Source organism: Parambassis ranga, chromosome 15 (genome assembly GCF_900634625.1).
Source record: "Parambassis ranga chromosome 15, fParRan2.1, whole genome shotgun sequence".
NCBI classification, from domain to species: domain Eukaryota; kingdom Metazoa; phylum Chordata; class Actinopteri; family Ambassidae; genus Parambassis; species Parambassis ranga.
Window position 1 is genome coordinate 13484315 of NC_041035.1, and position 118556 is coordinate 13602870.

A 118556-nucleotide genomic window follows, 5' to 3' on the forward strand; every position below is an offset into this window, starting at 1 on the left:
ATGTACCCTGTAATTACCACACCACAATTAAAGGCTGCTGATTGTTTCATTTTTGTTGAAGTGCTGTGCTATCATTTAAATTTGCCATACAACGTATTTTTTTTTTTAAGTTGAACAGTAGTCAAGCTCAACTGATCATAAGCTGCTGTCAAGCCAGAAGAACCAGAATGAAGTTGCCTCAGTGGACAATGATAGAGCTCTTTGAACAGGCAACTGTGTGAAGCATTACATACCTACTACTGACAGATAATAACGGATAAAGGTCTGGACATTTTCAATGTCTGTCAGTTCTGACTGGTTCTCCATATACACACACACAAAAAAAAGAAGAAATGGTGCCAATTACAGTGAACAGTCATACCTGAATGTATAAATGTGTATAGATAAATATGACCTATGCTTATTCATGAAGTGGTAACTTTTAGCTGTTATTTAGTTTCCAATGTAAGATATAGAAATCACATCCTGTTGAATGAGTCCATCAGGATGATTCCTCCAGATCGGGACTGTGTTCATCCATTTTGCTGATCTAAATGTTTAAAGTCTCTTTATAGTGTAAATTGTTGCAGATCTCCAGATCTCAGCTCGGTAATGTCACATCACAGAGCTTCTATTCATATTGCTACCCATGTTAACTTTGTTTTACATGCTGTTGATGTGATCCCAGTGGTGTACTATAACATTAAAGAAGATCTCCTAAAGGATACTGATGAACAGTCACTATACTTATAGGCTGCGCGCCTCATAAAGGTGCACATTTAGTCGAATGTGACTTTCTTTTCCTTCCTCTGCACTGGACATGGTGCATTCAACTTCCTGGTAGACATCTTAGTGGTGCTTGTGCTATATTGAGATGTAATTCAGTTATCTGGTCACATGACCAGAAACACAGATATTTTTTCCCCCCATCCTATGAACTATATACATAATTGTTATTGTGAACAACACAATGTCTCTGTTGTATTGAAAATGGTGCAAAAATTTAGAAATATCCCTGGTTTGATTCTGTCTGTTTGCTTTTATGTCGCAGGACTGAGGGTGGGATTTAACTGAAAACTCAATAACGCTGAATGTATGTAGTGCCACCGACAAAATGTTTACCAAACCTCCACTCTTTTCATTAATTAAACTTAAATGTGTGTGCTTTTAACAATGTGTGTCTTTTTTCTGTCATAAATGTGAATAAAGCATCAACTTCATATAATTTTTTTAGGGAGTCACATATATTGCAACAAATGGATTTTTTGTTTTGATATGGGATAACGAGAAGTTTCCCGATTTCCATTCAGAAGGTTCCATTTAGACATTGGGAAATTAAAAACCCATAGATATAAAAATGAAAAAAACAACTTTAAGTGTTGTTTCTTCTTGTTGTCGGTGTGACCTGAAGGTTTTCATAAGGAGGTAAAGAACACCTGTGGTGAAAACAAAAGAGAAGAAGGAGGAGGCAGTAATTTGGCATCTGATTTGTCGTGGAAGCTAAACATAAAGGCCTTGCACGAATAAAGATTTTATTTTAGAAAAATCAATAAAATGACGTGGTGAGGTTTTACCAAGAGGGCTGTAAGGAGGTTAAACATTATCTGCCAGCCGTTTCTTGACCACTTTGGCTGTGTGTTTTGGGTTGTTGTTGTGTTGGAAAGTCCATTGTGTGCATTTTGTTTTAATGTAGTTCTCTTTTTTAATGCTCCCAGAGCCAAACTAAATTGTAGTGATGGTGTTTTTAGGGTTCAGTGTCTTTCATCAAATCACAGAATTGGTAGACAAAAGCTTTCCCCTTTTCTCACATGAGCTTTTTCGAAGGCTGGAGGAGCTTTGGTCTTTCTGGGTCGGTGTCTGCTGGAGTGTCTGCCTACTTTTATTTCAACATTTTATGTTTTTAGATTGATTTCCTAGTGATTACCAACAATTTGAACATTGTTTAATTAAAACCAACTGTTATGGCAACTGTGTGTGTAGTACCCGACATCTCCAGCTCCTGTAAGAAGTCTTACAAAGGGCATGGAGCTCTATGGTTTAGTGATCCAGAGGGCTGCACACCCTGGTTCACCAAACCATAGAGCTCTGTGCCCTTTCTAACTTGCTGCAGTATGGGAATTGGTCTAGTTGTTAAATGTAAGACAGTGGCACCATGAAGAAAAGCAAACAAAAATTAATTACATTACTGTTTTTGTTTCACAAGGAATAATGCTTTCCTTATTCTCCCGCTTGATCTGGCTTGTGTACCCACAGCTAATAATGTCATCTGCTAAGAACGTTGCAGATTCTGCCTCTGTTGCATGTTCAACCTAACAATATCCAGTGTTCCAAAAAATGGATTTGGCCAAAGGTGGTCAAAACTATTCCTAAAAGATATCTAGGTCAGGTAGGATGCTCCTTCTGGTCATGATGATCCTCCTTAAACAAACTGAAGTCCACCTCACCGTAGCAGGGGAAGTTGTAGCACCACTGATAAAAGCAGGAGGCTGACCGTTTGGCCAGGCTGACTGCAGTTTTTTCACCAATAGTTCTCTGAGGATGCACAGTTAGGGTTAGCATCTCGGCCGTCGTGAGACATAGAGCCTCAAGTGAGACATTTCTGTAATGGTCTCAGAGAGCCAGATCTATTAACATTTGAACCACAACTCTGTGACCTTCCTAACTCTAACCCTAACCCTAGCGTTAACCCTAACCTAGTTTAACCCTAGTTTTGACCCTAACCCTAAACCTAGTGAAGAGCTAGGTTTAGGTTAGGGGTTAGGGTTAATTTTAGGGTTACAGTTAGGGTTAGGGGTTAGGGTTAGTTTTAGGGTTACAGTTAGGGTTAGGGGTTAGGGTTTCAGTTAGGAAGGTCACAGAGTTGTTGAGACCATTACGGAAATGTCTCACTTGAGGCTCTAAGCCTCACGACGGCCGGGATCCTGACCCTAATGCAGAGCTGGGGATAGCATCTCAGCCGTCATCAATGGGCCACCGCCATTGTTGTCTACATTGCACAGTATTCTAGGTAGTCTTATCAAATATCGGAAGAGGGTATTCTTTTTTGATTGAAAGGATCCAACATAATTTACAAGCAGTTATATAAAATATTATATATTTTCTAGCTATAAAACCTATACACAGAAATACTCCGACTTAAAAATAATATTGTATAGTGTGCCCCCAGCTTAAGTGTGACACACACACACACACACACCATTATAAATAAGGCAAGAAACAAAGATAAAATTCAAACATCTTTATATCAACTCCAGCAAAAATACAAGGTTCTTAACATAGAGATGTATCATTCTTGGGATTACCACAAATAAAGCAAGTATTTCTTTCTAATATACAAAATCAAAATCTTTAAATAGCAACTGTAAAGAATAAACATGTTCAAGTCTCGTATTTGGTGGGTTGTTTTAGATTTTCTGAATTCATTAGCCTACACAGAGTTCTTAAATAACAATAAAAACATGGCAGACCTGTTTTGCATTAACAGATGACCCTCTTGAAAGACATGACATAATAAAAAAACAGTGTTAAAACTGTGTTTTTTTCCTTTGAATACACTAATGTGTGTTACTATTGTGAAAGTAAACAAACTTGACATTATGAGAACATCTGCCTGACAGTCAGTGACAATTAAAAGAAAAAACATAAAACTGCAATAACTCAGAAGCATGACAAGAAAACGGCAAACATTTCATATCCAGGTGAATCACATTTTAATGCATCAGAAGAAAAGGCCATCAGCTTCATTTATGTCACATATACTTTTGAGGCCTTTGTTCTTCCAAAGTGGATTGGGCTGCATTTTTAAAGATCAGGGACATAGTGCTGACTTTTACAGCTACCACACAAAAGTTGCTGAAACTGTGTTTGTGTTACCAAGATTTAACACATGCAGAAGCAGGTAAAACCACCGAGAGCAGAAAACACTGGGTGCAATGGTCAGAGGTGACTGCAGAGGTAAACGGTGATGAACCCCTGATCTAACATGATTCATACAGAGCATGTCTGTTTAAACAACCCAAACCTCGACATCTAATACAACTATAAGAACAATATCATGTTAATGCTCTGGGACAATGGGAATAAAAAATATGAATGCCTCCATTAACATGAGAATTCATGCGAGGCACGCAGACACACACGCACACAGAAAAACTGTGTGGAACGAATAGTTTGCACACACTCCATGAAGCAAAGAGCATTGACCGCCTCTAGGAATTGACAGCTTTTATAACTAGAGGACAGAGTTTCACATTTAGCAACACATTCTATTACATTACATTTTTATAAATAAGGCACCTTGTCACAACAGTCACATATTCACAATGTTGTGATTGGAAGACAGGCTGGAGATACAACCGGCCTACTTACTGTAAAGTAAAACTTTCATTCAAACCTGCCTTCTCTCTGAACATTTAATGCAGTGCATGTTATCATCTATAACAAGTATATACAAAACGGCAAAAAACAAACAGAAGAAAATGATCAACTGATAATTGCATCTAAGCTTGGTGTTTGTTAGCCCAACTTATAAAATGAGGTTTCAAAGGCTGTTGTTATCTCCAGCCATGTCAGAGTGCTGACACAAAAGCTCAACACCAACTACTGCCCGATATCATGTAGGACTCTTCTGTAGTCTTTGAATGCAGAACAGATTTCAAGCAGTCATGCTGCATTTTCATGCAGAGGCTTTACAAAAGCATAAACCTTCCTTGCTGACATATTAACCCCATATTAACCCCCCTTGAAAAAAAGTCTCCTGCAAGTAGTCTGGTGAGTCTACAATTGGTCCTTCTGAGTAAATTCCAGATAAAATCTAAACAATTTTTTCTTTACGTTTTATTTTGCGAGTGATGTCCGGGTACGCTTTGCTGGGGTCTCTGAAAGCTCCTGAGCTCTCTTGCGTGCTGATTTTGCTGCACTACGTGGCAACAAGGCAGCCTGTCTCCTCTTTGCAGGTGCTTTTAATGCTGCACTTCTTGTCATTGTTGGTTCACTAGTATTTGTGACTAGTTTAGCAGATGCAGTTTGTGTTTTCAAGGCTCTTGTAGTCTTTTTTGAAGCATGGCTGGGACTCCCACTCACAGGAACTGCTGCCTCCATCTTTCTCTGGGATCGTGTTAGCACCTGGTCATGTGAAGTTGGAGCCTTAGCCTCCATACTCTGGTGAGGTATTTCACCAACACTCTCACCTGAATTAACTTTAGTTACTGCAGGTTTGTCCACCTCTACTTTTTCTGCTTCAATGTGTTTCTTACTATCAACCTTGCTCTTAGGTGAATCGGCAGGGTTTTGTTCAGATATTTTTAGAGACCCTAGTCGCTGAGAACTTCTCTTTGGCAGTTCGTTTTTACGTGTAACGTTTGATGCTTTACTGCTGCTCTGAGCCTTTACTGTCCTGCCTTGAACAGTATGATTTGCTGATTTTTTCTCAGCCATTGTTTTCCTTTTTTCCATTTTTGTAGCAGACGTTTTTATTTGTTTACTGACAGGTGGGGCTGATTTCCGCTCCTTCAGAGCCGGCCTCAGATTTGATTTAGCAACAGGCTTTGTGGTGGCCAGTCTTTTCATGTTGTTGGTTTTTAAGATTTTAGAGGCCTCTTTCAATCTTTTTGTGGTTTGGTGTACCTGCATCTTCTCTCGGATATTAGAATATTTCCTCAAGATCCTTGCACTAGCTGGATTCCTTGATTTTCCAGAGGTTTTCTGGGACTCACCTATCTGCGCACTGGCTTTTCTAGAGGTGTATGACTTTGCCAAAGTCTGAGTAGCATTAGGAATCTCCCCTCTCTCTTTCCCTTTGACTGGATTTGCCTCTTGTTCCAGTGCTCTTGCAATCAACTTCTGACTCTTGGGGTTGCTCTTTACAGGAGAGGCAATGGCAAACTTCTTCAGATGTTTCTTTAAACGCTCTGCCTGTAGGCTCGGAAACACACCCTGAGAGGTTGCTGATGAGCTTGATGAGCTGTGGAAACAGAGCTGAGTTTCTGATGGAAGACGTGTATTCAACTTCTTGACAATGACAAGGGATTTTGTTTCTGTGGATTCCAAGAACCAACGACAAATACTGCTAAGATCAAAACCTTTCATGAAAAGCATCTGGACTGGTGAGTATTTCTGGTGCTCCACACTCTTTGGTTTCCGTGCCCTGCGTTTGCTCTTCCATATAGCTGCCTGCCTGTCTGATTTGTTTCTGTATTTTACTGCTGGCTGACCTTCTTTGTCCATTTGCACCCAACCCTTTTGCATTTTATCATACTTAATATTTAGATTTGTAATTAGTTGTTGGCTTTCTTCACCAGTCAAAGTCTCAAAGAACCTGTTAGTTGTTTGTTTTGGCTCCTGTCTTGGTGTCATGGTTGGGGTGGGAGAACTGTGTGACACAGATGCAACTGGCACTGAAGGGGACCTCACCTGAGACTTAGTCATTCTCTCTGGCATAATTCTGACAGGAGATGTGTTATCATTCTGCCTTGTAGCTACAGTGAGAGCACTTGTAGAAGGTCCAGCCAATCTTTGTGATCTCAAAGCTAATTTCTTGTTATCTACTGGTGGTGACTGAGTAACAGCCTGGAGGGACATTTCTGCCTTAACGCTCTCTCTTCTTAGAGGCATTCTTGTGGGTCTGTCTGATATGGAAGAACTGCTATCATCTCCATTTGCAGACCTGTCTTCTAACGATGCTACATTTGACTTCTGCTGTAGAGTGACCTCACTTGCTTCTGATTCTGCCTCCTTTCTGGGAACTCGTTTATTTCTTAATGGCATAATCTGTGTTTGCATTTCAGTCTTCACAGTACTAATACTCTCTACTGGACACGTTGATTCACTGCTAGGTTGCTGTTTTTCGTCCCGACTGTCATCTCCTAGAACCTTTGAAGATCTTAGTCTCTGTTTGGCCTGCAATCGTACATCTACTTCCTTTTTTTGTGTTTCATCGGGGGTTAAATCAGGTGACTGAGTATTTTCAACATTTAATTCCACAGTTTCTGGGACCATGTTCTGTTGGGGCTGTTCAGAGACTGTAGGTTCTGGTGACCTGACTTGAGGAGATGTAGTTATAGGGAGTGAATAAGAAAAAGCGAGGGCAGGCACCTCCTCTATAGTTGAAGGAAGAATGGCGGTAGTAGTATGTTTTGGAGATGAAATGGAAGAGCCAGCATCTGAAGTAGGTGGAGTTACTGGAGTTACAGATACATTCTGTCTGGCCGAACGAAGCTGCCTTTTAGACTCTGTATTCCGAGGACAATCAACAGGCTGATCAGAGAGTGGAGACAAACTATCCTGAACTCTCTTTTGCTTCTGAATCAGTTTGGTCCGTGAATGTATTTTTGATACTGGGCTTGATGGTGTGTCAGAAGAGGATTCTGTCACTTGCTGAACTACAGAAGTTGCCTCCTTGGATTTTACAGGTATGTTGGTTTCAGGTAAATTCTCTGAACTTTTGCTTTCAGCGACTGGATCAACTGAAGTACTGTTGGGTGCATTTAGACTACATTTTACTGTTGTTTTGCCAGGTGACATGTTGCTGTTATTTGCTCTACGGCGCAGACTTCTGTCAGAGGACAATATTGGTCTACCATTAAAATAACCCACCACTGTTTCTGTTTGTCTGCACCACTTTGTCTGCAAATTTTGGGAGCCTTTTTTGGTACGCCATGGGGGTAGTTCCTTCAACAGCATTTCAAGAGTCTTTGAGGACACATCATCACTACTACCTTCTGTCTCTAAAGACATAACACTGTCATCTGCTTCAGATGTTTTAATTTCTGTCTCTTTAACCACTAGCTCCTCCTGTGTCCCTGTGATGTTGGCCTTTTCTGTCACTTCAGTTAGGTCATTCTGTATCTGTGGGTCCTCAGGTTGCTCATCTTGCAGTTCCTCTCTTTTATCTTCCTCCATCTTTTCCTCTACTTGATTCACCAGTAACGAGGCACTATTTTGCAGGTGGACTACCTCATTATTGTGCTGTTCATCTGATGGAAGCTTAGGCTCGGCATCTTCTATGGTAACATCATCTAATGGTTCCACTACTGTTTCTGACATCATCTGCTCTGTATTTTCATGTGGGTCCTGCTGATGCTCTGGCTCATTATTTCTCACAGCTTCAAGTGAAGCCTGACCAGCAATTTCTTCACCTTCTGCTGTTATCCCTGAATCAGCAACTGCATCTTCTTCTACCTCAATGTTGCTAACAGATTCTATGTTCACTGCTGGACATGTTAGAGGCGATGGAGGACAAGACTTCCCATTGCTCTTACACTGATCTGTCTGACTAGTTTCAACTATAACATCTACTTTGCTGGCTGCTACCTCTACTATATCTCCTGTTTCTGGCATTACACTGTCACCTGTCTCTTCTGTAGGTGTTTGCTGATTCATTGTCTCCCTGCATGCACCAGCAAAAGGCATATCCACAGGTGGTACACCTTCATGTTTTGAAAGTGTTTGTTTTGGGGTGACCAGTGTGATCAGCTCTGGCATTGGATTAGGGCAGTTGCCCCTTCCAGCCAATGTACGGACAGTTTTTAACTCCCAGACTTCATCCGAATACATGTGTCCTCTGGTGCTCTTTCTGGCATTGCGTCGTGGCTGCATGCCTCGCCGTTTTTCTTTAAAACACTCTGTAATAGGTTTGTCAATAAAAACAATGTCACAGTGGCCAAGATCAGGGTCTACCATACCCCTAAATACAGTGGAGTCCCTGGTCCGTTGTTCAGAAGATGCCCTGGCGGTCTTCCTGGCAGTCCGCACAGAGTCTGAAGGAATGGTCACATGGACTACTTTTGCTGGTGAATCTTTGGCATGCTTGGGAGTCTCACTCTGCATAGTTTCGTGTGTCTGACCTATCTGATTATGTCTTTTCACAGAGGAGCTGAGTCTTGCGCTTTGAGTGTCTGTCCTGTTGGATGAATTGGAGATGCTCTCTCTGACCTCCAACGTGTCAGATTGAGCACAAAGAGAAGCATTGAGCACACATGCCAACTTCTTCCCATCAGTGTTGCTGGTCAGGATTTTCATCTTCAGTGGTGCATGGTCACTATGACGGTTGTTGTCTGCATCTTTAGGACTACCGGAGGGAGTGACCAAAACCTGGTAACTCCCTGACCCAGGGCTGCGAAGATCCAAGGCGGGGCTCCCAGGTACAGATGTTTTCAGAGACACGGCATTCCCTGGACCTTGTTTCGTATTGCTGCTTGGGATTGAGTGGGACACATCCGGGACTCCTGATTTTGGAGTGGATTCACTGGGAATCCTCTCAGGACAAGATTTCTCAGGAGTGACTGTGCCAGATTTCACAGCAGAACAAGCAGTTTCCTGGACACCCGTAGAGGCTTTCGGTGTGTTGGAAAGTGCCTTGACCTCTGTCTGTAGAAAACTAATGGCATCTACTATTTGTCTCTGATGGTGGGGGCACAGTTTGGCCATGAACTGTTCCAGAGTGGAGGTGGACTGCAGGTCTTTAGACTTTGCAACACGGAGATCTGGAGATTCACTAAAGGGGAAAAGAGAACAAAATAAAAATCAGACAATCAAGAATAAGAGACACTGGCATAAACAGAATGTTAGCAGAAAATATCTCATTGTGTCTACACTTTTCAAAAAAGCACAATGCTAAATATTAGTGTGAAACTCACACATTTATTAAAGTGTTTATTCTTGCATATTTATTAGAAGAATAAGTGATTTTTAGAAGTGAACCATTCATCCAGTGAACTTGAACAATTACATTGTAACAGGTAATACAGTTTTCTTCTTTCTTGCAAAAATGCTTTTCTGACAGTGAAAAAAATTATACATGCACAAGACATTTAGTTATGGTGGCCTGTTTAGATAAAGTCCAACACATATTTAACAATTTAACAGCAATTTAAACAGCAAATACAATAGGGGCGAATTCATTGTTTTAAAGACTGGGTGAACTTTACATACAAGTGCTTAATAACTAAAGCCAAATAAACCTCAGGAGAGAAGTCAAGACTGTCAGTATGTAACAATTTTGTTTTGCCAATACAGACTGACAAGCAAATAAAAAGGAAGTGAAATATTTCACTATTACCAATTGTATCCTTAAGTCATGTCAGTGTGGTAGGTCTGTTACAAAATATTCCAATACCTCTGGAGCATTTAAACCATGACACTATTCCAAAATATATTTTTAAATATGAAAACTTTTTTAAACATTTTTGTTGAAAAAAAAAAAAAAAAGCAGACAAAGGAAGTCACGTCTGGTTTCCTGAGGTGACATGTTGAGTAAAGACAAATAGCTTTGCGTACAGCATATACTGCAGAGTGAGGAGGTGGCAGCTGCAAGTTTAGGGTCTGAGGCTCAATAAATAACTTTAAAAGTCTGACAGCTACAAACCAACATTAAATATATACAGAACAAAGCAGTACTTTGACATTGTAAAAATTTAAAGCTGAACTCTGTAACTTCTCTAAATAAATCAAGCAGGTCACTTGATGCAGTTGTTTTCTTATAGAATTGTAAAAGCATTCAAACAAATCTTCCAGTTTTTGTGTGTTAATTAAAAAAATTATGAAAAAAGACAGATTTCAGCTTTAAATCACAAAAGCTACATTACCTATTACTGATGGAAGGCATGAATGCTGCAATGCATGTATAGCAGGTTAATATTAGAAACAGTTCAAGAATGCTACATTAAGCAGTAGTAAAATTAAAGTAGGATGTGCGAGGCACTGACCTGGAAAGAAACATGTTAGCTAAATACCCCATTAGTCAACATCTTACCTGCATTGAGACATTCATCATGTAAGAGTATAAAATTAATAAAAACTGTACTGTAGATGTACTAAGGTATTTTGGCTCTTAACACAAAGTGATTTGTACAGAATGTCAAAAATATCTCAATGTACCTCTTAGTGAGATTTGAAAAATAAATTTCACAGGTTAAAAAAATAACATTTGCTGTGACTACAACCTGAATATTTTTGCTAGGTTTGTTAACTTCACATCCCTGCTTGCAAGGTCAGGGAATAAAGTGGAGTACCTGAATAACTACTGGCAAATGTTTCATCCCTGAGGCTCTCACTTAGCATTGCAGTAAAGAACTGACACAAAGTACATGCCTTTTTCTTCCAGTGAAATAAAATAACCAATCTGACAAGCATAGGCAAACCAAATTACAGCTTAAATGCATATTTCACAAGCACACCAATATGGATGTGTTCATCCAGAAGCGTCCATATACATTAGGAATATAAATGATCTGGCAATAATTTACGTGGGCATTTTCATTGTACATACTCAGTGAAGCCAGACTTCAGAGTCACAGTTATTGTACTTAAAACACTAATGACATTAATACACTAATACCCCACAATTTGTTCCCAGTAAAACATCCCTAAAAATAATCTTAACCATGTACAACCAACGTCAAAATGACACATGGTTTAGTCCAGTCATGCAATGTTTACCCAGTGTCATTCCTGTATATACTGTAAATGTTACATCAAATATACAAAATCTACACATATCTTTATGGACAGGGAGTCATTAAAAGAGCCACATCATTTGCAGTTGCAAAAAGACTTTGGTCCTTACATATATTTACCAATAAAAGATAAAATGTGAGGGTACAGCAGTCTTAAACCATACCCCTTCACTTCTACCATGTATGACAGTTAATTATACATTTCAAGCATTGTACACTTATATTAACACTAAAGTAATCAATGTTTTGATTTCATTAAAGCCATTTACATTCATGGTTACTTAAGCAATAAGAAAATGGATTAATCAAGATTAATCAATAAATACGGCATTAACAAAATAACTCCAAAAAAATCATCCATTGTGAGGTGCAATTAACTACAATGATACAATAAAATATTTACATATTGTTGAACTGTAACATTTTATTTGTCTTACATCAGCTTTACTATTTCTATTAGCTAGTCGCCTTCGCTCACTGAGGGTTTGTGTGCATGACGGATTGCTACATAAAACAACTGTGAGAACATTGGACGGAGATATGGATAATCCAGATGAGGTAGTCGACCATTAGATTTGCTACAAGAAAAAGTGAGGTGCACAATAATATTTTGAACCTAAAGCGCTCTATGCTATCATAATATTAATTAAATTGGGTTAGAAAATCAAGTGTGACCTGGATGATTGTCAGTGCAAGGCCAATTCATTTATGACAGCCAAACAGTGAATGTACTTAGGAGTAAATATATACTTTGAGCAACTGCTTTGTTTTACTTTTCATTTTACAAATATGTGTAATCTTATGCAATTTAAAGTGGTTAAAGGGTAACAAAAAACAATATTTACAAGAAATAAGAGAATCCAAACGAATGAGTAGGTTTACTTTACCTAGGTCTAATATAATGTAACTTAATTGTTAGTGTGTTATTAATGTACACGTTTACAAGTCCCTGGACTATAGTGCTGAATAAAGCCTTACTTAAAATTTTCAATCTACACAATTGCATGTAATACATAACTTCAAATTTTATATTCTGAGTGCTTGAAATTAAATAAAAATTAAATAAATTCTTTTATCATAAAAAAAGCTAAGTAGCAAGGCATTTTCTAAAATCTGTAACTAAACAACTGCAATGTTTGCTGGATTTGTTTAACATGGTATGATTCCATATACACCAGTTTAATGATCTGAGGTAACTGTAAATTGCACAATGAGGTGTCCTAATGGCCAAGGCTGAGAAACATAGCAAAAATGCACTGAAAAAAGGTTTTAGCGATAACTCTTTATATATAGCAACAAAACTGTGATCTAATCTGAGGATGAATTTGAGGGAAACCTGTGGCAAATTAATGAATGCTGAGACAGGTCAAGTTTACAAGGGATTTTTAAAGGATGCAATAATTTAACTTCTTTTCATGATCCATGCAGTACTAAATGTTAATAGTATGATGAAAACTGAGAGTGGTTAATTAAACAAAAGCAGATTCTTAAATGCAAAGCAGCCTTTTACATTCAATTACTCAAGAAACTGGAAATCTTTTTCATTTCATTTTTACTTAATTTAAAAATTAATAAAGTAATAAATCTTAATCTTAATCATGTTGTGGTTACTGCAGGAACAGGTGGGTAATGTATGTAAATATACCAAGTATTCTGTCCTATGGAAATGCCACATTTTTACATTGATAGGAAGAATCAGTGTCACAGAGATATTACATGAACATCTGTATAAGCCCCAAGTCATATAGAACTGAAATGGTCTGAAGGCTACTGGTACTGTAATGCTATTTCTACTATTTAAGGTAGGTTGTGTACACGTCTGAGAGAAAGATATACATACTGTCCTCAAGACATCCTGAAATGTTACCGTTAAAAAGGCTTATTTGGGTATGCTACTGTATTCTTCCCTGTTAGGTGACTCGTGAGGTGATGATTTAGCTGAGCATATCTGTAACTGAGGTATGTCTGTGTGTGTGTGTGTGTGTGTGTGTGTGTGTGTGTGCGTCAATGTATTTTCTTATGGAAACAACAAGTATTGTAGGATCCTGAGTGCAATAAAGGCAATGGAAAAAAAACTATTTTGTCAAAGAGCAGACCAAAACACAGTTTTGGAAAAAAACTGTGAGGGTTGTGAAAAACAAGTAAAAATGGAGTGTGAAATTAAGGATGACAGGTAGTGCTATTTTAACAGACAAGAATAATAAATAAATATTTCATGTATGTTAAATAAATATGTTAGTGTTTTAAATCTAGCCTTGATTTTAGTCATAAAAGTACTTTTATAAACATTTATTATTTGTTAAATAGGTTCAATGATAAATGTTTCTATATTTGCTGGGTCAGCATTAGGTGAGATATATTTCTGCTTGAGCATGTGCCCACTACTAAGAGCAGACACTGAGGGGCGCCACATCCTCAGGCAAGCCTCAATCTAGCTCAGTGTGTTAAGACTAGAATTTCTAGAGCCTCAATTAATTATCATCTCTAAAAACATAATAAATAAAATAAAAATCAGTTAGTAGTATGTTGTAAATTCCTAATAAATTGCAAGCATCTCTTTGAGAATAACGTTTTCAGAATAAATGATCATAAGTATATATATTATTGCATTGATTGTGAGCGTGAGAGTTAATAAAAGAAAATGAATAATGTAAATACATCCATTGAGTGTTTATGGACAACCAATTAGCTACTACCTTTGTTAATAATGATGATGGTTAAAAGGTACACCACTGTTAGTGTGCAATGGATGTATTACTTGGTTGATAAGAGGATTCCATCAGAGACATTATTATTCTCTTCACATGCACTCTCTCGACTCTCTGAAACAGTGTCCTGGAGGTTTTGAGGTTGTTCACTTTTGGGGGACTGTGAAACAGTCTGTTCCTGCACCTGGCTCATCAGCTTCAATTTCTTTTTAGGAGGATGTTTCAAGGTCCCCAGACGCTCTTTAACTTTGTATTCCAGGGTGCTGTGTGGAATGCCGTAGACTGATTGGGCTTTAGACACACTCATTTTCCCACCCATCACAACCACAATAGCTTCCTCCAGGAGCTCAGTGTTATATTGTCGATATCTCCCGCGTTTCTTCCTTGGCTGCTTGTTGCCAAGGTCTGGCTCTGAATCCATGGGGTAGTTTCCTCCCAAGGCTTGGCGGTCAGTTGGAAAAGGCCAGTATTCCTTGTCTGAACCCGAGGCGTTAAATCCTCCATTACTCTTTTTCTGAATCTGCCTGGGTAGAATGGAACAAGGCTTCGTTCCCAGTCCATTCTCACAAAGTGAACCTGAATAATGAGTAGAATCCCAGGTCGGATCTGTTCCTGAGGCCAAAACCCGTACCTGGGGAATCTTGAGGTCAATAGATGATGAATAAGAAAGGCTTGGTTCCCTGCAGGCCTCCTGGAGGTTTCCTTTCTCACTGGCAAGTGACTTTGTCAAAAGTCCAGCAGCTTCCAACAACTTGGGCAAGTCTTTAAGGTGCTCAGTAGCTTCACTGCTGGTTTTAAGTTTTAGTAGGGCCCCAAAATGACTTTTAGAATTCCAGGAACCAGATGCATTTCTGAAAAGGTCAGTGGGGCTGGAACTGTGCTTATGGCTGAGAGGTGATTCTGGGTCGCTCTCCAGATCGGCCTCCTCTTTGATGTGCAGAGAGTATGCAAGCGATGAGGAAGGCCTATAACAGGTGGAGTGGCCGAAATTCTCCCGCCTCCTCCCATCCTGTAGGCTCTTCATAAACAGCCCGACTTGTCCGTCCGCTCTCAAGGATCGCCTGATTGGATGGAAGGAAATTGGGTGTAAGCAGAGCTTGCACAGTGCCCTTTTCTCTTTGACTAAAGGATGGGTTGGGAAGGGGAGGATGTTGGCCACTCCTTTATTATATGACCTTGCTTTGGTAACATCACTCAGTTTATGCGAGTGTGTGTGTGTTTTTTTTTTAAGAACAAAAAAGGCTCAAGTTTGAAATTGTTTTATTTGCTTGTATGCTGTGATATTTGTTTACAAATTTTGCATGAACATAAGAAAAAGGAAACAAAAGAGAAAGGGGAAAGAAACAACAAAAATAAAAGCAAATAAAAGGCACTTACTGGAATACACACAAGTCTTAGTATTCCTGTGGCTCAAAAAGCAAAGCCAGGAGGAGGGATTATTTGTCACTGAGTGAGTGAGCTTTGCATGTATATGTGAAGCAAGGCACAATAATAATGCCATACAAGATGACTAATGCAAAAAAGCTCTTGACATTTTGTGTGTGACGTTACCACTGAACAAGCACAGCAATAAAAGAGTAAGCCAGCAAAGGGTTGTTGTGCGTATCAAAATCAAAACCTTACTGACACGAAAATACATATTTCATTTGCAACTAGCTGATGGATCAAAATATTTCTGACAATGTTCTATTTAAATGTATACTATCTGCTCCCCATTTTATGCGTTAATCTCATATTTGTATAGTATATGTATATGGAATTGGCTAAAGGTAAAATATACTGAATGTCAAGATGCTGTCTGCATCAGTACCTTTACATTTCAAAGCATCTAGCACATTCTTGGCTTAATTTGAGGGCTCACTGCTACATTACTACACAGCACAATTAACTTAGATAATCTTTTTAACTGAGAATGGAGTGCATGCTCTTTCAAAGTCAGGTGGATCCATGATCAATACAATTCTCAAGGCAGCAAAAGGATGAGAATCCAAAGCCACATTGATCAGATTTTAATCCAAATAAAAATGTTTCAAATTCAGGATAGTTATACCCATATAAAAAAACAAATCAAATGTTATCAAAGCAATCAAAAACAGAACCAAACAAAACAAATTAATAAACCCTACTCTAAATGTTTGCCCATGTAAATAAGCTGTTAGTTTTGAGAATCTTGAGTCTTCAAAACTCTATGTGTTGTCAGCTTCATTTAGGTAAGGTAGCCTCATTCTCAGAGAGAAGTTTCAGATGGTTTAACTCTCCTTTTAAGATCTGCTGATACCTTAAAATATCAGAAACCAGAAACAAGGCCAAGCTAACAGAGCACCTTCAAGCCACACAAGCTCAAAAACTAACAAGACTGCTAATGCAGCCCGAAACCGGCAAAAAATGAGGAGGTAGCGGTATTATTTTAAAATCTGCAAATAATTTACATTGCATATTACAAGCCGCCTCCTCTAGGTTGTGTGGGAGTGGAGCTTAAAATCAGTCAAGATGCACAAACGCATGAGGGAAACAGAAAAATCTGTTTGCCAAATCATATCACATTCTTCAAAAGCATTACAGCTTTGGGACTAGAACCCAAAAGAGAAAGAAAATTTTCTTACCCTTTCAGCATGGATGTGGCGGGAGAAAGGCAGGAACTATGGACAGGCAGGCTGCTGCTATTGCGATTCTTTTTAATGGATAAATCAAGGACTCCATCTGTGAAATAGAAGGCAGGAAAACTCTGTCCATTACAGAACTTTTGCACTAGTTATAGGTCTTCACAGTCTCTAAGCTTAATCTAAATAAAGAACTGTGTTATAGATGTATTTCACACTACCTTGTTCTTTGGGCTCTGCCAGGTACTTCTTGATGGTAAGGTCAAGAGGAGCATCCTGGTCAGCCATAAGGAGCTTGCTTAGGACGGGATTCTGGTTGTGTGCTGGACCAGCCACGGTGGCAGCAGGGCTGGTAGGAGGAGGAGGGGCCCCTGAGAGCAATGGTGGGGTCGGCAAGCTTTGGTCAGAGTGCTGGGAATCTGAGGGACTGTCCTGAGGGGAGCTGGCTTTTGAGGTATATTCGGCAGCAAACTGTCTGATCATTCTCTGAAGAATCTCTCGAGCCACTACTGGAATGTGTGGGTCTGAGAAATTTGGCACATCTGCAAGGAAAATAATGTATAAGTAAAAACTGTGCAGTCTGCATTCCTTTACTGACACAAGCAAACTTTCAAATTGTGCTCTAAGAATATTTAATCAGTAAAAGGTTTGTAGCTGCAGTACTATTTTTGATTAATGTGGAGAAAAAAGTCCACCAATCCACTAAGAATCTAAGACTCACCGTTTCTGCTGAGGACTGCACTGAGAAATTCCTCAGCTTGTTTCTCTAGTCTGTTGATTGAGATCTGATCTTTTACCAGGAGAGGTTTGGTTGTATCCTCAAAGCCTTCGTTTAAGCCAATTAGGTGTTCCTGTCAAGGCACAGAAATGAAATTCAGGCTTATACACTGAAAAAATAAGACTTCTTTTTTTCAGATGAGTAATAAAGCAACAACATATTCTACTTGGAAAATATTATGGGTATCTGGTTTCTGATTGTAATCACAGCTCTTTTGTATGTATATATATGTGTATACATTTGTTTCACTTATAACTTAACATAAATATGACAACCAAAATGTCAAAGAAGGTAGGAAATCTTACTTTTACTTTGTCTCTTTGCAAACAGCAGAACAGGCAGTTTTCATCAAATGACCAATCAGACACTGCTATAGGCTCAAGGTCTGTGAACACAAAACAGATGACAAGAAATGAAATTCAGTTGTTTAAAAAAAATCCTGGGTTATTCATTTTCATAGCAATATGACTGTGGTTCTAGAGTTTAATATATATATATTTTGATTTTAGAACAATTTATTTTGAAAAGATTTGACACTATGGGACAAGTACGATAAATAATGAAGCAGAGAAGAAAAAATTGCTTTCAGTGCACATTGTGCATATTGTATTAAGGCTCTGTATTTACAAAGCTTTCATATTGTTAGGACTGTTTTAGGACTGCCTCAATTATAATGAAAACCTAAATAATACTTCCTATTGTATCACCAACATAACACATTGCAGCAATATCTATAAGGCACTGTGGACGTTTATCCTACACCATCCAAAATGCCATCTTTATAAGAACACAATCCATGTTTTCTTCCACAGTCAGCGGGGCTGTCCTGAGTGAATGCACAGAGGTACCAGATGGTACAATGAAGCAGCATTGTCATAATAAGCAGAGAGCAGATTACACCACAACTGTCAGTCACACACTTATCTGATACAAGATACTTACCCTTAAATAATTTAAGGTCTTCTATCAGCTCTTGCCCAAACAGACCTTCAAGAATGCTCTCAAAACCTGTGGAAGGATGGAAAATGTATTAAATGTGCAGTTTTCAGAAATGAACATACAACAGCAAGCAAAACATGTTTTGGATACATCTTATGTACTCCTTACTAAAGGCTTGATGCAGAAATTAAAGCAGCAGAATCATTACTCAAAAGTAAATCACTGTTAACAAAAGACTTTCAGCCCAAGGGCCCAAATTAATTTTGTTGTTGTTGCGCCCTGTCTGGGGTACATCAACAAGATGATTTAGATTGACTTTCAATTTCAACTTGACAACTGCTGTGAGCCACCCTTTGCTTCTGTTAAAACACATTATCTGCTTTCACCCCAGGTTTTCACTTCAACAGTAAATATGCACTCCATCCTCCTGTTGCCAAGCAACCAAAGCACCTAAAGAGTTGGGAGTGTCTGTATATTGTAATATAAAAAAGACACCAGTAACAAGACTGCTTGGTGATCATGTTAAGGTATACTACATGATGTTGAGAGATCATGTATTCAATCAAAAGTAAATCTTCATATTTCCATCTGTAAGGATTTGCCAAGCTTTTATATACAAATACTAAGGAAATGCTTTCTATAGATTACTACTGTGACGGTGGTATCCTATAGCAATACAGTCTCAGCTGTCTGAAGGATATAGTCCTGTACGCTGCATATGACTTTACTTAACAGTGCATTAACACAATATGCAATGTCTGCTTTCTGCCGCAGGGTCAGAATAACCCACCCAAAACCACTACATGCGTTAAATCAAGCATTAAAGAGGTCAAAGAGAACATCTGTCTACTGAACTGGACCTTAAACGAGAATGCACATTTCAAATGTGCCAGCCATTAAAAGGCCAAAAGTAATGAGTCAAACCATTTTGACACATAAAACACATATGGCAGATAGTTATTAAAAAGTACATAACACACTATGTACAACACACAACAGAGAAAATATTCAGCCATATTTGAAAATTACCATCACAAGATTAATTGGCTAAATAAATCTGATTTAGTGATCTAACTACATTTTCTAAATAAGTTCTCTCTTAAACTAAACTTCACAAATGATAAAAAAGTAGAGATAAAATCATCAGCCCTTACCATTCACTCTCTTCCAAAACTCACAGCAAAATCAACAAAAGCTGTCATCTGCTAAAATGCCTCATTCTGCATCTCCACAGATCCCCACCCACTTTTCGGCAGTCAAACATAAAGAGAGGAGGGGGATGAAGTAGTGAAGCACAGCCTTGCCTATAGCTGCAGTGCAAGCCTGTTTCTGGGTTAGTGCACAGGACTTCAGCTGAAGCTATCCAATCCTATTTCTGAAATATTTCAGAGGCATGAGAGGAAAAGTAGGTCATCCCACTTTCGTTTGACAGAGCAGCACCATGACATCAAACTACTCTTCAGGAATTATGTTTAGGGCATTTAAAAATGTGTCATACTATAAACCATGACTTTGCTCGCAGGAAAGTATAATGTTGCCTCTGAGCACTATATGGCATAAGAGTTAATGAAAAGAACCCACACACACACCCCAACCATTTTGGGACCAACAACTTTAGAAGAGCAAGCTGCCTACATGTGCCAGGAATAAAATATTGATAGCATGCAGAATCATAATGTAAGCTCTAAAAAATAAATGAGCGTATGAAAAACTAAATAATGGAAAAAATATAAACAAAATAAAAAAACAAACAAGTCAGTATATTTTGTGCTTACATCCAATCCTTTGTTTGGCTGCAAAACATCAATGTTCTGCTTTCAAGGTGCCTCTCTAATGTCAAGGAACATTTACCTAATAATTAGCCTGAAGCAGGAATTAGGCCACCATTAAGCTGCTGCTCTACACATATCTGGTTGGTTGTATGGTGATCAGATAGCCTCAAGACACAAGAGATACCAGGTAATAATGACATAAACAATGAAAAGGAGTCCAGTATTATCTGCCACCAGTCCTAACATCTGATAAAATTAAAATATAACAAGGACAAATAGAAAAAACACTGCAGACAAAGATAAAAGGGTAACAGGGTTGACAATCTTCATCTACTGCAAAAATGGAGGAAACACACCTATAAGCCTAACTGCTTTGACCACATACCATTAAGCCTAATTAGAAAATATACATTTGTGATGGAGTATATCTTTTATTTGTGATTTTTTGTTTACAACTAGTGTGCCATTTAGTCATCTCGCTCTATGCAAGGAGAATGATTCAGATATTGCTGCTATTTCAAACACTTGCTAGCTTGTCTTTTGTTTACTAGTAATTCATCCAACTCTTGCCTTCAAACAATTTATACCCAAGTGATGGCATAGCTTTATTTACAGGTCTGCTTAAATTAAAAATGTCATATTGGTATGTGATTATGCATATGTACCTGCATGAACAACCAGCTGTTTCAAATTGATTGGTAAGAGTTCTTCCTTGCTAAGCGAAATTTGTATTTACATACACATGCATTTTAGTCAAAATGTGGGATTTGAGTAGGTTTTTAGTACTACCTATATGTCCTACCCATACAATTCATATATAACAAATAGATGGAGTCTTAAAACTACCTAGCACAGCAAAAAGCAACATAAAGAGGATAAAAGCGACCATTTTAGATAACATAAGAAAATATGTATCATACGCACACCTTGACGATAAAATTCTCTAGGTGTTTTCATGGAGCTTATGTATTCTTATGGTGAGCAGCAGCACTGACCAATCTGCCTTAGCCTTCTTCTGACCTACATCTTTAGCCAATCTGAGACAGAAAGATTTGGAGTGTGTGACACCCTTGTCCTTTCCACCAGCACTAAAAAGAAATCCTACAGATCTAGGATCAGCTTAACCTCCCTAATTCCTAACCTTAACCTATGCTCTACATCACTGAATTTAACATGTGTGATAAACCCTGCTTTACTGCTTATTTCTGGCATTATGTATAAGTATTACAAGAGGGTCAACTTTCTTTTATAACAAAGTACACCATCCATGAGCAACACAAACGTTTGCATGCTTATTGCAGGTTAAATAAAAAAAATGTGTGGACTGTGCAAATCAGGTTTTTTATTCCTAACGTGTCATTAAATTGATATATATCAATAGTAGGATACCTTTCCAAACTGGTCAATTCTAAACACAAATTTATAAATGCTGGTGCACTGAACACATAACCCAACCAATTCTCTGCAACCCTATAGACATTAATAAACCAGGAGAAAAGTTTTACCCAACCAACCACACATTTTTGTTAGTTGACTACAACATTTTCTGACAGAATGTCTGCTTCTTTGTTGGCAGCAAGAGGACAAAGAGGATATATTATGAAATACCAGTAGGAATTTTTAGGGTGTTGAACGTTAGTTCCCACTTCTATAGCTGTTTATCCTGAAACTGATGACCTAATTAAAAATCTAGATCAACATTTTTATTTTACACATCACAATATAGTTCTTTGTAAAATGCACAAATATAAATACTTAACATGAGGATAGCAAATTCTGGTAGATGACCCACCCTTCTAACTGCTGCTCTAGTGCAGAGGGTGTACAGTGCTGCATCAACCCCCACTCGGCCCATCCCCCACTACTGTACACATACTATCTCTGAAGGAGTGACCACAAGCTCACAGAACAAGACTTCGCCTTAGCTCAAATCTGTATGAATAATCTATGCTAAAGCTGCCACTTCTGGCCTCAGCTTCCACATGAAGAAATTTGTCAGCAATTAATTATTGTGTTTAAAAACGTTTCAATGCTTGTGATAGCATGATTTTTATATGAAGAGCGATAGTCTTCTCCCTGAGCAACGCTCTTTGAAGATATACGATGGGGCTGGGGACTAAAGGCTGAGGATGCAGTGATGGCAAAGTTGCACAAATTGGTTGAGCTGCTCCACATGACTGTCTACGTTCCAAGTTGGCGCAAAATGAAGAGACCAAGCCAAATACTAAACTTTATAGAGAATATTTACCTGTGCCAACTACTGTTAACAAAAACAGCCATTGGAATATGTCAACAGATAAACAATTGCTTCCATTCTGATTTGTTTATAACTAGCAATATAAAAGCTATAGACAGCAGAAAAAAAGAACTATGTGAATACATAACATGATATGATGCAAACTGACAGTCAAATGGTGTAATGCTACACAAAGCATAACTCTGAATTAAAACCATCAGCCCACTATGGGGTTAGGAAAATATGGAATAAAGGGCGCATGTGTATACACACACACACACACACACACACACAGACTAAACAATTCATTCACAGTCATTAAAACCATTGCTTTAATAACTGTTTTTCAATATTTGCTTGGGCAAATACTTAATCCAACTCACCCACACGTCAAATTATGCAAGCATGAATAACTGACATTCCAGACATTTTCAAACGTTGGCTGGTACTGTTCCAGTCCAAATTTTCCTAAATCCAGACAGAACACACATTTTCAGTGACACAGTTTGCATCTGGGGGCTGACGGACTATAAACACATGTATAGACACACATGCAGACAATTGTTGCTGCTGTTCTATGGGACAATTGCGCTTGTCTCTGCCCTGCAGTTTTACTGCTCACATTAAACACACAAAGACAAAATGTCCATTTCAGCGTCAGTGGGGTGGCGGTGGCGTGCAACTCTCTCCACCAAAAAGCCAAACAAAACTATGTCCTTGTTGTCGTGGACAGAATATGCCATTCTACAACCAGCAGACTGATGCTGTAGTCATGTACTCTGCAGCTTTACAATTATAGCCCAAACACAAGGGACATTTGTCAATCATAGAGGGGGAACAGTCCTAGGTCTACAGCTAGTGACTAGTCAGAAAGCTATCATTCTCTCTCTATTTTCTTTTCAATGACAAGCACACAACCCACCTAGTATTGTTCTCTGTTCTCTAAAATGATTTTGTTCAGGACCACTTCACACAATCCATGTCCCTGTTAAATCTATGAGTTACACTAAGGATACTACGTAAAACTACTATATAAAAGTAGGCAAGTGTCGACAATTATCTGTACTTCAATTAAACTGGTGATTGGCAGTAATTTACTTGGCTGCACTTACTCTTTATCATTTTGAAATTGCCCTAAAAAAGCAAAAGCCAACAAGATACTATATGCCACATAACAAATCTACATGAGTTTTGTAAACCCATACAGTACATGTAATGTATATTTACACATCTTATGATCTGTACGTAGCAGTCCCTTAAAGGGAAATGGATTTAATGTGACATTTTAAGATCACTGCATGAGAAGTAGTGTTCTGTTTTTTTTTTTTAAGTCATCTTAAAATATAAACACAGGTTAAAATTTTTTTTCTGTCTGCCAAAATAATCACAAGGAAATAAATTGTACATATTTATGTCATACCCCAGACCGCCCTAAACATGGACTGACACATTTTTGATTATACTTCTCAAAATTCCAGTTCTTCTCCATCCAGCCTAGCCTGTTACTATGTTACTGTCGCAGGACAAAGGCTGGACTGAAAAATCATCTTCTTCAAATCTCTCTGTCAAATAATGTAAAACTACTTTATCAATATTCTTAGAATACAACAATTACATTGTTAATATAAAAACACATTACTGGGAACTTTAAACCGTACTGGGACTGCATAAAAAACAGAACATTTAATACTAAAGACTTTGGTCATTTTGGTACTTGTCGAATGCCTTATGCTGCTTTTCAAGTGGCATTTAAGTAGGTTCAATATAATTATGGAGGCATAAATATGTGAAGGGGCGTTGTTTACCATTGTAAACACTTACTGTAAAGTAAAGCATCTTTACCTGCCACTATGCATCTAACACACATACACACAAGTTTTTTTTTAATTAACTTCTTTTAGGGGGTAGACCTTTGCATTGCTCTCTCCAAAAAACAAAACAAACCATCATCTCATTTTTATAAAAACTGAACTGTTGCAATTCCTGAGTGCATATATGTTTGTAAATAAACTGTAACATCCCAATTAGAAAAAGACACATCTCTGGATGCACGAGATCCAGAGAGAGGGAATCTAATCATAATAATCTCTTTAAATAAAAACAAAAACTAAAGCTGCAACAGAGGAAAACTTTGCCCTGCTTTACACCTTGGTTGCGATGTGGGACTACTTAAAGTACAGACACAGAAACATAATGCACTTGCAAGTTTCCTAAAAACAGTGTTGATTAAAAATCATTTTAGTAATATGCAAAAAAAGATGGAAACCAGTGACAAATAATGATTTTGACAACTAAACTTTGAGAAGTGTATAGGTGTGTGACCGAAAAGGAAACTCGCACAGCAGTGGCATCTAATCACTTCTGCAAATGTAATTTGAATACAGCCAGTATGCTAGGTACTTAGTGAAAACATCACCTCACTGGTAGCTATATGGTCGCCCTCCCCCATCCAAAATACAGTATCATCACACGGGAACGCGCATAAACGGGTTTTAGCCGACGCGTCACTGTGACACTCCCTTTAAAACAAGCACGGTGCCCTTTAAACAAACTAACGTTACGCCACAGTAGATACCTTAAGTCTACAGTTGAGGCGTATTTGCGACAAAAACACAGTGGGGGTACAAAAAGTGATACAACACGACCACAAACTGCAAAATTAAACTAACTGCTGAGGCTGCCCGCCGTGAGAACGAAACAGTTGAGGACAAAAAAAGTCGCTCGGAGATGCCCTGAGTGAGTGCGGTAATAGATGCTTATTTACACCGATAAAGGTTACACGAAGGCGGAATTCAACTTGCAAAATTGTGCGGCATGTGAATAGCATTATCCTTACCTACACAGTGAATGAGTTTATGTCGCCACGAGTCAAGTTCCTGCCGAAAGCCGAGCCTGTCGATTATGCACTGCTGCCTTTTGCAGCTCGCCATTTTCTTTCGCTCTTCTCTGGCGGGCACCAGCACGGAAGAGGAAGCGCTCTGCTATGTGAACGCGCCCGCCTCCCCGTTGTCGAGGGGGGGGGAATTACTTGATGAGGGAAATGCGCACAGGTCTCAGTGATCAAACCACTCACACAAGGCCAACCAGCAGCAGATTTGGCATTCCAAGTTCCTCCAGGAGCACCAACACGTTGACATTTTTTGGCTTTTAGATTAAGGGTTTATTTTCCACTTGTAAGTTGTAAATGTGAACGACTTTCTTTACCTCATCTTCATACTTTAGAATCTTAAACACAACTGGGAGAAACAAACATATTTGTAAATAAAATTCCACACAACTTAAATAAATGACAGACTATTGTGGTTCACATAGAATATTTGGTAATGGCTCTGCTGCCACTATTTATTCTAACAAATATTTTAACATCCTCGATGAATGGGTGATGTATAAATAATGGTATTTTCAATAACTGCCGGAATCATTTTTGCCTGCTATGATAATATAGCTAAGTCCTATGTCTTGGCAAGTATAATATATACAAGGTCTGTGAAAACATCAACAACAATCCAAGCCTCAGAAAAATGCTGAAAATCCCTTTAAATATGTCTGCCAGTGTCTATAAGCTGCAGCACATTATGCTGTTGTAATGTTGCCTTAAGGACTCCCGTAAATCTCAGCATTCTAAATTGCGATCGACAAAAATATGAAGAAATTTAGCTTTTGCACGCGTTGTGTCAACGGGGCTACACAAAGGTCTTGTGGGTGAAGGCTGTGACGTTTTTTCATGTTTTTTCTTTTACATTTAAACGTGTTTTCCAGTTTTAACGAAGCGACGCAGTAATAGCCTACAAACGTTTTTTATCGAGTTTAGCAGAAGCGCCTAAACGCGACATACGTTTCTCAGCCGGTGTTTTGATATTTTTACGCCCCTTTGCTCCTGAAAGGAGGCTTCCATGCTTCAGAGGCGACAAACGTAGTGTGCAGGTAAATTAGAGCATTAAAAGGTGTTATCACGTTTTCCTCATATGGATGTGTAGGCTATGTTTGATTTGCTATAAGCTAGGATATTAGCTTGTCATTAAAAGCGAAAGCCTGTTCAGCAACATGCATCTAAGGCTGCACAGATCGACATATGGCACATTGATAAGTTACATTTGTAATAACGTTGGAGTGTCTCAGCCTTCATATAGTGAATTATTTATTAGATGGTGGCTGCATGGGTAAAATTACACCTGACTACCATTCTGTAACACTGTCATTTTTTTTGTCACTAAACAATTTCTGCCAGTGTTATGTCTGCGGCCATGTTATAGTCACGTTTTAAAATGTGCAAGGAACAGGGTTATAGACTGACTGTTATGAACAGGTGTAACGTTTTTAATAAGAGCTATTTGCCCCACAATATTTTTTTTCATTAATTCCCCACTTATTTTAATACAAAATACTTCTGTTTATGTAAATTGTAACTTATGTAAGATAGACAAAATTGTGATACAGTGTCCCTAAGAGACAATCACCTCATCTGTTCCATTGACTGAGAAACTACCAGCCATGTGTTCTGTTGTGTTTAAATAGGGGCTACCATGACTCTGACCAGAGGATCTTTCACCTATGCCAGTGGGGAAGAGTACCACGGCGAGTGGAAAGAAGGCAAGACAAGTCTCAGTTGTTGCTGTTTAACACATTTGAGACAAGCTGTGACTTGCGTCTTTTTCAGTGTACATCCAGGCCTTGTAATGTGTCTGCAAGGTGTCAAGGTTGTAATTACTGGCTAGGTAAGGGGTTTTGATGACAGAGTGGGTCTGTTTTAGGCAATGTTTCTCACACCTATATGTGCATCAGTTAGCAGAGGTAAAACCCATATAGTTAATTATTATTATGTATATGTATATGCAGGTAAAAGCTGTGATCATGTACTGAGCTGGGTCAGTAAGGGCTCCAGCATCTGAGCTTGACCATAGATGTTTTTTTACTGTTTGAATTTGGAAACTAAACTACTAAAACAAACTGTACACCAGTTTAATGTCCAAGTAGCTATGGAAGCAAATATCATGTTTTATGCCAGCATACATGCGTGTATATGTTTTCTCTGGAAAAACATCTTGTCAAAATTTTCACTTGTGACACAGATTATTGAGGATGACTTCACTCCTGTAAATCTCTCTCACACACTTAGATTGCAAGTTCAGTGTTGTAAAGAGACATGCAAGGTCAAGCTGTTTAGTCAAATCCCATTTAGCTTGCATTGGTAACTACAAATACAGCCAGATTGACCAGCTCTGGCTTGGTCAAATCTTGAGGATTAGACTTTGGACCTGTTTGGGAAATCTTAGAGTCCCTGTTGAGGCTGTTGAGAAACCAAATCGCTAAAAAGGCCATTCAGGGAATTTTATTTTGACTTGTGATGATTTTAAGGAACTTTTAAATCACTGAAAAAACAATTCTAAATTCCTTTGTATGATTCTACTTAAGACACATTTTTGGTGTGGTAATTGTAAGTACTACGCAATTAATACATACGTCTGACATGATTATGAGCTTCAGCAGTGGATCATAAGAGAAGGGCGATGCAAGAACATTCCTTGACTGTTTTCACAGCCCAAAGTAGAAATCCATGCTAAAAAATCTGCAGGATTAGACTGCTGTAATTCCCGCCGCACAGGAGGCAGATGGGACTCCTAATTCTGTGGTAAACCTTTATCTCCGGGGGTTGGAAGGTTTTTAAATCCAAGCACATACTGACTCATGTGACACATGTAGTGGCTCTTCAATAAGAGTGAATGTAAAAAACCCTGAGCTGGATTGCAAGTTTAAAAGTCATGCTCATTTGCCTGTTCTATACACACAAAGTAATCCATAAGAGGCTAAGTGGTTAGATGAGGCACAGTGACACCCATGTCGATAAAACCAGCACTACCCATCAAGATCATGTTGGGATTTCTAGTGTTTCCATCATCTGTTTGAAGCTTATACTCTGATGGTGTGGGATGTTCCAGGTCGGAGGCATGGTGTTGGCCAGCTCAAGTTTCAGGATGGAACCTGCTATACCGGCCAGTTTGAGAATGGACTGTTCCACGGCTCTGGTGTGCTGCTTTTTACAGATGGATCCAGGTGTGTGAGCAAGTAAACAAACAAATCTGTACTCATATAAAAGTCACCCAGGTCTGTATTTGTCATGTCAGGTATGAAGGAGAATTTGCACATGGGAAGTTTCAAGGCACAGGAGTCTTCAGCCGATATGATGGCATGAAGTTTGAAGGAGAATTCAAAGATGGGCGCGTAGAGGGATATGGTAAGTCTGATAAACCACTAGAACAGCCTGGTCATCAGTGTGTCGATATTGTCTATCTGTGCTTGGTCATAGTGTCCTCTGTCTGTGCCTCTAGGGTTATTGACGTTTCCAGATGGAACTCATGGTGTTCCACGGAACGAGGGCTTGTTTCAAAACCACAAGTTGCAGAAGAGAGAGAAGTGTCCAGGGGTGGTGCAGCGTGCACAGGCATCAGCGTCCAGTGCTCACAGCCTGGCACTTTGACCGTCATGGACCTTTGAGGAGACACAGTCTGGGTTCTGACACCTTCCAGAAGGACCTTAGGGATGTATACATTCCTCCTGCTCTTATCTTTATCTCTTCATTCACCATCACTTTCTTTCTCTGCATCTTCCTCTCTCCAGCTCCAGTTGCTTGGAATGCACATGCAGTTTGACCAAATAATGACTCAAAATGCACAACACCATGAAGCACACCTTCAACTTTGTGAGTCATGTAGATATCAATTGCTGCTGTTGTTCTAAATCTTTTAGTCATGAACAGCATTTTAGCTTTTAATTTCGAATAACCCTCATCCATCAAATCACAGAAATTATTATTATTGTAAATTTGGTTTGTAATTTCAGTCCACAAGTGGAACAGTTTGCTTAATAATTAGATGAATTAACCTTAACATGCTGCAGTCCATTATAACAGATTGGATCTTAAAGGTGTGCTGTGTAATTCAGAATGCTAATAATAACATTGGGCAGTGCTTTTACATGCAGGCTCCAATTTTGGGCAACACATTATTAATGAGGGTTATATGCTATTCTGCTGATTAAGAGTTGATGGTGCACAAAGAACTGCAATACACCCACAAAGCCAATGAAGAAGACTGCAGGCTAAACATCTAAACAAAGAAGAAAAAGAAACTAAAAATTAGGAAGAAAATGCATTCAGCACATTTGTCAAGCTTCAAAGATTATATTGGTGAAAGACACTGAATGTAAACATAACTTTTGTTCATGTACAAGAACCTGCCACAGGGCGCCTTTTAAAAGTCATCTCATTTAACAGTGCTGCTGCAGACTTTGCTATCTGAAGAATCCAGTTGTCAACAGTGTTTTTCCCTTTTAGAAGACCAGTACTCACGTTTGCCTTAAGGACATTTTTTGTATAGGAGTCTCGTTAAAGGGTGTCCATTTGAGAATCCAATGATGCACAGTGCCCTTTCCTTCTCCTCTGTGTCATGTGCCCTAAGGTGTGTGACACCCTTATTAGTTTGAGCTTTGTTTGAAGATTGCCTCCTTCACCCTGACACATTGCTAAGCTGGTGCTCAGTTTTAACTCCTATCACTCACAAGTCCAGCAGCCTTTCTATTTCTAATAAACCTTACATTCCCAATGGAAATCACTAGAGAGCAGACTATCTTGTCTTGATAAGATTCTGTCAAGTTTCCCCCCTTAACCTGTAAGATCTGGAAGATATGACATCCTTACAAATGAAAAAATCGAAACAAAATGCACTGAATTAGGGACAAATGAGGGAGAATTAATAAGTTGGTGGCATAAAGTAAAATGTAGATATTTAAGGAAACCTAAGACAGTTAACATAAAGTCAAACCATATACTTTAGGCCATGGTCTTATCAATCACACTGGATAGCTCAAAATAAGGCAGCTGAAATCCTAAATTTGTGAATCAGATATATGTATGTAGGAGTAAGGTATTCTATGTATTTTTCCGTGAGGTATATAGATATTCATTGTCAATGATTGTATTTGGTCTGACCTTTCAAAAGAATGAATGATTGGTCTGGTAGAAAATTACCTAAAAATGACTTTAGTTGTGTTGTTGCAGTTATTTAACAGTGTGTTTTGAAGTGTTAAGAAATAACCCTTTATAGCCAGGGTGATTACAGAATAACTTGGTGTACTTGAACAGTTATTAGGCCTTAAAGGGTATATATATATATATATATATATATATATATATATATATATATATATATATATATATATATATATATATATATATATATATATATATATATATATATATAGACATGGTTTGCCTACACAGAATTTCAACCAAAGACAATCAAGTGATATTACCAGTATCAAAGCCTGAAACAGTCAACAGAAGATATTGCTTGTTCTTTCATATAGCTTTCATATAACAATAAAGATAAATCAATAAGGACAGCTCCTCCAGGGGTGTCATGTACACAAGTCAAACAAAATGACCGAAGATTAAACAGGGAATTGATATTATATTGTCTTTCCCATATTCCTGATGTCTCAAGCCTGGATTATTGCAGTTACTGATTTTTATTGTTGTTATATACTCAATATTGTGTTTTTGACAAGTACAACCAGAAAGGCTGCAGATAACATTAGGCACAGAAAAGCAGACCAATGCATGCGTCAGTTCCACTATCTTTAAGCAAACTTGAAGAATCTAATATGCTGCATTTTAGATCATGTAATGGCATTTATTTTTTACATCACTTGCTCAAGCCTTCGTTGCCTACACACTCCTGCCTGAATGGAACTGAATACACTTATTAACACATCCATTTTCAACTGAAAACAAATGGTGCTTTAAAAGCGTGCCTGTACAGACTCTCACTTGCTGGAAAATATCATTGCCATGGTTACCTTTTTATGAGTAACACAATAATGTTGCTTTGTGTGCTCTAGGAGAAAATAATTGCACAGGATCCTCTCAAGCTCCTGGAATGGGTCTATGTAACACAGAGGCGGTAAACAGTTGATGTGTTCAATAAAACGTGTGTTGACACTGAAACTTGTTTTAATTCATAGTGTTTTAATATAAGAAAAGCTGAAAGAAAACTACTTTTATTGTTTTATATTTTCATCACAATAAATCTAAATGATATGATAAATCTTATTCCAGCAGCATCACAGCACAGTAGCACACTAGCACACAGAGAATTGAAAACAACAAACCTAAAGCAGTAAAACATGCATGAGTCCAACAGATTTAAAGAGATGTAAAGAGATTTTTTTTTTTACACATACATTTGTTAGATATACTTATGTGCGTTGTAGCATATGTGTCCCTGATGGTTACACAGCCTTTCCTAGAACAGGAAGCATTGTGTGCGTTTGATAATATATGATGATGTGCCTAAAAAAAGCACAATTGGGGAAAACAAAGAAAACACAACACTTTTAAATAGGCTTACAAAATGAGTAATGTGTTTACAGTGACAAAAACTCTAACCAAAGTAACAAGTTGTTGCTTCCCCCAGCATGAATGACAAGCCTCCCTTAGGAACATTTGAGCCACTGATGATAGAAGGAAAATATGCCCACTGAGCTCCCACTGAATCCCTGACATTAGCAGGGACATGCCACTCATCTCTGCTAACATCAGCTGACATCTCAAACAGTGCTACTGGGTGCTCTGGCCTTGTCCATTGACTCTTGATGTGTATTCAAACAGCTCTGTCTGTTACAATTATTTGACTTCTAAAGGCAGATGTGAAACATTCACAAGTGATCCTAAGATTATAAAGCTCTTTAAAAGCAAATATCAAAAGCTTTAGGTCGCTTAAAGATTTGAGAAATGATGCTTTGTTTTCTCAGCCATATGCTTTTTTCCCCTCCCTGTTCTTTTTCATATAAGCAGATCATTTAGAAACCGTCACATCCAGGCTGACATTTTCTAGGGTCAGGTTTCAGATTAATCTCAGAGGTTTTACAGTCATGGCCTGGAAAAGACAGATTTTATGCATATAAAATAATGCATATACTCAAATGTGATGTACACAGCACTCAAGTAGAATTACAGAATGTCATCCAAACCAGACAGTCATAGAAAAGTGACATAAGTGTATAAGTCAGAGGTGGACACAGACCGCTAATACCCTCATGAGTCTCATATTCCCTGGGTGTCTACTGATGTGGGATTTAATTCATTACAGAAGAAGAGCACCAAAAATGTGCACTTAGGTGGGCCTCCCTTTATTTGTAGATTGATTTTTGTAATATATAGAGGGGTTGTGTTTATGTATTTTTTTTGCTAGATGATGGTCATGGTGTACAAGATCCACAACTTTACACTATGCCATTCACTTTTCTGTCGAGATGTTTTCAGGTAACACAACTCCCAGCTCCCTCAGCTTCTCCAGCCCCTGCAGCATCTCCATGATGTCAAACTGCCATTGTTTTACCTGCTGCATTGCCGTCACTCCCTCCTGCAATCACACCGTCACGATGTTAGCATGATTCATAGCAGGCCAGCTCCTTACATAATAGTCAATAAACGCCTCTATAAAAAGGAGGAATACTTCTGTCTGCAACCATTATATATTTTTGTAATGTCACAAAGGTTGTCACATAAAAATTAACAAGCCATGTTTAGTCCAAAATGAACTGCACACATCTCAAAATGTCAAAAATAAATCAATACATTTATTTGACATTTTACTGGCTACAGGACCAACAGATCTATCTACAGATAATAGACTGCCTTGCTTTCCTCACATAGTACAGTTTGATAAAATGACAAAATAACAGTATTAACAGCTCTCAGGAAAACAGTGCCAGGAATATGAATAAATGTGAATATAAATTTGGCTGAACAGGATGCAGAGCGGGTGGCAAAACTCACATGATTTTGTATATTTGTGTCAGCTCGAGCAGATATGAGCAGTTTCACAATCTTGTATCTGCTGAGACGCACAGCATCATGCAGGGCTGTGTCACCTTCCTAAGAGTAGAAAATGTTTTATTGTGAGAAGATGTTGTATAAGTGATGAAACCCAGTGGTTAGTTTCTGCTTACCCTGTCCCTGCAGTTGATTTTAGCACCACAGGACAGCAGGTACTCGACAATGGTGGTGTGTCCTGTTCTGGTGGCCACATGCAGAGGAGTGCTGTACAGCTGCAGTGTGGACATTGACAAACATTGTGCATACCAGTAATCTATGCAGACACACAATTTTCTGGTGTGAATGGGCACAAAATAAAATTCACCTTATCTCTTACGTTAAGGTCAGCCCCATGGCTCTTCAGGGCCTTGACAACATCCAGACTCCCCCCTCTGCAAGCCCAATGTATGGCCCTGGAGCCCAGCTGAAACACAGCAGGAGGGGCCCATCCTATTAGCAGAGCTGACCTCAGACCTCTAGAGGCTGGAGCTTTGGTGTGAGAGGATAATCTGACAGAATCTCATCATCATCTTTACTAAAGAGCCATGCACCCACACATCTTACTTGGTCTTTTAAGTTGATATCAGCTCCTTTCTCCAAAAGCATTTGGACAACAGCAGTGTGTCCTTCCAGAGAGGCTCGGTGTAGTGCTGTCCTCTTCAGCTGGAAAGGTTGAATATATTAGCTGCAGCTTTGTTGTGTTTATATATTAATATTCAGCTGATTTACTACAAACAGAGAGCTCTACCTCATCATGGGCATTAGGGTTCCCGCCATCAGCCAGATACACATCTATCACATTCACTTTGCCTTGACTGGCTGCATTCATAAATTCAGCAGTATCCACAGGTCCTGTCTGTTTACACAAAACACACACAGAGAAGGGCACACAGGGACAGGAGAAGCAGTGATTCAATTTTTATATCAGTGTCATGCACATGAAGATACAGTTTCTGATCACTCACTATTGGGATTTCTACAGACACACTGGGTTTGTATGTTCTTTTGATCTTTTTTTCCCTTATGCACAGCTCTGATGGGATTCTCCCGGCTCTCTCTTCAGCCTAAAAAATAAAAAATGACAGAAGCACAGTTAGGCAGCCTAGATGAGAAAGGTAGCATTGGATTGTGTAGCAAGTAGCAAGTAGTCTACAGTAGTAGGCAACTGTTGCTAAGTAGACTAAGGGGTGTTGAGAGCTGGGAATGTCATTGTTAATGTCAAAATAAATTTGCAGCATAGTGCTAGGACATGGCCATAACAACAGAAACAATCCAGTTAAGCCACATTTCTACGCTGTTAGCACGTTTTTTATATACAGTGTTAATCCACAGATAATAGATAGATAGATTAGATAAGAAACCCTTATTTAATCATATTATAGCTTTTTCAAAAAGGGCCACTGTAACAGTAAACATGTATATTATTAAAAATTTTTTCAGTGATCTGAAATAATTACAAAAAAACAAAAAACAAGTTGCTTACCAGGGCTTTGTTTTCTTCAATTTTATGGTCCATCACACTGGATGCACAACCTTTTTTGTCTATCTGAAAAGAGATAGTGTCTTTAAATGTAACAAATTAGTGCAGTAAAGAAAAAGCTCCAGATAACAGCAAACTGTACAGAAGTGCTACAAGCCCAGTGGCTTCCCAGCTGGAATGCCGGGTTCATGGTGGGACATTGTGTTACCCCCCACAGACAGGTGTCTGTGTGTGTGTGTGTGTGTGTGTGTGTGTGTGTACACTTTGGCTCATGCATATGCTAACCCTACATTCCGTCCCTCTCTTTTTCCCACTCGCTCTTTCCTTTCTGTCACACACAAACATACACACACAAGTAACCCCTCTGGCATGTCATGCACTGTGGGTATATTCATTCCACAAGCTCCTGGTTTTACTCAATCGGGCAGTCGCAGCAGCGTGTCCTTCTGTGCAACTGGTGTACCACCCTCATAAACACACTGTTTTGGAGGATTATGCTATTTATAAAGGTTTCATTACTGCCAGGTGATGCCTTGTAAATATCTGTTTAATAGCAGAGCCATATTTTGTCACTGACTCAGTACACCTTTGGTGATTTTTCAGTCGAAACATATCACTTTCTTTGACAGTAAACATACATCTATAGATGTTAATCTAAACATTGTCCATGTTTGATGCATTAAGCCATCTGTTGTTTCTTTCTCTCAGACTGTTACCTTGACCTTACTTTTAGACCTATTTTTTGCAGAGTATATGAAACGCACACATTTATTTACATGCATTCCTGTCTGAGCGTGTTAATAGTTAACCAGTGTTATTGGAGGAAGTCTTCAGCGAGATAGGGAGCAGCAGCCATTTTAACTGACATGCACAGTGCTGCTTTCTCTTCAACCATGGAACAGAAGCAAATAGACTTCTCTTAGGACTCTGCCAGGCTGACTGTGAGGTATGTTGTTCATTTACCTAAATGTAATGTTTCTGCTGAGCAAGACTAGAAGCAGTTTCAAAGTCAGAGACAGTTTGTGTTTTGATATTCACTAGTGAAATAGGTGACATGATATTTTCACATTGTTATTAACATTAGAGTACATAAAACATTAGTTTCTGACATAGTTGTGATTTTGATGCATGTATTTAGGTGTAAGCACAAACACCATGGTGACGCTGAACCACTTGAGTGTACAGGATCCAGATGATGGCTCTCCGCTGCTGCCTGAGGCTGAGGACATGACACTAACACCTGTCTGTAACCGACAGAAGGAGATGACAAAGACTAACTCTGCAGACTTTTTTCTCAGCAGGTAAATACATAGAAAACGTTATATTTATGGTGTGGAATGGTTATCAAGTTTATTAAAGCTGCTGCCTTTTTTCTCTGCTGTTTAGAAGAGAGAACCTTGGCCTCTGTCTGCTGTTTCTAATTGGTGGCTATTTGGCTATTCTGATTCCTGCATATTTCCCATTAGATAAGGTGGCAACTCTCAGCGATGACCAATATCCCAAAGACCTGGTAGGGATACATCAGAGCATATCTTTGAAAGCCGGGCTATTTTTCACCCAAGTTAAAGGTTTATCCCTCTGTACAGGGTTTACTAAATCGGTCAGCCTCCCTGCTGTTAGACCCCTGCCAGCCTCGCTGGTGTCAGAAACACCTCAAACCACTGTCCTGTTCAGCAGGCCTCCTAGGCATTCCTGTGTTTGTGCACCACAACAGGCCACCCCAGTGGAATCTGCCTCCACCTCTGGGGCTCCAAGGTACTGAAGAGCATCTGGCCATGGCCCTGGCCTCTCTACCTCAACCCGGTTTACCTGCTACAATGAAGAAAAAGGGCATTTGCAGGAGATGTGTGGTAGTGGGCAATGGAGGGATACTTCATGGGAGCCATCTGGGATCTCATATAGATCACTATCACATCATTATTAGGTATGTGCCTAATATACAGTAACTGTTCATGTTTTCAGTAGCAAAGCTGTGAACATACACTGTTTCATATCTCTTTTACCAGACTGAATAATGCTCCTGTGCCTGGTTTTGAAAGAGATGTTGGTTCACGCACCACCATCCGTCTGCTTTACCCTGAGGGAGCACCTCACTCTGTGAGTGAGTACAAAAAGACCACCATGGTTGCTCTGGTGGTCTTTAAGAGCCTGGACCTTGCCTGGCTCACTTCTGTCATCACCAAACAGCCTCTGGTGAGCCTACAACACAAGCAGCGTTGCACACAAAGAGGATGTATTACATAAGCCCTGCATGTAGTATCTAGCAATACTGCTATCATCCCACTCACATGCTCTACATCCCCTGTGCTTGTTTTTAATCAGAGTTTCTGGTCCAAAATGTGGTTCTGGAGGGATGTGGTGGATGATATTCCACTAAAACCAGAGAACTTCAAGATCCTCCACCCAGAGATTATTCACAAGACGGGCCAAGTCTTACAGAAATATGCACTGAAACAGGGAAATGTGAGTTCTTACATGCAAATTTCACACCCAAGTGACAAACTATGAGATGCTCTCACATTCTACTCTTGTACAAATCTAGGAAAAAGGAAAACCTGTTTTCGAAAAAGTAAAAAGTTACAGCAGAAGGGGTGAAAAGCATAACTTTTTTTTCTAACCTTGAGTCCTTCCGGTTTTATGGAGATGTCACCTTTGTTAAAATCTTTATGCTTTTACTGGTTCCAGTCAATGCTTAAATGGGATTTTCTCTCCTATTAAAGATGGTTCCAACACTAGGTGCCAGTGCAGTGGTGATGGCCTTGCAACTGTGTGACCAGGTGAGCCTGGCAGGATTCGGGTACGACATGCAACACCCAGAGGCCAGGCTTCACTACTACGAGACCTTACGCATGGACGCCATGAAGGCTCAAGTAAGTTCATACCAAAGATCAAACCGGGGTTAAGGAGGCTGCAATCAGTTCATTATTTAATCTGAATCCAGGTGGTGCATGACATCAGCTCTGAAAAACTCTTCTTGAGGGACCTGGTGGCAGCAGGAGCAGTGACTGACCTCACAGGAGGCCTGTGAGTCAGACAGGCCTATAATGAACTCTACATACACTACTTGCTTCCTGTTGTGAGCCTATGGAATCCTCTGTAATGTTCTCTTCTTGAAGAACCATTCACAGCATGAGTGACCTTTGAAATGCTCACAGCCTCCAGGGTTGACGATGAGTGAGCACATTAAACTCTAAATGTACACATCTATTAAATCATCAGCGGTAGAACAGCAACTATAGCAAAAAGGATAGACTCGGACATTGTATGTAATGTGATCAGGGATGGGCTTGTTTTGAAAATGTTTCAAGAAATTCTATGTATAAAAACTCAAACAAATAAAAGTGAGATAATGTACTTTTTTTTTCAAAAAAATATGTACAGTTATTATCTCATGTTTCATACAATCACATTGATTCCTGCAGTAGTAAAGGCAAACGTGGACGGTCTGTGCATTTTCACAACTGATCAGCTGCAAATTTTATATAGTGAAAAAAATCTACACACATATACAGAATTACTAATAAATAAGACGTGATAGTAACAATTCAATATCACATTAAAATTGACAAAAATGATGTGATGTGAAAAACCTATTATTGTATCCAATTGTGCTGATCAGAAATGTAAGTGCTTCTAGACATAAGACACAAAACATGGGCAAAGGATGCACTAAACTGTATGGTGAAAGTTTTTTTTTTTGTTCTTGGCGATACTATGAATGTGTACCTTGGCTACTCTGACTCGTTCACATGTATGTTTACAGCAGCGGATTGCGTGAAGGCTCCCACAGCTTGCTTGCCAGTTGTCTGCAGTGCTGGAGGATGATCTCAGTGGGTATAACCCCCAGATGAACCGTCAGCAGCTCGTAGCATTTCACCGCCTCACCCTGGCGATTCTTACTGTAGTACCGCAGCAGCTTCCTGCTTGGAGACATCACTTTGTTTAGTCAGGAACTTTTTAATTAGTCACATCATGCATTATTATCTTGCCAGGATGTTTACCTGTAATAGTCCCAGGCAAGCATCCCAATGGGGGGAGAGTCATCAGGCAGGACGGGTATGTCCCCTGCCTCTAATTTGTAGCCCTGATTGATAAGATGTACCGGTACACATTATTTGAAGCATTTAGGATGTAAATAGATCTGCTAGTTATAGATGCTAAAACTTGTGAAATGAGTAACTTACCGTTTCATTTTCAAACCAAAGGAAATAGCAGAAAAAGAAATCTCCATCACGCAGGGTGACAGTGGAGTAACCCTTCTGAAGATAACGGCGCGTTGTGCTGACCAGGCTCCACACCTACAGAATTGTTAAGGAGAAAGACAAGAAAGAAAATAACATTTTAGTTACCAACAATCAGTTGGTTAACACCAATCACTCATATCTGTCAATTTAGTTTCATTATCACATTTTTGTTTACATTTAACGGAGGAAAAGACTAAAATGAAGCCTTGTTTGTTTGACCTTGCTTTTGATATATTGAGCAACTGGTCCCTTCCCCAGCTCAGATGTGGCACGCTCTGTGATGCAGAGCGACGGTGCAATCATTTGGCCGCTGGATCGGTCCACACAGATGAAATGGATGAGTCCTGGGAAATCCTCCAGGTATGTGAGATTAACTGGGTTAAGAGCAATGCACGATAACAGTGTGCAGCACTAAAATATGCATGCACTTCTATAAATATTAGAAATTCACATTTTTAAGTAGTACTGAGAGATTAGACACAATGCGACAACACAGGGAGAAGGATTATTTTGGTGATAGGATATGACACCATGGTGATATTCCTCTTGCATTTCACCAATAGAAAGTCCTTCCAGTCCATCAGTTTCTCTCTGGACAGAAAAAAAGTCCAGAAAAGACAGAGTGAGAAAAAAGATACAGACATGATGCTGTTGAGGTGTCTTATTTTGTGCAACAACAATGATGCAAAAAGTTGCTTGGTTGACTGATACACACTGCACCATCGTCTGGGCTCTTTCCTGCAGACTGCGGGAGAGACATCGATGGGTGTTGGCTAGTCCAGAGTCTGTGAAAAAACACTGTCTGTATATGCCACACAGCTGGGTCTTCATATTCTTACACCACGGGATCAGACTAAAACAAAAAGAATGGTAGGATCATTCAACAATCTGGCTGTGATGCCATATATCCAGCAGAGGGCAGCAGCAGACTTACTCTCTGTTAAACCCAGGTCCTCCCCTAGCAAAGGCTCTGTTCTTGAACTCTGTCCAGACATTTTGTAACTGCGCAAACTGGATGGAAAACAGAAACAACAGATGATTTTATTTTGGGTAAACTAAAAATATTTTTGAATGACTTCTGTTACTTTAACAAACAAGGATCTTAATTTTACAATTACACTTGTGTTGGATGCTTTTTGACAATTATATAAATGCACTGATGGAATGTAAAAACCTAATTTACAAATAAAAATACATACCTGTATATCACTAGGACCCAGGGCTTTAATGAATTTATCCAATTTGCTGCGGATGTCGTGTATCGTCAGGTGGCCTCTGGCAGCAGGAGAACCTCCATCTTTTAAATGCTTCTCTAGTTTGTCGAAAGCCTCCAAAAACGTATACACTGACATGGCCACTCGACTGGTAGAAATCTGACAGGTAAATATATAATGCTTCAATAATCAACATCAACAAGCCAGAAGATTTGTTTAGATACTGTGAAAGTTAAATGTGTCACATGTATGCCCCCTACTGGACAAGTACCACGTGTAGCCCAGAGGTCTGTGCACATAAAAAATGAGCAGGGAAATACATACAGTGCTATGTGCAGGTTTCTACAAACCTTAGTTAGCAGCACTAGTGTGATCCCGGGCCACAGTGGGAGACAGTACATGGAGTGAGGCATCATGGGATACAGCCCTTCTCTCAGTGAAACCTCTAAGAAGACTCTGCGAGGGGTTGAAGGGTCGGGCGGACTAATTTCCAGGGTGTGCAAGCTGTCCTCTGCCATCTGGAGACATTTTGTCCAACTGTGTGAGAAGTGTTACACAGTCTAAACAATCTGTTTATTTTATATTGCTATATGACTCACCTGGATGTCTGGATCCACAAACTCAAATACAGGAGTGCTTCCTCTTACTGGTGGCTCTGGTGATGCTAAAAAAAGAGAATATATTCACTTATGTGCCACTAAATACACATTTTACATAACAACAGGTTGGTATCCAGCCCATGTACATGTGACCTGACATCATGTCAAACGCTCCAAGCATATGTACAGACAGATAAATAGATTAGCAGGCTCTACTCAATCACCCACCTGAACTGCTTGAGTCTCTCTCTGTAGGGGAGGGCTCTGGAGTGTAAAAACTTTCAGGACCAGAACCAGATGTACTCTCTACATCCTTCACAGAAGAAACACACAGAGAACACACACAGGAACATGGTGAACCTAAGAGACAAGCTGACCAAGATTGTTTGAGTGGCTGTAAGCCCTGTATACCTCAGGACTTGGATCATCTAGGTCTACATCGCTAGGATACATATTCTGTGCTATGATGATGAGGGCCAGGAGGTCTGAAGTGGTGAGTGTACTTGCATTGCGGCTAGGGGAGAGAAGACATGTAGACAAATGAAAGACAGATAGATGAATGAAAACAACACAGACTGAATTATGGAACAAAGGAAACATGTGTACCTGGAGTAAAAGGCAAGTAATTTGGTGTGCACCAGGATGAATGCATGCAGCACCTCTTCTCCTGCTCTCTCAACACTGGTATTCAGCTGCTGAACTAAACGGCGTTCCAAAAACTCAATGCACTGCTCACAAAGTGTGGGGTGTATCAGCCTCTCCACTGCCTAAAAGAGGACACAGCATGAGACAAAGTGGCTCAGAGTGATTATCTAAAAAAACTGCATATGAAATTAAACGTCCAATGTAGTCAGCACAAAAAAATTGCTTTTCATTAAACTTTTACCACAAAATCATGAAAGTATAGATACAGAAAATCAAGGATTGTGTTTACAGTATTTAAAGACACAGCGAAATGTGTTTGAAGTATTTTTTTTTTTTACTGTCATTAATGTTTTGAATAATTCCACCACCGCTGGTATAAAGTGATGGTGCTGTACCTCCACTAAAAAGCTCTGGTCATTCTCCCGAAGCTGACTGTAGGTCTCCAGCAGGCCCTGGAGATGCTTCCACAGCCTTGCTCTTTGCTCTGTGTCCTGAGGACGCAGTCTGGTGACAGACAACATAGATCACCTATCAATCAGATGTCTTAAAAATGAATCCTATACCAAGAAAGAACATGTAAAATCTCTTACTCTCTTCTCAGGAGGTTTCCGCTGAGGGTTACCATGCCAAACTGGACCTCAATCATCTTCTTCATCACATAGATTTTCCTCCTCAGATCATCCTCTTTCTCTTCACCATCTCCATTCACAGCAATGTAGAGACACTCGTCGAACTGAGACAATCCAATCAATGCTTAATCAGTACATGAATGCAAAAGTGTGTCTTAAACTCTGTCCTGCTTTGCTAGGTAATAAAACAAGGCAGATGTAAGATGGCATAAGCACTGAGTGAACCTGAAACACATCAAGTGTTTGGACCCGTGCTGCAGGAGAACAAAGCCTAGTTTGATTCCTAACAAGACTCACATGACAAATGTTACGCTCCACTGAGAAAGGCCTGCATTAGTGTTATTTAAGGATTGGAATATTTCAAAATGAGGTCAAAAGAAAATCTCAAGCAGTGCAGGGATAGAGACAGCTTTTATCGTGAAGGGCATGTGCTACCTGGTGTAGTACATAGATGTGGTTGTTTTCTGTGGTAAAAGAGGTGTAGCCATCACTGTGCCTGTCCACCATGGTGCTGCAGGAGATAATGATGGGAGCAAACAGTGTGCTGATGCTGTCCTCAAAGGCCGGAAGCTGCTCATAAAAACAAAGAAAAGAAGAACATTAGATGAACAAAGTTAAAAGAAAATTATTCTAACAACTACAGGAAGTAAGTGAATGATCTTTCTCCTCCGTACCCCCTGACCCTCCTCCTGAGACGCTCCATACTGATCCTGGATATTCTGCTGAAATTCTAGGTCAGTCCAATAGAAGAGGACCTCGGCACTTTCACTGGCTATCAGCAAGCACTTCATCTGGACCACAGATGCGCTCCTGTCCTGCTGTACTCTGGTGTTCTATTTACTCCATACGCATTATGCTGTGAAAAAAAAAAATGTTACAAGTACTGAGATGAAAGACATAAAACGTCTGGGAAAGGATTTTGTACAGCAGAGAAATATGACTTGCTACTTTTCATAGCAAAGGCATAACAGAATGAGAAGAGTGTTAAAATCTAGAAATAGAAATACAATAGAAACACAAAATCATCCTCATGATCAGGACTTATCGAAAGAGACTTCTATGCATGCATACTTCTTTTCTCAAAAGTATTATGCAAAGAGACAAAGGAATGACTGATGGAACAACAAACATTCTACAAGTACTTGGTATCAGTATCCAACAGGTCAAACAGGCTGAATAAATTAGTCAGAAAAGCCAGCTGCATGTCAAATCATTTAAAATTAGTGTAGTAACTGATTGAAAGAGACTCATAGATTTAGGAAAATGTCCAACTGATTCCATGCATAAAAAGAAACACACCCTGCGTGTCCTTAGTGACAGATACTATGAATAAATTCTATCTGTGCAGACAGTCACATCTGAAACTTTTTGAAGTATGTGGATCTTTTGGTAAGAGGGAAGCAGAGCAAGAGCTGCTTTGTACATAATATATTAAATAGATATTATTAGCTATGTTAGAAACTTTTCCCTATGCTCCACTGCCTGCAGACTGTCTCAGATACTTTATTGTATCAATGGTCAAAAGATGGCAAAAGTGCCATCTGGACCTCTTTAGTCAAAGCAGGCACACTCACACATTTTTTATTCTTCTCAACAAAAGATTTTAATAGTGATTTCTTCCTCTAATGAGCTCAAACATAACTTGCTGAAGAATGAGAGTTTGCACTTTGTGAACTTTTTGCCCTGTGGAACCAGCTTAAACTAAAATAAACCCTGAAAGGCTCAGAGCCATCACTAACCCTGCAAATCCTGTTTCAGTCCAGACATGTGTAAATACCAGAAAGTTTTTACACCAAAGTCCCTAATTCCTTTTTCTTTGGACATCTCTGTGTATTAATTCATCTACTAACAAAATGTTTAGCCTCCTTATTACTGCAACTAGCTAGCTAAGCAAGCAGCTAGTTTACAAGCTAGGTAAGTGGAGAGCAGCCAGTTTAAGTGTAATACATTTTCTAAATATTATTTTTAGCCAACAACATACTTATACAACCTTAAAAACTACCCACAAATACTTGCTATAAAACTTAGCTTCCTGTGTAGCATTGCAGGTTTATTAATATGTAAAACAAAGCAGGTAAGAACCCGTTTTGTCGTGGTTTACAGTGTCAATAATGCTCTGGTGCTGTGTAAAATAAGTGTTCGTCCTTTTTGGCAGACAAATTGTCAGCGTACTCCTGGGTTCAGCCTACTTTAGTAGCACTATTTAAAAGCCTTACTCTCGAGTTTTGAGGGCGTGTAATCTCTACTCTGTCCATTTCCAGGCTGGTTTTATGTCAACAGTTAAACAGTTATAAAGTTATCGTCTGAAATTCTCAGTCTAACTCATGAAATAAGTGGAAAATGCCCACTTCTGACATGAACTCTGAAAGTTATTTCCCCTTTACAAACCTCTGAACTTCCTCCATGCATACTGAACTCCGCCGCGCTGCGCAAAAACACACAATAACAGCTCATGTCACAAGAACTCACTCAGAGTGTTCTGGTCCGGGTCATCCCACCATCTCGCTCCAATGTCACCGTCGTTCCAAAGTAGGGGTCTCTTTAGTTTATCGTGCCGCCTGTGGTCGTTTTCATCGCGGGTTGCTGTTTCAACTCAGCCTGCTTCCGTCCTCCTGCAGCCCCGCAGCAGCAGCGGGTCATGTGACGGCAGCAGGAGGCAGGAAGTGAGCGCTTATCTGAACACGGATAGAGCCGCGGAGGGGAGTCCTGGAAGCATAGAGGGCCCGCTGCTGGATAAGTGATGGTGGTAAGTGGCTGCTCTTTTCAGCGAATTGCCCCTCCAGGAGACTGGTGCTCAGTGAGGCAGCAGAAAGTCATGTGCTGCTGCCAGAAGCGGGGCACATGACAGAGATACTGTTGTAGATAATAGCTTGGTATTTATGGAATGCAGCTTCATGGTTAAGCATGAGATCAGAATTGTTTGTGCCCTTATTTCTTAAAAGAAATAGTGTCAAATCAGGATATGGGCCTAATAATGTATTCCTCAGGTGTGCAGAGAAAATACAAAGTTGTATGCAGATAAACTTTTTATGACTATAATTAAGATGAGAAAAATATAACGTGTGAGCTGAAAAATAAAAAATCATGAAAAATCCTAGAACTCAGGCCACAAATCAATAAAGTAATCCAGTATTACTACTGGAACTATTTTAAGGTTAATCCCTGTATTTATAAACCATGTTTTAATAGTTTTAAGGGGTCCAAATGTTTGTAATACTGAGTTAGAATGCTTTAACCAGCAGCTGGAAACTGCTGCAATCAAACAGAGTTGGTCTATGAGTAATGCATGTTATTATGACTATGAACCATGGATTTTGTCTGACAATACCCCTGATTGGATTTCTACAGAGATAAATGTGTATTAAGGGCAATGGAACCATGTTAGTAGCATATGGCCCCATGGTGATGATGCTATACATAAAGTAAATGATGAAAGGGTGTTTTGAACTGAAAGGGGATGATTGCAGCAGAAGTTGCCAGATTTGGCAAAAAGGGCAAAGCAAAAATAAGAGAAAATGCTGTTCCAAGAGCATCACGCTATACAGACAGAGAGGAGGTACCAAAATTAAACACTGTGAGTGGACTGTGGACAAGTACCCCATGTGGCAACATTGCAGCCATATTTGTGATATAGCTGGGATGCAAGTTAAAGTATTCCCACTGAGTGTTAGTGTGATTACAGACATTTTGTGTATATTGATCATTTTGATTAAAACGGTGGGGGAAAGGCCAGAGAACACTCTGAGGTATAATTATTTAGAAGAACAGTATGGTGCAGTATAGTGGTGCAGTGCCCCCTCATAGCAAGAAGGTCCCTGTTTTAGATCTGGCTGGGGCATTTTTTCCTCCAGCTTCCTCCCACATACCAAAGACATGCATGTTAGGTTAGGTTATGGGGACTCTAAATTGGCCATAGGTGCAAGCATAAGCGTGAATGGTTGTTTGCTAAATTGGCCGTGGGTGTGAGCAGGAGTGTGAATGTTTGCTGTCTCTCTCTAGAGACTGGCAGTCTGTCCAGGTCTCTTCCTGCCCGTTGACAGCTGGGATAAGCTCCAGCCTCCCTTTGACCCCGTACAGGATAAAGCAGGTTAGGAAGATGGATGGATGTATAAAGTGCTATAACTTAGAAGGGCATCCTCAAATGTAGTAACTAAACCTTGTAGGATAGATTACATTGATGCTGCATATGCTCGCCAAACACTTCACTGTTTCTCAGAGAATGTTTTGATGGCTTCAACAAATCTGTGTTATATCATAATATTCTGCACAGACTGTGTGCTTTGCTTCTGAGCACAGCAAAGAACCTCATAGTAACATAAATATTTATGTTTTATTAACCTTGCTTGGGTCAAAATGGTCCAAAATGCCAAAAGTTCTACGTCGTGGGCCAAAGTCTAATCTAGTCCATCAGTTTTCTGGGGATCCAGCATTCATGAAAGTCTTATTTAAGCTGACTCCTGTATATATAGAGTAAACATCATGAAATCCTCAGTGTTTGCTAACAGGGCAAGGGGGCCTTGCATGTCTCAAAATGGATCACTGAGTATAAACAGTGTTAGGTGGGCCTGGGTAACAGTTACCTCCACTAAGGAGACACTGTCACGCAGAAGTGGACAGACACGGTACAGTCCTCCTAAATCACAACAAATTAGATTTTGTCAGAGGACGTGACGCTCAGCAGTTGTTATCACAGGGTACAGGTTTATATGAAGCAGAGTTATCCAAGCAAAACCATTTCCATAGATTGGCTTGATACGATCCTGCTCTAGATGTTAGGAGGTTCACAAAGGCCTCACGTTGCCTCTGTCAATTGAGCTAATCTTTTGGTTTTACTCAAACTCAGCATACGTTTGATTAGAAATTATTAGATTATGTGTTGTTCTGGCAATATCAAAGTCAATCTTAAGAGTGTTTTAAACACATGCTGACAACTGATTTTAAGCAATTTTCTGGAGCAAAAGCAGCTCATTTCAGTCTACCTGTCTGCCTCTACTTTTCCATGTCAGCTCATTCTCTTTGAAAATAAAGCATGTTTGTAACTTTATCCAAATGTGCTGTATGAATGGTTAACATAGTATGATAAATAATATTTTCCCCTTTACAATGACCCCAAATGAAGTGGTCCAGGTGTTAACGAGTCTGGTTTGATTCTTACATGTCAACAAAGTTGGCCTGTTTAAAACAAACCACATGTGAAAGGAGGCTGTTCCTGAAGTTCATTTTTTGAGCCCAAACATTTCTGCTCCCTGCTTAAAAGCAAGAGCAAGTTTTACATGAATGGAACCAAAATATAATTAAAGGTGCATGCTTTGGATCACAAGCTCTTGAAGGGCCGCCAGTGTTAACATCTCACTGTCATGAAAGAGAAAAACAGAAATCAGGGCCATGCCGCTTTTCTATACCAGGCTTATGTAGGAGAAAGCGATGGCACCTGAATGACGAGCATTTTAGTCACACAGGAGTGAAGCCATAGTCCTTTTTCTTCAGATCCCTGTTGTCTGTGCATCAGCAGACACTGAGCCCAGTGTGGCTCAGGCTAGTCTGTTCGTCTGAGGTCTGGACGTTCAGCCCATCCTGGCTTCATGTTTCCCATCAGCAGCTGCCTCATGCAGTGACAAGACAGCACTCTACCCACTACAAAGACTCACTCCAGCTGCTTCCACATCTGGTGCATAAGAGTGAGTGAGTGCACAAGCAATGATAACTTTAATACTCCAGTACCTTTTGTTAAAGGATGCTGCATGAACTTTTATTTATGGCTGCTCTTAACGAGGGTATTTCTGCTTCTCTTTGTGCTCCTGAGCATGTATAAATCAAATCTTCTTGTGTCTTTGTTTCTTTTTCTTCTCCTTCCTGCAGTGCCATGTGCTCTTGCAAATCCCTGTCTTGTCCTGAGAAATGCTGGGGAGTCTAGTTACAGAAGCAGAATTTACTTCCAAATCCTCTCTTGTATGTAGCATAATGAGGGTACAGTCAGTCTGACCGGTTTTAATCTGAGCGTGACTTCATTCCTTCTTCCTTATATAGAACAAATACAATTTATTCGGTATTTGTAAGTGTTTATTATCAATGTAAACTTTTTTTTTTAAAACCAAAAATAATATAGGCACACTTTACATATTAAAATAATGCTCTCCAAAAGAAATATGAACATCTCTACATTAACTATAAACACATTCAGAGGACAAATATTCTTTATATTTAACATGTTCAGACACCAAAACGGTCCCTGCTTATCCCCCACCAGCCTCTAAAATCACCACCCTTTTTCTTACTTGTCAGTTCAGAGGACATTGCAAGAAACATGGCCAGATCTTTCCAGTTTTCTGTCATCATGTAGGGATCAATTTAGTGAACAACAAACCTATCAGTGAGATAGATGGACTAAGGCCATTTTAAAGGCATTTTTCTTCTGCCTGTCGACACTCAATGAGACCCAGCACTATTTGATTCTTAGCACAGTCACTTGGTCAGAGATTATTCAAGAAATACATTCTTACTTATTTTTAGCTTTAGGTTTGGGGCATTAGTACCTCTAACATATATATATATATATAGAGAGAGAAATACAAAGACAGCAAAGTATTTTATCATATAAATTAAGTATATACTGTGTGTAAGTACACATATTAAGCTTAAAATCACTTTTCTTCAATTTTTTGTATTTACAATACATAATCTATTAATATGACAGTAAATCTGTACAAAATAATGTCAAATATATCATGTATATTTAGTACAAAAAAGACCTAGCAGCATTAAAGGATTATAACAAAAAAAGTAAGATATGTTAAAATACACCTGAAAAATAGGAATTTTGGGATCTAGATATTAGATGTAGACGCAGGCAAAATTATGGATGGGTTCACATTTTTTTCCTTATCTTTGTTTCACTGTGAATCAGACTGAGCAACACATCGTATTAAAACGAAATGTGCAGCACAAAAAACACACACACAAAAACAGCCTTTAAAAGAACCAGATCCTTGATGTAGGCCATTCAATATGGCAAAGGAAGAAAAGGATACTTTCAGCGGCACATCCAACAGACTGACACTTCAGTAGCTTTATCAGTAAAATATATGCACACATGCAGACACACACAGACACAAACACACTGACACACACACACACAAGACACACAAAACACGTGGTTAGCCCGAGCATGGACATACCATGGCATCTTTCTCTTTGTGGAAAGGATCAAGTCAAACTGAAGCTGACTTGCGTATGCTTCAGAAATGCTGCCTGCTCAGAGTTTTCTCCTCAATCTTTTTTGTCTGTTGGTCAGAAAGATTAGAAGAAAAGACAAGAAAAAAAACTCTTGGAAATAAACCCCAGGTTTGACAGTCCAGGAGGAAAAAAATATAGCTTCATCAAGTAAAAGAATGTGGTCTTCCTTTGATATTGCATTTCACAAACGTCATAGAAAATGCACAAAGCCATCGCTGTCCATACAAGTCTCACAGCATGTGAGGGGTGAAAAGAAATGGAAAGTGTTCAGTGCAGCTCTTCATGTGTCTTTGTTAGAACAAAGAAGAGAACAATAGTTTAATTGTTATATTTGTGTTTTGAAGAAACAGAGAGAGGTGTGTTGTATTCAAGTGTCCACTCAACTGAAGTCCTCACAAAGTGGAATTCTGGTTTTTAAGCTTTGAGTCAAGCTGGTAGAAGGTTGGTGGTTTGGTAGATATCACACTTATACCTTAGGGATGAAGGGTTATCGATGTTATCTTCGACAGGCGTAGGCATTAATGTTTTTTATGACGTAAAAGCCTATGGTCATGGGAGGCATTGCTATTGTCCGTCCAGCCCTCAGTGTCTTAGGCTTTAGCTCCGGGAACGTCTCGCTGTCTACCATGAGCAGCTTCTCCCCATTCAGCTGGACATGTCTGCAAACAGAAGATGACAGAAGACTGACATAGAAAACTGGTGCGGCTCATCCGGAACAGACAAGGTGTTTCTCAACAAGTCAACAAAGGATCCTTTCAAGTAGGATGGCACATCATTGTCAAAAGGTTTAGGACACACCACCAATTGAGTCCTTCATTTAGAGAAACCTTAGGGATGTTTCCTTAATGTCTTCACAATCCATACAATGTTTCATTACATGCCCTGAAAACCTTTGCCTCTGTCTTACCAAGGAATCACCCTTGACATTAAAAGACGACAGGAGGCTGTGGATCAGCTCATAGAGTCAGATCAGTGCACCACAGAAAATGATTCTGTCAGTTGTACACTTGGGGGTGCTGCTGCTACAATATTGCAATCAAACAACTGCACTGTTAGGATAACTTTTTTCAGTGGGATCTACACAGATATACAGAATCCTGTTCCTCCTGAGTTAAGTGTATTACAATACAGAATTATCAAGACTTAAAGCAACAAAATTATTTAGCTTAAGCAATAATTGCTTAAGAAAAAAATATTACTAGTATAATTGAAATAAAATGGGCCAATAAAAAAAAAAAGATTCCACATTTTCCATAGCACAATATCTGCCTGCAATTCAAGTTGTAGTAAACTGGATTATTCTAAGCAGCATTAGTTGTAACAGACACAGAGATGTTCTTTTGAGGAGTAGCTATATAACGTGGCAAAAGGAAGGAAACAAATGAACTGTGGTTACAAAAAAAGGTAATTATAAAGATAAAAGCCACAATAATGAGCACAGTTTTACAAAATCTATCCAGAGGTTTTATCAACCAAAGCTGGCTTGAGTATGATTTTATTATTTCTTAACATTTGTAACGCTTCTCTTCACTAAGACCAGTATCTGTGATATGTGATATAATAAATCATCCTCTTGTGTTTTTGCCCTTTAATATCACTTCTAACATTCAACTATAATTGCTGCCATGACTAAAGCAGTAAATCAGTCTTTTCTATCACTTTACAATGTTGACAATAATACAGGGGTAAAGGCCAGTGATCTGGAGAACCTTTAAATTCAATAAAATCTCAAATAAAACTCCGCTCAATAAGTAGAAGTTATGAATCAAACTGTATTGCTCACAGCCTTCGTTCAAGCATGCATGGGCCTGAATACTTTCAAACTACTACAAATTTATAGACATCTGGAGTTGCTAAAGCCATTATAAAAGTCTCCCTTGTATAGAAAGGCACCTAAAGCCAGAAAAGGGCCCGTCGTTAGCTCACTTGCCTATTAATTGCCTTGCAATCCTGTTCTAACACCTAAAACATCCTCCATCATTATGCTGTTATTAAAGGATCAGGCCTGAGCCTCCATTAAGGCCGTTTGCAGATATCATATAACACAAAGGCAGACCCACACACACCCACACGTACATAGTCCTGAGTCATTAGGCTGTTATTCCAAGATCTGGGGCTTAAGTCTGAGTCAAAATAACAGGCCAGAGACTTTAAGGAAAGAAACCATAAACTTTTTAAAGGACACTTTGAGGAAATTGGAATTAAATTACCTACATAAAGCATAATATATTTTAGTTAGTGAAATTGCATGAGTAGAAAAATGGGATGAGTATGAAATGAAAAAAATCTAACAATGAAACATCTGTCGAAAGCAATAAAACGCACACACATTTTGGAACTTTGTGACGGAATCTGTGTTCTGTAAATGTATCTGTTTATAAAGGCCAGAAATACAGACTACAATGACAGTCTAAACAAACATCCAGCTTTAATAGGTTTTGATTTAAAAAAATAGGAAAAGGGTTCGTTGTGTTATTGTTAATGAATATATTCTGTTGCCCAAAGAGCAGGAAGACTTATGTTAGTGTATATTTGCATGTTTTGTGGTGCAGTATTCACACAACATGCTGACTTAGCACAAGATCAACACTGTGGTCATAAATTAAAATCACTGCGGCCCTTTGAAGGGCCCGTTTTTAACACCCTATCAAGACTGGGGGAATAAAGTTGTTTGTAAAATGTTTTTATTCCACCTTTTTGTCTCTTTCTACGATAATAATAACTTTATAAAAACAATTGTTTAATAAACGTTTTTAACATTATAGAAGCAATGACTGCACTGCAGGACTTGTGCAGTTGTTATAACCTGGGTCTCCCAGTAGTGCACTTGTCTTGTTTGATCAGCATGAATGAATGCAACAGGATACTCTATAACATGCTGTTTGGACAGAAAACAATAACTGAAAGCTGGTGTGTGTTTGTGTGTGAATGTGTACATGAGACAGAGATACTAACTTGGCTTTGAGTCCATCAGAGCCATATGGTTGGAGCAGGTACTGATGGACAGTCTTGTTCCGTAACGTCCCCGCCAACTTGATTTTCTTTCGTGACCGATGCAAGTTGATGATGTAGATCGTTATGGAGCCTCTCACATAGTTATGGCTGGTACCACGAAGAAAAGGATGAATATTAATGTTTTCTTTACATTCACAAAGAATACAACAGAAGAAAAACACATCTGTTAATGGGGGCCTATTATATATTACAATGCCATTTTAAATAAAATTCTCTATAATTAAAGATGACTACAAAGAGACTGAAGGCTTTGATATTTTTATCCCAAATCGTAACATAATAAAACCACAACTCCTTGATCTAATCTGGATCAAAAGGCTTGCAGAAAATTAATAAAGTAAGATAAGGCAAGCTCAAAAAATGAATTCCTTTACTCAGCAAGTTGCCTCCTTTATTACAGCTGAAAACCTATAATCTATATTTAGTATGAAATATAGTAAACCACATATCATTTTTATCATTCTCATGAAGTCTATCTAATGCAAAAATCTGCTTCTCTTGTACAGTATCCAACATAAAAAACCTGCCGCTGTCTGGTCTGAGAGTCAGGCAAAGGGTGTGAACACAAAGGGCAACACTTCTTGAGTTACACAGACAACAGTGTTTGAGTCCCTCTCCTTAGAGCAAAGCACTGGGGACACAACTTGATAGGAACACTGGCCAAAGGTAAATAACTAAGCGAGACAGATAAGACAAACATGATAAAATCTAATAAGGGCCCAAATATGAGGACAAAGACAACACAGCTGTAGTGAATACCACATGTCAGCCTTGGTGCTCAGGGTCAGGGCTAAAACGTCTGGTAGACATCTCTCCCAGTTACCACCTCCGAAATCTCATATCCTCAAAGCAATCTCGGTTTTTGGGTTAGTGTTTGTTCTTTTGGGCACAAGGAGAGGCATTTATTTCATTAACTGTCCAAGACTTCTAATATTCAACCAAGAGAAATAGTTTAGCATTGCTGTTGGAAACGCCGTGTATCTGGTTCTGTGTTAAACTCTTGTTTCTGAGAAACGCAGACCATAGTACACAGTGATCGAATGGTTAGATGGAGGAAGAGATAATGACCTCTCAAGCCTTTCAAACGATGCGCTTCTTACAGATCCAAAATAGGAACATAAACATGTGTTGATGCCGTTTGATGTCAGAGCATCACTGGGAAGTGAAAAAAATGCCATGCAAACCACTAAAAGGGGTAAAAGGCCAGTAAAAGTCAAATATCTAATCTGCAAAGACTTTTCAAACCGCTGACTGCCTGGACACATTTATACTGTTTGCTGTCTCAGACTGCTACAGAGCATTCAAACCACCAAGACTACAATGGTTTGTCCACTCAAAGACTGACTGTATACAACCACAAAATGGCAGAAATAATGGCAGCTGAAGTGGCTTCAGATTTGACAGGGCTTCACTGTCTGATCACATGAGTTCAAGGCTGAATGGTATGTTGAATGGAGCTGAACAGCACCACGGGCCAAAGGGATCTCTTTTCTCCCAAAGTCACCATACATAAGTGTGTACACTTGTTGAAAACTATTTCAAATGTTCACCATGTATATCATTTGGGTTCTGTGTTTGTTATGCCCATTTATCGAACATCTATCTCTGCAGTACTGTTTTTCTGAGAGATGCTCCACCTGTAAAAGAGCCCCGTCTAGAGTAAGACCGTAAGTCTAGCCTGGTGCTGACAGCCACTGTTCTGGGTTAAATGATAACCTTGAACAGGCTATGGTGGCACTCTTCATCTCCTCCCAGCACAGACTGCCTTATTGTCCCCCCCCTCCCCCTCAAATATCCCCCTCCAGCCAATCCGAGATGGGATAAAGGCCTCACACACCTTTCAGCGGCTCTTTGACAGCAAAGAGACAGAACCCACACACCTGATAAGTGATACCCGTTAAGTTTTATAGGCCCTGAGCTGTGAATGAGCGGGTGTCCGCAGCCTGCTTATTTATGGGAAGCCAAATGGGCCAGCTGAGGATTTAGTTCTTCCCCAGCAGACGACCCTCAGGTGTTTGCAGGAAGACACGGAAAGTTCAGAAAGTTTAAACCATGGCCTGGTTTCTCTCTATATCCTCAAGGACAATCTCACAGTATTGCTACACTTAACTTAAAGACCGCGGGGATGTGTGCTTTGTCATCTGCTGGCCTCAAATGTACTCTTACTGGTTACAAACCATTCTTTAGGGTGTTTAAGCTGTGGCACGTACTTGTAGTAGCTGGTGCAGTGGGCATAGATACGTAGCTTGTCTCGTATGACTCGTCCTGGTTGCGGCTTCCTCTGCAATCCAGCCACCCGCACACCTAAAACCCTCGGACCAACCAGGCGCTTGAAGACCAGAGAAAACCAGTAATCCTATGAGAACAATACAATCACACAGATAGCATTATTTTGATGCTGCAAACAAGATTTAAAGTAGCAAAATCAGGCAAGGAAGAAAAATAGGCTGGTTTGATTGGTAGTAGTGCATTTAAATGCAAGGATAAATAGATGTATATCGTTTTTTTTTTTTTTTTGAAAGAGAGAATTTATTATCCTTATGCTGACTCAACTGGAAGTAAATTATACCAAAATCCAGTTTTGTTTATCCAGTCATGAAATGTTTCAGTTATTCTAGAAACAGATTAAGTTTTTCAAACTGCAAGAATTAAAGAATTCACCCGCAATGCAGCCAAGTTGAAAAAAGGTATTTTAGCCACAAAACGTCCAAACATGCCAGCACCTTGACTGTCAAAATTTAATTGATGCAGACTGTCCCGTGTAATATGTCATGTTACATCTAACCACCACCGACCCGTTCAGGATTGACAGGTCTTATATATGACTTTTTACCAAATATTATGCTACGTCACGAATTGCTGTTTTATGTTATCATTGTTAAATGGTCCACCATGCTGAGTATCACTCTATAGACTACACAGACTCAACACCTCTCCAAGAGACCCAGAACAACATGTGTTCCTCAGGAAGTTCCCATGCAATCCTGCATATGGCAACATTTAAGGGCTTCTTTTTTTTCCACACAGGCTTTAACTTAATTTGCTGCCAAGGCATCGAAGAAGCAGAGCACAGTATAGAACAGTATAGTGCTGGCCATGACCAGAGGGATGGATGGATGAATGTATGGCCAGAATTCTATGATTATTGCATAGTGTATAAAACAAAGAACAGTTCAGTGAGTTTGGATAGTTTTCTGTGAAGGTTTGACAGACTTACATTTCAAAACACACATATCAAAAACGTATATTTAAATCTTTGCCTGAGCAGAACAGGAACTGGTGGGACATAACACTGAAATTTTTTATTCAGAAATAACAGCTGAAGTTCTAAATCTTCCAGAGTTCGACTGCCTGTTTTCCTGCCTAATTGCTTGCTGTCTCCCTGTCTTTCTCGCTCTGTCTTTTTTGCCCCAGACTCTACCTCCCTAGACCTCCCTAGATAGACTGACAGAAAGACAAACATCAACTGCAGGAAAAAAGCTTATGATCAAGCAAGGAAGCACAAGAAGTACATCAAGAACATCAGAACAGAAAAAAACACAGACCAATAAAACCTCAGCAGCAAAGAAGTTGAGGCAATACAGGACGATAACAGGGAAGATAACCATTAACCTAAATAGGACAAATGAGAGACAGACCATCTGAATGAGACCCTGTTAATCTCTTGAAATACAGGAAAAGGACCACCCCTTCTGGTGGGACCTTACCTTGAGAAAAATATTTAAGGTAGCTAGTGGCAGATCCTGTCTGAATTGAGTTTTTGGTCATTACAAGTATAATGTTTGTCTATGTAAATGGTATATATAAATGATAGATAAAAATATTGCAAGTCAAAGAAGCTGCAGTTTGCACAACACACTGATTCTATACATCCACAACACCAACATGAATCCAGCCTCCAGAAAGTACTAAAAGAGGTGAAAATCACATCAAGCCATGCCGAGAGCTGCAGCTAGACGAAGCGGGAATTTAGTCAGAGCTAGCACGCAGGATCAAATGTACAAGATTCATTAAGAAGTAGCTATCTTCAGTACGGTCTAATTAGAGTTCCCATAAGACAATAAAAAGAAAACAGCTGGTAAAAATGAAGACCGAAAAACATCCAGGAACAGATAAAAAATATATGAGTACCCGCAATATGCTGAGTTGGTACTAAATTAGAGACAGCCCACTGCCTCATCTCTCTGCTTCAAATCTAAAAATATAAATATTCCTTCTTCTTTTCAGACAGGAGCAATATGTCTCTGTTCGTTGCCAGACCGACCGATTTCTGTTCTTCAAAGAATGAATCTGAGACAAGGTCGACCATCGCTTTCGGAGATTACCACCCACCTCTGAAGGAAGACAGCCGACACATGTGAAGTGAAAAACAACACAAAACAGAAGAAAGAAAGATGATTAGAAAGGTAAGGAGGAGGGTTGTGTTGAGGGTATGTGTTGAAAATAGATGAAGTGGTTGAGTTATTCAGTGAGCTGGGGGCTTTGACTGGATTCTACCAATGCTGGAGTCATCCTATAGGGGAAGGGGCCAGGTCATAAATTTCCCAAGCAGAGGACAGGTTGGCCCTGCAGTGAATTCTCTCAGCAGGTAGGCTAGTGCAGCCTTCAGACATCCAGCCATGTTAAAAGCATTGTGATCCTAGCGGGAGTCCACAATTCCCAGAAAAATAATGGAGACGAAGAGGGGGGAAAAAAATGAAGCCATCTTGATTGTTTAATAACTTGAAGTGAATGCATGCACGCTAGAGAGAACTAATGAGGGTTTTATTGAAAAATTGTCATTATTTTTTATTTTTTTGTAGCAGAAGTGGTTAGTTTGTGAGCCAAATAAGATTTGCAGTAAACACATTATATTGACCGAAGAAAGAATAAAAGAATGTGTGCTAAATTCTCCTTTATTGTAGTAACAATGATTTACTGTCCACGTCATTAATGTAAACCTCTCACCCTGCTCTGCCTCAGCTTAAAATAAATCTCTTTTTATTAACTTAATAAATCTCTCTGTGAACATGGCATTTTATCACTCGTCACAATTTGTTTTGAAATGACATAGTTTGACATCACAAGTTACATAAACATAACATAGTTTGTGGAGTGACATTTTATTTTGTTACTGCATAAAAACCAAACCAAATGAGGACTTAGGACTGGGCAGTTCCATTTCACACAGTGTTGCAGGTTATTTTACTAACATGCCTGTGTATCAGAATCTCAGGTTGCAGATCTATCACCAGCAGACTGTCCCGCACAGAGAAGCACACAGTTATGATGGGGGGGTTTGAGGGGAGCAGTGACACTGTCCTGAGCGACTGATAAAGGGCTAAGGTTACATGGCATTTCGCCCCCGCGTCTAACCACTCATCACCACTAAACACCTTTCATCTCAGCTAATAGCTCCCACGGGAAAGAGCGAGAGGTGCCATCGAGGCACTGGGTCCTGTGCAGAAATGTCCTGAGCACGACCAGTCGGACCCTTGTTATTTTGAGTTAGGCTCTGACCATGTGAATTAATTAAGTAAAAGAGACACTCACAGGTAAAGGGTTAAAATGCTGGTCCACAAGGTGTGTGTATCCATAGTCAAAGAACGAGTGACGCAAGACAACATCAATCCCGTGCACAGCAGCCATACCCAGTGTGTTCACCCACCTGGAATATATACAAACACACACCAGAAATAAATATTAGCAGTAGATGTGTTTGCTTGTAATACATAGGTCCTGTGCAGCTGCTTCAGCTATTATCTACAAAATACAGCTCAGTGATTCATTCGGGAACACAGCACTACTTACAGAAAGCTGGCAGCATATGTGTCAGAGAGATTATTGATTCCTCCTGCCCAGGCTGGCCCCAGTCCACCTAGCCACACCTTCTTACCAGGAGTATGAGTGTTCACAACCTGCAATGATTGATGGATATGGAAGTGCTTCAACAAAATACACACCGCGATCAGTGTTATGAGGGATTATTTTGTTAATTCTGATATTCATAAAAACAAAACTATAATGATAAACATATAACATAATAAAAATGCACATAAACATAAACCAGGAGCGCAGAAATCTATTCAGAGTAGTAACACAGAAACGAAACCCACTCATGCTGCATTTTATTGAGGTTCTGTAAATGTTTCATGGCAGATGTTACTCTTAATATTTAGCCTGAGGGCTTACTTCTGACTGACTGACTGACAGACAGACAGACAGACAGACAGACAGACAGACTTTGGTACCGTGGTGATTTTAGTGATCTGCTCTGTCAGTGTGTCCAACAGACGAGTCTTTAGGAAGTCCTCTGCTTTGTTCACTCTGCCATCCATGTAATAACTGTAACAGAAATCCAACAAATACAATGTGAGAGAAACACTCTGTATGCAGTTTGTACATATAGTTTTAACTAAAATGTTCAGTGTTTGAAAATATAAAATTATTTTAAAACTAATATTAAAGAGACTGTACTATAATAAGACATTTAACAGTAGGTAAGTGACATTTAAATTGTATAACAACCTCACTGTTTCAACAGCTCAATATTGACTTTAAAATCTAAACCACTAAGTAGATTTTCCATTACTCTCAACAATGTAGTACACAATGCATCAATTCACTACCAAAGCAATGATAAACAGGCACTGACACATTCAATTATACTTTAGAGTACCGATAATCCAATTTTATGTCAAAATGTGGGCTTGCATATGAGAGGAATTGGACACCAACATCTCAGAATAAGACCAAACAATGCAGACATCCCTCTGTGGTGATTTCTGTGTGTTGTGTGTGTTTGTGTGAGAGACAGATAAAGACACAGAAAGAGATGAAAATAAGCAATGATGTTAGGACAGCATGATGCGAGAGGAATTTATTGGTATTCAGAGCCAAAGTCCTGAGGAACATCACCCTGTGGGCAGACAGAAATCCTCTCCAACATCCTCCACAAGGATCCAAGAGAGGAGAGAAACAACCACGGTCTCCTAGTTCATGTTTCAGGTATCTGAAAAATATTACCATCATATTTGCACTCCAGAAGAAAACGCAAAAAGATCTTTGTCAATGGAGTCTTAAATTCTGTTATATGTCTAAACAAATCAGTCAGTACAATATGTTTTCCGTGGAGTAAAAAAAAAAACTCTGAACACACAACATTGCTGCAGATATATTTTTCTGTTTGGCTGCCTCACACAGTTGTGTGTTTTAGGGTTCATTAGTGTGAGGATAACGGGCTAAAAAGTGATCCATTGGTTATGTAATTAATTATGTTTGAGTGATTATGTTCGATGAGCTCTACCGGAATACAACAGCATGAGGAGGAAGATGATATCACACAGATAGATATTTAAAGAACTGTTGGTCTGACCTGATCAAGACCACTTCATCAATATAGTAACATCAAGAGAAAATGTTCAAATATCAGCTTTGACATAACCTGTCTTGTTGATTAAATTGTCTAAATCCTAATATTCATGTCTTATCGAGGAGCTTGTTTCTTTGAGTTCACATTACCAAGGTTTGGCAAATATAATATAACCCAGTGAGCTCAGACACACTGACCCAGTGAAACAATAAGCTCATATGCAGAAAATAAAGTAGCATGGAAGCCAGTAAAAAGTGAAATGACTCATGTCGATGTATTTTATTCTGAATTTTCAGAGCAACAAATGTCATTACAAGATATCAAGATCAACTTTTTCCATCAAGCTGAAAACAACATCTTTTGTGCCAGTTTCATTTTTCTCTTCTTGGAAGAAAGAAAACTATGACAACCATTTTAAATCAAGGCAATCGATCGAAAGCTGGTCAGTACATTTTTTTTAATCTCAAGTTAAAACCATTAAATGGAAGCCAAAGCCAAAGAACATTTTGAATATTAAGGAAAGTAGAGAAAATGACCCTTTAATACTAGGGTGTTCATTTGAAAACAAAGCTCAAACAGTTTTGGAAACGTTTACTGAAATGACGGATTTGTCAACAAAACTGCTGAGACCATGGCTGAATTTAGTTCATGTGGGGTGAAGCTGTGTTGCAATCTGAGTTGAAACTTTCTGTCCCCCCCCCTTATAGTGCTGGAGAGGTCCCAAGCCTCTGGCCTCAAACTGTAAACAATGCATGGATTAAGTCATAGCTTTACACCAATTATTTGGTTATCCTCTCATCTTTCCATGGGGATCACAATACTTCTTTAGTCCAGATCCTGACAACAAAAATTCCAGCTCATATATGGAAAGAGAGTAAAAGATGGAACTAATGTCTTACAGCTTACATCTTATTCATGCAAGTTGAATTTTGGCTATTATCTATAAAACTATTAGGAAAGTTTGTAAAAGCCTCAACAAGAAATTGATATGAATACAATTTTGTGATTGAGTAATTCGACAGGACTCAAGAGATCCTTCTTGGTATTAAAGTCTAAATTTCGTAAACAGAACCAAGAACTCTTTCTTTGTTCATCTAACATTTGACCTGATACTTCATCTGCTACACTGACCAGAATTCAATAAAATGAACGGGATGTTTTCACACAGCTTTCTGAGAGTGCCAGCAGTACCACATCAAAGATAGTTCAACAACAACACTATGTACACAGAATCAGGGTGCAGGCTAAAGCAAAGATGGAATAAAATCAGACAGTGAGAGATAGAGGCCGAGGTGGATGAACATCAACCCAAAATGGAAAAGAGCTCAACTTAAAACAGGTTCATTTGAAATTTGGTTGGTTAATTCAACACCTGATATCCACCACCCCCATACACATCAACCAATCAATACCCAAAGAAAACAATCAGCAGATTAATCCACAATGCAAATAACCAGTAGTTGCATTGCAGCTCAACCAACTACAACAGTAAAATCTGAATATCTATCAAGCTTGTTTTTGTTGTGATATTGTGTTTCTCATCCTGTAACACTGACAAAGGGTTATAAACTGTGGTGAATAAAAATAAGATTTCGGTATAGATTCATCTTCGATTCGTAGCTTTAAAACCTTTAAAGCTAAAGTAGCTAAAGATGTAGTGGTGTAAAAAAAATATCAACATTCTTTTTAAGAACACTTTGCTGTCCAGTCCATCTGCTGAAGCATGAGATTTGAAGTAAGCAGAGGGGTAACGAAAGGATGTGTTATTTGATGTGGACCAGCAGGTTATCATGAGATGAATCAATCATTGCACAACAGCTGAAGGATATGTAGCTTCTCTTTAGGAATGCCATCAATAAATTTACAGTCCCTCTGTGCTTTTCCTACCAGATGAGATCAAATATCTTTAACATATTGTTTCTCCCATCAGCTATAAATAAGCAGCACATCTCTAACAGTACACTGTCATTCTGACAGAGAGTAAGAAAGATGGAGGTAAAATGTATCATCCTGGCTTGTTTAAAATGTGACTGCATAGCTACAAATGCTTCTGAGAAAACAGTAAGGCCACAGAGAAGAAAACAAGACATTACACTTACACACAAGTACACTTTTCATTACCATACCAAGAGGGTGGCTTCAGACTCATGTTCACACCACTAATACCCCACTGCCTGAACAATTAGGCTCAATAACATGTACATGCTTTGCTCAGGGGTATCTAAACAGCAACTCTTGTGGAAAAGGATAAATTTGTCTCATTGCCTTTCCTCGCTCATATTTTCACAGTGTGAAGCGGCAACCTTCTCGTCACACTCTTCTGACTGGCTCAAATCTCTCACCATGAAGCAGCCCCTGTGGGTAAAGCACTTCACCATACATAAAGTTAGAAGGCCTGGGTGTAGTTAGGAGTTTGATTGAAGTACACGTCTGTCTAAAACCGCAAATGTCAACCTCATGGCAGCACTAGAGCAAAAGTCGAGGAATCTGTGTTAAGATTTATCCTCTGGGGACCATAAACTTCAACACAGCCTCATGCATAAATGACAGAATAGATAAACTGCTAATGTCTCCAAAAATGACATATGATTGTTTGCTGTCTGGTGAGGCTCTACAAAGACTTACAAAGTGTGCTTTTAAAGGTGGACATGCAGACTGACATTTTCTGAAACCAATACTTTTGTGTTTTTTTGTTTTTTTTTTTGTTTTTTAAAAGGTGCCTTTTACTGCACAGAGTGCTGCAAAAGCATATTAGCACAGGTGGTTACCAGTATGCCAAAGCCATTGCGTTTTTGGTTAGATGCTTGAAATAGGCTCTTTTAATACAAATCACATTTTTATCATGACTATTGTGTCCAGTGGCTAAATGGCACCTTTAAATGTGTATTGGTACTTAAACATACTATATGTCTGGTTTTTAGGTAAGGTGCGCTAAAAAAATAAAAACAAATACATAAATTTGGAAAAATACATTCAAAGAAAATCTTGCAGAAAGTTGCATATAGACATGACAGAGAGAGAAAGCTTAGGAGAGAAGGACTTGAGCAGTTGAGCAGTAACCAAGACAACATGCTAAATATGTAAAACTACAATGTTGTGGAAAAGATGTCACAATATAATGCAAACCATATATCAAATATTTCATGATCTGGCGGTATGCAAATATTTCACTACATAACCGAAATCACCACAGACTCCAACAGAAACTCATGAGCCACAGACTCACCATTTACGGCTGATTCAAAACAACTTGAGACGGCCGCAATGAAGTAAAACCGAACCCGTAGACGTGTTAATGAGTGGTCTCCACTTTTATTAGGTTGGCTTCTTTTTGTAGAGGTCAGAGTTTCTGTCACGCAGCCTGGTTAGACTGGAATCTGTACCTCTAGTGTAAAACGGGCTAATTGACACAGTGAATGAGCCAGAGCATATGGTTTGATTTTAACAGTGTGGGTGGTGTTTTTCTAAGGCTTACTGACAGCCCTTCCACCTTCCGTTTCTTCTAATTTCTCCTAATTAGACCTGACCTTCACCTTAATGACCAGTCAGGGTTTGTCTGTGCTTAGAGTGTGTGTGTGTGTGTGTGTTTTTGTGCACATTTTACATATGCGTGTACAGATGAAACAAGGAGGGAAAAACATCAAACCACTGATGTATTTGTATGCATTCCTGCAGTATGTGCAATAGACAAAAAGCAGGTGTTACTAATTTAACACACACACTCTCAGGACCCTTTTCCTGTTGTTCCATTTGCAGAATAAACGCTGCTCTCCACATTATGCATCAGTCTACCTCAGTAACTGTATTAATATTGGCTGTTGCTAGCTACTGCAATGTGGCATACCAGCAGGGTGCTGGTATGCCACATTGCAGTAGCTAGCTAGTAAGATTTATAGTCAGTTAAATATAAAGGATTTTCTCTTTTTTTCTGGGTTTTTCTACAGACAAAATATGATAGAAAAAAAGGGTAAAATACCTACTGTTGCCACGTAACAGCATCTACAACAGAGCCGGCGTTCTTCATGAACCTGAAAGCAAGAAAAGCACAGATAAGGTGCCATTTTTCTTTAAATAAGACAACCAGAGTCACAGGTCAGTCAGGGCTAATAATATGACATAGCACACAGGGTCTAGAATGTCAACACATTTCTCTCATTTATTTACCTGAAATGACTTTAAAATTACAATTTTCTAAAAAAAACAAAAAAAAACACCTTTAATATATATATTTAATGTTTATCTACAGGAATCATTTGTGTTAATTTGAACCTTTTAAAACTACATTATGGATCTTTTGTCTCCACCTGTGTCAGAGAGAATCATTAAAATGACTTTCACCAAGTGCATGCCACCTAACAGATCATGTAATATTGTGTGATGTGGGTGTCCAGGTGTCCCCAACTGTTCTTGGACAGATGGATATTTGTAAAAATATTTGTTTTTTGTTCTACCTAAACAATGAATTGCCATCGGTCACCTCTTTACAGACTGCAATGTTTCCTCAAACACTGAACCTTTGTTTCACTTAATGAAAATATGGGAAATCTTAAAAAATGAGATCAGAAATCAGTCTAAAGCCCTGGTAGCTTTGTAAATCAGTAAACAGTGCTGGAACTGTTTCTGCATCTTGTGGTGTTTACTTCCCAATTCCAAACTTGGCTTGAGGACATTCTCTACCTTATAATGGACTCATCCTGTACATAAACAGCACACATATACACATTTCCTATCTGCCTTCCTCCTCCTGAGTGTTTGTATCTGTGTGTGTGTGTTTCCTGATCTATCTGACCCAAATCACTCCATATTTGGGGGTAACAGTTTGTCAGGCATGCCTGCGTGTGTCTCTAAACATCATGTCACAGAAACACAACTTTCACTGCTCTGGCTTGTTTAGTCTGAGCAGCTACGATATTTGGACTGTTGAGCATCTCAGCGTCTAATTTATCTTATTTCCTGAGAGCGTCAGAGTAGCCGGGCTGTCAAACACAAGAGCCACCCCCTCGTAACTGTGTCAAACACACAAGAATCACCCCGTCGTTAAATGTGACACCCGTGACCTACGGATACTCCAGCTCTCTACCCCTCATCTTCTCACTCCCTCACCTCCTCTTCTCACCACTCATCTTCCACATCCTCCCTGTCCTCTCAGAGCACATTAATCAGACCAAACAGTGCAGGACACACACACACAGAGGTGCACACACCTTTTATTTTGTAAGTTGAGCAGTTAGTTCAAGTATATATTATTGTGGGGAGACCAATATCAAATGATTCTTTCTCTGTTGTCTTCCTGCTACCCATCAGAGTGTGCGTAGTTGCAGAGAGGAGATTCCAGCCTGAGATATACTGAGACATTAAACCCTTCTTGAAAGCACTGTAATTGTAGCACACATTAAATTGACTTTATGGACTATATTTTAGTTTAAAAGGAATGCTGTTCCCTGTTTATCCAACTAGTTAAATCCAGAAATATATACATATATATGCCTCCCCCACCACTTCTATTTGTCTTGTCTGTGTAAAAAAGTCATCCTAAATCTCTAGAGTGACATCTTCCTTTCTAAAGAAAGTAGCTGTTTTATCATCATGGTTACTGCAGCAGACCACCTCTAACTGCATCTACATGTGTAATACTTCACAGTTACATGACAGAACATGGCTATTTGTGAAACTGTCAACTCTGAACATCAGAATGAGTTTAACCTTTAAATGAACTCATCTGATCTCATCTGAAATTCTAGTTTCTCTTAATTATCTGACAATATATATATATATATATATATATATATATATATATATATATATATATATATATATATATATATATATATATATATATATATATATATGTTGTGTAATCTGAATCCCTAAAGAAGTAACGAGTTTTAACAAATACAGTAATAATAGCTTATTGTGTCTTATAAAGGCTAACCAAGTGAGGTTGAAATGTTACCCTTTGTTTAGACAACACTGAAAATTCAAATGTTTATGTTCTTGATATTTTTTTCTCCCTCTCTCTCTCTCTCTCTCTCTCTGGGGGAAAAAGCAAATGCCCCTCCATAAGGTCATGTTTTATTTGGACTGTCCAGCGCTGACGGAGTTGTGTGTATACATCTATGTTTGATTTCCAACCTGTGTTTGTTGTACAGGGCCACTGATGCATCCATTTCAGTCAAGTTTGTTTCCATTTCAACAGATAGAAAAGCTCACAGAGGTTTAACTTTTCTGGGCGTGATGAATATGTTTGAGAGATGCCGTCACCTATATTTGGTTGAGAACTGGACGGAAACATGCATTTCTTGTCTAGAAGGAGTTGTTACCAAACTAAGACAAACAGTAACTTCTAAACATCAGTGTAAAAACTACCCTGAGGGCTGTGTTAACAGTTTATATGGTCAAGTTAGTGTTAGGGGTTAGACCTATTTTTACCATATATCGCCACATTTTCTCTTTTGTTAAAGATGTGTTAGCCCATTTCATTTTAATGCTATAACAGTGAAAGGAAGGATCTTTGTGTTGCACATTTGTCTGGTGTTTATCTGCCATATTCATATCTATGATGCATAAGTATGTTTTAAGTTTTCATCAACCAAGAATCCATTGCTGCTACTTTTGATACATGACTGAATTAATCTTGTCTTTTTCCTTCTGCTGAGCTCCCTCTGTTTCCTTTCTTTTTACCCAGCTGTCCTCAAGCAGGAGGGTCTTCTCCCACTCCCACATGAGGTCCGCTCAAGGTTACTTCTTGTTAGAAGAGTTATTCGAACTGCTGAATCGAGAGTTTCTGAATCTGGACTCTGTAAAGTCTTGAAACCATTTGATTGTAACTGACATTTAATGATACTGTGAATACAATTATTGATGGAAAAAGACACAGATGCTTTGGAAGAGTAAACACACATGATCATTCATGCAATTTTTGACTGTAAGTATCAGTATACTCAGTAGAGTTAAATTAAATCTGGAAACTATTGAATATTATCAGAAAATACAAATACTTCTATCTACTACACTCTTTTTATTTAATGCTGGGGGGGGGGCAGACTGCAGTGCTGGAAGGGCTGTTAGATAAGCAACTGGAGTTGTGCCAGAGCTGGTGCAGCTTCTGGGGGAAACCAGCAGGTGGAACACTGTGCCGTCACATTATCAATCAGATGACACTTTATTTGGGCTGACATGGTATAACTGAAGCTGAGACCCTGAAACCTGCAGAGTGAAAATCCATAAACACTGAAAACTACAACAATGTGTGTGTATGTGCATTAAACATAGTAAAGCTCAGTAAATGTCTCAAACTGCATACTTTCCACTGCCTTCCCCCCTTTTCCCAGCAGGATAGCCTAACAAGGAGTGGAATCATGGCCAATCACTGTTTTACTTGGTGACTCACCCATCCAGCAGCAGGATGGCGTTCTTCCGGGGTCGTCCTGCGTTGGGACCGAAGAGGTGAGCTCGATGGTAGTAGCGCACAGACTGTAGCAAGGTCCGCAGTTTGATGTAGTCCTGAGCCAACTGGGTGCTGTTGACTGCACGGCCAACCATGCTGCGGTAGGCATTAGGCTCTGGGAAGAGGAGATGCAGAACACTGAGCCAGAGAGATAAAGTTTATATAAGCAACAGTGGGGAGGTGGCAGAGAATACTGTTGTTGTTGTATTCTGATCTTGCTCTCTTAGAGAGTATCCAACAGCCAGTAGAAAACGGGATAATTGGGCAATTCGCAGTAATACAGACAGATGGACTCGGTGTCAGGGGAATAGTCCAAGCACACAGGGTGGCCTTGCAGTTTCATTAAAACAATGTGAAGGAGCTACTTTCCCCAAAAGGAGAAAACCTAAACTTTTGCAGCCCCACTGCTGTTTAACCACTCGAGATAATATTATCCTGTACCAGGGTGTGTTTGAGCTGCAAGATAAAACTTCCAATATGTCTATTTTGTGCAAGTGTGTGTATATGCCTGTGCTGTTTTCCTGAAAACTATGAGAATATCATTAGAAAATTTCAAAGAATCACCTTTTATTTAACCTATAAATTCACTTTTATTACTTTAGCTACGGTTCAGGTCCTCACTAAAATTTTCACATGGTATAATTAATTGATTTTGCATGCTACTTTCAGGCTTAGTCCACAATAAAAAAATGTTTTATTTGAGTTTTATTGCATATGAAATTAAATGAAAATATCAAGTAACGTGCAGCAGGGTGTTCCTTTCATCCCTGAATGAACCTTGGTGTTTACCCTTGCTGCTACAACCACAGCGTATCTAAACAACACAGTTAATTTGGGGGTTTTTGTTTGTTTGTTTTTTTTTTGACCATCCATTGTTACCAATTTCTGGACAAATCTTTTTGGGAGCCATCCAAATAATGGCAGAAAGTCCTCATACTGCAACAAGGAGTACCCTCCTCTTGTGATGCCAACACATCCCTGGGAACCAAACCCTGCCACCAGACACATCATGAGTTATTAGCTTCAAAGTGTCTGCATAATGCAGAGTTAACCTGCATGCACATGTAATGAGATCCTGGTAACTTATCTCCTTATACCCACAAACTTATTGATGACCCTAAATTATTCATAGGCTGCTATTATTGTTTATACACTATACAGGCTTCTTGGACGAAATAAACTTTTAGGATTACCTGTGATGTTTAAGGTCTTTCAATGATCACATTGAAGGTTGTTGAAATATGTTTTATATGTTAGATGTTTGTTTATATTGTTTATACTATGCATTGCACCAAGGCATCAGAAGGCATCTGACCCACACCTCTTAACATACTGCAAGTCATGACGAACTATTTTCAGCAACAAGATAAAACAAGGAGTCCTGCAACAGGCAGCACCAAGGCCCAGGCCCAGGCCCAGAGCCTTGATCCCAGCATCCTGGAGTCAGTCTGAGATAACATAAAGAGACAGGAGAGACTGAGACAGCCTTAAATCCCCAGAAGAACTGTGACAAATTTCAACTATTAGCAGAGTTTCTTTTGAAAGCACCCTCTTTCACAGACTACAACTACAACTACAGCACAGAAGTAGTTACAAACTGTAGGAAACACATTTTACAAATCTTTAAATATAATATTTATTACCAAATCTGGTATTTTTACTGCACTGACCATTGCCCAGCTCCCAGGAGATGTTGTACTTCTTGCCAGCACTGTACTTCAGCAGGCTCAGGGTGGAGGAGGTGTTCCAGGAGTTGTCTGGGTTCCTGTGCAGCGCGTTGAGCCCCAGGATCAGGTGCAGACCAGCACAGTCGGCAAAGTTGTAGAGTTTGTCTAAAGACCTGGCTGGGAAAAACCCACAAAGCAGTTGTAACTTTGATTCTTTTTATGCATCTGGGGCCATATGACCATAATATGAACATGATGGAAAACATGTGGTTCTGCTGATTCTCGTGCCCCGTTGTTCGATGTATATGTATAGCTCTGAAAACATATCTGTGGTGCTGTCTGTACCACAGCTATGTATATTTGCTATTTTCTTGTCATCCAGTTAAACAGAAGATGAAAAACTGCAGCTTTTTCTTTTGTAAGTATAATGTAAAGCCATGCATCATGCATTTTTTTTATTTAACACTTCTCCTCTTTCAGCTAGGTATTGTTTAAAAACTGCATACCAGACAAACTTCAGCAGGTAGACATTCCTGTTACATCTATACACATTGTGTGACTGTTACGGCAACCATTCTGTAGCGATACTGTTGATAACGTTCTAGAAATGTGCCAACACTGACATATCTATTCTGTGTTTATTCATCATTATTCCTTTATCTCATGATACCCAGTTAAAAACAGTATTGCTGATGTATTCTACAGTCAGTTGGCATTTACCAGGTGCTGAGCTCAGTGCTTGTGTGTCCATATACGACAGCAGAGTTCAGTCCTCAGCAGTGAGAATCCAGACAGACTGATTTTCCCATCATGGACTCCTGTGGCGATGTGCTCCTCAAAGCATCAAGCACAGGATTGTTTTGCTCTGCAGCTGACTGCTCACTCAGGTTTATGTCTGCTGTCTCCATCACAACACATTAGTCTCCCCGTACAGTGATGGGTTAGGGCCTACCACAGATCTTGGCATATGGTGAAAGTACCCAAAGTGTTTGTTTATGTTTTGATGTGTGACTGCAGGCTACTCCTGGATACCTTGGGTTCTTGTTTTGAAATTTAATCTGTTTGGAGTCATTCCATTAAACTAAATATTACCCTGAACTCCGACCCTTACTTCCTAGGTTCAACAGGAACCAGATGAAGACTGTGTCGGTCTGGTTCCTGCTAGAATTTGCCATCAACTCTGGATTTGGCAGCAGCTGAGCTTACCAAATAATAGTTTCATCCAATGTGAAATGAAGACAAAAGCAGAGCAGACTCGGGTGCATGTGAGGTTGTTCTCCTGGATAAGTGTCAAGCTGCTGAAAGCTTCAAGGCTCTTCAGTACTCTTCAGTACTTCAGGACTATATTCTAAAAAGGACACAACCGTCTGACCTTAAGACAAGAACATATGTGAACATTGAACAAAGGTTAAGTCGTGTGCTGAGCTCAAATGTGTTTTTTTTATTCAGCATTTACTGGAAGCCTGTATTTCCAGTACAGCACTGGCTATGTATAATCCAAAGAGCAAATAGAGAGAGCAGAAAGATTGCTCGTTGCACCTGGCATTAATCTGCTTTCCAGCAACAGCAGGACAAAGCCTCAAAACAAAAAAACCGGCAGTAACAATAGTTTTATTCCAGACAGCACTCTTTGGGAGTGCACTTCTCCTGAGTAAACTATCTGTTCTCCATCTCATTAATAAAGACCAATAATGTTATTATCATAACTGCTATTATCATAACTCCTTCCCTCTGTGGCTGAGTCAGAGCGGTGTCTGTTTGCAGCAGCAGAGTTTAGCACAACAGGACAGAGAAAGTAGCGCCAGATGTGGCTGTCAGGATGAGTGATTCCAGGCCTTTCCTTACCTGAGATCTGAGCAGAAGGTGACCAACCTTGCTGCAAGACACTGTGGGCAGGCCTGAACATAAAAGCACCACGAGGCGCAACAAGTGGCTAAAAATACACTTTCTTCTCTGGCAGCATGTACGGTCAAATAAATGTCTAATTGTTTAGGGGTCATGGGAAATTTCACTATTGATTCTCTTAAACTTATTGATGGTCAACACAAAAATAAATACTCTGCAGTGCAGAGTTTCCATTTTGCATGAATTACATTGACCGTTTGTGGCCTTGGGGTAATTTGATGCAAACAATTGTTTGTAACAGTTGATGCTGAAATAATCAAACTGTCAACTGTTTTTGAAATTTATAGTTTTATTTATTTGCAATAAAAAAAAGAGCTAAAAATTCACAAATTCTCTTGGTGAACATCACTGCAAGTGCTTTACAAATAGTCAGTGGTAAATACAGTGGAGAAATATGGCAAGGCAAAAGCCTGATAAGAGCAGGGCACCATGTGCTCCAAAGAGACAAGGGTGGATTTACCTTCCCGATGTCAGGAAATCTGCAGATCAGAGAGACCAAACATGAAAGCGCTCTTATACAGACACCAGAAAGCCCTTCAGCTACAAATCTGTGATCTCAGTCAGAAGAAAGCAATGACATTAGGACACTATGGATCTATGTGAATCACTGATCTGTGTGTGTGCAAGTTGTTACAGCTCACTATCACATCTGTGTGACGCCAAGAAGAAACTTGTTTCAGGATTCAATGATATATGGAGAATTATTGTGAATTTAGGGTGGAATAGCAGAACTTACTGTTTTTGGACTATCACCCTCCCAAAAGGGAACAATACAAATGATCTACTGTTTCACAAACACCGGCATTGATCATTTCTGGCCAACAATCAGGCTAAGATGAGTATGCCTTCACTTCTGTAGCAAATGGTGCACATCCCAGTGACAATGAATAATGTCTTTGAGTCACAGATCATTATTCAGTTTGCTGTTTTTTTAAGCACAGCAAACACTTCAAAAACAATTCCTACATTGTAATATGGTTTAAATGGATTTCAAGATTCTCAATTACACCTAACACAATGAAGGCCTGTGTAAGAGGTCAGACTCTACTCTACTCACTCTCCTACAACCCTCTCTTTTATCTTACAAACAGTTCAGCCAGAAACAAGCAGAACAAACCCAGAAAGCAGTGAACATGCATATGTGTGTATGTGTGTGCGCATGTGACCGTATTTGTGTGTGTGCATCTGTTGGCGTGCCTTTGTGTGTTTGTGTGTAGCGGAAAGAGTGGGGTCTGGATATTGTCAAGCTGTCTATCTGATAGAAAAGCCAGTTCTGTGAAGCAAAGAGGTCGGCAGCATCAGTCAGCGCTATGCCTCATTTCTGCAGCTCTGCATATTCCCTCAAACACTGAGGTACACATACATCTATGTGCACGGGGCTTGTATGGTCTCACACAAACAGTGTTCTCTGCTTTCCCTGCTTTACCAACCACATGAATTCAACACCCATCTGATGTGTCCAATGCAATCACACTTTTCTGTTATGGCACCTTTAATGTGTCACTCTTACCTGAAAGACAGGTGTATGTTGACAGAATAGCTTTAAAATGTGGGTTGTTGATTCACCTTTTAATAACAAAAGGCGCAGTGCTGTTAGTTATTATGTAACAGACCTATTTTGGGGCCCTCGGAACAAACAGCTTAATAATAAGGTTATGAAAAGCAGGTTGAGAGAAGGAAGAAGACACAATGAGTAATGCTGTGTTAGAACAACAGAAGAATAGTTCAACAGACTGCAACTAGAGAAAACACTTGCAAATTAGGAACATGTCTTCATCAATTTCAACAATCCAAATACAATGCAGAGACAACCACTGCAAGCAGTGCAAATGACAATGGAAATAACAACAATAATATGCAAAAGGCTGCAAATAATACAATCAGGATGTTAAACCAAAAAAAACACTTACACTTCAACAAATTTCCAACATCAGGCAGGAACCATTAAACCACAATGGCACTTTTAAGCATGCTTGGAAACTAGAGCTACAACTATGTGTCTGTCCAACTATGCAACTATACACAAAAGCCCTGTAAAGCCGTACAGTTAAACGTTTCAGGTTGGATGCCAATAGCCTGGACACTCACGACAGAACAGTGAATGTCTGTTGATGATGCTGACAAGACAGAGACAGTATCTATCAGTATTTATCTATACCAAGATGGAATTTATCTCAAAGGATTTTATTTGATAGATATAGTGTATTTTTAATGAATATCTAAAATTGAAAGGGAAATGTATTTAAATCTTTACTTATAAATTTGTTTGAAAGTCAAGTTAACACCAATAGCATGTTCTTCATTAATAAAAGGGCTTTGCCAAACTAAATCTGTTCTTAAAGTTAATCTGGGTGAACAAGTTACAGAAAATCTTTGTCACATCTGTGTACTGAAAGGAAATATAGCCTACAGCTATGCAGTGGGAACAAGCAGTGTCTCCTCAAAATCACTTGATTCTTAAAAACAATTATAGTCTTAAACTTCATATACTCCTGGATTCTTCATCATTTATATCTCTGTAGAGAAAATAAAGATCATAGAAAAAAAATTAAGTTTGTTTTTTTGTCTCTTGCTTCATTGAATACAGAAATATAATGACCCGCTGCCAGACGTAGCTTATTGCCATGGCAAACGTCAGTTTGGATGCTCAGTCCCATCAAAGTCTGGAGCACACACACACACACAGACACACACACACACACACAGAAAGACTTGAGTTCTGGCTTGCTTTAAAAGCCAAAACAAAACCGAATTCTCGGGAGACATGTGTAGACAGGAGAGAAGGCTGTTTAGAGAAATTAATTGTGAGTCTTTTTTCCTGTTTATGGATACAATGTGTTTTCCATATCTAAAGATGCACAAGTTTCCAGAGCTCCTAAAATGCACTCTAAGTTTCCACACATGAATGTGATCTTTCAACAGGACCTAATGAGACAATGACCTTAAATTTTTTTTAAATAATAATTTCATACTTTATGAGCCAAAAAGAAGTTTGCATGGAATTACATCATGTTCATTACACCACGTGAAAGAGATGCTTGTAATTTTCTCTGTCAGCTGTAACAACTCGCATTACCACAAGCTGCAAGTGTGCAGTGAAACACACACTAAATCTGCAATGTGAACCCAGCAGGGAAAGCCTGGTGGAAATGGCTACTTTGAGACTGTACATCCATCAAACTGTTCTTAACATGTTGGGGACAATTGTTGATGACAGTGTTTAAGCTTCTACCAGATGGATGAGTAAGTAATCTAGCATTTAACACACACCATGTGCAGGCAAAAACAACCAGCAGGACAAGTCATGAAAGATTAGAAAGTAAACTGCCAGAATATCCAGGAAAACCTAAGTGCGGTGCATTTATCATCAGTGCCTCCACTGTGGCTTCAATCTCCCCTTTCTCCACCAGCTCCAGTGGTTCATCGGGCCACTCTCTGCCTTCTGTTTCTCATTGGACCAGTTTGTCGACTAACCAGATCCTCCGAGGCTGCAGAGCAAGACGCTATGTCTACAGCGAGGTCGTCATTGCCAAATCACAATTATTTCACCAGATAGTGAAAGTTTAAGGGCAGCTATCAATGCAGTTTGATCATTCATCCATATCGGTCAAAGCCGGGCCAGCATACAGTGTGTTTGAATGGTGTATCTGCGACTTATCCTGACGCTAACTTGACACTGTGTGTTAGGGTTGCGCAGAGGGAGAAATGTGGTTCCAATATAGTGCTGCTCCACCAGCATGTTGCACAGAACCCAACGCCTCCATGTTTACACACACACACATACATCTCCACATGGACTCTTCTTTCACTTGAGCAAAACCATTCAGGTCAAACCACTTTTGTATTTTGGAAGAATGCAAGATATGTGGTGGGCACCTGTTTTCAATTCCGTTAGTAGAGGGGGACTGTTATGTGTGTGTGTAAACCAGAAAATATATGTATGTGTGTGTGTGTGTGTGTGTGTGTGTGTGCGAGAGAGAGAGAAAGAGAGAGAGAGATTACCTCAATCTATGAATTTGCTGTGACTAGACTTGTGTGTGGCCCCCTTCTGTGTACCCTGTGTAAGGAGATGCAGAGCAAGTTGACAGGGCTGGTGAGTAAGATGAGTGGTATGTTAACATACACTGTTCTTGATGTTAAGTTACTCAGTTCTGCAGCGGTGTGTGTGTGTGTGTAGGCAACAGGCTGCAGCAGACAACAAATCAAAGACAGAGAAGTGGACAAAATAACATGAACTGTCTTTCATTGGCTTTGGGCCACGTAACACAAACCACTTGTTGGGGGAACAGGGTGTGAGGGAAATGTGTATGGGGTGTGAGTGGTTTTCACATCTGTTTGGCAATGGTTGCTGTCTATCACTCCCTAATGGGAAAAGTACGCTTTTTAAATACTAATGACCTCAATGTGTCTGGCTTGTAAAGAAACAAGGTGTGCGGAAGTGCTGTGTTCCCAGGAGGGAAACATCACTACGTCTGTCCTCTTTTGTTTGCACTGTGGAGCTACCTATAAACCACAACCAAACACCACCAAAAAGAAACTGTGACTGTGAGCCAAACCTGTTCATGATTGATCCCTTCATTACATGCTGACAGGCTCCAACTCCAAGGTTTATCTCTGTCTAGGGCAAACAAATGTCTTAGTCACGATTTTTCCCTGGAAGGTTTAGACCACAGGTCTTTACTATTTTAAAGACCTATTTTAAAGACCTTTATTATTAATTTGACAGCATTAGGCGGTGTGAGGGTGTCTTTTTTTCTTTCAATTTTAGACTTTTCTGATCCTGACAAACTCAACAAATACACATATATACATATCACCAGTGAGACTGGCTGCAGGAGTAGAGCTAATATAAGGACAGGAACAGGCAGATGCAGATAGTCAAAACAACTGTACAATGTGTGATTATATAAATCATAATGACCCTGACCTTTGGCCCCCATAGTCTACTCAGTTCATCCTTGTGTACAAGTAAACATGTAATCTGAAGAAACTCAAAGCACTGCAGAGATATATCACACTCACAAGAACAGGATGGACAAACTAACACAGCAGTACAGAAAATGTGCAGTTTAGGAGCTTCATTAAAAACGTGTGGCAGAAAGTATCGGTAAGTATTTTTAAATCAGCTTTTGGCTAAGATTTGCTGTTGCTTGTTAAAGATAAGGGTGTGAGCACCATACCTGACATTTTTACTACCAGAGATTAGTAACGCCATCACCCCCAAAGATGTCAGTTGTAAAGCTGCCACCTCTTATCTGGCCATCCATCTAGTCACACACCTTTTCCTGATGCCATAATGCTCTGTAATTGCAGGGAAACAAGATGACTCCAGGCAGATAGGGTGAAACTAGTGAAGAAGACTATAGCCCCTGGGTGTGTTGACCCTGAACCATCAAAGAGTTTGGACCAAACACCTACTTAAGCTGCAAACACACAGCAGATTACTGATTACTCAACACGGCACACCTTGAAATCCATCAAGTTCAAAATCTCAAGGCAGAAAAACTAAGAGCAAACAAAACATTTGTTGGGGTGTACAGGACATCTGCTACATTCCCAGTTCAGGAAGGCCATCTTTGATCCTGGGCTGTGTGATGAATGAGGGATATGAAGACCAGATCCTAAGCAGGGCAGCAATGCAAACACACACATAGTATCCCAGACTCTCTTCCACTGCTGCAATAATCACCATAATCACAGCAATCATCCTCGACTCGCAAACTATATGCACACACATTACTTATGCCGGAGGTCCTGTCTTCAGCTAAACATGCAGAGCCAGATTAAACAGTTACTGAATCACCATCCTGCATTACAGCAGTTTTACCGGTAATTTTACATTTATAATATCAGATGCTGGGAAACATTACAAAATGTTTTTTTTATGAACACTACTTTGTACAGTACCAACCACAGTGACCTCATAAACCATTTGTTATTTTACAATTCAAATATAATGACTGATAATTTGCCTAATTACACATGAGTAATGAAGGAAAAAACATATTTTATGAAATATGTATTATTATTCTAGGATAAAACCAGTACAAATATGACCACACATGTGCCAGTGTTCATACAATTATTTTAAAATTATATTCAAACTGACTTGCATAACCAGATGTTCATATTTCATCATTCTAATAATACATTATTCATTTTAAATTAAAAAAAAAATCAACGGTTAAATAAATCCTAGTAAACAGTTGCAAAAGAGTATTCAAAAAAAACATTTTAATGTCTCACATTTGTAAATTATGAATTTAAGTCACGCTCATTTTTCATTTTTGTTGCAGTGGAATAATAAAGTGGTGCTACAGCAGTCTCATGTAAAAACAATAAAGAAGTGCTGCTCCCTTCCAAAATGCTCGTTGGTCCCATCGGAGTTTCTGCAAAGCAGCGCGTTATGACAAACTGTGATGGATATCCCTGCCAGATGTTTATGGAGAAAGAAAATGTGACTTTTTCCAACCATTCACCTTAACTGATATCTCCCCTGGTCTCCAATCATCTTCTCATCAGTCTTGTGCTCGTGCTCAGTTTCCTGATCCTGTCTGTTCAGCACCTAAAGCTGCATTTTAAAAAATGGAACCACTTTCCACCCTCATTTGTTCTTTCCATGTACACTTGGCCAAGGCTTGCCGGCAAGATTTTGATTTGCTATTATAATTATTAATTATTATTATTATCTTTTGTCAATTACTCTGTGTGATGCTTGGGGTTTAGAAAAAATGTGTTTCAGTGGTTTGAAGACTGGCAGCAGTGCTCTCAGCTCATGCAAAAAAACAATGCTGTATGCTAAAATGATTGAAATCAATCATCTGCATACTTTTTGTTTTACAAATAAATACCACTTCATTTACACCCAGTTGTGGGAAAGCTCAAAAAATACATAAATACATCTGTCACACTGTTACTGCAAGTACACACATCTGTGTAAACACTTTTGGTATTCATTTCTTTTATTGATTAGATTTGATTCGACCATTTAGACACCAGTGAATTCAGTTGAAGCCAATTGAAGTAAACCAAAAATTAAGCTTTTAACATGTCCTAACAACAGAACCACACATTTAAACAAAAACAACAACAATGCCCCCTCATTACAACTATGTGATTTTCTCAAAGAGCAGTGATGTGTAATAAACGTGCAAGTCCATTAAAAATCCTTTAGAATTACTATCAAATCATATTTTTTTAATATAAAATGTGCATGATAAATCTGCTTCAAACATGACAAATATCCCAAAGCCTAATGCACAGGGCTTGTTTTAAAACTTTTCTGTGACAATGTTTAATTTGAACTGTTAACTTTAGAGTGCATGATCTTAAAAAGGGATGGATATATATATATATATTTATAAAGCAGGCGATGGTTTCTGTCACCTACTTTCCAGAGCAGAAACACCTGCAGCATCACTTTAACACTGTGATGCTAAAGTCAGAGTCCGCTTTGTTCCCTTGCCTTCTCTGGACCCACAGAAGGGAGCGTGGACTTCAACAAGAGCAAGCCATGCATGAGCCAGGCTATTATTGCTGCGAGTGGGGCATGCTGGCTCAGTCCTACCCTGGGTTTTCTCCTCTGCCAGGGGAAGGACCAGGCCAAGCCAAAGCCAGCCAGACATCTGGTCCTGGTTAGAGGTGTCGGCTCCTGCCATTCACAGCAAAAGTTCAAAACCTCAGGAAAAGATTTCACTTGGCCTCTTCTTGCCTGGGCCACTGTGAGCAGTCCTGTACACTCCCTAAGGGAATGCAGGTCTGAGGAAAATACCACCGAAAATTCAATTCCACTTTGCCTTTCCGTGCTTCACTCCTCTAACCGAGGCAAATTTCATTACACACTTATGGACTTATAAAATTCCTTCAATAACATAGTGCATTGTCCCACAGACCAGGGTTCCTTCAAAATCCCATCGCCTTAGAGTAAAAGGGCTTTAAGGGCAACCAGCTAGAGGAGGCTTTAACACTTGAGAGAGAAGTGGTTGTGAGTCCAGTCAAGTTTTTTTCTTTCATCTATCTTAATTCCTTTACAGCACCATAAACAGTTGTATATTACTGTTAAGAAACAAATTAAATATGCTTTAAATGTGCTGCAGTGCCTAAGTGATGAAAGGCCATAAAATACTTCACATATTTTCTCTGTCATCTTGTAACCATCCATCAGCCGCATCTAATAAAATCCCCAAATAAAAACCAAAAGCTCCAATTACTGGATACTTAGTCCAATTAACAAAAACAGAAACAAAGAGAGAGACTGGCAAATGAGAGAGAAAACAATTTGGTCACACATCTAACATTAAGCTTCCATTACCCCTCTAATGAGCCAATAAAGTTTTCGAAGGTGACTGATCTCAAGTTGTAGCCAAACCGCTATTTGTAAAAATAGGTTAACCATCCTCGCAGCCAAAGCCTAAACTGGCTTCCATATGTGTCCGTCCAAGTTTCTAACATAACATATTTTTTTAAGATTTACAAACAAACAAGAATCCAGGCACTGACAGAAATGTGGGTTCAGCCTTTAAAACTTAATTCAAAGCTCTATCTGACCAAAACACACAGCCCATCATGCTTCTCTCTCATATGGGTATTTTTTTCAACTCTTTATTTTTCAGCTGGAAACAACAAAACAACCACACTGTACTCCATTACTACCAAAAGTTGTTCAGTAATCAGTATCTTTCACAACAAACAAAAATGTAAAACGATCGTCTCTTTCCTGGAACTCTGGATTATGTTGTTTGGATAGCAGAGTTGTTTGTTATTTGGCTGTTTGTTTGACAAAGACTGCAGTGAATCATTGTTTTGGAAGGTAGCTGGGCACCTGTAGGGCGGCCATTTCTAAAAAAAAAATTCAGGATTTTTTTTTTCCCCTCAGGATCTTGCCTTGGCTTTTAATTGTATGATTAAAAACAACAACAACAACAACAAACAACTCGTGCTAATCAGGCTTGGAGATAATAAGGCTTCAGGATCACAGACACTTTCTCACTGGTTAGCAATGTGCTTCTTTTACAGCTGTGCATGATGCTGCATATTCATGTTGCATGTCAGGAATTCAGAAGAATAAATGTGTCAGTTTGTTCAATTTGTCTTAAACTGCCAAAAGGTGAATGTCAGACTGAATAATGTAGATCCTGACCTGAATGCAGAAGCACATCATTATGAGCTGCATTCGAATTAATGAATGCTCTCTATTTTCAGTGCATTCAATTCCATTCTCAGGCAACTCACTCACTGTATATTCTTAAAACCAAGGGATACCGGATAGAAACACAGTACACAGATGACTCTCGATAAGTAATGCGTTTCATGCTCATGAATACAATTTGACTTTTTTAACAAGTAACAGACGGATGTTTTCAGAGCTCTTCACACAGGATAATTAGGAAGTTGCTTCTTCACATCTCCCTCTGAGGCAATTACATGTTGTCGTTTCATGTGAGGGTCAGAGGTCAGAGACGACCAGCAGCGATGCCTCTGGAGAAAGTAGAGCTTTCGTTTCTTTCTTTCAACCCGTCCACAACATGTTTTCTCAATTATTGATTTTTTTTTTCCCCCTCCAAGCGTTTTATAAACAAATTGCAGGTTTGAAGCAGTAAAAATCATCTATTTGAATAGAAACACCGCAGAAACACTTCAAGTATATGGAGTTATTTTTAGAAGTGTGCACTTTTGATGCCACAGTATTAATATGAAACATTCACTGTTTTCCATCTGTGAGTGTCAGAGGTAACCAGGAATTGATGCGAGTTAGTGGGTTGTGAAAGGTTTTTGGAAACACCCTTTTGTTAAATATGTTTTCATAAGAGAGCTTCAGAGATGTTATTTGTGCTCTAAGGCTGTTGGGAAGTCGAACACTTGTGAAGCTACTGAACCCCGGGCACTTACAGGTTTGCTCAACCTTGAAGGCGCAGTTTTAGACCACAGGTGTTGGCTTGGTCGACAGATCCAAACTGCCAAAGCTGGTTGGAATAGTAAATAGACTGGTTCAGAGGAAAAACTAAAGAAACACTCTTTGTTGGTCTCAAATGAGTAGAAAATGTTTTATTCATCTTTAAGTTTTGGTCTTTCTTTGCTCTTTTTACCCCTTCTTTTCTTTTTTCTCCTCATCTGTCCTGTTATTTCATTTCTCACACTTTCCATTCCCCCTTTCCTTCCCTCGCTCTGCTCTCTTAATCTTACTTAGTTCACTCGCGCTCTTGTTTTCTCATTTTGAGGACTGAGAGCTGTGCTGTGAATCTCCAGCTCAGCAGGACACCATGGAGTGATAGATGGCCTCTGACAAGGTCCAACACAATCCAACCAGCCATATGCTCCAAGTCAAAAAAAAAAGAGCAGAATTAAAGAGGATTCACAAGTGGCCAGAAGAGAAACAGGCCAGGCTCTTATGCAAGCAATGTTTTTTGAAGTTTACAGTAATATATTGGGGGGGCCTTTGACACAGTGAGATTAATGTCCCTCGTGTTGCAGGGTGAACACTGGCAGGAAAACTTACACATTTAGAAGAGTGAATTAAAAGATAACAAACACTTGATCAAGATAGAAAACTTAAGTGAAGCTACCATGTTGGATACAAACTAGATAAAGAACAGACTCTTGTGATGTTGATAATGTTAAACTGGGAGGTTCAGGCTTTAGGACATCAGACTGTAAGTGTCCTGTTAGATTCATGCTAACAGTATTAGGGAATAATCTATTCTACAGGAAAAAAATGATCTTTAACTTTGTTAACTTAACAGTGTTGTGTTGATCAGTCATGTTCTCCATCATGGCTTTGCTGTTAACTAGCTAGATTGTCGTGCCTCTTGTACCTTTTTTTCCTGTTCTATGTGTCAACCAGGATTAAGCTCCATTGCCGCCACTAAATCTAACAAACAGAAATGATCTGGAAGGCAAATCATGTAGACAATGCCATCGGATCACCATAAGAGTAAAAGCATAAAATCAGTACTGCATTTAGTCAAATTAAATTAAAAACATAGAAGTTACCTGTGTGTTCATGCTTAATATATGCTGGAGTCTTCTGATCCTTCTTTAACTACAAGGAAAAGAAGATGCCCTCCTGAAGTGCATGCACACACACGTGCCGAAATGCTGCAAGCATTTGTGTGATGCTAATGACTGTGTTAAATTCCAGTGTAAATAGTTGAAAGGAGAAACATTAGCGTAACATTCTTAAACACCAGCTTAAATTACCTCCCTAAACAGTGGTTACAACCTTCAAACCCCTTACTAGCCCCTTAGTCCAGTACAAACTTTACACACAATAAATACATACGGACAGGCGTACACACACACGCACACACATGTGCGTGCACACACACAGTGCAATCTCATAAATAATGGACGACAGCCTAAGAGTCAAATTAAGGAAATAAAATGTGTCTCGCTGGTAATGAAGGAGGCATGTTTCCCCTCAGGATAACAACTTCATCTGGACCCGAACAGAGCAGACACACACACACACTGAAGAAGTACCAGTGTTGCAGCTACAGGTCCATCCCACTGGTACACCCTGACTTAGAGAAGTGAAGAACACAGTGCCCTGATTTGAAATCTGACACAAAACGTATGTTTTCTAGAGTTCTGAGGGAAAATGTGGAGGTTGGATGTCATGGCAAACAATCATAGGAGAGGAAGGACTGCTTTCAAACATTTCCCATGCATCAGGCTATTAAAATGACATTCGTTTGCAGGTTGCTGGCACTTGTCTTGAGGCATATTGCAAGCACATGGAATTACACGTTATGTCCATCCATGATTTAAACACTAGGTATTCCTCCGATCGAGGCAAAACAGACATTTCTGGATCTGTGCAGGCCATGTGGAAAGAGTGAAGTAAAAACAACGGCGGAAAGATGGCAATCAAGAGTTTGTCACGCTGAGCTTACATCACTGCTGATAATTGTAAACTGACAGCTACAACTGGAAAAAAGCAGAGTATAAATTCAGCCAAATGCACATAAAATGTAAAAATAAAAGGTCATGTGATGTTATATTTAGTGGTGTTCTAACAGAGCTCTTTTGTCTGAAGATACCAGGCCTCCATGTGTGAAACTCTACAATGTTGTGCCGCAGGGCCAAATTCTGGATCCAAACCTTTTCGCTGTGTACATGAACATGAGTAAATCTAATCATAGAAGCTATTTAAAGAATGCACGTCATTAGAGATGCACTTTAAATGACATGACTTTAAACACTACTGCGCTAAAAAGTTGCACATGGTGCTGAGAGGACAAATGCAGTGAACTAAATCCTCGGAAACCACAAATGTATGAAGCCTTAGGTGCATCTGCAGAGAGAGCTGTTTCAAACAGACATCGACTGATAATGCAATTAATAACATCCATTAGATTTTTAATTTGTTCATTCCGATGGTGATATGGATGTCTCTTTTTCAGTTTGTTGTGTAGCTGCCAGGCTGATGATTGTCAGACTGCTATTGGTTTCAGTGTTCCAAGAAACCACCACATTCCACGATTACAATTTGTCCATCCCAGCTTGGTCTGGTTCTAATGAATCAGAATCAGTGTGTGATCATTGTCAGCATTGTTTAACAAAATACCACAAATAATCTCTCATGAAAACCAGAATGTATTCTGACTTGGAATCACATTTCAATGTTAATTTAGAGAATATTCATTCAAAAAGATTGATAGATTTCTTTACTGCTTGTATCAGCATTATTTTGAGTATTGTTTTTTCTGTTATTAATTTCTGACAAACATGCAGAAAAATGTTTTAAAAAAGAAAACATCCATACAAAATACTTGGAAGTGCATTTACTGAAGCAGCATTTACATGGAAAATAATTAAGTTATCGTAAATATTACTAGACTATTAATTTTATGGCACATTATTACAGGGAAAAGCCAGGGACACAGAAACTTCTGTTAAACAGCTCATAGTTTGAAACCACTGCTCAAGGTCACTCTATGTATTTGATGATGTTCCAACTCTTAATGTATTTGTATAAAAACACTGCGCTCTTGACTCGCCTCAGTTGTTGGCAGGACAGCGCTGCAGGTTTCCAGCTTCTCTTCTTTTAATAGTACAATAAAGCAAACAGTCTGGCAATCCGTAATGTGTAAAAACATACACACAACCTCTAATGTTCTTTGTTTTACCCCTGGTCAGTCCAAGATCCACAATGGCTGCTCATATCCAATAATATCATTACGGCTATCAACAAATCAAAGCAGATTATATTCATTCTCCTGCCGACATGGCAACTGGCTGCACTGTAGTGTTACAGTGTGAAACTTGGCAGGAGAAACTCTCATAAATCTGCATTCAGAAATGAAGTGGAGACGGACCGGTGCTGAAGTAGCCGCAACGCCAAACACTGAAACCATCCCAACGTGCGCCCTGTGTGCTCAGAAACATTTCAAGTTTCAACATGAGATTAAAAAAAAAGCCTGGATGAAAGGCTGGGAGGAGTCGTGTAGCAGAACTAATAGGAAGGATGGAGCACGTTTCCCACTGATGCAAGAAAATATGGTTCGATTTTCAAATGACTAAAAACACAAAGTTATAACCAGAGGCGCTCTAGGCAGCTGTGCCCGTTTGTTTTGAAGCCGCTCACAGATGTTCGCAGTGAATTCTCTGTTCTGTGCCTGCTGCTAATGTTTGTCTTTCCAGATTTTTAACCTTCTGCCGTCCTGTTTAATGACTCATCATGCTTATTCCCGGGGACATGAACCAGTCCTCTCCGCTGCTAGTCAGCTTTGCACACTGAAATTTTAATAATTAGACTGAGTGCTCACAAAAGAGATCTAGATTTTGCATCAAATACATCAGTTACAGTGTCACATAAAGCACAACAGCAGGAGCGCCTGGCAGTGTCTGCTTTCTATACAAATTCTATGAATACTGCATAATTCTGGAAAGCCCATTCATTCTGTGATTTCTTCATGTTTTCCAAACATTTCAATCTCAGCCATACAATAGCAATATCAATCCATAGAAATGCAGTGGAAGTACTCAAAGCTGAGAAAGAAAACCTGGTATCAGAACGTCTCATATTTTGTAGCCTCTTCTTCCATTGAAAAAAAAATGGTTGTGCTGCACGTGTGCATTTGTTCTGAATGAATGGCAGCATTAATCTTCTTTCACACTCCTTATGTGTTTTCTATAGCGTCATTCTTCTCATGTTTCCTCTCGGTGTAGCCCTGCTGCTCTCACTAAGAGGCTTCTGCTGCGCCTCTGTGTCAGTTCAAAGAGAGGGGCTCAGGTATTAGTGTCTGATGTACTCTCAGCAATGTTTGCTTAAACTTAACAACTGATTAGACACCATAAACATTCGTGTCACCCGATACTATGCATGTGAGATCAGCCTAAAGAGAGGAGAAGTCATGATGTCAGGCTGCAAACCATCTGACTGATCACAAAGCCAGCTTTTGACTCATCGCATATTAAAATAATGTTTAGTGTGACGCCTCCAACTAAAACCTGGTTATATATATTGAATAGTCTGTGCTCTGAGGCTACATTTATATGCATAAATCCAAAAAATGTCCAAGTGTTTCAACTTTTTGAGTAATTTTTTAAACTATATACTATATACAAACCATAGCAACCAACTAAATTCAGATTATTAAAGAACCCCACACTAATAATACATTCATGCCATTCTCACTTTACAAAATGTGCTCTCCTTAAACGTGGTTACATCCAGTGAAAAATTAGCTTTGTGTCTTTAATAAGTTCATTTAAAAAAAGAGATGTCTTCATAAACCTCATCTCAAGTGACCTCTCTACCCAGCGTCCCCCTCCTCCCCTACAGAAACTGTTTTCATCCAAAACATTAAATAACTGGCCAAACAGCAACAAGATGTATGCACATACCAATGTTTATCCATCACTGTGCAGGCATGATGATGCCCTGTTAGTGCAGCCATTTTCAGCTAGACACATAAACACACTCTGTCTTTTGCTCCAACTGATTAAATGATGTATTCTTTTCATTTGTGTGCAACGTTTTCCTATCTCTGAAAAATCAAAGAAAACACTGAAATCCTTGATACTTCCAAAAGAAACAGCAAAACAACTTTGCTATTCACTGACTCACATGCAGACCTTATAACTGATAACATCCTATGTTTGACTCTTGCTTCTCTAGTTTCTCTGCTGTGCAAAGATTTTCTTTTTGTCCGTGTTCGTAAATATTGATCAGCCGGTCTTGGACGACAAGAATAACACAGTATAAGAATTTCCAAAATTGAGTTGTGTTGATCCCTTGAGCCATAAACACACGAACGAGGCCTTTGAGGTCACAAGTTGAACGGACTGACTGCCTCATTTTCTGAAGCGTCAAATAAACACGGGTCCCTCACATGAAGTCACAATATACAAAACTAAACTAACAGTAAACATAAGAGAGAAAATTAGGGAGCGCTGTGGAGCAAAAGAGATGGATGGAGGGAAGACAGAGAGAGAGAGAGGAAAAATGAGGAAGTGATCCCTGATGGAGGGACACACTCCAGCAGAGAGACATGAAATGACGCTTGCCATGACCTCGTCTGAGGTCGGGGTAATTTCTCAACTTAATTCCCCTGCTGTATGTGTGTGTGCATGTTAACTCGGAGTGGCCCCATTACTGATAGCTCTAACAAGCCTGGGTCAAAGGTCAGACAGTGGTGAGTGGAAAAGGATGGAGTGAGACTGTCAGAGGCCCTTCAAACACCACCTGCTTTCACACACACACACAGTGAACGTTGACTAATTGTTACCAGACCATATTTTAACACATCCTCGGTGCCTCTGTACTCTAGTTTTTGCACAGATTCTACTTTACACAACTTACTAATGAGACAATAACATGTCCACATGTTCAATCAGTGTTTATTATGCTGACTGATTTCCCCACTGTAGCACTCACTATATATTAAATTCCAATTCTTCTACCATAATAAAAAGAAAACAGCAGCTCCACATTGACAAACAACATTTTTGAAAAATGTCCTTTAGACCTTTAAACAATATTTTCCATAGCCAGACCTGTAGCTTGTGTCTGTGGCTGGAAGAATAAGAACTCTTATTTCACAGTAAATCATCTCTGAGTAAATAAAGTCCTTTTGCTTGGCTTTGTCCCCTCCACAGCACCTGCTCAGGAACAGCATGGAGCCACTCTCAACTCCACTTCTACCCTTTAATGGAAACCATCACACCGGGACATCAGATTAAAAAACAATAAAAAAATCTTCCACAGGGTCCTAATCAATCTGCAAAATGATTCACAAAATGTCTAGAATGTAGGAAAATAACATTTAGCTGTGATTTATTTTTACCATAAGTTACTGCACCAATATTTTCAAATTATATTTTATCTTATTCCCACCTGCAAAACGGATTGTAAAGAAATTTCAGGCATTTAACCAAAGCAATGACAGTCTTCAAACAACAGAAGAATAGGCTTAAAAGCATTGCACATAATTTATTATCAGTAAATCTCTAGCCGTGTTTATTTTAACTTGACTATCACAGAGAGGTGACCGGTTACCTCTGTTGGCCTCCGTGCTGCTGCTGCTGCTGCTGCTCAGCAAAGTGAGCGAGCGGTCACATCCTCTTTGTTACAGGAAGCAGCGGGGTTTATGGGAAATGTGGTCTTAATTTTGAGGAACATTAGCACTGTACCACATGTGTGAGACAGAGGCTAGTTGTCCTGATTGTGGTTTTATTAGTTATTTTTCTCGAGAGACAACAATTCACATAATAACAGTGTGACGATGCAGAGAAGGGGAAATATGAAAACAACATCAGGTTATCATTATAAGACTGTTGTGGTACGGCAGAGGTTCAGCCTAAAGTTGCTGAATGAATTAAGCAGTGACATCTACATTACTGATCCTGGAGTGCATGCTGTTTCTGTTCATGTAAACAATGTGTAACAATAACAAAATACATCATTATTATGCCCAATTTATAACTAATGGAAACTGCAATGTTTAATATAGATATCTGAATATGCCCTTGAGTTTCTAGAGTGACAAAATCAAAGGCTGGAAGGCCAAACAGTCTTTTAGCATAGTTGCAACACAACAAAATTAATGATAGGGTGCTTCAGTACACGACTCCTGACCCGAACTTGTGAACTGACCCCTCAAATGAGTTGGTCCAAATTCTTCTTCTATGTATTTGCCTACTTTGATAAATGCAATGAGGCCATGTTTTGACTGTTGCACTTGAGACTATTTGAAAATACGCAGCTGATATGTTGTTCAATTCTTCCTCAATCACTCACACAGCAGCACACAGAGCGGGACCGTCTGCATAAGTGAAAAATACACTCCTGGTTCTGTGTGTGCAAAAATATTAGTGATACATCCAATTGGGTTCACTTGAGGTGGATTTGGATGCTTTGTTTTAAGTAATACATCAATGTCTCTTCACTGCGGATGACCCAATATTTCATGTCACTGCTGTGTCATCTAAACCTTAAAACACTGAAAGGCTTTGTAAGGATGACTTTGGCTGCCATAAGCAGTAAATTAATCTATTCTCTGTGACTGAATCATTGCAGTGCAAAATTACTTTTCCACAAGCTCTCTGGCTTTCAGGACTCACTTTCTGGGTGGTTCTTTGTTTTGGATTAAAAAATAAAAACACTCCCCACCCACTGACTTTTCAAGACGCTAAAGAGGATGAAGTGTTTCTGTTTGAGAAGGCAGTTAAGACTTCCATATTTTTTTTCTATAGTTGTTGCTCCAATTTATGTTTAACAGGGGAATTTGTGTTTTTTAACGCTGTTCCTTATGTTTTCTCCATAAAGTCCAAAGTATTTTTTTTTATTTTTTGAACCATTCAAACTGAAATGTTGAATTTACAGCTCTGTAAAACAATACAAAGACGATCCCAAATACACAATACCAGTTCCATCTTTTTCTTATTTCTCATTTATGTTGTTCTCCTGCAAACCCTCATTTCCATTCCAGTCAATCACAATAACAGATAGGAAGAGCAGCCCACCCAAAATCAGGACTCCAGAGTTCCTTCTGCGGTCAGGTCGAGTTAACTGTAACCAGTGAAACTGTCAGTCCTCTGTTTACCAGCCTCTGCTGCTGCACCCCTTCTATCCATCCCCACATTCCTCCATTGCAAATTACATTTGTCATTCTGAAAGCTGATGGTTTACACTGGCGTGCTTTGAACTTTGTGCGACTGCATGTAGTCATGTTCAGTACACAAGTCAAGAAAATATATCAGGATATGAGAAGGTACTAAAAAAGACTGATAGAGAGAGAGAGTGTGTGTGTGTCTGATCTCCTACCTGTTATTGTAATGTTGCTGTAGATGTTGGACAGCTGCTCCTTCAGCAGGACGAGCTGTGTGGTGGCGGCCTTCTCCCTCTGCAGCTCCAGCATTATGTCGGGGTGGTTGGCCACTTTGCAGCCCTTCTGTTTGTCCAACGCAATGTCACTGCGCACTATATCTGCAACCCAACACAACAACAACAACAACAACACAAGATTTGTCACGGATTGAGCACACATACGTCTCAAAAACATTTGATTTCACGTGGGATCAAGTGTGTGTTTAAGTCAGATGAGAAAATGTGGAAATTCTACTTTGCCTTTATGCGGTTTTCTGTTTTCATTTTTAGGCTAAGCTGATTAAAGAGGTGTTATCTTGGTGCATGAAGGCACAGGTAAACTGTAATATTTTTGTTTTAGTGCACACAATTTAATGAGCTGAGATTAAATATCAGAAGCTATTAGCTAAACAAAAGCTTAAGAGTGTGTTACAGGTAACTGCGCAAAAGCCAAAAGAGTTTTCTAAACGCCATAGTTTATATTCGTTTAGTGGCGTCTTTAAAAACTGGTAGTTTAGTGGCTCTTAGAAATGAATAGCGGTGCGTAAAAATAAACAAACTACCAAACCGTCCGAAGAAAGAAAGATTCTACACAAAATTTCACTCACAGAGAAGAAAAACACGGACACGGCAGACAACTGGCGCCTACACATCTTCAATAACAAGCACACGGAGGAGAGAAGCAGAGCAGGAGCGTGGAAACTCACCGTCCTCGTAGTTCTTCAGGTAGTAGTCTGGTCCGGGTCCTCGGAACTTCGCCAGGTTCTTCTGGTTGTTGAACTGCAGGAAGTCGGTCCTCTTGCCCCCAAACCGCAGGAAGGCAGGCGAGAGGCCGCGCGCCAGGGTCACGAGCCGCTTGGAGCTGCGCAGACACAGAAACACAAGTTACCGCCTGCGCATCCAGCTCTGAGGCGCACACGTCCTCCTGCTCGCTTCATATTTTTATTCCCCAATATTTAAAAAATAACGTTAAAAAGACTGAAACAAAATTAAGTGTTCTTTTTTTGTGCAGTCAGCATTGAACTCGCCGCGGGACATCTGTCCACTTTTTTTCCCCTCAGCAGGCCCAAATCTAGGGTGCTGGAAGACGGTGCAGCAGGTAAGACAGGACTGTACCCTGAAGAGGTTAGGGTTAAAACAGCAGGCTGTGAAAGGTGTGGACTCCACTTTTTTAAATTGACTTACAGATATACAGTGAGCAGTAAGTTGGATATCAATAAAAACGCCGAGTCTTTGTGTCTACGGCTCGGCAGAATATATATTTAATATCAGTTTTTATACAGGCTTATAAATGTGTGTAATATTCAGTGCTCATAATGTTCCCATAATTCCATTGTGAATCAGATTTTTTTTTCATTGCAGGCGACGTGGCACTCGGCTTCAGCACTAAATGACGAAGGATCCATGAAGTGACGGTCAGCAGGCCCTGGAGAAGGAGCCGCTCCTGGTTCTAGTTTTTTACTTAACACAACATTTAACAATAAATAACTAGAAAAGGAAACAGTTTTAAAATTGTGCAAAGCGTGAGCTCCGTCTAAAGAAATGACCTGTGGTAAAACTGAAATTAAAATGTTTTCATATATTTACTTTTAGATGTTAAAGTGTAGAGCTCTCTTAATTATGTCAGTAGCTTAAATACCGTTTCTGATGAATTTGAAACTTTCTGATATTATTGCATCCGCCCTAACTCTTAAGTCACACAGTGCTGAGTCAAATATGGGAGTAAGTGCTCATGATAATAAGTTTTGATTATTTATAAATGTTAGTTTTTATAATGTCCTGATAATGCAACAGTGGCACCGGATATAGATTCAGACTGTTCGGTTCAGTCACAGAAATCATTAAAGGTCACAGAAAAATGTCTCCATTTGAACAAATAGGGAGTGTGTAATATAGCATTTGTAGATATTTATAAAATGAATAAATAAAGTCTCAAGCTAGACTTATTTTCTCATGTAATGGACATTTTCCAACAAATTAATAAACATGTTTTTATCTATCTTGATATAAATGTATCTATATACAGTGCAAACTAGTCTAACATCAACAAGCCCCACGTGGATAGACTTTGAAGTAACTTTACTCTCAGCTCATCTGATTCGCTCTGAACTTTGCCATCCTCAGCCAAAATCACTGAGGAGCAATGGACCTCTCAGCTCCACGAGTGAGGAGGAAACGTGCTGGAGAACCCCATGGCAACTCAGGCAACGTGGCTGTGTGCGTAATGAATAAAAGAACCATCAAACATTTCCGAGGCGGATAGCCAAACAGATCGATGTTGATGGTGAGACGACAAGGTACCTCAGAAAGTCCAGCCAGCCGTCTTTAATGATCGAGGGGTCCAGCTGCAACGAAAGGAAGTTGTCGTTGAGGACTCTTATCGGGCTGCGGGTGTTGACATCCAGGAGAATCAATGTTCTCTCCATAAAACCCGGTCTCTTCCCACCGGCTGCAGGTCTCTGGTACGTAGAGGAGGCAGAAGAAGAAGAGGAATAGGAGGAAGAGAGCACCGACTGCACCACCAAAGTAATCAAAGATGCCAGCCACAAGGAGGACCATGGGAATACGCACGGTGGCGATTTGGGCATCTTCTTGGTTTGGAGAGCAGATGGATCACTGCGCGTAATGAGGCTTAAAGGTGGGAAGAGAGGAGTCAAATATTACTCAAACTCTGTTGCAGCGAAGTTCGATGGCGGTTCTTTACCTCAGTCTGATCGATCTGGATCTGTCTTCCTGTCTAGCTGTCTCACCCCCTTTGCCCCCCGCCCCTCTGAGTATTTTGGGAGCTGCACACAAGAGCGCACGCCCCGAGCCAGCCTTCCCGTTTGTAAGAGCCAGAAGCTGGGAGGAGGAGAGGAGGCAGCACCGCCCCTCTAAGGTTCTCAGAGGTAGGCTCTGATTATAAAAAGTAGTTTTCATGGCTTAAAGGTTAACAATTTAGTCTTAATAGGCGAGGATCCAGCGTCCTCTAAATGTTGACAATGTTCTGATTAAATGATTATTTTCTAGAATTGTGTTTGAAATTGTTCAACAGTCGAATGTACTTTTGAAATTTAAGCAAAGGCTAAGATACGCACATTTATGTCAGGTCTGATAAAAGGTGATATGAAGGCTTAAAAAAAACAGAAATAATATAAAGCTAACGATCATTGATTTATAGAGAGGTTGGTGTGAAATGGTTTCCTCTTTCTTTCTTTCTTTCCTTCTTTCTTTCTGTTAAAGGGGAGCTTTTCTTTGCCACTGTCTGCTTGCTTAGGGGTTCAGGCTCTGGGTCTCTGTAAAGCACCTATAGAGACAATTTTGCTTGTAAAAGGTGCTACATAAATAAAACTGAATTGCGCAAACGCAGCATGTAAAAAGAGAATACATGATTGAGCTGTAGAGTCATTACAGACTGTCCAAAAGTCTGTCTGGGGATGCAGCTGAGGTTAAAGTCACTTAAACTGTGTGATCCACCTTACACTCCTTTAAACTCATGTTGTCAGCTGCGCAACACGCTCAGAAATGACCACTTGAGATCACAGCTGTCTGAAGGTCACAGTTGCCTATTTTCCCAACTGCACATTGTAAATTAAATGTTCCGAGAGAAAATTGATGATATTAGGACTACAAGAATCTCCAGGCTGCGGTTCAAGAGAACAAAAGTACTACTTCAAAACAAGAACAGATACAATCTTGTCAACAGCATATTTTATGTTCATTGTTGAGGCTTATTTTGACAAATAACTGATTGATTGCACATTTTTAAGATGACATTTGGAGATGGCAAAATGAATATTTGGCCCTTTATCAGAAACATTCAAAACCAATTTGGGATTTAAGTTCCTACACATGGAACTCACCTATAAAGTCTTTATATGACTTTTCGGTCCAGATGTTCGTGGGGCACTGGTGCGCAAAAACACGCCAAACAAAGTGCAGTCTTGTGATTTCTCCAGGGCGCAGTGCGCCAGACTCTCCTCGGGCGGTCAGTGTAGCGAGGTGGTCGTTTAAGGTCACGGGTGTCTCACAGATGAGCAGCAAACAGGATGATGGAAAATGAGTCAAGTGAAGCCTGGTTTAATGTCTTTTATCCAGGCCTACAACACCTACTCACGAAGGACACACACAGAATTATCCGAGGTGCCTGAAGTCACTGCGAGGTGCTTTTTAAAGGACAAATTGTTCTGGCACATAAACCTGCGTCACTCCTTTGGAAGAAACGGCACTGTGTTATTACACAAAGATGGAACAGACAGGATTTTTCCTTTTCGGCCTGTCTGCGAAGAAATCCAGCAGAGAACTAAAAGTCTGTTTCCATGTTGTCATTTTGGCACATCTACACATCACAGTTAACATGTTTCCAAAAGGACCAACAGTTATAACCAAAGATTTTGTGCTTGGGGAAAGATATTTAGCTTTAATGAAGTTAGCTCTAATGAGTGTATTTATGGGTGATGAGGTCTTGAATTGACTTTAAACTGCATTTGAAGATATGTAGCATGTCACTTTTGAACAAGCAAAAACGAAACATCTTTACTTTTGTACTATTTTGAACAGGAAATGACCTGTGTGCAGAGTCTATTTCTGTACTCTGTCGGTCTCCACTGATTTGATGAATGTTCACTTGTATTTGACTCCTTTACAAATCGACAGTGATGGAAAAGTTTTTTTAGTAATTTCTTTTCTTGTTTTTGGGCAGTTTCAGACTAAGATTTGCACCACACACACACACACACACACACACAGCAGAATATTTAAAAATAGAGAGAAACATATATATATATGAACTCCAATTATAACTTTGGACATGTGATTCTCACTTTAATTTATTCCGACTTCATTTTTTGAATAAGAGCCTTCTTAATTATGAAAAATATCCAAAGATATAGGCAGCTAAAACACAGACCGTCCAGTTCTCTAAACGAGTCCATCCACGCCCATAATTTATCGGTTATTCAATTGGAAAGATAAACTGAAAGAATAGAAAATGTGCTCAGTCTGTGTGATTCTTAAACTCTCTGCATTTCATAACATTGTTCAGCAACATGTTGGTAAGCTTCATTAAATTGGACTTTTTTTCTGGATTTTGTTTTTGCTGTCGTGTTATAAATATACTGTTTGTGCGTCTAGTTTTTACTCGGAAAAAAGGAGCAAACTTTACCTGTAGAGAAACACACTAATGCACTGAAATGTTCCGGAGAGCGTTATGAGCGGGTTTCGTTGGGACATTAACAGCTGCTTTTATTTAAATGCGTTATTGGCCACCCTCAGTACCTTCAGTGTCGTCAAACTTTGCTATTCTAAATGTAGTTTAACACGTGCAGAATATTCAGATACGATACGTTTTTTTTAAGAATGCATGTCCGGTTTTATTTAAAGTTAGATTTTTTACTAAACAAACCAAAATACTTGGAACTTTTGGGATTTAATCCGTTAAGAAAGTTTCCCAATATGTGAAAGTCGGATGCTCTTTCGCATGATTCGTTAGGTTTTTAACTTTCAACGAATAGTTTTGTTCTCAAGCAGCCTATAATGTATTTTCTTCACATAGATCTGATGGAGAGCAAAGTGTGTAAAGTGGAGAATAGAAGCAGCTTCCTAAATCCGGCTCACTGCCATAAAGACATATCAGCACTAAAAGCTCAAACAAACATAATAGTATTTTTCTTTTGGACAGTATTTTGCTATACTGACCTTTTATAAAGTCATGTGAGGTCATCTCGGTCCTTAAATAGGTTGTAAGATATCCCATAGGTTAGAAAAGTTTAATGTGATAGCCCCAGATTTCTCTAAAATGTTTCAAGAGATTACAAGCAGTGTTCTTTAAGGGTTGAGAATTCCTGGAGTTAAACTAATGTTATGCCGAAGAAACACACTGTAACTTGTATTTCCAAACTCTGATGGACAAACTGCAGCAGCTTTGGGTTGCACTGGGTTGTGATAATACTGCCATCTAGTGGAGACCTCAAAACAGCAAAGACACAAAATGCGTCTTAGCTGCAGGATGTTGCAAGTCCCAAACTATTACTGACAGCACACACGCCATGCCGGGGTGTCTTTCTCCTCTTCTTTTGCTTGTGCATTGCAGGGTCGTCTGCTGCTGAGTGCTGGATCATATTCATTATTCATGTTTGGGCATTTCCTGCCGTGCTGTCTATTTTTAGAAAGAGAGAGAAAGCAAATAGGACAAGCCTACGTCAGGGTCATTTATATTTAAGGTACCCCCATCTATGCGTGAATCTCTCTCTCTCTGTGTGTGTGTGTGTGTGTAACATACCACCCAGCTGCTCCATCCATCCCATCCGCAGACCACGTGATCCACTTCTCCCATGCCCTTCAGTAGTTCATTCAGCATGATGGCTGCGGATGCTGCGGATGCTCTCTGCTGCATCCTGCATCCGCACCGGCACATTCTCCTCCTTCTCACCGTCACCCTCTCCCTTCTGTCGGTTCCGACTGCAGCCCTACTCGGCGTCCGGCCCGAGGACACCCAAAGCGGAGAGCTGTCCGTGCAGGACGGAATACTAAAGGCAACTGAGGGGACCCGCTTCATGCTGAGGGTTTACTACTCCGCATCTCCAGCTACCGACCATCCTAACAGTCTGAACATCAGCGGCAAACCTGACGCTGCACCTGCCGCTCCATGGATCGCATTTATAGAGGAACCAGGCGTGGATAGTGGGGATGCGGAGCGGCGACTTCGGTCCAGAGGGAATCCGTGTGAAGAGGAGAACGCCCGGAGCTCTGATATCGAGTTGCTGGGCTCTTTCAGGTCCACCACAAGTCACAATTCAGTTTTGGTGGAGCTGCTCGCCAAAGACCTGCGCAGAGACGAGGTAATCAAATACTACTCCATGTGCGCGTTTGATGGAGTAAAATGGGAACACTTCAGCACCAAAGACTTCTGGTTGGCGGTGGTGGAAAGACCTCCGGAGGCAGATGTTTGGCTCCAGGCAGGAGTCTCAGTCCTCCTATTGGGGCTCTCTGCACTTTGCAGCGGACTGAACATCAGCATGCTGGCTTTGGACCCCGTGGAGCTGCGGGTCCTGCAGAACAGTGGCACAGAGAAGGAACAGAAATACGCACGGAAAATAGAGTCAGTGCGTAAACATGGAAACTACATCCTCTGCACAGTGGTGCTGGGAAACGTACTTACAAACACATGCTTTGTAGTGTGGATGTGCCAGATTTTAGGAATGACTGCTCTCTCCACTGCCTCGTGTACTTTTGGAATTTTCTTTATTGGCGAGATCTTACCTCACTCCGTGGCTTCCAGGCACAGCCTCGCCATCGCCTCCAAGACCCTCTGCGCGACCCGCCTCCTGATGATGGTGTTTTTCCCCATCGCTTACCCAGTCTCCAAGATTCTGGACATCATGCTGCACCAGGAAATCAGCAGCTTTTACACAAGAGAGAAACTTGTGGCCATGTTGCGTGTCACAGACCCCTATCACGACCTAGTCAAAGAAGAGCTCAACATTATCCAGGGAGCCCTTGAGCTCAGGACCAAGACGGTGGAGGATGTGCTGACCCCACTGTCAGACTGCTATATGCTGTCCTCTGATGCCGTGCTGGACTTCTGCACCATGTCCGACGTAATGCAGAGCGGTTTCACCCGTATCCCGGTATACGAGAACGAGAGGTCCAACATCGTAGATATCCTTTTTGTCAAAGACCTGGCCTTCGTGGATCCTGACGACTGCACTCCACTGAAAACAATTACTCAGTTTTACAAGCACCCCATGCACTGCGTCTTCAGTGACACCAAGCTGGATGTAATGCTGGAGGAATTCAAGAGAGGTAACTAACATCACTCTCTGCAAACAGCTCCCCCATTCACTCAGTCTTTACATGTCCACTACTTATATGAGACTTATGAGTAAGAAGCCAATGCTGTGTGTTTGTGTGTGTGTGTGAGCCACCATATGTTTTAGAGCAAGCAGCTTCCAACCATCTAAATGTTCTTTGAAGCAACTGTGTGCACTTAAAAAGTACATTTTCAGAGCAGACGTCAGTGTGTACATCAGTACTTTGGCTTAAAGTGGGGCTGCCAGTAAAGCCCTTTGATCCCCAGAGCAGTGAAAGCCATATGTGAAATCTGATACTGTGTCACACAGTGGGTTTGGTTCAGCCAGAGGTTAGAGGCTACCAAGGACTAGAATAGGGTTGTGTCAAGAATTTATGTGATGAGAGAGATTTAAGTGATTTTCCCATGACAACACTGTGAACTTCACCTGGCCCCTGCACCCATGCTTTATGTGCATCAGTTATCATCTCCAGACTGTAATGTAACTTTGAGGCACTGACTGTCACCTCTTTCTCTTTTGTCTGATAACCCTTTGCTGATGAGTAGCTCTCATGCACAAGCAATGATAGCATCTGTTCACTATTGAGCAAAAGTGTGTTGCAGCATCTCTCTGGGGACTGTCGTCAGTCTTGTTAGCCCTTAGCTTGGTTTGAAATCAATGCCCAGTAGCAAACAGCACTGACAATGTCACATATAAGAGGCACTGCTGCTGGCACCACTCTTATGTAAGGATTTCATTGACATTGGTTTATGGTGGAGGGATTAAGATGTAAATCTGCTTCATTGACAAAGACAGCTCAGCAGAGTCAGTTGGAAGCAGCAGATGCCAGAGTCACAAATTAGATTGCCACTTACAGGTCAGAAGGTCTAATTCTTCATCTTGCTCAGGATTATGAAGGATATTGCTGGGCTCACACCCGACTCCATATTCTTTGTGTGTTGTTTATATACAAGGTGGAAGATGCTCTCACCTTTACATTATTTGTGTCCTCTTAATTGTCATCACACTGACCTTTGAAGCTCCTTCCTGCCTGTACTGTAGGTCATTGCCACGCAAGCCTGCAGAGCAACCATGAAAAATTCAGTGCCAACCTTTCCCTTCTTTTTTTTTTTTGACTCCTTCCTGCTATGCTCTCTTGGAAATAAAGACTCCTGCTGTTCAGGAAGCCAGACTAGAAGCTGTCTATGTCTCACTGAGAAGGGTGATGGGTGGTTCTGTGAGAGAGAAAAGAATAGAAATGTCATCATTACTGCAATGTTGTACACAAACATTCAGTCCAGACTGTAAATAACCGGACTGTTTTTTCCCCAACTTTATACTTAAAGCAATTGGACTGTCAGATTCTCCTTGTCTCAAGAAAATGAAAACGTGAAAAAGATAACTACAGTTCAGTCAGTAAGACCTAAATCAATGATTTTTTTAGGCTGCAAATGATATTTTGAAAACCAGTTGCACACTGAAGAAAAGCTGTGATTGGACAGCCTGGGGGACATTCTGAGACGTAGTATATGTTTACATGACTTCAGAAGACTCGATGCAGAATGCAAAACCACAGAATTATTTAACAACAAACAAAGCTCAGAGACAATTTGTAAAAAAAAATATTTAAAAAAAAGAAAGAAAATGTGGAGAAACATGGAAGAACTTGTGCCACATCTCTTCTGTTATGGCTATTTTAAGCAGCAACTCAGGGGGAAAGTTTCATCACTCAGCAGTGGAGCAATCTTAAACACAGGTCTGAAACAACTAAAAGGTGGAATATTTTTGATTTGAGTAAATCACCTGATCTTCACATAAGTGAGCTGGATTTTCTTTGAAGACCAGACTGAAGGCAGAGACACCCTGCAGATAAAATTCAGGAGCATCAGCATGGAGGAGATAAAGCGTGGTGATATTTTTATGTTAAAGATGAAGAAGTTGTTGCATGTACATGTGTGGAAAACAGCGAGGAATACAGTTGCTGCATTTTTCTTTATAGTAGTTTAAGGTTGTAATTGTTGCAGAAAACTTAACATATTTAAAACAGCACATGGATTTCAAACACAGACTTGCAGGAGCCTGGGAAACCACTAGAGCAGAAACAAATGCAAAATGGACATTCATGGAGGTCCCGGTTTGGCCCCGGGCTCGTGTATGCAAGTCTGGTTAAGTCAGCCTGTGTGCCGTGCTGCAAGAGTATTATGTAACACACAAGTTATGTAATGCAACGCCTGGGGACATCAGTGTCTGAGGGCAAATCCACCTCTGACTCACCTGAGCTCTTCAGACAAGCTGACCTGAGCCCCTGAGAACAACCTTGCTATCTCAGCCAATCTCACACAGCCTGTGTCTCCCGTTTGGAGATTGATGCCTGTCAGGTCAATCAAAGTTTTTTGTTTGTTTTTTTCACCCCTTGTCGCCTGTGGATTAAAGCTTTTGATCCATTTTATCCCCTGGCAGTGATCCCCTAAATCGGCCCATCTCGTATGAGCCACTGATTCTGTTCAAAATGAGACTGCTGTTCTATAGTGACATCATGAATTTGGTTGGATAACGTATGCGGTCACCAAGCTGACTTGACGTAAGCAGAAGAGACACACATGGGTTATGGCGACAAGGCAATAAAATGTACATTAATATCTGCTCCTTTAAAGAAAATAGTGTTTTTTTTTTTGTTTTTTGGTCATGCGCTCATGGACATTTTTCTCCTCTCCTTGTGACGACTATGTTCATTGGCAACTTCTTGTCACATTCGCTTTATCAAATGATTGCAGAGTTGCTGTTGGCGAGTGATGTCACCACGTCTGGCAGGCTTGTCATGCTCAACTTAACACTGAGTGATCGGGAGCTCTGAGTGGGCAGGCGAGGTTTGTTCATGGACGTGTAAAGTGTGTGTGTGTGTGTGTGTGTGTGTGTTTACAGAGGTGGCAGCAGCATGGGCAGTTTATTCAGCAGATGTAGGCATCCCCAGACTGATTGCATAATCTCACTGTTTACGTAAGGGCTCAGTCTTCCAAACTGTCAAAATGTCTCCAGACTAATCCCCCAATGTCCACTTACTTCTCGTCTGGGTCTGTCTCTCTGTCTGTTTGTCTGTCTGTCTGTCTGTCTGTCTCTCTCTCTCACGCACACACACTGGCATCATGTCAAAATCTCAACCTCTAAAGTAGATCTCTCCTGTGTTTATAGTCTCTCAGCTCCAGCTGGTGTATTAATGCTGATTTTCATCTTGACTGCACAGTTCCAGTTGGAGGCTTGAGATATTTTTATCCACTGACGTTAACTCTGATGCATGAGCAGCATTTTAAAAAAAACATCATTCTGTTGTGATGAAACTCAGGGAAGTCTCACCTAGCCGTGGTGCAGAGGGTGAACAGCGAAGGCGAAGGAGACCCCTTCTATGAAGTGATGGGCATCGTCACCCTGGAGGACGTCATAGAAGAGATCATCAAGTCAGAGATTGTGGATGAGACAGACCTTTACAGTATGTATAAACACAGTGTTCCGAATCACGAATGCATTAGCAGGGAATCAATTGTATTATGATTATTATTTCCATTTGTCATACTGAATAGATTTTATCTCTCAGCAGCTGACAGTTCAGATATTTACCTTCTATCCACTCCCCTGTTTTCTCATTAAACTATTGATCCCACCTCCTCTCCCCTGTTGTTCCCAGCTCCGCTCTAATGCATAATTAAATAATGTGAATAAATGTCCCAGTCTCACAGATAATCACCACATAATCTGCTCATTTTTAATTGGCTGGAAATGCTCTGCGCTGAGAGGAATCCAGATTCCAACTCCTTTCATACCGTATCTTTCTTTTCACTTACCGAATAGTACTGTTTGCTGCCTCAACGTAAGACAAAATATTCTACAGTAGACAAACTCCGGCTCCCACAGGCCATCAACATAAAATTTTGAAGTGTCCTACAATTTTAATTACATGCAGAGTGTTTAAACTAGAGTGGGTTCTGCCATGGCTGCACTTGTGCTCATAGACTCTACAGTTTTGTGTGTGCAAGTGCATAATTCTGTGTGTATATAGTACAGAGGGTGCTAATCTCTGCAGACTTTGCACTTCAGGCCTTTATAGCACCAGCTGTTCCTGCTATGGTAATAGAATAGTTCATATTAATTCCCCTTGCATCTGCTGAGGATAAGTCAATTTATCAGTTAGAGGTGTGTTTGCATCAGTGCTTTAGCTCAAGCTGTAGATACATAGAGCAGCAACAACTAATGAGGTCAGCAAAAGTAGCTGCTACGTCCTCGCAGTGCGAAAAAAAAATATATACAGGACGTATGTGGCACATCTAGTGAGGCAAACATAATGAAAACCTCCCCCAGCTTTCATCAGAGCGTGTATGAAATGTGAACTCTGCACTGTATGCCATGCAGTTGATATCATTCCCTATGTGTGCGTGTTCACAGCTGATAATCGGACCAAAAGGAGAGTGTCCAACCATGAACGGAAGCAGCAGGATTTCTCTATCTTCAAAGTGGCAGAAAATGAGCTGAAGGTGAAGATCTCACCACAGCTGTTGCTTGCGACACACCGCTTCTTGGCCACAGGTAGCATTCTGTGTGTGTGTGTGTCTGACAGCACTCAGAGTGCTTTGGGCTCATTTTCATGTGTTTTTGCTTCTGTTGTAGAAGTGGAGCCGTTCAGGCCGTGCCACCTGTCAGAAAAGATCTTGCTGCGTCTCATAAAACACCCCAGCGTTGTGCAAGAACTCAAGTTCAACCCCAAGAACAAACATGCTCCTCAACACTACCTCTTCCAAAGAAACAAACCTGTCGACTACTTCATCCTCATCCTACAGGTAGTCCTCCTAAAAAAACTCATTACATAAATTAATCACTTCATTGTCTGATGTTGTTTTGATGCATGTTTCCTGTGTGGGCAGCTCCATTAGATGACTAATCAATTCACTGTTGAGATTATAAGTGCATAGCTCTGACCTGATCCATGTAAATGGCTGTGCTAATGTTACAGGGACGGGTGGAGGTAGAGATCGGAAAGGAGGCACTCCGCTTTGAAAATGGAGCGTTCTCCTATTATGGCATGCCAGCACTTATCCCACCGCTGCCAATTGGTAAGTATGGAAGCAAAAATGGATCAATAATTCTACTAGTGACAGCAGATGTGTAAAACATTGCAGTGTCAGTAGTGGAAATGTTCCTTCAGCTTAAATGCCACCCAGTGCCTGTGTAGTGTCAGCAGCAGCAGCAGCCGTGGGAAGTAAGTAATTAAAAGAAGTGATCTCAGAGAATTTCCCAGTGGAGGGACATGACCTGCGCAGGATTATATAAAATCCAGCTAAGACTGCAGAGCAGGCACAGAGCCTGTCTTTCATTCTCTCTCCTTCACTTCTTGTGGTGGTGTGCACATTTTGCATATATGTGATGTTCAGGGTAGAGCTTAAAGCTATTTGGAAGGCCCCATTAAATATCTGAAAATCCCTTCTTATGACATCACTGATGATTAAGAATTTACCCTTAAGCAGAACTCAAAAGAGCATTTTCAGTTTTTTCTCTCTTCACCGAGTCATGGCTCTACAATAAAAGTGCCAGTAATAGCATGCAGCTAGGCAGCCCTAACCTCAAATCTATGCAAAGGATAGATGAACTGAAACGACCTTTATTACCTTTCATAATAATGTGTGTATGTTCTAAGTATGTCCACTGGATGTCTGCTCTTTTATAAAAGACGCAGGAAAGGGTGATGGAGTTTGTGGCCACTGTGATAAATTATCCTTTCCAACATTGTCCTCTGCTGCATTTAGTCCTGCAGTTGTGGAGCACACAAATAGCTTATTTGTAGAAGAGAGTGTGCAGAGCAGTATCTATGTCAAAATGGTGACCTCTAAGCTCCTTCTTTGTCTCAGGGAACAGATCTGATTGTGCCAACTCAGGAGAACAGGGTGGTTAGGCAACAAGTTGTGCCGTTCAGTCATCACCGCTGTGCACTGTGCACGGACTGGAGTGTTGTTAATGGGGGAAGAGCACTCCTCCAGTCAGCTCCACATACTGAATCTTCTTGATTTTCTCCTGTAGCTCTCTCAGAAATCAGTTTAAAAGGCCCTAATTATAGTGTGACCCTTTACCACAGTACTTCACCAGCAGCACTCCCCTTCTATCCCAGAATATCCCATGTCGACGGACCTCACTGGGTGGAAGTGGTGTCGACACAGTCCATGGCGAAACATTGCTGGAGTGAATTTCCCAGGTTGTCCCTTGGGCATGTTTTAAACCCTCTTCTCATCAGACACAGCGAGCTGGCACCTTGGATTAGTTTTTTTCTTTAAAGTGGGTAATGCACTGAAAGTATGTTTTCCTCTGTTCTGCTCAGGTCAGAGGTACAGTTCCCGGGGCAGTGGTCTGAACCAGTCAGATTCACTGCTGAGTGGAGGCAGTGTGGGTCAGCTCACTACAGGAGGAGGGTTATATTTACCAGACTACTCTGTCCGTCAGCTCACAGACCTGCAGATCATTAAGGTAGCAAACATAAAGCCTTCACACACACGCAGAAAACCACATGAAAATAAAATACTGTTGTTATAAACTCTATTAAATCTCTAATTTCCGACTTACTGAGGGCAGAAATTGGGACCACAACCAAACTGCGCTTTTAAGCTCCCTCCATTAAATCTTCAAAATTTCCCAAAGTGCTTATTCTTCCTCTGCTGCAGTTTTTGCCTTTGATATGTCCTAATCCCTGATCCTGACTGAACACAGACATCCTGTCCCTCACTTTCCTCTCCATACGCCTTTTTTCCTTTAATCACTGGGATAATTGAGCTCCAATTTCGCCATGAATATTTCAGCCTTATATGATGGATGTGCCCTCTGATTTCACCCCTTTCTCCAAATACAGTGCTCCTGTCCACATGCACAGGGTTTATATACAGTATGAAGAGAGCCACACACACACACACACACACACACACACACACACACACACACACACACACACACACACACACACACACAGTCTTATAGTGCGTCCTTTCTTGGTGCACACAGATCACCAAGAACCACTACCAGAATGCCCTGACAGCCTCCAGGATGGACAGCTCCCCTCAGACTCCAGACCCTCTGGATCCTGATGCTAAAGGGAGGCCATCCGCCACAGAGGCTCGCTCACACAGCATTGCCCTGCCACTAACGCACACACACACACGACTGGGGCTGGCACGCCTTGCACATCTGCATCCCCATGGTGGCCTTTGCAACACCTCCCAGCTCAATGAAAGAAACCGCATTGTCCGTAAGTATTAACATTGTCTGTTAATTCTAAGAATCTCATGCACGTCTGTAGCAGCAGTTCTAATGATTTATTTACTACCTATATGACACAAGAAAAGAATAACTCAGATATAATGGCTCCCTCAAAAACTGATGCAAACATGGGATCAACCAATCTGTACTGGTTTCAAAGCTTAAAGGATTTCCCAGATACAATCTGTCCTACGCTGTGTGTAACACACCACCCAGTTTGTGTGTCTGCTGGTGAGAAAAATCACAGGACAGATGGTTCCATGGGTTGTCAATAAAAGAGAAGTTTACAGTACTATACCATCAGGATTTATGTTCATCCACAGCATCACAGATTTATGCTGCCCCCACTGGTCATAGTTCTAATTTGAAACTTGTACTGATCATAAAATCATTGATAAATATAACCTAATAAACTGAGAACCCTAAAACGGATTGATAATAAGCGCTCTACCTCCCTCTATAGGCAGAGTAACAAACATGCTGCTGCTGTTGTGTGCCTACTTAAGTCCTGACTGTCTCTTCACAGGCAGTAAGTCTGATGGGCAGAGGAGTCCAAATGACTCAGTTTTCCTTCGCATGGAGGAGATTCCATACATCCACGAAGATCGACCGGAAAGTGGTGGAGAGAATGGTGCGTGCATGTTAAACCGTTGACATGTTCCTCTGTATGTTGCCCTCTTTTTCAACAGTCTTCTCTTTACTTTCTCTTTCACAGATGTGCCTACAGAGTCTCAGCCCTCCACCTCTCCCTTCATCAGCTCGCTGTCTCTGTCTAGCTCTGAGGAGAATATAGGAAAGAAGCTGTTGCGTAAACTGAGTGAGTGAGCAATTTGTCACGAACACCGATCTGACAGCAAGCCCACACACACTGTCAGATGTGCCCAAACTTTTCTGAAAGACCTAGCAATAGTGCTGCGTGTATCTTAGCAACAGGTGATGTGTCGTGTCCCTCTCAGCAAACCTACTGCTTCCTGCCGAACACATTACCCAGATGCAGCTGTCCTTGTTGGCTCGGCTACAGTATGACTCACTTAGTTTTTACTTAAGCATCAGAGGTTGTGCTGTTTCACACAGCTGTCGTTATTTCACTTCATGATGAATGTGAGGTATAATTAAAGGTCTTACATGTGATGCGATCGTCAAAGAGGTTGATGCAGTTACGGGCACGTAGTTAAATTCTGCTCTTCTCTGTTTCTAGGTAACAAGAGGAGGAAAAGGTCTCGGGATGGAGAGGAGAGGAAGAGTTTGGAAGAAGGTTCAGAGCAGCCACCAGTGACGAGCTAGCACAGCAGCACTAAGGAAGAGGGGTGAAGCATACATACACCCTCTTCCTCTCCATCATCCACTGGGTATCCTCATTAACTACTACTGCCCCTACATAGACTCTCACTGAGACTGAGCCATTCTCTCTGTAGCCATCGATAATACTCAGGTCCCCCGTGACACATTCTGGCCCCTTTCTGCCTGCTTTGATTGGATAAAGCTAAACAATATAGCATTGGATTTATATCCAGCCTTACATTGGACTGTGGTGATCCCAGCAGGTTTTAATGGTGCAAGCCTTGTCCATGGTAGTCATATTTATATTGTTAACATTTAATCATTTCATTTAATCTCTACAGTACATGTGGAGGTCCTTTAAATAGTATCTGAGCCACTTAAAACTATTCTATTTATTACATATTGAAGACAGTTCCCACATACTGAAAACGTTGTTTGCACAGGGAGCTGTTCTAACGTTGCCATAATGGTGCCACCTACTGCCAACACAATCCAACACAGTTGCCACCGGCTAAGAAGACAAAGCCACCGAGAGATGAGCACAATTTTTACACAAGTTTAAAAAATATGTATAGAAAAAAAAGCCATAATGGAATTCTCAGTTTGAATGATCACACTGAGAATTTTTAGAGGGTGCAGTGTTGGAAACAACCAAATTTCATACTGAGGTTTTTATATAGAAGCATCAGGATTACCAAAAGCATTGAAGATAGCAATATACTGTAAATGGCTTGAATTTATCACTACCTTATATATTCACAAAAACAGTGTTTAATACACTGTGCAGCCATTTTGTAATCCCCCCTCACATTGAAACATGCCCTTCTTTTTCCATTCACTCTTCAGTGTTATTATCAAAACCTCCACATTTTTCTTTTAAGTCATCGGTCTGATTTATGATTGCATTCAGTAGAGCACACCGTCATCAGCACTGTATTTCTATGTACTGTTCATCTTTTACAGGGTTGGTCACTAAAGCTGCATACACCAATTACAAATAAGCTAGGGTCTTTTTGTGTAGGGGGTGGTGGGGGGTTCTTGAAATTGTAGTTGCTACTTGCATGTTTGCTTATGCTGCTCTTGCTGTAGATTTTTCCCCATATGCATGCGGATGCATGAATAGGAGCCTACCAGTCCCCACTGAGGTCTAGTCTGTGACTTTCTGAAACCTTTTCTGAAACAATATATATATATATATAAATATATAAATTCCGTGGGACAACAAAGCCACAAAAACAAGCCTGCAGTTTTCATAAAGGCAGTTTTGGGGATTTTACAGTCACTAATGAGGCACAAGGGGACTTCAAACGCCAAAATGCTGCTCACTGAAGGGGAACTTGAAGCCATTGTGTGAGAAGTTTTTACTGCAATAATGAATCATTTGATCCTTTTTAAAATGTGAGATAGTCCAGTGTGAACTCTGATGATCTGTATTATGAAATCTTGGCAGATACACTGAACAGAGAGATATGAAAGCAATATGACACACACAGTGACGTCAAGCCACCACCTCCCTTCAAACACACAAACACACGCACACACACACCCACAGATTGTGTTTGTGGACGCTCAGTGATTTAATTCATTCTGCCTGGTAAGGCAATGTGAGTACAAAGGATACTGCACTGCCAGCTATTTTCAGTGACCTCGCTATTGACACAGAACAGGCAGGGGGAGGTCTTTTGATCTGACGACTGAGGATTTGTGTCAATCGGAACTCAGCTCAGAAATATCTGCAGCTGCTTCACATTTGTAAGGAGGGACATTTTGTAATGTAAAATTCAGACAATTACAGTTACCCAAAGGCGCCGAGAAACAGACCTTCTACACAAGGGATATTTAAAATATGAATAAATTTACTGAACTGTTACTTTTGTTGTGTTTTTCGCTGTTTACAATGTTGTTTTTGGGGTCAATTCCAGCATATATGGCAACATGAAAACATATTATTTATAGTTCTTTATTGGAGCATTTGATTCATCTAATTAGACTGTCAGCTTCAGGTGCTAAACAGTATTATTATTAGTGTCATGTGCCCATACGATAATAACCAGGTTGATCATTGGTGCATTTGTGTCATAAGACTCTTATATAATAGTGCACTCCTGCTCTGGACAGTCAACATTCACTGGCAGGTACCAGACAGAACCAGAAACATCCTGACATTGTACAGGCAGAGATCAGCTGTGGGGAGCATTCTGTGCCACTTTGTGCTTGCTGAGTACAAACATGAACTTCACAAGTACAGATTAAACATGAGGTAATTAGTTTAACCCCTTCGGGAAAAAAGACATCATTAATAAAATGCATAGGTCAAGTTAAAAATACCTTCCTGAGAACACGTGTTTACATTTCAACCTGGAAAATGTCATTTCAATCATGGTATGGATGGTAAACATTAAGAACAAACTGCATCCTGTCGTACTTTGATCGTGTTGATTTTAAATATTCCTATTTTTGCTGCTAGCTAAATAAAATGATGCCCTTAACACTTGGAATGGTTGAATCATAACAAAATATTTTTAGACGGTACAGTCAGCACTGCTGAGGGAACTAACACAGTCACAGTCTTACTAACCCCCTAAAAGGTCCTCCTAATGACACATTACCTAATTATACAAAATGCAAAAAAAAGTGAACTAAGTGACAAACAAAGAGAAAAGAAGTATTCCACATTCTAGAAAAGACTGTGTGCTGTATGAGAGAAGAAATAGCTATACCACCATTGTACATTCTATAGAGAAACAGGTCCAGAATGTGTGTAGCCTAGCTTAGAACAAACACCAGAAGGAAGAGGAAACAGGGGAAACAGGGCCTGTGTGTGAATGAGAAACTCATTCAGAAACCATCACCGTCCTAGAAATCAGAGTTGGTCTGTGCAGTGACAGCTGCAGGTAAGGTGCAGTTTTCTACTGGACCTTAGTGACGGCCTCATGGATGGACTCAGCCACATAGTCGATGTTCTTTGTAGTCAAACCACACATGTTGATGCGACCGCTGGCCATTAGGTAGATGTGTTTCTCCTTAATCATATATTCCACTTGTTTGGCTGGCAACAGAAGATTTATTCACTCATTAATAAGACATGTGGAACTCTACAGATACAGTACTGTTCCCAGTGGATGAGTGTTAATTGGTTTGCTGATCTCTGTACTCACAATTTAGCCCTGTGAAACTGAACATTCCAATCTGGTCTGTGATGTGGTCCCAGGTTCCTGGTGTCCCTAGAGCCTGAAGTTTAGCTTTCAGCTGAGCCCTCATCAGCAACACCCTATCAGCCATGGTCTTCACATTACCCTTCCTATCAAACAAACAAAGACATCCATTCAATCTTGACTGTTATGGCTCATGCACAGGCTTCAGTGATCTGTTTAAGGGAATACTTTTGCACTGACCATTCAGCAAAGAGCTCAGGTGAGGTAAGAGTGATGGCAACAACGCGAGCTCCCTGAGATGGTGGGTTAGACCAGGTGGTCCTGACAATCTTCTCCATCTGGGAGAGAATTCTCTTCAGGTTGTCGGCATTACGGGCCACAACTGTCAGGTTGCCCACACGCTCATCTGTTGGGAAAAATCATGGCACAGCCATTACACTCTCACCACTGATGGCAAAGGCATACAGTACATCTGGTTCCTGAATTCCCCCTTGTGGATCAGTAAAGTATCTATCTATGTATCTATCTAGTGTCAAATCATTTGCAGTCCATTATGCTTTTTGGACAATTGAATCTCTTCACTAAATTCACATGAAGTCGGCTGCAATTTATGTGGTCTAAAACACTTGGAGTCACTCACTGTAGAGACCAAAGTTCTTGGAGAATGACTGGGCGCAGAACATTTCAAAGCCCATGGAGACAAAGTAGCGGACCGCCCAGGCATCTTTCTCCAAACTACCTGAGGCGAAGCCCTGATAGGCCGAGTCAAAGAACACAAACAGCTTCCTCCTCTGGGAAAGAACAAGATACAGTCTGAACATCATCATACCGTGACACACATTATGCATGCATGACAGACCAATGTGTTGGTTTGTGACACTGTGCATGTGCTGCATCATACCATCATAACATCAGCGATTTGCATCCATTGTTTCTGTGTGGGGTCTGTACCAGTTGGATTATGGGCGCAGGCATGCAGGACAAAGATTGAGCGCTCTGGACAACTCTGTGGGAGACAGCAGAAGCAGAAATATAAATATTCTAAACTCCAAACTGATGACCAAAATTAGGTCCAAATCACACACTGCTTACTTCCAAGTCACCAAGGAAACCAGCCAAATCCAGGCCTCTCTTCCCGGCGTCCCAGTACTTGTATGGACGGACATCCTCAAAGCCAGCATTGCTGAATACAGCGTTGTGATTTTCTGAAACAAATCACTGTGATTTATTGCTCCTGAACTAATAAAAAAGTCACTGATAAGATGTAACAGTAGAACAGAGTGTATTGATATACTGGGCACATTAAATTTATCTTTGGAATTAGTTCAAAGTCCTAGAATAGGCTGCATGTTTCTGGGAGTGCTGTCATTTGGTGCCTTCTAAGGGGCCAATGCTGACGGGGGTGTGTGTGCGTGTGTGTGTACCCCAAGTAGGTGCAGAAACATAGACGGGTGTTTTTGTGTTGTTGGTTCCATTGTAGAATCGCCTAAGAAACTCTGCGCCCATCTTCAAAGCACCTGTACCACCCAAACACTGAACAGCCCCCACCTGGCCACCACAGAAACAAACACTCAAGTTTAGATGTAAATACATCTAAAGTCAGAACACTGTATGCTTTGCAAAATAAAACAATACAAACCCTGTCCTCCCGGATAGCAGGACTGTCATCTCCCAGTGCAATCTTGGAGGCTGAGGACCTGAACTCAGGGAGGCCCAGAATGGGCAAGTACTCGTGGTTTAGCCTGTCATCGTGCACAATGATCTTCTCCACTGTTTTCACCACTGGCAAAACCCATGGCTTGCCTTCATCTGTCCGGTAGGCTGCAAGGAACGGTTTCATTAAAATTACCAAAAGTAAAGTAGGGTGATTATTGTGAATAAATCACCAGATTTCAGTCAAGCTGTCTTCAACACACACATAGCAGTGACTGGGAAGCAGCTGAGGGGGTTAAGTGAGTTGCTCCAGGGCTCTTTACAATATTGTTGAGTAGGGAAAGTGCTGCTTCACTGTTTCTAGTAAAAATATGTGGGAGATAAAGGAAAAATGACCTATTAAATAATATTATTATTAAATAATCTTCACATAAAATAATATTTATACTTCAAAGCTAATATTGTACCACTGAAGAGGCTTAATGCATTTGGACCTTGGTCAAATAACAGGAAAGACATGGTGACCCTGGAAAGATCACTTCAAAGACATTGTAACAAACAGGCACTTTTAACTGATGTGTGTGTTTTAGCAAGCTGAACTCCATGTCAGCACCCGATGAGGAGTTAAATATCCTTTTTACCTCCAGAACCAGAGAGACCACTGACTAGAGTCTGGAACTCTATAATCAATCTCAGGCTGAGTATTGTGTCAAAATCCTACATACAGTAATAAGATACAGAAAAGCAGCATGTCCTGACACTGTGTGGCCTACAATTCCCAGCTGCCCCACAGCTGCTGTATGTCCTGCAGAGAGAAGGGGATTATGAAGCCTCAGCCTTCTGCACTAATCACAGGATTCAGATAGCCTTGCCCTGCCATAACAGAGCTTTCCAACATCCCTCGCTCTGTTCCCTTTGCAATGTAAGCAGCTAGAATTACTACATGCAATGAGATTAACGGAGAAAACAGTTGAACTAAGGAGTAAAATTTGCCATTTGCTCGCTTCAGAAGAGAAGCAGGACTAAGCCATACATATTTAAACTCCTGCAAGCAGCTTGTGTAATGAGGGGGCAGTAATCCAATCGACTCCCTCATCCACAGAGTGAGAGGTTATTGTGCAGAACAGCAGAGAGAGAGAGAGAGAGAGAGGAAACCAGAGAGCACAAGGCCACACTATTACACAACAGATACATTATCTACAAAGCTACAATCAGGAGATGGTGTGGAATGACTGAACAGCAGGCAGGCTATCTAAAAAAACATGTCCTGCTGCACAGGTGTGCACTTTATCCTGTCACCTGTGAGCTCCATAGGAAAAAAAAACACAGACACACCAAATGTTGGATGTTATATACATATATTTAAATTAATATTTATGATTTTCTGAACACTGTATCTCATTACCTGCCATCATAAAAACAGCGAAACTACCTGAGCGGGCAGGAGGATTCATTATGACATCATTCAAGCTGTGTACCAGCTACCTGAGCTTAAACTAGTTGAGCTCTATCCGGTCACCATAAGCTCACCTCCCACTCCGAGGTTCACCTTATTGGGAAACTGGTCGTTGTTGAAGTCCTGTGTCAGCTTGAAGACAGCTACGGGGGCTGCCTGCGGGACCTCAGAGAACACCGACATTCCTGCTGCTCCTTCTGCTGGAGGAATGAGCGACACACGGAGCGGCCACCACAGCTAACGGGACGCCAGACCTTCACCTTCAACTTGGATTTGAGGAGTGTAAAAGTGGGCGTGAGTGCGTTTACCAATAGAAATCCGGTTTGTTAGATTTATCTGCGAAGCCAATCTCTGCGCTGATCTCTGTCAGGTCAAAGTTCAAAAAAACACGCGCGCGGGGGGCCGCTGACCAATCAATAGCTCTGTCGCGTGACTGACAAATCCCACAACAAATGTGTGGCGCTGCGGCTTGTGGGTGGTTCAGGGCTTCGGTGCAATGCAGGTAAACTCCACAAGATGGCGCCACAGATTCATTAAACACAGCAGTCATCCTGGAGACCTGAGCTGTTGTTGGCCTCCTATTTATAGATGAAATGATAATAAATCAAATGACAAACAGGACAGTACACGGTCTGTTTCACCATACAGCCCATCATAAACGTCATCCTCACTCTGAGCTGAGCAGACAGGGTCTGCACACAGTTTGAGCGAGTGCACGTAAGGTTGTGTAAATGAATATGTACAAGTATCTTCATCTGTCCTGTCCTGAGGGCTTCAGCTGAGCTGTGGTGTAAACACACTGGCTCCTCTGTGCTCTCCACACAGCTGTCTGCAGGATCTGAAGTGGTTGATAAACGAAGGCCACTCCAGCCTGCTCTCCCCGAACAGGAGTGAGGATTTGTTAGAAGGCAGGCCTCAGTGTGGGCCCTCAATAGTTCTGTGTGGTTTGACCTAGTTTGTAGTTAAACACTATGATCCATGATGGCGTGATCAATTTAAGTAAATACGTTTGGGGACGAATTAACAGTCCAGTGTCAGAGTTATCTGACAATAAAGAAGCTAATTACCAGTCTACTTAGAAATAGATCTTAATTCTGAGGTCTTGAGCAGGACTTAGAACATTTATGATCGAAAGACAAAGAAATACCCTCACCCTTTAAAAACCCCTCATACATAGTGATAGCCTGAGCACAAGTAATTATAATTTACTATAATAAAACCAAGTATTCCAGTGTAGAATCAGATACAGATGATTATTTCATGGAGCGCATTAATGTCTCTTAAAACGTGGTCAAAGTGCTGTTTTATCAAAATGATCACATTTATCCATTATGCATGATATTGGATTTGTTTGCATGTTTGCACCACACAGCCAATAAAATGTGTTTAATAATTACTTGTCCTCAGTGTTAAACTGATAAGAAGCACTGAGCATCATCTTTTTGTAAATTTAAAAAACGTCCAAGCTGATCTTGATTGTGATGCTCTGAATCTTCATTACAGAAAATTATACTTGTGCCTCTAATAGGTTGGTCTTCCTGGTGAATTAAAGGAAATATGATTAAAAAATCTTACTTTAAACTTACACGCTGATATTATGCCATGAATAAATAATTCACTATTCATTAACAAAGAATCAGCTATAGGCTACTTAACAAAAGTGTCCGTATTAATCCTCACAATGGTTACTGTTTTCTCCTACAAGTTACTCACTTTCCCCACACCCGGTCCTTCCCCCACTCGTCCGATCACTTCACGCTGACAGTAGATGTTTTCATTCTTTCCAACCAGGTGAGGGTGTCTTGTATGTTAGCTATCACTGTCAGCTCTGCAATTATGGGATTTGAGCTCCCAGAACAAGGCTTGGGGGCCCAGGGCAGGGTTTGGTGTGTACGTACCAAGGAGGCCCCGGGGCCCAGGTCTGCACTGTGATGTGAAGTGTGAGTCAGAGCAGGGAGTGACAGAACTCGCCTCTGGCAAGACAGTGCCCACAGGGGGAGTGTGTCACATCCAGATCAATGAGTTCCTCAGCCAAACATTCACAGGCAGCTTCTCTGCTTTCCACTGACACTCAAATGTAGAACATTTATTTTGGCAACCAGTCATGTAACACAAATCTGAAAAAAAATAAAAAATAAAATATATATATATATATATATATATATATATTTTATTTTTATTTTTTTCAGATTTGTGTTACATGACTGGTTATATATATATATATATATATATATATATATATATATATATATATATATATATATATATATATATATATATATATATATATATATATATATTGTGCCATCATCATTTATTGCAGTGTTTTCATTTAGCTTATAGGTTATCATTGCTGTTGTAGGGACTTGACACCAGAACACACAAAGGCATACATTCAGGCACAAGACCATCACATTCCAGCTGTGGTATCACTGAAACACAAACAGGAGCGTGTGCACACACACACTGCTGCACATTCCAAGGAGGATGTTGCAGCATTGCTCGTATGTTGGTGTGGCCCCAGCGTCTCTGGGTCAGAGAGCGGCGCTGAGTGACCACCTTTTTAGCTTCCCGCCTTGTTTGTTTTCCAAAGACAGTGCCATCAATTCTCTAACAAGCGACTAGACACAGCAACAACAAAGAGCGCAGGACCTCCCTGTGTAGTCCAATGACTGATGGACCGTGCATGCAGTAACAGACATCAGTGATCTGTGTATCGCACTACATTCCAGCTGGTGTGTTTGTGTGTATGACTGTGCAGGTTGTGTGCACTGTTTGATATCATGACATAAAATCTGTGTTTTTTTTCATGTGCATGCAAACATCTACCCTTCGCTCCACTTCTGACAAAATACTAAGAAAATACACAGTGCAGATAATCCCCAAGTGATGGAGATCAGTGTATTCTTATTCGAAACATTACATTGGAAAATGCACACATGCCACAGTTAGATATTTGTGTTTCAGATGTATGAATCCAGTGGCTGAAACCACTACAGATTTCTGCAGAGATACCAGACAAATTCACCTTTATGTGGCACAAAATAAAGGTGAATATCTGAACACAAATATCAGCATGTGGTTAGCTTAGCTCAAGCTAGCATAAACACAGGAAACAGAAAAGAGGCTCCCCACCAAAAAACTGAAATGTTATAAATTTCAAGGCCGAGGTAAAAAAAACAGAAGTTTTGCTGTCTAACATGTGTTTAAACATCCTGCAAATCTAGAGTCATATATATCGCTTTGGGACTCAACAGAAAATGTCATCCCGCTTAGGTTCTGAGGACAAGTTGGATAAAGAGGAGTTCAGCCACATTAGCTCTGAACACCTGCACTAGATACCGGGCAAATCCTGGGTCTGTTTGAAGGTAACAAAATAAATCTGTGGCTCTAATTTTCTGATTGACACTTGATTGTGTGATTAATTGGTACAAATTAAGAGGAGACTTTAGCTTCTGCTGAGCTCAGCCAGCTCCCAGTTGGCGGCACAGGTAGCATTACATTATGGTATCTATCCTGTACAATGAATTAAGCAAGAGTTTTTAAATGGCCCCTCATGTTTTTTCTGCTGCTGCTGCTTCTTCTGTGGTTGTTCTGTACTGTAGCACTATGACGACAAGCATCCCCTCAGGGAGAATAAAGTTTACTTTAACACTTTTCATAAACAAACCTGCAGCAAAAACAGGAATATTCAACTGAAACCTTAAATGTTTCTGCTCGTTGTTGTCTCGCCTATAAATCTGGCTTTGTATATATAACACATATTGCAGCATTTATCGCACTGTTTTTGCCTGATGTGACTGGGTTAGAGCCATTTCTGATTGATTGAGTTTGTCTCAGCTTCACCTTTATACAATATGCATGCTAAGACACAAAGACAGGAAGTGGGACAACTCACGGTTGAAGAACAGTTCTTCTAAACCTACCAACAGCCGTTTTTATCCACAGCAATACATGATGCTGAAACAGTCCATACAAAAACTTTATTCGTCACCAGCCTGATGCCAAAACACTGTCACTTTGATAAGGATGCCACCATGCTTGCTGGACAATAAGTAGCATTTTGTCTTGAGGATGTTTACCTCCAGCAGCCAGGATGCATGCATGCTTTATTTTATGCTAACATTGTCTTTCCCCAGAGAGCTATTAATGCTACAGCAAGTCAGAGAGAGTTCCTCTAGTAGCCAGCTGAACTTGATTTAACCTTTTAGATTTTTTTTTCTTACTAACTTTGGCTAAGAAGGACAGAACATAACCCATTCAGCAACAGCCCGCCCTCCCTGCAGTGTCTTTATCTGCATGGCCTGTGCGGCAGCAGAGAGGATAAGCATATTTAGATTACATGTTTCCTCCTAAACTACATTCCCAACACCGTAGATCACAGATATTACCGCCCTTACATCCCCTCTGTTAGCACTCAGATATACAAACACACACCTGCTAGGGCAAGGCTGTCTGGAAGAGAATTACAGCAGCCTAATTTATGAGACCCCAGGGAGGGCAAAGGGCAGGAGATCCAGACTGGCCTGGCCTCACTTCCTTGTTTCACGGTCTCCAAGGTAGACCTTTGATACACAGAACAGGGTTTTGGTTCACCCTCTCACACCCTTTCAACAAACTACCTAATTAGGGTATCTTTGTTTCCCAAACCTGCACAATAAGTCCACAGGGACTGTTGCCACATGTGCGTTGGCCATCACCTTCACCCTGCCATTGTGGAGGATTTGGTGTTTGGGGGACTAGAAGTAAGTGGGTGAGAACAGGGTTTTTACGAAGAAATCTGGCCCTGAGCTTGCCTCTGGCCTCCTCATTTCCTCCAGTATGAAGGCGCTGTCATCCGTCACTGCGGCTAAGGCAGGGGCACAATAGCACAGTCTGGGTCCTGGCTACTGACACCATCACATGGGCTGCTGATAAGGCTCACCTTCCGGGACCCAGGAGAAGTGAGCCATAACAGACACACAACAGTTTGGTCCTCTGCCATTCTTCAGATGACCATGAAATAAAAGGAAAAAGGAAAGTACGTTATGAAGCAGGGACATGCTGCACGTTGCTCTTCTTTCAATGTTTTCAACATTCTCTCCTGTAATACACCACGCCCTGTTAGATAACTCACACATTATGGCATTATGGAAAATACCAAACAGATACACTTAGGCTAATTGACTCTCCTAATGTAACAATCCATTGTTGTTGCTGGCTTATGAAGAGCACTGTAATACAAATGGATACTTCACCTCCTCATCACACATCTAGGATGTTATAGTAACACCTGTAAACAGGCAGCTCCTTTGTAGAAAGATGTTAAGTGCTCCTCTACAAAGCTCTGTCAAGTCATAACAGCACACATCCTTTCTTTCAATACACACACATACAGGAGGCCTGTGCGTCGCAGCCACAGACACTGGAGGTGTTGATGCTTTCTTTACGCAGAGTTTACTGCTGCGGTAAAAACCCATCAGATACCAAGCGCCTCTCGGCTTTACAGAAGCAGTGGAAGAAAGATAATTGCAGTCATTACTAAGTCATCAAACTTCCATCCTATGCTCGGTGATCTGCTGTCTTTGCAGAACATCTCGCAGTGGATAGGTTTTCTGATATGACTGTACACCTGCAGCAGAGGCGCTGCTTCACAGTCTGACGGGAGACATGGAGAGGAGCAGGGAAACAAGAAGAGACATGTTCAGCTCTGCCTGGCAAAAAAAAAAAAAACTTTAAAGAACGCACCGGAAGGACAATTGAAAGGGAGGGTTGAAATTTGACAGAAAGTTGATCATTTTGAATAGTTTTCCATTGTTATAGACAGAACTGTGCAGCCTTTATCTGCGCTGACCTCTGCTTCGTGTCTGACCTTACCCGGCTTATCACGCTGATTCTAAAACGAAGATGATGTATAGGAGAGGCCCAATGAGCACAGAGCCGCTCCTTGACACTCTCTGGGAGTCTGGGTTTTGTTACAGGCAGGAAACAGACTCTTCCGCCGCGTAAACAAGCATCTCAGCTCGGCCACTCCTGGGCTGCCGGTGGCACGCGAAGACCCAGGATGATGGTCAGCTGAGTGCTCGAGCGGCTGCATAGGCCTGTGCGTGCGTGTTTAGGGTTGAACACTAATTGCGCCTTTAGTGGGGCGACGTGTGGCTCTGACCCGTGACGCTTTGAACTGTGGTGTCCTGTACGGGCTCAGTTTTCACATCGGCAGCCAGAGACATCATCGCTTTGTTCCATTTCTTCTCTTACGCTTATTTATCTGATAATGAAATTGCGCCTCGGCGTCCATAACATAATGTCTGTGTTTGGTCTGCTGTCTCTTAGAATTATTTCACTCAATAAACAAGAAGAGGTAAATATTTGGGAAACAAAATGTGCAGATTTACTGCCTTTGGGCGGCTTTTACGAGCTAATTCTTCCTCTAATTCGTCTTTCGTCTAATTTACGTAAAATCACCTTCGTGTGAAGAATTACTAGTGAATCGTGCAGACTAGCTGAGCGTAATCTCTGCGCATTTGGACTTGTTAAGGCCTCTCCACAAACTCTGCTTCAACACTCCACTTAAACAGTCCATTTTAAAAAAGACGCAGATCTCCAGGAGCGCAGCCCTAATCTAAACAGCCTCTTGTTGATGGTGAGCGGATGAGATTATGTCGACATGCGCTCCTTTTCTATCCACACGGTTTAGGAGCAACGGGCCCTCAGACTCTGGCGCCTGCACTTGGCCATAGAGAGACAGGCAGAAGAGAGAGAGAGGTGTCCCATTTCAGCATCTTTACCCTTTCAGTAAACGGGTAAAATAAAGGTTTTTGCGCTTTAAAACTAAAAAAGTATCTTTTATTGAACCAATTTGTCCAAACTGTTTAAACAAACTGGTTTTTATTTTATCTCAT

General features: G+C 40.2%; 8 protein-coding genes across 11 annotated transcripts; 3 read left to right on the forward strand and 5 right to left on the reverse strand.

Annotated features, from left to right (window-relative positions):
* Positions 1-3665: 3665 nt before the first annotated feature.
* On the reverse strand, positions 3666-25410 carry LOC114446982 (ligand-dependent corepressor). 2 transcript variants are annotated; one of them, XM_028422926.1, is made up of 7 exons: positions 25302-25410; positions 18461-18526; positions 17824-17903; positions 17462-17591; positions 16962-17282; positions 16744-16840; positions 3666-9472 (listed from the first exon to the last, which is right to left on the reverse strand). In XM_028422926.1, the coding sequence occupies exons 1-7, from the start codon at positions 25393-25395 to the stop codon at positions 4816-4818; spliced, it is 5445 nt and encodes a 1814-aa protein (XP_028278727.1). In that variant the 5' UTR covers positions 25396-25410; the 3' UTR covers positions 3666-4815. The 2 variants fall into 2 exon arrangements, with proteins under 2 accessions (XP_028278727.1, XP_028278728.1); XM_028422927.1 differs by lacking the exon at positions 3666-9472 and adding an exon at positions 10219-15201.
* A 931-nt stretch (positions 25411-26341) lies between these two features.
* morn4 (MORN repeat containing 4) lies at positions 26342-28940 on the forward strand. Its single transcript, XM_028423885.1, has 5 exons — positions 26342-26389; positions 26981-27055; positions 28402-28516; positions 28588-28697; positions 28792-28940. The coding sequence occupies exons 2-5, from the start codon at positions 26989-26991 to the stop codon at positions 28938-28940; spliced, it is 441 nt and encodes a 146-aa protein (XP_028279686.1). The 5' UTR covers positions 26342-26389; positions 26981-26988.
* Positions 28941-32287: 3347 nt separating this feature from the next.
* Positions 32288-35574, reverse strand: ankrd2 (ankyrin repeat domain 2 (stretch responsive muscle)). 2 transcript variants are annotated; one of them, XM_028423503.1, is made up of 8 exons: positions 34822-35574; positions 34304-34402; positions 34087-34194; positions 33903-34001; positions 33676-33762; positions 33473-33571; positions 33300-33398; positions 32288-32883 (listed from the first exon to the last, which is right to left on the reverse strand). In XM_028423503.1, exons 1-8 carry the CDS (start codon positions 34852-34854, stop codon positions 32758-32760), a joined length of 750 nt encoding a protein of 249 aa, XP_028279304.1. In that variant the 5' UTR covers positions 34855-35574; the 3' UTR covers positions 32288-32757. The 2 variants fall into 2 exon arrangements, with proteins under 2 accessions (XP_028279304.1, XP_028279303.1); XM_028423502.1 differs by having other exon boundaries at positions 33664-33762.
* Positions 35575-35627: 53 nt separating this feature from the next.
* st3gal7 (ST3 beta-galactoside alpha-2,3-sialyltransferase 7) lies at positions 35628-38172 on the forward strand. Its single transcript, XM_028423880.1, has 8 exons — positions 35628-35764; positions 35957-36119; positions 36205-36328; positions 36405-36742; positions 36825-37011; positions 37141-37281; positions 37539-37688; positions 37760-38172. Exons 2-8 carry the CDS (start codon positions 35974-35976, stop codon positions 37844-37846), a joined length of 1173 nt encoding a protein of 390 aa, XP_028279681.1. The 5' UTR covers positions 35628-35764; positions 35957-35973; the 3' UTR covers positions 37847-38172.
* Positions 38008-44909, reverse strand: hps1 (HPS1 biogenesis of lysosomal organelles complex 3 subunit 1). Of its 2 annotated transcripts, none has more exons than XM_028423878.1 (18): positions 44619-44909; positions 42824-43005; positions 42585-42719; positions 42111-42253; positions 41916-42024; positions 41482-41642; positions 41287-41389; positions 41104-41188; positions 40876-40940; positions 40627-40794; positions 40262-40435; positions 39997-40073; positions 39778-39915; positions 39588-39653; positions 39282-39426; positions 39003-39116; positions 38820-38902; positions 38008-38741 (listed from the first exon to the last, which is right to left on the reverse strand). In XM_028423878.1, exons 2-18 carry the CDS (start codon positions 42938-42940, stop codon positions 38576-38578), a joined length of 2049 nt encoding a protein of 682 aa, XP_028279679.1. In that variant the 5' UTR covers positions 42941-43005; positions 44619-44909; the 3' UTR covers positions 38008-38575. The 2 variants fall into 2 exon arrangements, with proteins under 2 accessions (XP_028279679.1, XP_028279680.1); XM_028423879.1 differs by having other exon boundaries at positions 38008-38738; positions 44619-44908.
* Positions 44910-48286: 3377 nt separating this feature from the next.
* Positions 48287-91817, reverse strand: hpse2 (heparanase 2). The gene is made up of 13 exons (XM_028423417.1): positions 91782-91817; positions 91379-91708; positions 89785-89939; positions 89036-89197; positions 68866-69039; positions 67139-67310; positions 63729-63776; positions 58628-58721; positions 58188-58294; positions 57930-58044; positions 54608-54753; positions 52338-52484; positions 48287-50041 (listed from the first exon to the last, which is right to left on the reverse strand). The coding sequence occupies exons 2-13, from the start codon at positions 91663-91665 to the stop codon at positions 49879-49881; spliced, it is 1770 nt and encodes a 589-aa protein (XP_028279218.1). The 5' UTR covers positions 91666-91708; positions 91782-91817; the 3' UTR covers positions 48287-49878.
* A 3571-nt stretch (positions 91818-95388) lies between these two features.
* On the forward strand, positions 95389-105414 carry cnnm1 (cyclin and CBS domain divalent metal cation transport mediator 1). The gene is made up of 10 exons (XM_028423323.1): positions 95389-96859; positions 100187-100330; positions 101281-101421; positions 101503-101672; positions 101846-101945; positions 103202-103347; positions 103876-104119; positions 104657-104761; positions 104846-104947; positions 105329-105414. Exons 1-10 carry the CDS (start codon positions 95389-95391, stop codon positions 105412-105414), a joined length of 2709 nt encoding a protein of 902 aa, XP_028279124.1.
* Positions 105415-107355: 1941 nt separating this feature from the next.
* On the reverse strand, positions 107356-111977 carry got1 (glutamic-oxaloacetic transaminase 1, soluble). The gene is made up of 9 exons (XM_028423201.1): positions 111750-111977; positions 110206-110387; positions 109991-110114; positions 109659-109771; positions 109468-109572; positions 109207-109357; positions 108807-108972; positions 108570-108712; positions 107356-108460 (listed from the first exon to the last, which is right to left on the reverse strand). The coding sequence occupies exons 1-9, from the start codon at positions 111856-111858 to the stop codon at positions 108321-108323; spliced, it is 1233 nt and encodes a 410-aa protein (XP_028279002.1). The 5' UTR covers positions 111859-111977; the 3' UTR covers positions 107356-108320.
* Between the last annotated feature and the right edge of the window lie 6579 nt (positions 111978-118556).

Excerpts from the sequence above, each read along its gene's own strand:
- got1 (XM_028423201.1), bottom strand. The coding sequence starts at position 111,858 with ATGTCGGTGTTCTCTGAGGTCCCGCAGGCAGCCCCCGTAGCTGTCTTC. Across the intron at positions 109,358-109,467 it reads AAATCGCTGATGTTATGATG|AGGAGGAAGCTGTTTGTGTT; the intron begins GTATGATGCAGC and ends GTTCTTTCCCAG. Across the intron at positions 108,713-108,806 it reads CCTGAGCTCTTTGCTGAATG|GAAGGGTAATGTGAAGACCA; the intron begins GTCAGTGCAAAA and ends TTTGTTTGATAG.
- hps1 (XM_028423878.1), bottom strand. The coding sequence starts at position 42,940 with ATGAAGTGCTTGCTGATAGCCAGTGAAAGTGCCGAGGTCCTCTTCTAT. Across the intron at positions 41,390-41,481 it reads TTACTTGCCTTTTACTCCAG|CCGCAATGCAAGTACACTCA; the intron begins GTACACATGTTT and ends TCTCTCCCCTAG. Across the intron at positions 40,074-40,261 it reads TGGGTCCTAGTGATATACAG|TTTGCGCAGTTACAAAATGT; the intron begins GTATGTATTTTT and ends TTTTCCATCCAG.
- LOC114446982 (XM_028422926.1), bottom strand. The coding sequence starts at position 25,395 with ATGGCGAGCTGCAAAAGGCAGCAGTGCATAATCGACAGGCTCGGCTTT. Across the intron at positions 17,283-17,461 it reads TGCAGTCCTCAGCAGAAACG|ATGTGCCAAATTTCTCAGAC; the intron begins GTGAGTCTTAGA and ends TTTTCCTTGCAG. Across the intron at positions 9,473-16,743 it reads GCCACATCCATGCTGAAAGG|TGAATCTCCAGATCTCCGTG; the intron begins GTAAGAAAATTT and ends TTTCCCCTTTAG.
- cnnm1 (XM_028423323.1), top strand. The coding sequence starts at position 95,389 with ATGCCCTTCAGTAGTTCATTCAGCATGATGGCTGCGGATGCTGCGGAT. Across the intron at positions 100,331-101,280 it reads GGATGAGACAGACCTTTACA|CTGATAATCGGACCAAAAGG; the intron begins GTATGTATAAAC and ends GCGTGTTCACAG. Across the intron at positions 104,762-104,845 it reads GGAAAGTGGTGGAGAGAATG|ATGTGCCTACAGAGTCTCAG; the intron begins GTGCGTGCATGT and ends TCTCTTTCACAG.
- morn4 (XM_028423885.1), top strand. The coding sequence starts at position 26,989 with ATGACTCTGACCAGAGGATCTTTCACCTATGCCAGTGGGGAAGAGTAC. Across the intron at positions 28,517-28,587 it reads CTTTTTACAGATGGATCCAG|GTATGAAGGAGAATTTGCAC; the intron begins GTGTGTGAGCAA and ends TTGTCATGTCAG. Across the intron at positions 28,698-28,791 it reads TGGGCGCGTAGAGGGATATG|GGTTATTGACGTTTCCAGAT; the intron begins GTAAGTCTGATA and ends CTGTGCCTCTAG.
- st3gal7 (XM_028423880.1), top strand. The coding sequence starts at position 35,974 with ATGGTGACGCTGAACCACTTGAGTGTACAGGATCCAGATGATGGCTCT. Across the intron at positions 36,120-36,204 it reads GCAGACTTTTTTCTCAGCAG|AAGAGAGAACCTTGGCCTCT; the intron begins GTAAATACATAG and ends TCTGCTGTTTAG. Across the intron at positions 36,329-36,404 it reads ACCAATATCCCAAAGACCTG|GGTTTACTAAATCGGTCAGC; the intron begins GTAGGGATACAT and ends CCCTCTGTACAG.
- hpse2 (XM_028423417.1), bottom strand. The coding sequence starts at position 91,665 with ATGCCCAAATCGCCACCGTGCGTATTCCCATGGTCCTCCTTGTGGCTG. Across the intron at positions 58,722-63,728 it reads GATGCTGTTACGTGGCAACA|TTATTACATGGATGGCAGAG; the intron begins GTAGGTATTTTA and ends TTTCTGTTACAG. Across the intron at positions 50,042-52,337 it reads TCTGATGGACTCAAAGCCAA|ACATGTCCAGCTGAATGGGG; the intron begins GTTAGTATCTCT and ends TTCTGTTTGCAG.
- ankrd2 (XM_028423502.1), bottom strand. The coding sequence starts at position 34,854 with ATGGACCATAAAATTGAAGAAAACAAAGCCCTG. Across the intron at positions 34,195-34,303 it reads TGTCTGTAGAAATCCCAATA|ACAGGACCTGTGGATACTGC; the intron begins GTGAGTGATCAG and ends TTGTGTAAACAG. Across the intron at positions 33,399-33,472 it reads AAATCAACTGCAGGGACAGG|GAAGGTGACACAGCCCTGCA; the intron begins GTAAGCAGAAAC and ends TTCTACTCTTAG.